Source organism: Filicampus tigris, chromosome 15 (genome assembly GCF_054856515.1).
Source record: "Filicampus tigris isolate MCC_2025a chromosome 15, RoL_Ftig_1.0, whole genome shotgun sequence".
NCBI lineage: Eukaryota > Metazoa > Chordata > Actinopteri > Syngnathiformes > Syngnathidae > Filicampus > Filicampus tigris.
In genome coordinates this window covers 4,894,907-5,036,637 of record NC_141231.1, presented here as the reverse complement: position 1 = coordinate 5,036,637, position 141,731 = coordinate 4,894,907, and the positions used below count along the sequence as shown (strand labels likewise).

Here is a 141,731-nt window from a genome sequence, read left to right as displayed (position 1 = left end):
GCTCTAGCGTGACACAGGTGCATGTACGTATATGGCCATGTACATGTTTTGGGAATGCGGGAGAATGCCGGGTAAGTGCGCAGGAAACGTAATTTTGATGAGATGACACATCACGTTTATTTGTACCAACCAGCCAATGCCCTTTACCCATTTGGTGTTTGCTCTTTTAATGGTGCATGCCTGCCAAATTTAGTTATACATGCAGGATATGCCCACAAAAAAAGCTGGTAATTCTCTTCACTTGACAGTTTAAGATGAATCAGTCTGCTCTTGCAGACAAATTGTCAATTATCCGCAGACATTTTTCTGTCTGTAAGGAAGTTGAATCATTGTCATCGTGCTTGTTGATGTTTTTTGTTTTTTTTACTACATCATGCCAGAACATTTTCTTCGATTAATTAAATTCTCTGTATGTGTGTACGTGCGTTAGCCCCCAAACCACAAACCAAAGGAAGAGTGGGGGAGACAGACAAGAGGTGGACCATGGAGCGGTTAACCTCATGACATCACAGTCTCGGCTCTGATTGGCTGCTGACAGAAGCATACGGATTTAAAGGCCAGCAGGGTGACTGCAGCAGCATCACAGGACAGCGCACAGCATCCAGGGAACATACTGCCATCAAACCTCATCAGTTGTCCTCTTGCACAACCTTCCTGCTTCTCCAAATAAGGTTAGTACAAATTCATAAAATGTGAATGACAACATGGAGTGTTTGGGAGGGACTCAGGTTTGACGAAGCTAATACTTGCTTACTATGAGCTGCTTTTAATAGCTGCAAGAACATTTATTGTATAACATCTGGAAAGTAGTAGTAGGATTACAGTGGAACTGAATACTGCCTAAGAGCATCTCAGCAAGTTGTTGTGAATAGTTTTCCTGCGGTTACTTAAATAGGACCAGTTAATTTGAGCAACGTACAATTACACCATCTTCTTGAGTAGACAGGCCAAATAATTCACAGTTTGCAGTTTATTTTCATGCTTGCAAGACGCTCAGAGAAACAGCACAGTGAGCTTGACAAACAGCAGTGTCTTGCCTTTGAGGCTGAGTGGTAGAAAATCCCTGCGACTTTTTTGGAAGCCAAAAAAAATTAGACGAGTTGAGGTTGGGCGGCAATAGATTACTAGGCATGGTTTTGGAATGAGATGTTAGTTTTTTGCCCTGTATGTCTGCTTGTGTGTGTGTGTGTGTGTGTGTGTGTGTGCGTGTGTGCGGGTGGGTGTATCACTTGGCATTTTAGTTGTTCCCATATTTTTGGGTCTTGTGGCGGATGCGTTTTAATTTTAACTTGCGATTTAACTCTTTTCATGCTGTGTTCTTAACACTGCTACACAAGTAATAAATTACACAACCGGAGTCTAAACTTACTTGTTCTTCCTCCTATGAGCTAACAATAATGAACATAATGAACTTCAATGTTCCATGGCCTCGAATTTAAAGTCTCTAATTGGATCTTTTTTTATTTATATATGTATATATATATATATATATATATATATATATATATATATATATATATATATATATATATATATATATATATATATATATATATACATGTTTTTTTTTATTGCCTTCAAAAATGTATTTCGTTGTTTCAACTCAAAATGAGTGCTTCTGTTTTTCTTTTGTTTTTCTAGACAACAAAAAGACACCATGAAAGTGGTATTTGTTTTCGTTCTGCTCTTTGCTGCAGTTCTCTGCCGACCAGTGAGTAATTTCCTCTTTGTTTTCTTCAAAATTCATGTGCATCGATAACCACAACTTATGTTTTCCATCCATTTCAACTAAGTTGAGTTTAACTGTATGAAATATGACAATTACAATATGACAGTAAGATTCAAAGCTCCAACCAGCCAATCAAATTGAAGTGATGTCCTTTCTGTACTGCTCATGTTTGCATGATATTGGTGCATATCTATGATGCGCTGTAATTTTTGTGTTTTGTTTTTTTTCTCAGGATCCCATACAATTTCTTTGGCAATTACTGTAGTTTTATTTTATTTTGTATTGATTGCGATTCTTTGCTTTTCAGGCAAGAAAATATTCGGAGAGTTCGGCAGAGAGCTCTGAAGAAGTGGTGGGTATAAAGTCAGACATCCAGACGGACAGACAGACAGAGAGTGAGACATCACCATTGACCATAGATCTTGTCCACAGGTCAGACGACCTGCAGCTTCACTCTTCAGGAAAAAGATGGCCGAATTGACTCGCTTCCATGTGTCACCATTCAGGGTACGACATTCCTGCCAGTCAAACTAAAACGGACATTTTACATTTCGATTGTGTTTGTTTAACTCAACAGTAACCGATGTTTTTAGTTATTCCAGAAATTTATAGCGCCGGTTGCTGTCGGTTCAGATGAGAGCACAGATGGTTCTAATGAGGTAAGACAAAGAATACATGTAAATTTGAGTATACAGTGCCAAGACTGTTAATCTTGTATGATTTATCAGTGAATCTTTGGATTTCTGCATTTTTGCAGCAGGCAGCAGTCGAAACGCCATCTTTAGTCAACTTTGAAACTACAGAAGAGGCTGCAACAGACACACCCTCCGTCGACAACCAAGATGAACCAAGTAAAGACAGTGATGATGACGATGACGATGATGACAAAGATGATGAAGATGAATCAGAGGAGAGCGTGAGTAGTTCCAACACATATTGTCTGCCACCATATTTGATGATCCACATTAGGGTTGTGGGTTAAATCCCCAACATCTGGCTCACGCTTCTTCCTCTCAGTTCAGAAGTTCTGGCTTTGAAACCCTGCACATGCCTTCCTGTGCGACGTTTGCATGTTTTCCTTGTGTTTGCAAGGGTTTCCCTTGGGCACTTAGGCTAACTCTTATATCCCAAAGACGTGCATGTTGGATTCATTGAAGATTCTACATTTCCAACAAGTGGTACTGTGAGTGTGTATGGTTAGTAGCCGCCTGACCCAAAGTCAGCAGGTTTGACCATGACTCTGAACAGGAAAAACACTGGAAAATGAGTGAATTAACATTCTTTAAAAAAAAATAAAAAAATCACTATAATAGATAATATAGTTGTTCAGATTTTTCATACGCATTAAGCACTGTAACAATGAGACATGTTTCCCATATGTATGATATCTATCCATGTTGTATGGTGTTCCCCAGGGTTTAATTTTGGAGCCCTTGCTGTTTCATTGTATTTGCTGCCTCTGGGTACTATCTTAAGAAAGCATGGTATCTATGTCCCCCTAAGCAAAAAGGATGCCTTCTCCTTAAGGCCACTTGTCCTGTCTGGAGGAACTCAAAGCCTGGATGGCACTAAACTTCGTGAACTTCATTGAAAAGACAACAGACGTTATGGTGTTTGGTATTTTTTTTAACTGTCTTTGTTTTTATGTCAGATTTGTATTTTGTGTGCAACACTTGCATTGCAGCTGTGGTTGTTTTAAAGTGTTCTATCAATAAAGTTGGGTTGAGTTGAAATGTGCAGTTCGAGAGACTCCTCCGTTCATGTTGGGATGTGATTTGTCCCTCCAGGAAAGTGAAGAGGAAGATGAGGAAGACAGCTCAGAGTCTGGCGAGTCTTCCACTGTTGCTCCCGAGACAGTGACCCCTGTAATTGTGACCGAGGAGCCCCTGTTGCCCACTATTGTCACAGACACGGATTCAGGCCGCGGTGACAGCATGGGAAGATACCCCAGTGACTACAAGAGCTACGTCTATGCGGAGGAGAAGACCTACCACAAGGCACCTTCATCTTACAAGTCCTATGAATATGTTGACACAGGGAAAAAATCCGGTTATGACATGCCCATTGACAATGAGGTGGAGAAGTCACCAGAGGTGTACAACAGTGAGGTCAGTTGGATTCTTTTTTAATATAGTATGTTGTTGCAAGCTATTTTTTATGGCTGTTCAGATCTGACTGCTGAAAATGTTTGATCATTTTAAATCTAAGGATGAAAATCAATCAAAGTACAAATTATACAGTATATCGACATGAAACCGAGAACAACAACAAAAAAAACCTTTGCTGCAAGAGGGGTAATTTATTCCTCATTTGGTTGGTTGTATCAGTAATGTGGTGGCTATATTTACAAGACCTCAATATCCTGCTTGTTCCAACTATGTGTTTGTGGTCTAAGACCTGAAGCTTTTCCTCACAGTTAAAATATAGTGTGTTGTGATTAATCAACCATAGTCAATCTCATTGCCATATTGGAAAGATACGGAGACAGGGTATCTCAATATCACTTCCTCAGCAACTCTGTGTCAAATCAATACGTTAGTACCCATGTTAAGATTTCTTCCTTCTCAGACATGGCAATTATACATATAACTGTGGGGAAAAAGATTACCACTGCAAAATGATCTCAGATTTTTCCACAAGTATGTGTGAGTGCAATTAACATTTTTGTTTTCTTCCATAAAAATACTGACAGCATAATTGTTACATTTTAAATTCAAATATAGCAATTCAGAGCATTTATTTGCAGAAAATGAAAAATGGTCAAAATACCAAAAGAAAGTCACTGATGATACACTCGCAGTGCTTGACGACAGTGCAGACAGTGTGTGATCATTTGCCACTCAGTGACGTTATGAATGGTCTATGTGCCCTGTGATTGACTTGCGACGAGTCCAGGATGGAGTTCGCCTTTCACCCGGAGTCAGCTGACATAGGCTGCAGCTCTCCGTGACCATGAACAGGTTATGCGGCAAACAATTGCAAGTGTTTTTGAAGGCAGCGAATGTTGCGTTCACGCCAGGGTTCTTTGAATGTTCGCAAAACTGTCGGCAGGAAATTTTGAGCATGTTCAAAATTTCCTTACGACAAGAAAAGTACAGGCGAAGGTGTGCTGAACGTCTGACAACTGTTTGGCAAACACTTGCAACCTTGAACGAACCCTGACGTGAACGCGCATTTTTCTACCTTTGCCAACGGTCGGAAATGTTCGCCCGTCAGTGGGATAGGGGCTAGAGAAAGTTGACTAGGTACTAAAAACCGGCCAGTAATTTTTGGTCCTTTGATTCTTTCAGACCTGTAGGTATATGTACATATAATTACGTTTTGGGAATGAGAACTCAGTGATTTAACACTCGTTTTTACAATGTAACACTTTGCCAATCCACTTTTTAAAACTTCAAGACCACCATAGTTGCTTGTGTTCTACAAAACCAAAGTAAACCAATATTGCAAAACCAGTAATGCCTCGGGTGCAAACGTTCAAAGGAAGAAAAAAAATACAGTAATCGAAATACTCAGGGGCATAATTTAAGAAAATCCTAATTACAGAGTTTCAACCGGTGCTTTGACATTGCTGGCTGGATGATTCTCCACTTTAAATGAGTCCCGTTCCATCTGGCTGTAGTCAGCTATGAGGTGTCCTAAGGTGATTTGCATATATATACATATATATATATATATATATATATATATATATATATATATATATATATATATATATATATATTAGTGCTGTCAAATTTTTAAAATAGTTAATCGGAAAATGTTTCAATACCGGTATTAAGCTTGGAAACAATATTTATTGAGACTATTCTAATAGCTTTCTTTTATCCTTGAATACGATTCTTTTCCTGTAAAATATAACAGCTGAACGATACACCAAAGACAGACAACTAATATGGTATTTGAATTTGGCTTTGCAAAGTGTGCAAATTATTTTGGATTTCTCCAATGAGCCGTCAAGCAATTTTTTTTTAAAGTAAAACTACTTAAAAGTCTGTCTTTGCAACAGTGACTCTCCCCTAAGTTTGGCTGGACAGTGAGCAGAGGTCAGCTGCTACAGGAAGTAAATAAAACTGAGTTAACTGAGTATTTTTTTTTTTTTAGTGCGTTATAAAATTTAAATTAATCTCATTAATCTTAATTAATGTGTGTGTGTTAGAGTGTATGCAAAAACATTTGTATACATTTTTATGCATATATCGTTGGGAAAAGTGAATTAGAGAGCTCCTGACTTTGGTACCTCATGGCTGGGTCTACTGATGACAAGACGAACAATGTTACACACAGCATGTACAATGGGAAAGCTACAAAAAATAGGAATTGCAGACCCGAAAATACAGCCACTGCCTTTCAGTGAAACATTGCCACCCCAAAGCAACATTAAACCTGTTGTATAGCCAATGCGATGATGTGTGGCAATTTCTGGCCTCTCTGTGTTCAGTGTACCATTCTATTCTATAAATGTCCTTAATTACACATCACATTGTTCTGTAAAACAACTACTCAAGTATATCTTACAGTAAAAAAAACATTGTATTTATTATGGAACTGTGTGTGTAAAGCTTGATTAATGCTCTTATTCCTTGCTCCAGACTTACCAGGAGCACTCCGACATACTGGAGGAGGATACCAGCACTCCTGAGAACCAGGACGTTCTCCCAGCGGAGGAGGAGAATGATGGAACAAGCGATAGCGGAAGCTCGGCAGATGTGGAGGAGGAAGAGGAGTCTGAACACGAGCAGAGCAGTGAGGAGGCCACAGCCACCCCTGGAGCTGCTGACAGCGATTCTGACGAGAGCGACAGCATGGAGAGTGACTCAGATGAGAATGAGACGGGCCATGAAACCACTGACATGCCCGTGGTCATCACCGCCAAATAAGTCGTCCAAAAAGCCAGGTGGCGTCCCACAGGTGCAATCTGTTCGCTTTGGAGATACCTTCTACGGCAGGGACAATCCAAGACAACCAATGCTTGTTTTCAATCAGTTATTGATCGAGCTCAGAGAATATTTTGGAGCTCATTGACACAACTTTATTTGTCTAATTCAAACAGGTCTTTTCTGCTCAATTCAAAATCTTGCCCCCATAGGCACGGGGTCCAAAATTGTTAATGTTGCTGACAAAAAAAAAAAAATAATAATAATCTGGAAGCAAATATATGCAGCAGAGCAACACCCAATCAAAACATGTCAGGTTCGCATTCCATCGGACATGCAGTTGGATCCAAATATGAGTCATCAATTCAAGCGTCATAACTTTGAAGCCATATATTTGCCTCGTGTGGGGTTTAGCTTGTTGCTTGCTATAGTATAAAATCCGCTGGTGTCCTCAGTTCTTATACTTAACACTACATTTGGACCCCTGCCCCCCATGTTTATTGTAATGTATTTTTTGTAACATTTCTAAAATATAAATAAAATTATTTTACTTAAATTCACCCTGCATACGTCTTATTTATTCAGCTATGAATGGCAAAATAAATTCGTTTTTCTTACAAACAACACATTGAACCATTACATCGATGTGTAAATGTCAGAAAGGCACGGTAGCAGTCAAAGTTTTGTACAAACCTTCCGATTCAACAAAATTAGTATGAATAAGTACGATTACTGTGTATTAGGCCAGCAGCCACAATTCTGTCTGTTATTATAATGTATTGTGACTGCAACTGCGGGGAACTAATTGTAGTTGGCGGGGAAATAATTAATTAAAGCTGACTGTGAATTGATGAGGAATAAATCACCACATGTAAATGATACGATCAAAAGAATTGTCGTTTTTGTCACTAATGTGCATATTTGTGAAAATATCCGTTGCATTTTACCCATCACAGTAGTGAACACGGCAAACACGCTGTTAATGTCATGCACAGGTGCAGGGGTGCCCAAGTCTCGAGAGCCCCTACCCAGCCTGTTTTAAGATGTTTCCCTCCTCCAACACATCTGATACAAATACTCAGCTCAGCTTTGCAGAAGCCTGATAATGATTCTGAGCATTTGAATTAAGTGTGTTGGAGGAGGGAAACATGTAAAACAGGCTGGATTGGGGCTCTCGAAGACCGGACTCGGGCATCCCTGGACCTGTGCATGCCAATTTATTTGTCAACATTCTTCTGCCAGTACACGACTTGAGCTAGAATCTCCTCATGCGGCAATGATGACCACATGACTTACTGTAAAGATTAAAAAATGTTCTCACAATTTGAAACGATACAAGAAGATTAACATACTACATAATCAAATAATAGTTTCCTCAAAATAATCAATCTTAACACTTTAGTGCAGTAGTTGCCAAGCTTTTTTGTTTTGTGTGCCAACAAACCTTTTTGTCATCGCATGAGTACTCCGTCACACACTGTGTTGGTGATTCTCCAAAAGTAAAATGTAACATAACTGATTAAGTGAAAGTCATTTTGTCTCCTTAATTTGAACATTTGATTCTCTAGTATTGCCTTCTTTCCTCAACTCAAATTAAACATAAAAATAATGTTTTGCAAATAAATAATACAATTAAAAAAATTGCACTAAATAATAAACCTGCCTTTGTTGTATGTAACATTTACCCCCAAAAAACTGACCTGCTTAAACATGTCCCCTTTAAACATTCATTTAAATGTCAAATTTCAAAATATTTGAAGAGAATAATATTCAGACCCATTATAGCATTTTTACTTTCTTTTCATCAGAAATCTGAGCTTTAATGACACACTTGTTCTCACACGCAGCTGTTGTGATTTTGTCATATTTTTGTCAAAACTATCACATTATAGTTCATTTTGGCTTAACCTTTGCAATTTTTGCAAAATATGTACTAACAACTGTATGGCAAAATTTTCATTCATTTCATTAAAGCAACAATGTGTCATATGTCAGTTTTTGTTGATTATGGTGGCGCCATGTGGACAAAAGCAGTAGTGTTTTGACAAAAGTCAACCACATTTCCCATGCGCGCCAGCACGTAGTGTCGTGACATCCTGAGCTCTCGCTGACTGCAAAAAAAAAAAGAAAAATGGTAAAAAAATGGTAAGTAAACCTTCAAAATTGTAAAAAAAAATAAGGCCATTGTATCTTTCAAACTTTCAAACCTTGTGGGCGTGTCTGCTGAATTTGCTGAAACCCTCCTCAACTGCCAATTGTCAATCACAAACCATTTGTCCGATTTGGAAAAAATGGATGCTACTTATGAGCATGAGCATCTTTCTGATGCCTACATACACCGTAACAACATGTTTGAGTCGTGAAAATATATTCACTGAAAGCCTATGGCTGAAATTCATCCCACTGGATTGTCGTGGGGCTTTTGCGCACCATAACAACGAGGCACTCTAAAGCCACGCAACTCTCAAGTCCCAGTCCACTCAGTCATAGAAAATGGACGTACGGTTCCCTGTCCAACAAAAAAATAAAAAATTACAAACTATAACACCAAAGGTTTTCGCTCAACTGCCTTGACTGTGACATCCCATTCTCAGTCCATAGTTTAATATGACGTCGGTCTACAATTTGCAGCTTTTGACCAATCTTCCAGTAGTGTATTTTTGAAGTCACACATTAATGCTGGACCAGAAGGTTTGGCTCCAAAGGTGTTGCATCAGGTTGAGGTCTCGGGACTCTGCGCCGGCCAGTCAAATTCATCCACTCCAAAATCTTTCACCCATGTCCTTATGGACTTTGCTTTGTGCACAGCTTCACAGTCATGTTGGAAAAAGAAGAAGCAATCACTAAATGGTTACCACAAAGTTGACAGCATGGAACTATCCGGAATATTCCTGTAGGCTGAAGTAGAAATCATTTCACTGGAACTAAGGTGACATGGCCCTTACTTTTTTTTTTAGAGCAGTTCTTCTGTTCCAGCATGACTGAGAGTTTGGTGTGGATGAACTTGCTTTCCATAGAGTCTTCATCTAGCCTAGCTAGTCATGTCACGTGGGAAAAAAGGTTATTCCAAATGCTCGGTCACAGACATGTTTTCAGAAATCCATATATTAAAAATATATTTTTTTTGTGTTACATTTGTACGCAAGCAATTCAAAAGTAAATGTCCCATACAACTCTTTAATTCATGCCTTTTCCCACTGGATGTCGTTATAATCTTATAATACACTGAACAGACAGAGCATTGGGGACATTCTCATAATCTAATGAGATGAAGTACAAGAGAAGAATTTTGCTTCTCCACTAAATATAAATACATGATTGTTGACAACCAAACACATCACATTTGGCGCCCTCCGTTTGCACCGTATGCTGTAATGCCACAGTTTTCTTATCACTGTCAAGAGAGAGAAGTTTATTGACACAGTTTTTGTTTGTTTGATTTGAGCTCTCACTAGATGGTGCAAATGTGCCTTAGACCAATGAATGTGTTCTTTTTATTCCACCACATGCAATGTGTAAGTGACATTTTGTGTGACAAAACAAACATTTTGACATCTTTTTTTTTTCCATTATTTTTGTGGAACTTGACATTTTTAGATGGGATTTTGGATGTACAGTATGTAAATATGATGGTACATGAAAACAGTTAACAGTATACATTAGAATAGTTATGAACAAATGTGTTCAAATAAATACAATTTTAAATTATATTAACATTATCCTGATCCGCTGGCGGCTACAATATGCTTGATTAGAAAAAAAAAAAAAATGTGTCTAGAACACAATGATTCCAATCCAGTTTTTGTCCACAATCATGCCCTTTTTAGATATTTTTTTTAGGTTTGTGGTCTCCATGTTAGTTGTCTCCTCTTCTTTCAGCCTCTGTGGAAACGCCACGGCTTACCGTCACATCTACAGCAGGTGTGGTTGTCCCTGGCTCATTTGAGCTTGTGGTGGCAGGTTTGGGCGTGGGGGTGTTTCTGTCCTCTGCGGTTGTCATGATGGGATCTGTGACGGGAACTTCCTCGGAGGATTCCTCAGAGGACTCCTGGGAAGACTCCTCAGATGATTCCTCGGAAGACTCCTCAGAGGACTCCTGGGAAGACTCCTCGGATGATTCCTCGAAAGAATCCTCAGAGGATTCCTCGGAAGACTCCTCAGAGGATTCCTCGAAAGATTCTTCGGATGATTCCTTGAAGGAAAGAATGTTGGACCGCCCAGAATACCTATCAGGTGTCTCCTCAGAGGATTCTTCAGATGACTCCTCGGAAGATTCTGGCAGTGGCTCCTCGGACGTCAGCTCAATGGACTCCTCAGTGGATTCGCTTTCAGAGACGTCCCTGGACTCGGACTCCCATGAGTCATGTGACTGAGCTGCCTCAGAGGAAAGAGTCAAGTTGACCCTCGCAAGTGATTCTCCTTTCGGGTTATTTTCAGCAATGTCAGCATCCTGCAGCCAGTACTCATCAACCTTTAGAATGGAATAAGAAAGGGAAAAATATAATACAGTAAGGCCTATCAATGAGAACAACAGAATAACAAATACACCTCTTAGTCAAAATGCTCATTTTTATACGACGATAAAAGTGATTTACAATTTTAGGAGTACTATTGTTATATTAAAAAGATGCTCACATTCATTGGTTTAATGATGCAATCACTGACTAAGAGCTTGTATTGTGAGGTGAAGTCAAATCTGAAATTGGTTTCTACTTCCACTTAGCTTCTTATCACCAATAGCCCTCAACTCTGATAGTGTGAATGTTACATTTCTATCATAAATTAATAAATATAAGGTAAACACACTTTGGTTTGCCACTACACATTCAGATGCTTGATTTACTAGTACAGTGCAGTTCACACACACATTTCCAATTTCAAAATCAATATAAAATCGCACTAATATACAGAATGTACTCCTTGACCTGAGCAAATAAGGATTTTAACAAGACCGGTACATGTAAAAAGCAGTAGATGAGTGGAAAGTTAGTATAGAGTCTTACTGGTTTAGTCGATGCTGTGGCAAAAAGTACAACAATCAGCGAAAATGTTCCAAAATTCATCTTTAATTGGTTCCTGCAAGTAAAAATAATGTTACAAAATCACAGTGCATATCACCCGGGACTATAATTGCTATACTTATATTACAAAACATGTCACTACAGGGATTTTAAGAAATATTTTACACAAATAATAATAATAGATTTACCTTTTTCTCTACGAGACCAAAACAGTTACTTGGATCTTTCAGTTCTTTTAAATTCTGTCTATCTGTGTTGAGTCCAAAAATATGTGAGGGTGTCATTTGGGATGATCTGATGCTTAAGTATGCTGTGCAGAGAAGCTGGGCAGGGCTATTGTGGGTTTGTGAAGAGGATTGAGTAAGAGTATAGGCTACCTGCAGCCGGGGGAGCAGGCGAGGAGCAAGATGAGCCAGATAACACAAAATGTGGATTCCGTTTTTCACTTACACTTGACATCTGTTTGGTATGCTTCTCTAAGCAAATATCTGAATATTAAACATTCATTTTATGATTGGAAATTAACTTCAGCTCACTGGCGTTTGTGTATAGAATGTTTTGTGACTTTGTGAATGGCATCTACATAAACAGTCACAGGTTGGACTAAACTCATTAGCTCTCGCTAAATTACTCCTAACCGCAAGCCCAGTCTCTGTTTTTGTGCACAAAAAAACGAGGTCCATATAGGCATACTATACTTGGGCGAGTAATGTGTGACACAATGTAGAAAACTAAACTTTCTTCTGACACAAGCAGTATATAAATGAAGTTTTATCGTGTTGTATTGTATAGTATTGTATTTAAGAGTACACAAAGTACATGGATAATATTGTATCAGCATCATTGTCCCTTGTTCACGACATTGCACGCACATTAGTATGATGTCATTATTTTGGTTTCTAGCATTATACAGTACACTGAAAAAAAACGTTTTTTGTTGAATTTCTTTTTTTTTTAATTTCATCATGTTGTAGCACAAAATAAACATTTTTAAAGTAGACTAGACATCCCTTTTAAAAAAATCTGGATCCAAATGATTTTATCTTTTGCAACCACTTGACGAGGTAAATTTAGAGTAAATTCAACACACCATTTTTTCAGTGCTTGTACTCCTTAATTAAGCATGTGACTTTGTTAGTCACACTCCTATTGAGTTAATGTGGGGAAAGCAACCAGCAACTAATGTTTGCCTTCTTTGTGTGCCTTCACGCAGATATCCCATAAGGAAAGAATTCAGAAAAAAAAAAAAAATTGGCAGTGGGTGTTTGGCACTGGATGACGGTCAGATTTTAGTGCTTTTGGCTCGGCTGATCTGATAACTGTGAAGTTTGTCATGGCGACGATTTGACTGAGGTACTGTATGAAAAAAAGTGTTTGATGTAATGAAAAATTTATTCATCATTTAGGCAGACTGAGTGGCAGCCTGTGGAATTTTACAGTGGAGTAAGAGTTTGATAAGTGTGTACGTGTATGTCTGTGTGACACAACCGTGTTACTCCAATAGTGAAGCCACGACTGAAATGTTCCTCTTCCTGTTACTTCAGCGTGAACCATAAAGAGGATGTGTCATTAAAGAGCTTTCAAGAGACACAGATTAACAAAGAAGTTGTGAGCAATCTGCATGGGTTCAGATGTCTGCGAGTTGGACGGCTTTGTTTTCGTAGCAAAGCCGAGTATGAGCTTTAAAACAGATGGATGTTTACCGTGTTTCAAAAGCTTTACAAACAATACCATGAATATTGTTGTTTTCCAGTGTAGGACTGCAACTAATGATTGCTTCAATAATCGATTAATCTGTTTATAAAAAACAAGCAACATTTCAATTTCTGTCCCTTTATTCAAAAACTGGATATTATTTCTAATTGACGGTGCGGAAAACAAACAAACAGATGATTTAGTAACTTAAAATGAACATTTTTGATCATTGTTTTGTTTTGCATATTAAGAGCAGATGTTTTATTTCAATTAAATAAATGATGCTCTCATGGTGAACTACAGAAATCAGATCAGTACCGTTGAGAGGCTAAAAGTCAGAAGATTTGGGCAATTTTAAATTAGACAACGTCTTTAAACGATTCATCGATGATCAAAATTGATTAGCAACTATTTTCATCAACAATAATTGCAAATTAATTACCTGATCTGACTCAGATTTCCTAGTTATGTAGCACTCACTCGTGATTATTGCTTTGTCCCGTAATATGCTTTCCAGGTCACCGCAAAACATGAAAACATTGCATTTAAAAGAGAAATAGACTTATTTAAGAAAGACATCCAGGATGTCTTTCTTAACTAACTCCACATGTGTATTACAAAGACTTGCCCGATCTAATGACCACACTTCATTTTATGGTAAGGTAAGAGAGGAAAAAGATAAGTATAATGCATATACGTATACCGTTCATGAATAAATGAGACGAACATTTCTCTGTGCTTGTCCCACTGAAATATTTACTGGGGCATGTAAATGCTAATTTTGTATTGATCACACACACACACACACACACACACACACACACACGCACTCACACACACACACACACATCAATGTTCTTCACTAAAGGAAGATTCTTTAAGAGTCCTTCAATTATACAGTTAATAGAAAGTATCAAGTGATCTAAGAATACTGCAACCCTCTGTATCACAGATATCAAAATGTTCCCCGAGATGTGTGGTGGCTACCCGTGGCCACCACGTAGCTCTGTCCCTGACATGGGCAGCCCCTTCTGTAGTCTCATTCTTCCCTCAAGGCTTTTCATCCGAATCATGTGCTCCAGGGTGAATGCAGACTGTAGACTGTGCTGTGTGTAACTTGGAACAGTTAACTTCTTATGACAAAAACCCGCAAGCCTCTCATTTCTGAGTTCAACATCACTGGGAAATTCCTAGTATCTTAATATGCTGTTGATTTTAGACGATGATGTGTGTATTGGACAACAATTTTCCTGGTATTGTGTGTGCTAGAAACAAATCCAATATTTCATTTTGAAGCCTCTCCCTCAGCTGTTTACGGCTATGAACACAGGGCTGTAATACTTTGCCAAACAGGATTTTTTCTTCTTTACCCAAAGCATATGACGTCTCAGTGTTACCTGCAAAGTGTGAATTTGGCTTTTTACATGAGCTATTGTAATCGTCATTATGACACAAACATGCTGTAAACATCACATTTTAAACAAAACCACTTCCTCTTGTCTAAAAATCACCTTGAGCCGCATGTCACACTTCCCGTCTAAATGTCACTTATGAGTCATTATTATCCCTGCTAAATCTTAAGCTTTATTATATCGATTATTGTGTGGTTTTGATTCCGCTTTCTATTTTTATGAATGAGATGCTTTACAGTATATATCATGATGGGTTTGCAGTCATTTTCTTTTTGTGGTTCACCAAAATTATTTTAAATTCATGAAACAGGCCTGGATTTCAAAGAATTTTCATTAAAAATAGTTTTAAAGTCTAAACATATCTGAGGTTTACAGCATTCAGATAGATTGAATTGAAATAATCCAACAAGTAGAGTGGCTCTTAGTTTCAAAAAGGTTGGTAACCCAGGCATGGCATAGAACTTGGAGATTGGTGACATCTAGTGGTTGGAAAAAATATTTGTACAGTACAGTACTGTACAGTATACTATATTTATAATACGGTATGTTATGTGTATCTTCATTTATGGCAAAACTTTATTTCTGAGCATCACTACTTAACTATAATGTGGTGTTTTCTATTTGTGTCAAACATTATATTATATTGTATTAATATTATTATTGTTTATTATTATTATCATTATTATTATTATTATTATCATTGCGCCTGCTGTTGGTAACATTATTGACAATGAAAGAGATTGAGAATCAAAAGGGTGAAGTGGATAAATGATGAGAAATGCCATATTGTTCCTCAGCCACCTTAATTATTAAGAAAGATGAATAATTATATTAATGATCATGATTAATGTATAAATCAGGAAGTGGCATAATCAACGATGAGTGGAGAGTGGGAATCATACACAAAGTCGCTTGGAAGATCCTCCACTGTTTTTTGAAGGCAGGATTTGGGGGGCTGACATGTTTTCGCAAGCTGAGCCGTGATTGGTCGTTACCTGAGCCCTGAGCAGTTGTGATGTCATTTTCAGTCAACAGAAGTGACAAAATAGCCGCCCCCCTGAGATGGCTAAAAAGGATTTTGGTGGATTTTACTCATATCCTACAAACACAGTGGGCCTGCAGGGAACATATTCTTGAAAAAAAATGTGTTTGGGTTGATTTGGTCTTTAATGGGTTAACTGCTTCCGTGCTTGGAGTTTGTCTGAAAGTACAGCGCACAAAAATTGCAGTCATTATAACGGTGTAAATAGTGAGTTCGATTTTGAATCATTTGTTTTTATTTGACATATGCCAGTCGTGAAATCCATAGACATGGCGCTTACTCGCTTCAACTAATGGAACAGCTCCAAATATACATTCATTCATGAGTACAGTCCTCTGATTAAATTACTTTTATTGTAATTATATAATACAGAATGCAAACACACATGCTCCTTCAGAGTAGCTCGTGAGATGAGCTCCACACGTCCGTGGGGTCAATCAGTAGGCTATGTGACTTCCAGATTCATATACAAGTCAATTTCACATTTAAAGTGTGAAATATATATTTAAATCTCTCTGGAATTCTTATGTCTTAGGAAAAGTCCACAATCCGGGACTTGTAGGAATCCTGAGAATTCAGTGGGTTACATCTCTTTGGTGGCTTTGTGAGTTTTCCTTGGTTACGCAAGTGGGTGTTTTGAAATCCTAGACAGGAGATTCACACCACCTAGAAAGTGCTCAAGAAATTGTTATATGGAATTGATTAATGTGTTGAGCAAGGTTGTGGGTATGTGTGGATTTAATTGTATGACTGAAGAATGAAATTGCCTTTTCAAAGGACAGCTTCACTTACAATCTTTTTTCAAATAAATGTCTAAATGTAAATTATAAATTGGAGGTATCATCATCACCATCTTCTGCCCGAAGACAGCTGTGATGGTCTCCAGTACGCCCACAATCCTCATGAGGATAAACGTTTTGTATAATGGCTGGATGAATAAATTATGGCAGAGTAAGGGATCAACGAATACTCCATCCTTGTGACTCAATAGTGCCCCCTGATAGCCCATTGGGGATTGTCCTGGTGCTCCAGATTGGCCACTCCGGGCTGCCAGCAGTCTAGGTTATGTGCTTGCTAAATAAAGTCTCTTTTTTATGCTTTGAACAGTGAGGCCAACAGTCTTTAATTACAATTATCACTTTTATTCAAATCCATTCTTACAATTTAGGAAAGTACAATTCATTGGGATGTAACCGAAAAGTGATAGCTAAAATAGAAAAATAATGGAATCAAAGTAAAAATTACAACATCAATCCATTGTCCAGACCGTGACTGGCAGTTTTATATCCTAGTTAATAGCATCAGCCAACAGAGGGCAGCACGACCTTTCAAAGCATTAAAATTGCATTTATTGACCCATCCATCCATCTTGCATGAACATTGCATGAACATTGCATGTTCTCCCGGTGCCTGTGTGGGTTTTCTTCGGGTACTCCGGTTTCTTCCCACATTCCAAAAACATGCATGGTAAGTTGATTGGACACTCTAAATTGCCCCTAGGTGTGATTGTGAGTGCGGTTGTTTGTTTGTCTCTGTGTGCCCTGCAATTGGCTGGCAACCAATTAAGGGTGTGCCCCGCCTATTGCCCGAAGACAGCTGGGATAGGTTCCGGCACGCCCATCGACCCTTGTGAGGAGAAGCAGTATCGATAATGGATGGATGGATAATTAAGAACAATGCAGAATTTATGATACAAGAGTTCGTCATGTTTTTGTTAACTTATCTCTTAAAGCCCCTTTACTTGCATTTTACCAGGTTTTATTTCAGTGTCAACCTGAACTATGTGATGTTTAGAGTGTCATCGAGACGTAAAGCATGCCATTAACTCCTCCTTTTAGTTTTTATGTACAGTGGAAGACGGAGCACTCAATGCGGCTTCTGGAAAGCTCATGTATGATATTAATTGCATTTTTTGCTATAAGTACAGTTAGTTGTAGTTTTATAAACATAAATCCATCCATTATCTATACCGCTTTCCTCACAAGGGTCACGGGGCGTGCTGGAGCCTATCCCAGCTGTCTTCGGGCAGTAGGCGGAGGACACCCTGAATTGGTTGCCAGCCAATCGCAGGGCACACAGAGACAAACATCCGCACTCACAATCACACCTAGGGGCAATTTGCACGTTTTTGGAATGTGGGAGGAAACCGGAGTACCCGGAGAAAACCCACGCACGGGGAGAACATGCAAACTCCACACAGGGAGGCCGGAGCCGGGATCAGACCCACGACCTCTGAACTGTGAGGTGGACGTGCTAACCAGTCGACCACCGTGCCGCCCTATAAACATAAAATGTAGTTTAATTTAGTTTTCCTTTAAAAAATAAATCGCTTAGGTTTTTGTTTAATTTCGTTAACGAAAAAGATTTTTCAATTTTTGTTTTATGTTATTTTGTTAAATTTTGTTAACAATAATAACCTTGGTCTATGTCAGGTCACAACAAAACAACGTAAGAAAAATGTTGACGCTTGGTTAAAGGAAATGACTTTCTGAGGAAACGACATTGAGGGAATCAAACCGAAACTGCTCAGTTGCAGACATTTCACCTTAGAAGTGGAATGGAAACCAAATGATTGACAGAGTGCAGATAAATGGCCACCTTAGTTTTGTCAACAAGGGAATACTTTGTAGTAAGGCAAAACTACTATACCACTGGTGAGGTTTATCTCACTGCTGAGGCCGCCTACCGATGCCACAGTCCTAGCTCTGCACATCATTAAAATATGGTCAATATCTTTGCTCTTTGCGGTCAACAGAAGTGTCATTTCATCTCGTCATGCTCATTGTTCCAGTGTTGCAATTGTCTCAACTTAATAAATGTGTGACCTTTCACAACATCCTACCACTCAGCCGAACATCTCTCAAACAAAAATAGACAGCTTCTTATTGATAGGAAGAATGGGAAGATTGATGTCCATCCTCTCATTAATTTTCTTTTGTGTTTGTCCTCATTCAGTTTACAGGAGGGTTGGAGCTTATTTCTGCAAATTTTAGATGAGATCATTCGTACTTTTCTTTTAAGGGATATTACGAGCATAGTTGGTATTTGTGTGCCACAGTTTTTAATGAATTTCGATTTCAAATTCAATTTGATTTTTTTTTTATTTTATTTTAGCAATATATATATATATATATATATATATATATATATATATATATATATATATATATATATATATATATGTATATATATATATATATATATATATATATATACATATATATATATATATATATATATGTGTGCTGTCAAGCGATTAACATTTTTTAACTAATTAATCACAAAATATTCCATAATTGATCGTGACTAATTGTATTTTTCAACTACATTTTTTTCCTAATCTTGGAACAGATATTTACTTGAGTAAAATCTTGGAATCAATGTGGATTAACAAATTTAAGTATATTTCGATTCAAAGACTGTTTTAATAGCTTTCTTTGATGTTGAATATGATTATTTTCCTGTTAAATACAACTGTTGAATGATACACGAAAGACGTGTAACTAATATGGTATTTGAATTTGGCTTTGCAAAGTGCGCAAATTATTTTGGATTTCTCCAAGTGTTCTATCACGTTACACATCTGACACTTTCCCTCAACCATTACAAGCTGCTTGGATCCATTTCATAACATCTTTACCACAATCACCATTGCTCTAGACTGTTGACCACAAGCATTTAAAGTCCTCCACCCTCGTTCCCTTTTCTCCGTGCAGTCTCACTATTCCTCCATCCGTCTCATTCACGCACATATTGTGTACCACTGGTGTCGGGCCTTGTACCCCCAAAATAGTAATTTTTCAGGAGACCTCAAAAATGGCAAGTTTGTTCAATCATTAGCATGGCATCGTGAAAGCGAGCAAGCCATTTTCAACACTTCAAATTGGTCAACAATGTGTAAAAATAACACCCACGCGTGTGGACTGACCAATAGGATACATTTAAAAAAAAATATGAAATACACCAAAATGTGACCTATTTGGCTTTGGCCTGACGGCAACGATATTCGGTCTTATTTCCGCTAATCTTCAATCCTCTCCTTTCCAGCACATTCCTCCACAGTAACCCAATTATTGCCTCTCTCCTTCCTCGAGCAAACTTGGTGCTCTACGCGCTGCATGCATGCGGCGCGCCTCACAGTAGCACATATGTGCCTCAATTACGCATCCACTGAGCATACTGTATGAGGAAATGTGTCCCCTCATGCAAAAATGTGGCCCCTATGGAGGATGAGGCTTTTTGCACAGTGCATGTTTGTGCCTTGAGGGAAGGGCAACCGACTCTAGCCGACACAATTGCAAAGAGGAAGGGGCTTAGAATTGATAATAATAATCATCATCATCATCATCATTATAATAATAAATTGGATTTATATAGCACTTTTTTGGACACTCAAAAACACTATACACAGTAAGGCAAGGGTGTCATGGTCTGTTTTGTGTTGATGTCATCTGCTCTGTGTTCCAGCTGATTAGCTGTGGGGGCGTGTCCTTCGGCGACGCACCTGTGCGGCATTAACAATCAAGGACTTTAAAAGGACTGCGGCGTCGAGGGCCCGTTGTGAGGTTATTCACCTTGCTTACGTCCATCGAACCCAGTCTCTGTTTTTTTTTTTGCAATCTACTAAATTATCTTGTAGTTTTGATGGCGTGTTTTTGCCCGAGTATTTCGGTATTTGTGTTTGTTATCTCGTTCGGAGTTTTTGTTTATTTCTATTTGGACTTTCCCTCATCCCTCTGGGGCAGGTGATTTTGCGTTTACTTGTTCTCCTTGCCTTTTGCAAGCGTTTTTGGTTTTCCTGTCCAGGCAATCCACCTGCGCTTTATTTTGTACTTTCTACGGTAGTAAATTGGTTGTGTTTTTGCAAACAAATATAGTTCTAATCTTCTCGCTTGTCTGCGTTTGTTGGATCCACTCCATTTCCGGGTTTTACGGAACCCGACACAGTGATGTCAAACTGCAGTCCTCAGGGGCCGCCCTCCAGCATGTCTTAGGGGTTTCCTTGTCCAACACACCTTATTCAAACGATCGGGATCAGGATCAGGCTCCTGCAAAAGTTGCTGATGAGTTGATCATTTGAAACAGGTGTGTTGCAGCAGGGAGAGATGGAAAACATGCAGGACAGCGGCCCTCAAGGACCGGAGTTCGACACCTGTGGTCTAAGTCATATTTTGACCCCAACCAAAAAAAGAATGCCCTTAAGCATCTCTTTAGGATACTGGCCACTTCGGTTAAAATCGGCTACATTTGGACATAAGTGTTTTTCACAGGACAGCGACGAAAAGAGGCAGGACAGCGGCCTCGAGGACCGGAGTTCGACACCCCTGCAGTAAGGGATAAAAAAAATGACAACAAAAGCAGAGACAACATTAAAACGGTAACAGAAAACTGAAATGAAAGAAAAGCCAGTTTGAACAGATGAGTTTTGTGAAGCGATTTGAAGTTTTCTAATGAATCAGAGTTCCTGATGGGTTGTGGGAGTGAGTTCCAGAGGGTGGGAGGCAGCGGCAGGGAAGTCTCAGTCCCCCAAGATGCAGCGCTTTGTGCCGCTGTTTGGAGGGTGGACTCAGCAGAGGACAGGGGGTGGTTGAGTCAGTGACATTGCAGGAGATCGGAGGGTATAGTGAGGGGCCAGGTTATGAAGGAACTTGAAGAACTTTCCATTGGATGAGTAAGGATGATGTGTTCCTTGGAGTGGGTGTGGGTGAGGAGGCAGGCAGCAAAGTTCTGTACGTATTGCATTTTTTCAATATGACTGGAAGGAAGTCCAAAGAGGAGGCTATTGCAGGAGTTGAGTCTGGAAGTAATGAAAGAATTAAGGAGTATCTTGGCTGTGGTCTGGAGAGAGAGGGACGGTGGCATGGAATGTTTCGAAAGTGGAAAAAAGGATGTTTCAGTGATGTGGTTGGTAATGGGTTTGGTAGGAAAGGGTGGAGTCCATTATGAGACTAAGGTTGTGAACGGAGGAGGAGGGGGTGACCTTGTGACTGTCAATGAGGAAGGAGAGATTTGGGTCCTGTGATGAGGAGTTTATTGCTGTTCAATTCTTTTTAATCTGTGTCCATACAGGTTTTGATGTCAGAAAGGCAGTGGAGAGGATGACAGTGGTGATAGATTTTGTGGATATGTACTGCTGAGCATCGTTGGTGTAGCAGTAAAAATAGAATCTATGGGGGCTAATGATTTGACCGAGGGGGAGCTTGTAAATTGTGAAACAGGAGGGGGCAGAGCACCGAATCTTGGGGGACTCCATGGCTGACGGGGGAAATGTGTGACTGGGAGTTGTTGACAGAAACAAAATGATGGTAGAACCAGAGGAGCTACACCATAGATACCAATGGACTGTAGACAGTGGAGGAGGATGGTGTGATTAATAGTGAAATGCGGCAGAAAGGTCGAGGAGGATATGATGGAAACGGAACCAGAGTCAGTGGTGAGGAGGAGGTCATTGGAGAGTTTGAGGAAGGCTGTTTTGGTGCTGTGGTGTGGAGGTACCACTGAGCAGAGTTTCCATAGGGATTAAGGCATTGCTCAAAGGCACAGCTGACAGTAGTCAGAGTCAGAATGCATTGATTGATTGGGTTGATTTAATGATGCCTGGTATATCCAATACATATATTGTCTTATATTGTATCTATTTTTTATCCACATGATCACTGACTAATTGACAGTCAATTCCATGCCTTTTTTCTTTTACACAGACATGATCTATATCCAAACTAGTCCACTGGCTTACTTGAAGTTTGTAAGGTCAGTCCAGTCTAAATGATGATTCATCAAGCAACGAGTAATCTAGTCATCAAAAGTGTCCATATCATCTTTTTTTATGAAATAAAAGAAGTTGTCGTGGAAATGGTTCCACATCAACTAAACTGATCCAGATCATTCAGTGTATATGATTAAACGGTTCCCCAAAGGATGTATTTTCGCATTATCATCAGCAACATGGTATTGTGTTAATTTCTCATTGAAGGAAGGTGGACGTTTTTGTGACGGGCTCAGACCCCCAGTTTTTCTTTTCATTTGCACTCTCTTTTGGAGAAACACATGAATACAAAATTGCAGCTGTCTTCAGACATCACCGCTCGTGTACGCATCTGAAATGGTAATCATTATAGCACGTCCTTTAAGGATTTGAACTCAATCAAAGGTGATACAGAAGGCCATATCAGTGCTGACGAGCTGCCTTCTCAAGTCCCCCTCTTCCTCCTTCTGCTGATTGCAGCTATCAGCGGCTGTGTGGGCAAGACATCGCCTGATAACGCTCCTCTTTCAAATGAGTACATTTTCCACATGGACTATGAAATGCGATGTCCCCCAGTGGGTGTCACTGCAAAATTCTGTGAGGTTTGAGTACATATTGAGGTGGCAATTCAAATGTAGTGTAGTGTAGTATGCACTTTGATGTTACCTATTTACCATTGTGCACCTCAATTTTTTCTCCCATATTATTTTCAAACGATATACTTGGGCGTTTGACGTAACTATACATTCTGTGCATCTGAGGAAATGTGTAATCCATCAGGCGAGGTACAAAGTAACCAACTCAACTTTTGTACGAAGATATGTTTTCTGTTGTTTGGTGCAAAGTGTGAGTATGTTTACGAAGACCAAACTTGTGTAAATGAAACCTTTTCTAACGGTGCTTGTCGATCTAATCTGACCGAATCTAATTATTACCGTAGAACTCTGCAATGCTCTTTAGTGTGCTAGCAATTGCTCAAAAGTCTCACTATAAGATCACTGACTCTTTAATGTATAAATCTCCAAAAATCTTCTTCTGGGATAAAATAGACAAATACACAAACACACCCATAGTGTGTATGTGAGTGTATGAGGTGTGTGCGTGTGTCCATTCTATTCAACACACTTGTATGATGGGTGACAACTTGTCAGGTCAACAACACTCTTGAGACTTTTGGCATCACCAAATTGTAGAACGTCTTTGAGATACTCATGCTCTTTCTTACAACATCTTTGCAAGCGATTGTATTCAAGGATTGTAGACATAAAAATGAAGATAAAGAACAGACTTTGTTGCACAAATGAAATAAGATTGGTACTTGCCAACATGAAGCCAAGCATGAGCTTATCTCTGCAAGGCAATAGCAAAACATATATTGATTTGCAGCTTTTTGAGAAAACTCACAAAGAAAAACTTTGCATTGCAGGCAAGGAGCAACCAAGACTTAACCAAACATAACATTAGGAATTCTTGATGTAACAAAATAATAAGGTTATCAGCAGGGATGGGCACTTTACCGTATTGTGCCTGTATGTTCTCTGTCCTCCGTCCGAGACCTGAGCACCCTTCTGTCATCGTCCCTCTGTCCTCATTCAGAAAAGTAATCGTCCATCCTCGTCCTTTTAAAGCACGTCCGTCCTTACATTTCAACAGTCAACACCCCATGAGCCCCCAAAAAAGCAAAACAAAGAGGCTAACGGCAGAGGTTTCATAATTCGTAAACATTATTTAAAGTTCATTAGCTGGCTAGTGAGTGCGGATGTTTGTCTCTGTGTGCCCTGCCATTGGCTGGCAACCAGTTCAGGGTGTCCCCCGCCTACTGCCCAAAGACAGCTGGGATAGGCTCCAGCACGCCCCGCGACCCTTGTGAGGAGAAACGGTACAGATAATGGATGGATGGCATTAGCTGGCTAATTTCCTATTCACATCCACATACCGGCTGGGAGTACTGTACGTGTGTTTTTTTTCTAGTCACATGTGGGGTCTTTCAGAGTTTAGAAGTTGGACGATAATTTAAAATCCTGCAGTGTGAACCAGGGTTAACTTGAAAAGAAAGTAAGTGCAAGCTTTGTACTTTTCTAAACATTTTCTTGGAGTAAATATTTCTATATTCATTCAATCAATCAATCACATTTTATTTATATAGCACTTTTCATATATAAAAATGCAACTCAAAGTGCTTTAAAACATTCAAAGCAAAACATAGAATTATCTTCAATCAAAAGAAAAGATAAGTGTTTTAATCCTTGGTCGAAAATTGCAATATTAAGCCTTTTTCACAAGTGCTTAGTCTTTCCCAAAGTTTGTTAAGCTAAATTATCCATTTTACATAAGCAAAACTTCACACAACACCACCAAACCAAAATGTCACAAAAGGTATGAATACTGAAATAATGATGATCTTTTCTCTATTCACGAGCAAATGTACCAACTCACTGTTAATTAAGGGCAATTTAATCACACACAATGCAAATGTACTTGCAGCCAACCATGGCATATTCTGTTGTTCGACAAGTAACAGGTCATGCGCCATATTTAAAGGTGTACAAAGTTTAAGAGCGGATTTGATTGGCAGCTAATCAAGATGGCTGTGTTCACACCCACAAAGTGCAAAACCCCCTTTTTTGAAGCCACCATGCTGCGCCCGTTTGCATGCTTCTGAGAAAATAGAGATACCAAGTCAAACCTGCAGATCTATACCGCACCTCATCTTAAGCTTGTGCTCGGCATAATAATAGAGCCCTCTATGAGTGTACTACCTTCATTCCACATTCTCTGATATATATAGATGAACCAAGACATATTTGTAATTACTCAATCATTTTGGGACAAAATAAGTGACATTGAATACATTTCCTGTGGCACCCCTGATAATCTCTCAAAGGAAATGGTTGTGAATCACTGCTTTAGGGTTTACTTGTGGCCCTTGTGTTCATCAAAACAGGCTGTCTCACAGTCAGTACATAACGCAAAGGTCAGTCTGAGAAAAAAAAAATACATGGCAGTGACTCCGTCAGAGAGGAACTCTTACATGGATAAGGCAGTCAATACAATTGAGACACCCACTGAAATCCTGAAATTCAGATTTATTCTTTTTTTTTTCCCAAATCAGAATGGTACAGCTATGAGGAAAGTCAGTAAAGTAGTTCAGTACATCTGTTTTTTTGTTTTGTTTTGTTTTTTACTGAGTAAGTGAAAATGACACGCAGTCATCTCCATGTCACAAAGCTTTATTAGCAAACGTCTTTCAATGCGATGTCACATAGAATTGAGCTCCAGGGGCCTCAAGGAGAAACTTGATTTCCCTGAGACTTTGGAAAGAGACGCTTCAGCACAAAAAAAAAGTAGAAAGTCTTGAATCTCCAGACAACAGACCAAAGGTAAATGTTGTTTGCTGTCAGCTGTCTAATTGGATTTATGTTCATTGTTGCCTTGCTCATATTCCATTGTGATGCTAGCTACAGAAAAAAGAAACAGAGCTGGAGTCTTGAATTTTAGATTAGTGCCTTTGGCAAGCAGAGCAATGTCATTTTTCTTTGTGCATATAAAAAAAGCATCACATATCATATACGTCATATGCTTCTGTATTGGAAAATTGTATAAGTTGGCTTTCTTCCCGGCTGCATAAGGGCATACAATAGGTTCACTGAAGGAAGCTGCCAAACGGCTACACAAAAGATGGATGTAGGTTAAGTTTTCTCCATCCATATGAATCTGATAATTCTAGCTATAATGAGTGGTAGCATGACTAATTGTATACATTTGCAGCTTTAACACACACTATTTTGACACTTTTTTTTTTTTTTTTTAATGCTGCGTACTTTTAATGATTATGTACACATGAATAGTGGTCAACACAGATTGTTTGCATGTGTATGCTATTGGCTGGTTAACTTGGTTTATTGCTTACCAAATGTCTTTTTGTGCTTGTATTGCAGTTTTACACCTTGTTATGATAAATCCTGCCAAATACAACAATTGCCTGATCCTTGGTAAACGCAAGCGGTAGTTTAGCTGGCTGTGTCTCCCAATATTGAAAACTTACATTGGGTGCATCAGAGAAAGTGAAATCATAGTACACTGCAAAGGACCTCAGTGTGGACAGTGGAACTTCTTGGGATTACATACAACAGCAATAAAGTAAAGCCAGTTTCGCATACGTTCATTTTCAGCAGCCCTACTCTGTAATTAAAATGGAGAAATTGGATGCTAGCGGTGAAAGCAATGGGGAGACCGGATCACTCTTCTCCCACCCCAGTAAATCCTCAAGATCTGCAACACAGCTCACTGTAAGCTCTTCAAAGGGGTCTTTGAGTAGGTCATCCGCCTCATCCAGAGCCAGGATGGAGGCAGCACGGGCTAAGGCTGAAGCTCAAGCTGCAAGAGCCAGATTAGCCTATGCTGAGGAAGAAATAAATATTAAAATGGAAAAAGCCCGTTTGGAAGCAAGCCTAGATCTTCTTCATCAGAGAAAAGAAGCTGATGCAGCTACGGCCAAAGCAGATGTGATGGAGTCCGCCGTTGCCCAGTTCAGTATGGAAGAACAAGGTGAAGAAGTATTGGGATTCCTTCCTATTCAGACCACACCAGAGCAGAAAGTGAGTGACTATATCAATAAACATGGCGAAGCAGAACCCACTCATAGAGAAAGTAATTCCTTTACTCAGCATTATGATGCCACACCATACCAAGAGAAACATGCAGTCCCTCCATTACCAGTGTTCACACCCCTTCATAACAAACAAGAGCTCCCCAGTCAGTATCACCATTTGCCACAGGACAGAGAGCAGACACTACAAAGAACTGTAACTCAGCAAGATGCTTTCCATGGTGTACCTGAAGTACAGCAGCGGTTAAATTCAAACAACTACACCACTGACAGTGCAACCCTTGACCTTGCCAGGATCCTCGCAAAGATTCAGCTGGCGATCGGAGGACTGACAAAATTTGATGACAAACCAGAGAGTTATCTTAACTGGAAGATCACATTTCAGACCATCACCGCTGACCTTGGTCTGACGGCGGATGAAGAAATAAACCTCCTGATTAAGTGGCTGGGCCCCGAATCATCTCAACATGCAACAAGGGTAAAAGCAGTCCACTTGAGGCGCCCTTCTGTTGTTCTGGGGATGATATGGACGAGACTTGAAGAAGTCTATGGCATGCCAGAGGCTATTGAAAACTCCTTGTTTTCCAGAATAGAGAAATTCCCAAAGCTCTCCCGCAAAGACCCCAGCAGTCTCCAAGAGCTCTCAGACCTCATCAGTGAATTAGAAGCTGCAAAGCAAGATGGACACTTACCTGGTTTAGCTTACCTTGACACAGCCAGGGGAGTGAGACAAATTGTGGAGAAGTTGCCCTTCTATCTCCAAGAAAAATGGATTATGGTAGGATCAAAATATAAAGAAGACCACGGTGTTACATTCCCACCCTTCTCCTTCTTCTGTGAGTTTATGAAAGGACAAGCCAGAGCGAGGAATGACCGAAGCTTCAACAGCTCATCTCTCTCCAATCAATTCCACGGCCACACACACAAAAGAAAGGCAGGCAAGCGTGCGCGGAAAAGAAAAGCTTGCAAGTAACTACAGTCAGATACCATCAGTCATGGTTTTCAAATTTAAATAGTGATCAACGTGTGTTTGCTTCTGGCTTAGTTAACCTGATTTGTTCTTTACTAAATGCCATTCTGTGCTTGTATTGTGGTTTCGCAACTTATTGTAATACAGTAAATCCTGCCAAATACAACAACTGTTGTTACTTGGATTTAGTGCCGCAAGGTGCAGCAGGACAGCTTCACTGCATTTTGTACTCAGCGTGTGTGTGTGTATATGTATCAAAGATGGGCATTGGATATATAGTTGTGTCACCATTTTATGGTAGTCTGAAGACAAGAGGGAGGTTTAGTTAGAGTGCGTGTGACAGCTACTTTTTTTTTGTTTGCATTCCCCATTTAAAAAAAAAGCATTCAAGCAACAACTTTTTCCACATGTGATTGTAGGGGGAAACTTGTAGCTGTCCACTTGTGTGGACTGAATGGATGGCAACAGCGGGGATATGCCAGTATTTTGTCATGCCAGTATTTTGTGAGTAATTACTCGCAGTAACAAAGAAGAAAAAAATAGTTCAGTTTTGTAACAAACTGAGTTAAAAAAAAATTGTATGAACTTTTGACTGAACAGGTTCATTAAAATTTGAGTGAACGCTTTGAACTAGTTTGGATAGAAAATTATCCTTCCCAAGTCCCAACACTGCATCCATCCATCCATTATCCGCGTATCCTCACAAGGGTCGCGGGCGTGCTGGAGCCTATCCCAGCTGTCGTTGGGCAGCAGGCGGGGGACACCCTGAACTGGTTGCCAGCCAATCGTATGGCACACACAAGCAAACCAACATTTGCACTCACAATCATACCTAGGGATTATTTAGAGTGACCGATCAACCTATCATGCATGTTTTTGGAATGTGGGAGGAAACCAGAGTACCCGGAGAAAACCCACGCAGGCGCGGGAGAACAAGCAAACTCCACACAGGAAGACCCGGGCCGGACTTGAACCAACGACCTCTGCACTGTGAGGCGGACGTGCTAACCAGTCGCCCACCATGCCGCCATTCCCAACACTGTATAGAGTAAAATTTGGTCTTTACATTTAATTATATATTTTTTATTCAGACAGAATGGAAAAACTGCTTGGCGGGCAAATGCTGCTGTTATCACTGTTAACATATCCTGGCAAGTGCATGTGTTGTGTGTGTTTGTGTGACAATTAGTGTCCTCTAACTGTTGTGTTAAAAAATTCCAGAGTCCATTTTTAAAAAACATAATTTGGGATGACTTCCAAAATACACAAAATGCTTGTAGTTGAAGAGTTCTGTGAAAACATTTATGATGTTCAATATAGTAGCACAATACAACATATTTTGTAGAAAAGGGGAACGTGGAGATGGATAGGCATAGGATTTATTTTTCCTCGCATTTTTGTTTTGTTTTCTGGGGTTTAGTATTTTCCTTTATTTTCCGGGGTTGATGGTTGTAAAGAACAAAAAAAGCATTAAACACTTGGGGGAGGAGTTTTTGGTGTCATGCGCTTTTGGCAAGGTGTGTGGTATGTTTTCCACAATAAATTCTATTAATAACTCAAAACATCAGTCCACCATTGTAGTGGGGGAACAATACACCCTTGGGGGGGACATCACAAAAAACAGTCATCCTTGAGAGGATTCTGTAGACTGTGTGGATGAAATTACTGACAACAAGCCGCGGTCTTGTGTGAGAATGTAAATGGGTGAGTGTATTTGTGCTCAGTGTGAGCTAATGGTGCTTGTCAGTGCTCGACTCTGTTCTCTCTGATACAAAGGCGCGTTAAAAAGCAGCACCAATTTCCGCTCTAGCAACCCGATGATTGCCATCAAGAGTCCGCTGACGTTCTGCCCTCAGCTCTTCTATTAAACATTCAAGCTCATTTCTGTGCTATCTGTTGACGGGGAGGGGTAGAGGGTCACAGCTTGGTGGTCGGAAGGGAACTTTGGAGAGACGTCTCAAATATAAACAAACCTTTTAGAGTGACTATTGACCGTATTCTTGACTTCCATGAATGACTGTCCTACTCCATTTTGTGCTTGGGCATGTCCGTTTCATCCATCTGTCTTTTTTCATAGAAAATGATGACAGAAATTAAATCAAAATCAAATCAATTCCTTCATTTTATGTGTCTGGTTACGGTTGGTAAGGCTCAGAGCACGCATGTGCTTGTGAAGGTAAGGCTCAATTGAGAGATGAATACCGTTCTAAGAGACAGAGCTTGGTGCGCATTGAAATTGATATCCATCAGGTTGACAACAGCAGTAGGCATCCCAAAATGGTCGGTGAGTGTGCTGCGCCGCCTCACTGAGGATGAATATGGACAGCCGAGCGACTGGGGGCAGACCCGGCTGCTGGTCATCATCTGATGACCTTGTGCTGTCTGCTGTGGAAAGTCGATCTGACAGCACGAGGCCTAAGGCTGGAGACATACATGGTGATGTGCACATCGCCAACCAGCAAACACTTGATGGAGGTGGCAGATTTTCTGTCAGTTGGCCCAGAACGACTGGAAGGCTTTGTGTATTTGTGCATCAATTAAACAATTAGCGATCTGCAGTTAGTCATTTGATGATCTGTTTAGTGCCCAATCTGGTGAGATAACTTTTTTCCATAATCGCCCAGCCATAGGTTTCACTTTGCACCCAGTGACGTGAATGTGAATATTTGACTGTTTCTATATGTGCCCTGTGATGGGTTGTGGAAACCAACTCGAGGTTTTGTCTGCCTTTCGCCGTCAGCTTGGATGAGCACCAGCTCATTGTGACCCTGAATAGAAAAATCATAATAGAAAAGGGATGGTTAAATCGAGTAATCGATTGTTCATGATCTTCATGGACAAAGAAATTTGCCTGGACCGAACACTTTTCATGGTGGGGCGAAGGAGCATAAGTAAATAACTTATTATCCAGTAATATTGATGAAATCCCTTTAATCGAGTTTGACTTCAGACGTCAACTGTCTCAGCCAACCTGCCGCAGTGGCAGCTATGCACTTCACGTGTGAAAATGACCACACTTGCTCTTCATTATAAAAGATCATGAATAGATTTACATACCTAGCATCATTGGGGATTTCTCTCCGGCGTCTTTTGTACGCTATCATCTTCCAGACATCACATCGCTGCAGGTCATTGGCATCAGCTGTCATGAATCATCATTTGTATTCATAAAATTATTTTTCATCTATTCTCATCTGCATCATAAGCAGCAGAATTATTGCAGTATTGCATCATAATTTCCACTTTTCAACATTTCTTTGTATTGCCCTGAATAAGAACAGCTGTAGAATATGTATGCATTGTCCATATTTCACCTTGTGGTCATTATTACCGCACAAATTCTCAATTTACCATATTCATCCTTCTCATTGTTACTCTATTTCTGACCTTTCTTTTTCTTTATTAGTATTACTTTAGTACCGGTAATCATGCGTAAACTATCACCATCATCACCATCCTAATTTTCACCACCATCATAGAGAATCTGTAGTGCATGCTTAGGAGCAGTAACTTGTGAGTATGATTGACCATCATAGCCACTGAATGTGCCATTGCACTGATTGGATATTGTGACGGACTGATTCAATCATAAGTGCAAAGCATCAGGAAACCGTACAAAAAGGGTCATCAACAATAGCTAATGAGTGTTCATGATGGCACCATGAAGCACTCAGAAGTAAATCAAACCGTCAAGTGTTTAAGCCAGAGTCTCTTGCTAAAACCAATTCGAGTGAAAATATCACTTTCATCAAGGAAAGCCTTCAGTACCACCTTGTGATGGAAATTCTGTCTCTTTAGAGAGTTTTCTCTCGTTAACAACCGACATCACCAGTACAGCCCTTCTTCAAATAACCAAATGTCCATTTTTGATAAATCTGCCTGGTGGTTTCAAGCGTGTTGTCAAATTCTCCTTGGAAACTCCATAGTCAACCGCAATCTTCTAATTGGTTATTTTCAAAAGAATTATGGCAGTTATGAAGTCTTTTTTGAATACTGTAGATGGGGATTCCCTCAGTACTGACGGAGGTTATGTCAATCCGTCACTGACGGATGCCTGTTTTGCTGGCGAATGATGGGAAACTTTAAAAAAAAACAACTGATGGATTATATGCACCAACAAACAGTGGTATCCATCTGTCACGGAAATCATCATTAACCTGGTCACTTTCGACAGGCCTTCTCAGTCCGTCACTGACGGACTCCCGTTTCGCTGACAACTGACGGAAACACTAGCCGTGTGTTTTGTGTGTGTTTGTTCATGCGGGTGAATATACACCGGGTTTGCTTCGAGCGGACTGCATTGACTATGGGCTCATCTCATTCCTCTCATTGCACGTTCCAAGGTCCTCGTTCCTAGCTTCTAAATTTACATGCTGGCAACTCCCACTAGAAATTCCATCGAGGATGGAGGAGGTAGAAATGTTTTGGGGTAATGAGACGATGACTCCTTGATGTCATTTGATGGAGACGTCTGCTAAAGCTGACGTCACGACATTGACACAAATGCTGCGCCTGCGTGTCAGAACTATTACAATCACCACAATTGTCCACTTTTATTTATTTATTATTATTAATCTTGATTTATTATTTTGGGGTGGGATTGAATTAAAGTCAAATATCAACACTGTTACACTTGGCGACTTTGCAGATTTGCACTTGCGATAGTATTACCTTCAATCTTGCCATGACAACTTTAATCTACAATCTTTGAGTCTAATATTTTATGCAAGTATATTTATTTGCATATAAACCTTTATGGTTATGTTTTCTAATTAATCTTGGTGAAATGATCTATTTCGAAAATAATTTATGAACAGTTATTAACGTTTGGATCACGTATGGAGAGATCGCATGAGAGAGAGAGAGAGAGATGAGAGCGTAATATCATGCGATGGATTTTTATTTTTTGATTTATCCACTACTGGGTTACAAGGCACACACAGTACGTTATATTTTCTGTATTCAAAGTTTGAGTCAAAGAGATTATTATAAATATTGACTGTAAATAGGCCTACGGTGGAATATCTTTTTTTGTTTGTTTTAACAGTTGTAATGAACGAGTAACAAAATGATTGTGGACATCAGTATGAGGCGTGCTTTTTTACCGGAGTAGATACACTGCTTGTGCTGCAAATGCATGTGGCGCTGAAAGTAGTATGTTCTCGACAGCGCCAAAGAAGAAGATGATCTGACAGTCCTGAAATTGTGGTGATTTAGCAATGACGTAAGCGTGGTTAAACACATTTGGTTGGCTTGAAATAATGACAGACTGACAATGACGGACGGGTGACTCGGCTGATGACGACATTTACTGACCTGCCCCTCTCTGCTTGTTTGCGACAATGATCCTCGTTTGAAAATATAATTACACTTGAAATACTCCACCTTCAGACACAACATCATTATTAAAGACAATAAAAACATAAATGGATGTTTCAAAACTTTTTTTTTTTCTAATCAGCAATGCAAAGAATCAAAATGATATCCCTTTCTTTTATTGTCTGTGGTTTTAGGATCGAGCATTGTTCCTTGTTCCATTTTCTGCCGGGTTGTCTGGGCGGGTCACCTCTCCCCTCAACCACAATTGGACTTGTGATAACGGATCTTTTAATATTACTCTCTCCGATATCAAAGGACTGTGAAAGTACTAAGCAGGGATATTGAGCGTGAGCTAAGAGTTGCTCCCTTTTGGCTTGGCCTGGAATCAAAACTTATTAGACCGATAAATGAAAGCTGGACTTGCATTGAAGCAAGCCTTTTTAGTGCCAATGTGTCATTTATTTGTTCCCTGAATACTGGCTAAATCAGATAGTAGCAAACCTTTCACAGCGCCTGCCATCTGTCTGCATCAGTTGACCTACACCAGCATTGGCACAGTTACTGTGAGCTTTGGTAGCATTGAAACAGATGTTTACTTCCTCTTTGAAACAACATATGTTTAGTTTTGGTCTTTGGTCCAGATAAAGCAGCGTCACAAAGGTCAGACTGTGAGTTTGATCTCTGTAACTGGCATGCTGTCCCCTGATTCAAATGACATTTGAAGTTTAATTTTCTCCATGTGCATGTATCTTACAACATTAATGCTGCTGCATTTTGATACTTAATTTTGGATGATAATATTTATACACATGTCAGGAAGATACATGTAATGGCATGCTAATTCTCTACATCATTTGGATACACATTCATCTCCAAAGAAGAAAAAAGAAATCCTCGACTAGTTTCCTGTAACCATGGCGATAGGAAGTCATCACATTGCTCCGTTAAGGAAGTGCAGTTTCCTGTTGTTTTTACAAGCTTCCCTTCAATTGTACATGCCTGGAATTCTGCATTTAGTACTGGAAAGCTGCACAATCACACAGCCAGGCTGCTCTTGTTGTGGTCAGGGTAAGCTGTTTTTGTACTTTTTTCCGACAATCATGACTTTGTTGCGTTTTATTTTAATCGCTTTTGACTGTCATAATGCATTCAAACATTTTATATGCATCACTGGTTCAAATGTATGCATAAGAATATCTAAAGGGCACAACCTTTATGGTAAAACTTAGTTCAGAGATGACCAAAAAAAGGCAGAAATCCTACAAGAGTTGTTTTTTTTTCTGACAGCACTGCATTGTTTAATCACTGTAGATGTTGCCTTTGTATATCCCTCTTATCTTATATTGTAGAAAAGAGCAGTAATTTTTACGTTTCATTTTACAGGCTATTTGAAGCTAACCATTGCGGACAGCATGGTTTATCAGCGAGTCCCTTGACCCTGTTGATCAAACCTGGTAATGATGCAGGTTAGAGCTGAGTTTGCCAACAGCACTTCTCCCAATATCTTCGCCTATCCTGAGACAGCTGTGCTGACCACCAGCCAGCCAGGCCAAGTCCAAGCAGTTGTCAGAGCCAAACAAGAGATGGAGACAGCACAGCCCCCCAGGACCTGTAGCTCATCTGAAGCAGCTGGGAAATCCTGCTGGAGTTTGGATGCCAGAGTGGTGATGATTCTGGTGACTCTAGCTGGAGCTGTCATCTTGTTGCTTCTGTACAGACTCTTAAAAACACGACACAGGTGCGTATAAAATAAAATACCAAATGTGAATTTCTGCTTTTGACTTGACTGAAACGAGCAATGTAACAACGATAGCAAGAATTATATCATCCATATCATCCATCCATTTTCTATATCACTTATCCTGTTCATGGTCATGGGGAGCTGACTGTGAGCGAAATGTAGAATACAGCCTGCATTGATTTCCAGTCAATCAAAGGGCACATACCAATTCAGACAGACACTGTCACAAAGTGGTTTTCGTGGTGATGGTTGACTCAGGTGCGGGGAAGCATAGAGGGAAGAGCAGGGAGCAGGAGGAATCTCAACAAGTATTTATTCACAAAAAAAGGAAAACAAGGAGAGTGGAGGAATCAAAGTACAACATTAACAAAATCCAACAAAACATGATTCATAGTCACAAAAATAAAACTGAGACTAAACTCATATCAATAACAAGCAAGAAATATACTGACTATGACAGAAACAGAAGGAATGAACCATCAAAGATACCAGGGAACTAAATACAGGTAAACTGATGAGACAACGAGGAACACCTGGACAAGACACGAGTGGCCGAGGGAGCCAATCGGGAGACACAAGGGACCGGGCTGGTGAAAGCAGGTGGAAACAAAAACCGAACAAAACATGACATTACAAAATGGACACAGGGAAAACATGACAAAACTAAATCTATTCAAAATCAAATCAACAAAATCACAGATCGTGACATTGTCATTCACCTGTCACTGTGTGGCAAATGAACTCCTGATTAAGTCGAAACTTGTTCATAAAAATGTATGTTCAATTTGAAAGGCATACCTTGTAGTCATTAGTGTGCCATTACGATCATTCAGGGGCATTACAAACTGAGTTCAATTTGTCAAACTAATATCTTTCTTTCAATATTGCACATAATTACCTCTTCTAATGAGGTTCTGTTTTCACCATCTGTTAACATAACTGTCCACTTATTTTTTTTAAATCTTGAACATTACTCTTTCTCACCTGAACTCAGTTTTATTTAGAGAGCAAATTTAAAAACAACCACAGCTGAAACAAAGTGTCGTTCCTGAATAAAAAGTCAAACATAAATTATACGTAAGACAATTTAACAACTTTTAAAGAGGAAGTCAACCCAAACATATTTTTTTCCAGAATAGGTTCTATGCAGTCTCACTAGTTGAAATATGGCATTCTGGTTAATATTGAGTTTGTAGAATACGAGAAATGCAGCAGTTTTTAGCCATCTCAGGGGCCGAGCAATCACGGCTCACCTGTTTTCTGAAGCTGCGCCATGATTGGTCGTTATCTGAGCCCTGAGTAACTTCGATGTCATCTTCAGTCGACAGAAGTGAGAAAATGGCCGCCACAACCACCCTCCCTACCCCTGAGCTAGCTAATAACGGGCTGAATTCTCATATCCCACACATGCAATAATAATCATAATGCCGTGTTTAGACTAGTGGGCCTGCATAGAACATATTTTGGAAAAAAAATATGTTTGGGTTGACTGGCTGGTTTTAAAAACGGACAATGAAGGGGCTTTAATTTGCACCTTGAGGTTAATCCATAGTTTGGAACCAGCAACAAAAAAGAATCTATCCATAGACTTCGGTCCCTCCAAGGTCACCTGGTTGGCTGACCTGAAGTCAAGTCAAGTCCAGCCTTAACAGATGTCTAACTTTGTTGATTTACAGTAGAATTTTACGCAACTCTTGCGTTGCTCCCCTAAAGATTGTGCTGGTTTATTGGTGAGTGTACGTACCCCTCCTATGACTAATAATCACATAGGGTCCCACTGACTTTTATGGTGTTCCACAGGCTGAGAATGGCGAGTGCAAGACATGCTCTGGAGTATTACAGCTTCTACCACACAGCCACCTACACATTCAAACATCCATCATCATATGAGAAGCTGTCGAATGGCAACGTTCAACACACTCTTCCACCTGTGCAAACTGTTGCCCTAGCAACGCCAGTTGCCACCACCCCTCTGCCACCTATTCCAGTACCCCTTCCCGGCTCGATGCCACTGCCCCCAGCACCTGTTCATCCTGCAGTATCCTCACTCCAGGTGACGCCTCCTCCCCTGACTCCTCCTGTCCCCGCGATCCACACCGCCGCGCCGAGCCCCCACCTGTCATGGGGTGCCTGCTCAGACGTCGATGTGTACTCTCGTATTGGAGCTTACAGGCCCTCCAGGCTCTCTAGCCTATCCAGCCATTCAAAGGTCATTCTTTTTGAACACTCATCTCTCTGACCTGAGCAAACTTGCTGATCATGAAGTGTGATTTCCTTCTTCCTCTTCATAGCACTAGTTACTTCAAATAATTATATTACATTATTACCATCTCTGAATTGTAATGTGTTACAATTCTTCTGCATTACTTTGTGTTACCTTCACCACAACAACTTCAGCAGTAGGACTTGACATTCAAAAGTATGACATTTAACAATAATACATGGATTGTTGTTAAAGAATAAGTCAACCCAAAATTTTCTTTACAATAATATATTCTATGCAGCTCCAGTAGTCTAAATGTGGTATTCTGATTAATATTGTGTTTGTTGAATATGAATTAAGCAGTAAAATCCACCAGTTTTTATTCATCTCAGGGGGTGTCCATTTTGTCACTTGCTGTCGACTGAAAATGACATCACAGTTGCTCAGGGCTCAGGAAACAACCAATCATTGCTCAGCTTTGGAAAACAGGTGAGCTGTTGGTAAGATGAACATGTGTGGACAGACGGAGTCTGTCTTGGTTTCCTTCAAAGGTATTGTGCGAGGGATGGGCAACTTAAATGCTAAAAAGGGCCACCATTTTTCAGCATTCTTTCGTAAACAGTAATAATACTTTGAGTAAAATTTACCCTGAATATTTTACTCTCTTCCAAAGTAAATTTTACTCCGTTTACACTGAGACCAAGTATAAGTCTTTTTAGAATAAAATGTTCTCTACGAAATATACTGTGTTGGACAAAATTAAATTATGTACGTAATTTTTTTTAATGTATCTTGCTTTTACCTAATTTTGGAAAAGAGCTCTTCATTTGTTGGATTGCATCTTTTAGGTGGCAAGCATGGCCATGCCATGCTTTTAGCTCCTCTGTGGTTGAATATACATAATGTAAAGAAGAAGACGAGCCTATAGTAAAAAGCCAGTTAAATTGATGTGTGAATGCACTTTTAATTTGTAGTAAACTGAGCGGAGAAGACATTTGCGCAACATGACATTGCAACACAATTCTTCAATGAGAAAATGTTATTCTAGTAATCGCTACTGTGTTAGTAACATATATCAATCAATCAATCAATGTATTTATATAGCACTTTTCATGCAAAAAAAACCTCAAAGTGCTGTCTGATGAAAATGTCCAAAACACAACCTGATAAACTGTGTTAAAAAGACATGACAAGGCACAGAGAAACCATATGAGGAAAGAGTACCCAAGGGGGGCTCATTCACGCTGAGGGGAATGACAGCCGAGATTAGCCAGAGAGAGCCCACACCTAGTGTGGAGGCCCCCGGTCACCTGGACCTAAGGAGCCCCTGTGATGGCGGCCCCCGCGGGAAGGGCAGCCACCGTGGGTTTTGGTCCTCACCCTTGGAATAATTAAAAGGCCGGTGCCAGAGGACCTCAGGATCCGCGATGGTTGGTATGGTAAAAGCAAATCAGACAAATAAGATGGCCCAAGACCATTAAGACATTTATAAACTAATAAAAATACCTTAAAATCGATCCTGAAACACATGGGTAGCCAATGCGGCGATTTTAAAACTGGTGTAATGTGCTCCCGCACTCTGGTTCTCGTCAGCACCCGAGCAGCTGAAATCTGCAGTAGTTGTAAAGAAGAGATACTCTTTTTGGGGAGGCCAGAGAGCAGGGCATTACAATAATCTAAACGACAGGAAATAAAAGCATGCATCAGCACTTCCGTATTAGCCTGAGAGAGAAACGGGCGGACTCTGCCGATATTCTTAAAGTGATAGAAACCTTAGTTACATTTTTAATATGAGGAATAAAACTGAGCTCAGAGTCAAAGATGACTGACGCCCAGGGTCTTCACACATTCTGAGGGTTTAGAATCTTGTAGTTTTGGTAAAAGGTTCTCTCTCTGACCTTCAGGGCCGATAACTAAAACATCAGTTTTGTCCTGATTGAGATGTAGGAAATTCTCTGCCATCCATGACTTAATATCTAAAATGCAGTTTAAAAGGGTATCAATGGGTCCTGTGTCATCAGGAAACATGGCAATATACAGCTGTGTGTCATCAGCATAGCTGTGAAAGCTGACACCGTGTCTCCTGATGACATCCCCAAGGGGAAGCATATAAAGATTAAAAAGTGTTGGGCCTAAAAGTGAACCTTTTGGAACCCCACATTTAATGTCATGGGTTCTGGAGGCACAAGTATCCATACTTACAAAGAAAGATCGGTCTGTGAAATAGGAATAAAACCAATTAAAAACAGTACCAGAGATGCCCACTAGGTTTTTAAGTCTATTTAATAAAATTTGGTGATCTACTACATCAAAATCAGCACTTAGATCCAGTAGCACCAAGACTGTGAGTTTTCTCACGTCTGCAGTGCACCTAATATAATTTAAAGTCCTTAAAAGAGCAGTCTCTGTACTGTGATTCATCCTAAAACCAGGTTGATATTTCTCTAAATATTAGTGTTTAAAAAGTGATTTAACTGGAGAAACACCAGTTTTTCTAAAATCTTACTTAAAAATGGTAAGTTGGACACAGGTCTGTAATTATTAAAAACGCTGGGGTCAGAGTTCCTCTTCTTCAAAAGGGGTGTCACCGGGGAAGACGCCCGTCTGGAGAGACCAATTGACTATACTTAAAATGTCTTCCTCAAAGAATCCATAAAATGTCTTAAAAAGAAATGTGGGAATTGGACCCAAAAGGCAGGTTGTTGGATTTACCTGGGAGAAAACTCGACCAAGTGTCTTCGCGTTAACCAGGGAAAGTGTTTCCTCTTGCAAATGTGATTGTCCAGGCTTACTGAAACTTGTGATGTGACGGGCTAAAAGACTGGATCTTATGTTATTGATTTTACTTCTGAAGTGGTCTGCAAAGTCCTCACAGAGAGCGTCTGTTGGTCTCTGTGGGGACTTGTTAAAATCAGAGCTAGTTAAAAATTCAAAGGTGGAGAAGAGGAATCTGGTGTTGTTTTTATTAACTGTAATGAGGTTTGAGAAGTAGGAAATTCTTGCCCGTTTGACTGTTTTATTGTAGGATTTTAGCTGTTCACATAATATTTCGTGGTGTACTGTAAGTTTACTCTTTCTCCACCCCTGCATTTTCTTTTTGAAATTGTGATTGAATTATTTCTCCACGGTGGTACAGTCCTTGTTTTTGTCATTTTTATAAAAAGTCCAGCTACTGAGTCCAAGGCTGATTTCAGGTTCTGGTTAAAATTGTCAACAATAAAATCACAGGGTGCAGGTAAAATGTCGGCAGGAGTGCACTTTAAAATGTCGGTAAAATTTGCAGCCACCTCAGAGGATAGGTAGCGTTTCCTTACTGTTCTCACCGGGGCTGTCAGATGGTTAAAACCGGTGATGTTAATACACACACAGTAATGGTCTGAAACAGCCAGGTCAACAGTAGAGGACACACCAGCGGACAGGCCCTAGGTTATGACCAAATCCAGGTTGTGTTTTCTGTTGTGAGTCGGCTGTGAGATTTGCTGTTTAAAATCCATGCTGTTTAAAAGGTTTAAAAATTCTCTGGACAGCGGGTCCAAGATATCATCAACATGTACATTAAAATCGCCGGTTATTAAAATTCTGTTATGAGTAGAATATAAAATGGATAAGAATTCTGAAAACACTTTAATAAAAAAAGGGGGAGTGATGGGGAGGTCTATAAACGGTAACGCAGAGAATAGGGGGACTACTAAAAACAAAAAGACATGATGTTCGAATGATAAATAGCTGTTAAAAATGATCTCCTTTGAGAAAAGAGTATTATTAAAGATTTATGCAGTCCCACCCCCCCTTATCCCATCCCTGATTGAAAATAAAAAGTTAAAATTCGATGGGCAAGCCTCGGTGAGAGCAATTGGGGCATCAGTACCAAGCCAGGTCTCAGATAAAAGAATACCTTGTAAAATCAGGTCGTTACTCACAAGGGTCGCGGGGAGTGCTGGAGCCTATCCCAGCTGTCTTCAGGCAGTAGGCGCGGGACACCCTGAATTGGTTGCCAGTCAATCGCAGATATATATACACACACATATATATATATATATATATATATATATATATATATATATATATATATATATATATATATATATATATATATATATATATATGTATATTGCTAAAATAAAATTGAATTTGAAATCGAAGGTCAGTAAAAACTGTGACACGCAAATACCAATTATGCTCGTAATGTCTGTTAAAAGTAAAGTACGAATGATCCCACCTAAAATTAGCAGAAATAAGCTCCAACCCTCCTGTAAACTGATTGAAGACAAACACAAAAGAAAATTAGTGAAAGGATGGACATCAATCTTCCCATTCTTCCTATCAATAAGAAGCTGTCTATTTTTTTTTTTGTCATACCTCCCTTATATTAACACGTTTTTGTGATTGTATGAGGCTGACATTTGGATATTATGCACAACACATGATTTATGATTTATTTTCTTTAAAAGCCTTGAACTTCTTTCTTTCTTGATCTTTACTTCTCTCATTTCCAAACAACATGTGGTGAAAGCAAATGGTAATCGTTGTTATTGCCCGCCAAGTTGTCTCCTCTGCAGGATACCACAACAACCATTTCAAACTCTGGGATGCAAATGTGCAATTAGCATTGATCACTTTGTTTGTCAGTCTGGCTAAAAGATCAGGACAGCACAGAGAAACCACATTTGAATGGATTAACAAGAATAGTTGGAAGGGACGATAAACACTTCCTGGTGAGTTACAGTAAACACACTGCCATTGACTATGGGATTAAAACAAAACCTGGTGAACATACAATAGTCTTCATTATAAGGGCGGCCCCCCTATACACACCACAGGAATGAGATTTGCTTCCATCATCTGGGGAGATGTGATACAATAGTGTATTTAGATTTGGCTAAATAATTATATTTTTGTTTAAATATACTTTAGCCAGCTCCTGGTATATATAGTGTGCTAGAGCTTTAATTAATTACCAAGACGCTATAACAATTTTAGGCTAACTTCCACCCAAGATGTGGGTACCTTCATCCTGGGGGTTCAGTCTCGATCCACCTGGATGATTTGAGCAGAGAATTAAACCAAACAAGTCAGTCTACTTAAATTTAGTATGATACACATTCATCTCCTTGACCAAATCTGAAATACAGTAGAGTGGATATAAAAGCCAGAAGAGATTAACGACCGCAATACATTATTTCCTTTATTCTTACTCTTTTGCCCTAAAAGAGTATACTGTTTTAAGTTTTTAATGTAATAGATCAGTGAATACTTCTTATACTAAAAATGCAGAATGAAATGAAATTATTTTTCTTGGTATCATACTTGTCAACTTGCTCGGGGCTCAGGTAACAACCAATCATGGCTCAGCTTCAGAAAACAGGTGAGCCATGATTTGTTGTTAGCTGAGCCCTGAGCAACTGTGATGTCCTTTTCAGTCGACAGCAAGTGACAAAATGGCCGCCCCCCGAGATGGCTAAAAAGAGGTGGGTTTTGCTGCTTAACTCATATTCCACAAATGCAATATTAAAGAGAATGCTGTGTTCAGACAAGTGGAGGCGCATAGAACATACTATTGTAAAGACAATTGTTGGGTTGATTTCATCTTAAGTAAATAGAATACAACTTTATTGATAGCCTGCAAAACAATGAAGAGTGGTTCAGCTGTGCTCGACTTTGTATTCCAATGAAGCACATGCACCTTACAGTGTCTGCATCTTGAACATGATCAGTAATTGCAATTTTAAGTCATGTTTATCATCCAATAACCTAATAAATTAAGACACTCTTCTCTTCACCATAAAAAAAATTCTGTATATATATATAAAAAAAAAAAAGATTAAATGAACAATCATTTGGCTCTTTTAATGAAATGAGCTGCATTACTGCTGTCATTTCACCTCTAAACTTGGTAGAAGCAACCCATGTACAAACTCAGCAAAATATATTTGACAATTCTTTGTTTGGGTGCAGTGTGTTTGTGAAAGGCTATGACATAATTCTTGTGACAGCAGAGTGCCGGAGGTGCCCCTGCAGGGTGAGTTTGATTGAACAATGCAAGAATCTAATCCGTGCTCTTCACCACCTTCAATTGGCAGGACGACTTGCAGACAACTTGGCAGCAATAGTAAATTGTTCCGCTTCGGTTCCATTCAGCCATCCATTTACTCTAACATGTATCCTAATCAGAGCCACAGGGAAGCTGTTTTATGATGAGAGGCAAACTAAAACCTGGGCTCATCACCAGTCAATCTACTCCCAAACGTATTTACTCAATGTGCCTGAGCCTGTTTGATTGAACACAAAGTTAATACAGTCTCAGGAGGAAACCATCGCTTATTGTGTTGTATGAATAGCACGGGTGGATGCACAGGCTTTTTGTACCTTCTGCCATTTAATACAGGGGTTCCCAACCAACAGTCCGTTTTTTTTTTTTTTAGTCTCCCAATCAGGGATGTATGTTATATGTATGTTATCACTCGGGAATTGGAATATACATCTGGTTGGTGGCAATATCTGCCCGAGTAGTCCTAAAATGAATCTGTCCTTGACATAAAAAATGTTGGGGTCCACTGATCTAATGGAAGAGCTTTTAGTTGCTCTGCCTGTCACTGTCTGTCGCTGGCATAGACATATGAACAAAAATATTTTTGTTAATAGTAAATGAATGTTTTTTTGAACAATGTAAGTGAAACGGGATAACCCCTAATAATGTCTCAGAGCACTCTGGTTGGGAATCACTGAGCTAGATACACTGCTGTCAATTGATTGGTCAAAAAAAACAATTGTCCATGGTGAAGAAAATGGATAGCGGCCCTAATTGGGCCAAGCGGAATTGAAAATTGATGAATAGATGTAATTTGAGAAAAGGTGACCAAAAAAAAAATCGTACCCCAGTAATTGTTCATGGTATGAAGAAAAGCATGACGGCACTTTAATGAGTGCACATTGAAGAGTTAAACAACAGGGAATACGATCTCATAATGCAGGGTCATAGAAAAAGGGCAAATTGTATTCCTTTGCATCACTTCAGCATGCTGAATGCACATCATATTGAAATTTGTGTCAAAAAAGTTTGAATTGATTTAGATGTTGTGTGTCATTGAAATGTATGATTTGGACACCAAGGGATTAATTAGAGTTAAATATAAATGATAATAATAATAATAATAATAATAATAATATTTTTTCTTAAATCTTTATCTACAGTCTAATTCCAGGTTTGTCACCTTTTCACAAAGTTTGTCTCTATAATGCTGCTTCCTTTTTTTTTTTTTTTTAAATCAAAGACACGTGAAGACGCACCTGTCACACAATCTCCTGGTTTGAGGTATTAATGATGATGGATTTTAATGCACAAAAAGCATAACATTTGGAGTTCAATCAAAATTTTGGTGGGAAAAAGATATGCCTCAAAAGTCAGAGAAAAGTTCGAGTTGTAACTCTTATCTTGTGTGACATACACAACTCAGTGAGAATTAATAAAAGTGCTTTTATTTTTCTAAAATTTTTTGCTTGATTTATCATCCTGCAGAATATTAATACACATAATGGCCAAAGCCAGCTACATCACCTTTTTACTGTGCTGAAATGGTATTCATCTTCATAGTCTGAGTAGTTTTCTTTATTTTAGTTTTATTAAATGGAGAGTCAAGTCAAACATTTTCTTTGCAATAATGTGTTCTATGCGCCCCCATTAATCCAAACACGGTATTCAGATTCATTCTGTGTTTGTGAAACATGGATTCACCCATTGGGGCTAGGGTTTTTATAATATAATATTCCGTTTTGATTTCACCATTTCCAAACGTTGTAGCTTGAAAATGGTTCGGGATAAAGGTGTACTTTAAATGTTGCTTGCTGCAATTTTGCTTCTTTGGCACTTAAACAGAAAAATCCACCTGTTTTTATCAATCTCAGAGTTTTGCCATTTTTCCCTTGTACTGCCACGTGCTGGCGACTGAAAATGAAATCACAGTGACTATAAGCTCAGATAATGACTACTTGACTACTTATATTTATATAATACAATGATTAAGCGGGTTTGATGCCCTCTGTTCACATGTTCACACGTCATGCACTTAGAGATCTGAGCATTCGTAAGGTTTCGACCGACTTTCTTCCACCAAAATGTCACTCCTCCAAGTGTCTCTCCAAGACTCTCCTTCTGCTGCGCCGGCCCACACAGCTTGGTGGTGACAGGCCCGCCGAATTGGCAAACGATTGCAGCAAGGCTTGCGCTTATACGACAATGAGGATCCGCCGGCATTTGTGCCATGGCACAGATGCGTCTATGTCTCTGAAAATAGAGCCCAATCGATTTATTGAGGTCATTTGTTGCCTTACTATAACCAAACTTAAAAGTAGGGTTGAGTGAGTAACAACAAGGGTTTTACTATTTCCTCTTATGTCATTTTAGTGCTGCTCTGTTTTCATTTTCATCTTTCATCAATGTATGGGCAAATATTGATACATATATACAATATAATGTATAAAGTGGATCCAAGTTACAAAATAAATAAGAACATGAATGAAAATGTTTTTTTTTTTCCTGACAATCTTGTTTTGGAAAGGCTGGATTCCGTCTTTCAGTATAGTTATGGAATACCTGTCTGGGTGAACACACAATAAAAGAATACTAAATAAAAGAAAAGAATACACCTGTTCATTGTGTTTGATTGCTGCCAGCTGTGAGCCACTCAAATGCACCTCTGTATTCCTGTGTTGTACCAGGCCTTTGATCAGGTAATTGCCCCTTCGGCTCCTGGAGTTTGCATCTCCTATATGTTGCTATGGCAACCACCTCTCTAACATCCATTTGGGTACCCCCTCAATGCCTTTCAAGAAATATTGTTTGTTATGAGACTGACAATCATAGAGGGAAAGGGCATTTGACGACACACCCTGACTCATTAAATAACAATGTCTTAGGTGGACTGGTGATGTGTGTGACAAAAAAAAAAAAAAAAGAAAGAAATGTGCCATTGTTCATAATCCTACGTTTGTGTCATAAGGCCTCATTTCACTGTCACTCATGTTACTTGATTCCCACCTGACTCCCATGAACATCATAAGAATTAACCCAAAAGATATTCCGCTATTTGTTCGGCATTTTCCCCTCATTATTGAGGAGGTTTTAAGCATGTTAGCATAAAATGCTCCTAAAACTAGGCTGAAAAAGAAAGTACATTTTGGACAATATAACCCATACATCCCTTATGTTTTCTAAAACTTCACGTGGATCAGGAGGGTTTAAAATGGGAACGTTTCAGATATGCATTGTAGAACACAGAATTTCTTTCTGGCTGTGGCGTTCAAATAAATTACTTTGGGAGATAATAAGAGAAAGAAACCTCATGGTCGCCTTTTAAATTGGAATTTGCATTACGATATGCAGTAATCTCAAAGTATATTTGATCTTGTCAGTCTTGATTCTGACTGAATTTTTTAACATAAGAATCTAACATGTTTAACCAATATTACACATAGCCCAAAGTGCTTTTGAAGGGGAAAAACAATAAATACCCACATTATTTTTAATGTCAACTGTTTAATTCAAGTCTCACAAATGAACCCAGTAGACATCAACAGGTTTTCATATAGCTTTAGTCTAAATTTCATAGATGCGGAATTTAAAAATGGTGACCTGATTATTATAAAGTGTATCTTTATAGAACATTACAGAACAAGATGAGGACCATAGAGCTTTATTAATGCACATACCTCAGGTAATATTCAATACTGGTTTGCATGGTGATGGTGGTGTCAAAGTCAATGTTTTTTTTTTTTCTTTTTGGATCAGTCGCTGTCCAGGATAGTTTGTTCAGGGCAGCTCCTGCCCGGCTGGCACCATTGAAAGGGATTTAGGGTCTGCAGAAATGACACTTAATGATTTTCTTAAAAGCCCCCTGAAAGTCTTTGTTGAAGTAAGCGTAAATGATGGGATTGAGCAGTGAGTTGGAGTAGCCCAGCCAGTTGATCACGTCCTCCAGCCAGCGTGGCATGTAACACGACTCCTGGCAGAAGGGCATAACCAGGGCGACGATGAAGAAGGGCAGCCAGCAGAGGATGAAGGTGCCCATGATGATGCCCAAAGTCTTCACCGTTTTGCGCTCTCGAGCCAGGGCGATCTTCCTCTTGGCCTCGGTTGCCTTCTCGTGCCTGCTCTCGAACAACGGCATGGTGCTCGGAGTGTTTGGAAGCGGGAGGTTATCTTTGAGGCTGCTGTGAACCTCGATGATCTCCAGAGATTCTCCGTCCTCGGCGTGTTTCACCGCGCCGTTGACGCACGGCACCGGCCGCGGTTCCACGCTTCTTTTCCAGCTTTTAGTCTGCGCCTCTCTGGGTGTCTTTTTGTGGAAGAGCGCGGGGGATACAGCCGAGCAGGAATCGGCCACTTTCTTTTTTTCGCTTTTACGCACAGTCCTTCGAATGCGGAACCTGGCCGCTTTAAATATCCGCCCGTAAAGAACCAGCATGAGCACGAGGGGGATGTAGAAAGCACCAAACGTGGAATAAATGGTGTACCAGCTGAGATCTTGCCTGATCTTGCACTGCTTTGGGTTCTTCCTGTCTTCTTCCACGTTGTTCGGCTGGGAGCGCATGATCAACATAGGCGGCACCGAGATGGAAAACCCAACCAGCCAAGTGACGCTGATCAAAATCGCTGCCCTGCGAGGTGTCCTCTTCTTCATGTAGTCTATGGGCTCGGTAATGGCCCAGTATCTGTCCAGTGCGATGGCGCACAGGTGCAGTATGGACGAGGTGCAGCATAAAACATCCAAGGAGATGAAGATGTCGCACGAAATCTGCCCCAGCGTCCACCTGTTCAAGACCTGGTATAGCGCCGCCATGGGCAGAACCAGCACCGACACCATTAAGTCGGTGACAGCGAGAGAACCGATCAAATAGTTGGCCACATTCTGCAAAGAGCGCTCCAGGGCGATGGCAGCCACCACACACGCGTTCCCAAAAATTGCACACAGGATGAGCGCGCAAAGGAGAAAAGAGGCGAGGACTTGGTAACTCAACCTCACCTCCTCGTCTTCGGCTGTTTTGGTGGTTTTGTTTAAAGGGAAGTCAAACGGAGACAAGGTTGTCGTGTTGTTTGCGTCCTCCATGCCGGTTTGACACTATTTAGAGATGCTCCGAGATGGCACAGAGCGCACTGTCCCGCTTTGAAGAGCACATAGCGGACTACTCCAATGTTTGAAGCTCACGGCTTGGAGAGATGGTGCTTATTTATACCAGTGCGTCACTGTGTGCCGTGAGGGTGCAGTGAGGAAGCTAATTGCAGTGTTGTTTCTTTTTTGACAGTCAAATAATAATTTTTGAACCCCCGCCCCCGCCCCTCTCACAAAAAAAAAATATCCAGTGCATATAAGGTTGCCCACTTTTAGTGTCAATGCAGATATACATTTATTTTCTATATTTTTTATTTCTTAATTGACACAAAAAGCTACGAAAGGAATGTGCATCTATTATATGTATTGAATATGTAATTTCATTCATCACATAATGTGTGAAAACTGTCCAATACTTATTTTTTGAAGATATATCCCTGTCTGTCTGTCTGCCTGTCTGTTTGTCTATCTATAATTATATAACAACTAGGCTATGTTAAATAAATGTGCATACTGGGGGAGAAAGACACCTACCACCCCATGCCGTGTGTTAGTTTATTACTGGTGTCTCCAAAACAAGACCACAAGAACATCTGATATATTTGGGCCTGTTCCTCAACCTGGGTGTATTTATTTATTTATTTATTTATTTATTTATTTATTTATTTAGTTAGTTAGTTTGTTAGTTAGTTCGTTAGTTAAATAAACTACTATGTAAGTAACAAAAACTCTTTTACTCAAAAACTCTTTACTGGTTCTTTTCAAATAAAAATGTTTTTATTTTATTTTTAATGTCTTTATTGTTAGAAAGACATTAGACAAAGTACGGACATCAATATTATTGATTTTCATCGTTGGTATAGTCACTATACCACTATACTATAGTGGCTACTAAACACAGAAAATAAAATCTGTTTTGCCCTATCCGACTTGCCGTAGTACCTCGGCTCTTGAGCAGGAAGTACTCCAGAAGAGAGTTTCTTTCTACGGCGAAAGGTATTCTTGACATTTCTTTATTTAATTTCGAATTAAACGTGGGGAAACCTTAATATATCAACATATTTTGTTTACGGAACCAAGTTCGAAAACATTGCTTTTGCCCCCACGCTATCTGGGTAATGCAGATGTGAATCTTGTATAACTAGATCAAAGTCTTCAAATGTAAACATTTGTTGTGTGGCAGGAAACATTTGACGTTCTCTTGTCCAGGATTTCGTCCTAAGTAAGCCAATTTTGGCTTGAGTTGAGAAGGTGGAGTTATCTCCTCCAACAAAGCGACACAAGAGAATTAGTGACAGAAAGCGTATTTAAATGCATCTTCATTTGTATTTTCACTGTGTTTTTCAGCCTTGGCGTAATAGGTGGGACAACTGAGAAAAGAGAGCAATGCTTCGCTGCAGGAAGTGCCGGAAGGTTGTCATCGAATGTCTGCAAGAGGTAACTCACGTTATCATCACTTTGTGTTTTCCGAAAATTGTAATTTACTCAACCCTAGATTGAAATCAAGTGTGTTCGTCCTTTACATGCGTTAACATCAGAGCCCGCTTAACATACCCACCCACATACATGTATCCACTTCAACTTATAGTGCCTCCGAGTAGTTGCTTTCTCAGTGTCTTTCTCAAGGTTTAGTGTACTGGTGTACAGAAAGTAGTTCCAATTTCTGTATTTTAATGTTATACTGTGAAGCAATATTTAATGGCTTTAAATAGGGCTGTCACTATTGAATTTTTAGAACCAATTATTCTGGAAATTTCTCCATCAATTAATGAAGTAATCAGATAAAATTCAATTTTGCATGATAGTGTTAGAAACCAATTTCCTTCTATTACTGTTTCTGAACCAATTATAATTTGGTATTGTTTAGTGTTAAAATACAAGTAAACAACAATTAAGCAATATTGCATAAGAGAGATTGATGTGTTTCTCACCAACCTTTTTGAAACTGATTCAGTTACTGGTTCGGTCAGTGTTTTGCAAATGTATTATTTTGATTAAACACAAAGGATAATCAGTCTGCTTGCATGAAGGACTACAGAAATGAATGAGTACTTCTGAAAGGCTGAAATCAGAGGATTTAGACAATTTCAAGATAAACAACGGTTCTATCATTGATTACTCGATTATCAAAATAGTTATTGGAATAGGCATAGATGTTACAGTAATTATACTGTAAATCTTCAACTATCTGTGACTTTATACCGATACGATATTATCACGATATGAACCTCACGGTATGCTAATTATCCTGATATTGATGATGAGGATATGTGATCATATTAATATTGGGATACTGCGATATCGCCGTTATCGTTACATCCCTACATAACACACATGAAGCAGCAACACACCCAAATAGAACATACTATACTCAAAGGTATATATTGTCTTTACTCTGTGGGATTTGTTTCATACCTTTTCTACCTCTTCTTTCTTCTCTCAAGTAATGTTCATGTTGCATTGCGACCAGTTGTTCTGCACTGAAGAGGCGCTATTATAAATTTGGATTTAAAATGGACATAATAGCAGGCTCACGAATTATGAATTTTGATCAAATAGATGTTCACTGCAATAAGAGTAGCACCTAAAGATTGCCAATATCCCGCTTGGAATAAAAATTGGTGTCATGACTGATAATGACGTCTATAACTGCAGGGTGTAGTGTTTGGCCAACTTAAAGATAACCAAGTAAAAACATAAATGCTGAGAATCCCAAAACTGGCGTCATGTTGAAAATGTCCTATGTATTGCATGTTTTGCAGGGTGAGGTCGCAGATGAAAGTTCAGAGGCGGCTTGCAACATTTGGCACATGGATATTGATACACTTCCGGAGTGGATACTGAACTCGTTGCACCTGGTACAGTGCAGACGTCATTTTGAGAATTAATGTTCATTAAGTACAGAAACCATCCATTTCTTCTTAGGCCCAGTGGACTGCTGGGAGGCTGAACTGTCAGAAGTGTGGGGCACGTCTGGGAGGCTTCAATTTCATCCATCGCGGTGAGTGTCCATGCGGCCGGGATGCCGCCGTCCACTTCAGCAAATGTCGCGTCGACCACGACCACAAGCAGAAACTTCTCATAGTCCAGCCAAGATGGTCGAGCCCACACAAGAGGCCACTGCTGACAGAGGGCTCTCAGGCTAAAGACGAGAGGCCAGAACTGAACAAAAGCAAACGTTTACAGCTCAACACTGTTGATCACATGCCCCTCCTTGACCCTGGCGAAGCCTCACAAGTAATGTCTGAAGGTGAGAACGCAGAATTCTTTATTTCATCCGCTCATAGTTGGAGCTACAGCTTGGAGGATGACTCCTATTTGTTTCTGGTTTGCAGAAGACCCTGCAGACATGTCTACACTGTCCCCTGTCTTGTATTTAATGGACAAAGATGATGAGGCCACCTTCGGTGCTGTCAGTGGCTGCTCATCTGTCTCTGTAGCAAGACAGGTACCTCTGGAACATCAGATGGTGCAAACTGAAGAAGATGAGGGGTCATCTGCCGAAAATGCCTCAGAGGAGGTTTCACTGTCCCTCAGAGGAACACTGATTTCTAACACTTCAACCGAGCAGGAAGAGGATATAATGGTATGTTACAATATATTGTCAATTATTCATTAGTATTTACCCTGCAAATATCCTTGCTTACATTTAGATTTTTCTCTTGACCAAATGTGGGGGGGATTGACAAGATAAAAAAATAAAATAAAATAATAATAATAATAATAAAAAATCTGCTATATTTTCTGGTGCAAATTATATAGATAAATATTGTATGACCTGTACGATGCATAGACTTACACATGTCTTATGGGTCAAAGCAAATGTCCTCATCATACATCAGTTTGTTGACACAAACCTGATTACAGGAGGTCTTTGTTGGACAATTAGCTGGACGATTTCTTTTCATGCTGAAAACGCAAAAAAAATGTGTTAGACAAGCATGTGTTTCCAGCAACAGCTTTCATTCATTTATTTAAAAACGTCCTCATTTAGCATGTGTTGTCATGAAATGCAGGGGAAGCTCCAAAGTCAAATGTCACTGCCAACAGTAAACACCTGTAAGTTCCACCCACGTCACGTGTCATCAGTCATTTTGCAGTTTTTTGGGGTTTTTGTTCTAGTTAGTTTAATTACACAAGGGTCAATAGGTTTTCACTTGACTTGACTTCGAAACGGCCATTTAAATTTACACCGTAGCCTATGTTAACGTTATCGGAAACATATCCCTATCCTACAGTAATGCTCGCCCAGGGTGAGATCGAGATATCATCAGATGTTTGAACTGTGGATTAATATTTATTAATTACCAATATAACTTAATATTGTTCATCTATCTACGCCAGTGGCGTGTTGGGAAAGGCAAAACAATGAAATGCTCTTCCATTTGATGGCAGAAAGCGGAATAAACCTGCTCATCCACCTGCTTCCATTCTGACTGTATAAGCTTCATGTTTAATTGAACAGGGCCAGATTTCACACCAAGTCAATTTGTGAGGAAATTGAAATGAGATCATCATTGTTGCAGCATTTTTGTTTCGTAGTGTGCGTAAAATCATTGCCTTGGCTCAATCGTTGGGTAACACGGATCATCGTGGTAGGGGGATTCCCCCATCTGTGGGCCCTTCTCAAGGCTTCTCATTTTTCCCCCAGATGTTTTTTGTTTTTGTTTTTCCTTGCCCTCCTCGGCATTCAGATCAGGGGATGTCATTAATATTTGTCAACTGTGGGCATGTGAAGCCCATTGAGACTGTCTTGTGATTAAGGGCTATATAAATAAATTTGACATGACTTGATGTCCTATCCTATATGGCTGAAATCCTGAACCATAAACACTGGCAGTAAGAACTGCTTTGTAACCTCTGGAAAGAATGGTACATGATTACTGCTGAGTTCTAAAACCGTCAATACATTTAGTATTAAATGTCAATACATTTAGTATTAAATAGTAATACTTAGTAGTCTAAGTATTCCTGATAGGACAAGCCAAAAGTCACAACTACAGCTCAAAAGTCTAATAAGTAGTTTGGTGGTCCTAACGTGTTTATGCACCCTTGCAGCCTGGTTCCTCGCTGGCATCCACAGCCTTACACAGACAAAGAAAGAGGGAGAAGAACCACCTTAAGAGTCAGCGGAGGAAACAGAGGCGGCGGGAAAATTGGCTGCACAAGCAGGTGAGGGATAAGTCCACAGTGATGTTACATGTCACACTATTTACTTGTTTAAGATGGCAAATCATAGTTATTCACTTACATCTTCCATGTGCAGATTTCCCCATTGTGGGACGAATAAAGTTAACTAACAAAGGCTGTCTTATCATTCCTGATCAAAAACATGTTTTTGTGTTTTAGTAGTTTGCTTGACAAATTTCCGTCTAAAAAGTCCAGGCATAAGCCGGCTCAAATTTGGGGAATTCATTGTTGTTGAGCATTCTCATTCCCATTCAAAATGGGGAAACAAAACAATAACAATAAAAATAAAAAATGTTTTAAAGACATTTTTAAAAGATATCTAAATTTTTTTTTCTCGTATTTAAATGGCAGATCTAATACATTTAAACACTGTATATACACCAATGGATTAGCATACAGTTTTTTTGACATAATTAATCAGAGTAGTGCACACGTATTTGCCGCTGCTTTAATGAGCCGTCAATTTATTTTTCAAATGACAGTTTATGATGGCAAAATGCTTGTTTTAATAAATCAGTATCAGAGAGTTAGTCGACCCTCACACAACCTACATGTGAATATACCCTGCAAGTTCAAAGCAGTTTTAAGGCCGCATTGAAATTTAAAAGTCCAATATGAGATTAGAGTCATAAAGTTACAAGAATAAAGATATTTGAGGGACAAATGTATAATTTTGAAGAATGGTTCATATTAATATATTTTTTTAAATGTCATAAAAATTCTAGATTATTGTCGAAATTTAAATAGGGTAAATTTGTCATTTTTATATAACCGTCAGTTAATGTAATTTAATTAACATTGCTACATGATGACCCAGCATGTTTGTCAATACGTGCCCACATGCTTCTTTCGCCAAAAGAAACAAAAGTGTTTAGTCATTTGAAAGTCCCTGTAGCTTATATCGACATGACTATTTCATAATTTTTCAAACCTATTCTGGACACTAACTTCTCAAGTAAACACATTTCATACACAAGGCGCATCAATGTGCTTCACACAACCCAAAGCACAACACCTGAAACCATTTAAACTCAGAACAGCAGAAGACATTTAAAGGCAAAGGAAAGAGAACAAAAGTGACTTATTAAATGCTCTAAAAGAACATGAACTGACCACATTTAAACACAAAAGATTTAAAAAGACATTTCAAATGGAAGGATGGAAAAAACCAAGTAGCTTTCTAAAATTACTAAAAGACCGTATCGTGAAATTGATGTTTGAGAGGTTTAAAAGGAATGTGAAAAAAAAATTAAAGCTATGTTTAAAGGTATTTATAAATGGGGCTGACTTGCCTTCTGTTGGCAACGTATTCCATTTGTGTGCAGCATAATATCTACATGCTGCTTCAGCATGTTTACTTTGAAACCTGGGCTCTACTAATTGACCTAAGGAGTCGAGTACTCGTATCGGTCTGAAAAAAACGAGGTATCGCCACAGCCCTAATTTTTATATTTATATTTCACAATGTAGCATCTCAACCGATAGATGGTCAAGTCTTCAACTGATGGTTTTCTGCCTTTTATTAAAAAAACGTTTTGCTTACAATAGCTTCCAACCACCGTAAGAGATTTTGCCGCTTCGCCGGGTGCTAAAACAAAACTAAGCAGACAAACGGTGGTTTTCACTTGGTTCGTGCGTCTTCTTCCGGTTACAGTTGCAAACTTTCACAATAAAAGTCATAATGAATATGAACATGTAATTATACAGAATAAATAAAATAATGCAGTAATTTAGTTTAGAACATTACTACTAATAATAATATATGCAAAATACCAGTAGCAAAAATAATTTTGAAATTAGGTCATTTACACACAATGTGTGTAAATTTTCTATTTTCTTTATGAAAAACACATAACAAACAAATTGTGATTTTGTTTGGGGCTGGAACGGATTAATTTAAATTTATTTGAGTGAAAAAAAATTGATTTGACATGTGACTTTCGAGCATAGTCACGCAATATATTAAACTTGTTAGTCAACGTACCAGTGTGTGTGTTTGGAGAGGGATGAAAATATCCTATTGTAAGAATTGTTGTTTGTGTCTAGGCCAGCAGTTTGAGTGATAAGATGCTCAACGGTGAAGAAGAGGAGGAGGGAGACAAGCAAGGCCTCACATGTGCAGTGTGTCTCGACGTCTACTTCCACCCTTACAGCTGCCAACCCTGCGGTCACGTTTTCTGCGAGCCGTGCCTCCGCAGGCTCGCCAAGAACCAAGAGGAAAACACGCCTTGCCCTTTGTGCCGCACCATCATCTCGCACACTAGATTTCACACAGGTAAACATTGTCCACAACCAGTAGAGCTTACTTGTGTTACATGTTACAGTACTTTTTTTTTAGCTCACGATTTCTCGGTTGAATCCGAAGTTCACTCGCTGTCAGGTGGAATTGCTATTTCTTTCTTTCAAGTTTAACATCCATTCTCTCCTCTGTAATTTTAAAGGAAAAGTTTGCTCACTGACTTTGTGTGGTGCACATTCAGACGAGTTACATTACAAAAACACACACTTTAGTTTACATTGAACCCTCGCATACTTAGCGAGCTAGCATCTGAGGATTCGCATATTCCCAGATGTTTTTTTTTTTTTTTTTTCAATTAAAAAAAAAAAAAAAAGGTTTTCCCCATTTCCACCTCGTTTTTCATTGAAAACTCATGTGGAATGTTAATCAGCGTTTTTTGACAAAGCATCAGGACCAACTGGGGGTTCAGCATCTTGCTCAAGGACACTTCAACTAGGTCACAACGGCCGGGGGTCGAACCCACTGAACCATGCCTCCCCGAAAATAAGTTGCAAGTTATTTTACCAAAATAGAGGTTAATACTTTGACCCAAAACAAATATCAGGAATGAATGGGAGATAAGGGAGAAATGGACCTTATGAGCGTGAGAAAGTGTTATGATGACTATAGTGACAATGGCGTTTTTGTGAAATGCACAATTTGCTAGCAATCAAAAACCAAGCAAACAATCCAGAAAAAGATGAAGATTGTCAGGAGGCTAAAGGTCTTTGAGCAGAGAGTGGGCATAGAAATATGGAAAATCTGGTGAGATTTTTTGTTTCAAAATTTCTGAGTTGAATCAATTTTCGTGCCTTGGCTCGAAACATCTCATGTTGAACCCATCCAAAGTTCAGGCAATAAGGGTATAAGTTCCGACAATACCTCGACACTGTTATGTCATAACATGGCCAGGAAAAGTTAGCAGGATAAGCACAGTAAACAATAGACAAGCAAACATTCAAATATATTTCATTTCAATGTAATTTTGAGTAGCTTGTAGCTGCAGTCCTCATGTCGATCCCTTGGGACCAGTCTCGGTCCAGCACTGCCAAGTTGGTTGGAGTTGACCCCCCTCGCCCTCAAATGGGTGGTCCTGGGCGGTTTGAATCCACAACAAATTGTCGTTAGAAGTTACCATGGTGACAAAGTGTGTCTCCTTATCACGAGTTGGTTTTAGCAGGGTCTCGTCGAAGCAAGATTGCTTGCTTTGAAGTGAGACTGGAGCAGACCATGTGCGGCAGTCTAGCTGTGGAATCTTGGATGAGGGGGCAATGGTCTACTTGCAGCATATTAGTTGTAACCTAACTTCCTTCTTGTTTAGAACTTAGCCGGAAAGCAGAAGCCTCATTCCCGAGAGTGTGCCGCGCTCGAGAGCAGTCCTTCCAAAATGACTCATGTTTTAAATGGCCGCTGCCCCGCTGTCGCAAACCCTTCTGTAACTTGTGGGGTGAGTAAGTCTGTCTTATCTTGTCTCTGCACTCTCAAATTCTCAGACACACACAACCATTGTGGATAGAGTGAAAAGATTCATCCAAGGGAATGTACTGTACATAAGCACTTCAAATGGAATCCGATGGGAATTGAACGACGTAAGCATCTAACCAGGTTACTGTATTTGAGATTTTCATGTTAATTTAAATTGGATTTAATATGGATGAAATTTAGTTGGATATTACAGCTGACCCGGAATGTAAATAGCGTATTTAAAGTTAAAGGTGGATAACATGGCAGGAAAAAAAGCTTTTGAATTGTGTTAAGTGAGTTAGTGCATGCTAAATAAGACCCTGCATACACTTCATAAATCACATCACAAATTGGTAATTGTAAAAACGTCGATAAAAAAATGATTTATTACAAATAATCGCATCTTTGGTCATCAACTATATTTATGCCACAAACGTATGACGGGCAGAACAATTAAATAGGTTTCCACTAGAGGACAGAAAATACAATTATCCTGCACGTTAACTCATTCACTGCCAGACATTTTCAGACCCTCTTTTACCCTACTGTGTGAAAAAAATTCAAAAAAATATAAATAAACTCCTGGTATTGAATGGCTGGACTGTGACAAATAAGACAATAAATATGTCAATGGCAGTGAATGAGTTAATAGCCATTAAAACAATGCAATTACTTTTTGGGTGGTCTTGTGGTTAGCACATCCGCTTCACAGTTCTGACGTTGTGGGTTCTGCGAGTGGATGCTAATTTACCCATGAAATGTAGCATGCAGTGGTTCTTACCTTAATGCACACACTGATGCTGAAGGGTGTAAGATAAGACAAGGACTAAAAAGGAATTGTCACAAGAAGGTCTTGGGTTCAATTCTGAGCTGGAGTGATGAATCACTTTGGGTGCCCCATTGTCATTTGATCTTTTTCCTTTCAGGATATAGGAGGAATGCAGTAAGGGCTCACAGAAGTTGGCACTTCGCCCATTTTGGTTTCACGCTGCAGACTTTCGACCTCTCCGACGTGTGTAGCTGGTTCTTTGATGTCGGACTGGCCATAGTGTACACCCCCTACTCAGCTAACTGGATGCTCCCTTTGCTGTTCCTTGTTATGGCCATGTACTACTTGTGTATTTAATATTTGAAAGTTGCTGCTCTGTTTTCATTTTTGAGTAAAGTTTTCCTTCTATTTAACTGCATGGCTGCATCTTGGCCAAAAGTCAACTCTTTCACTTTAGTGTTCGAATTTCTCAGAAAATGGCAAAGTATGACTCTCTTTAGACATCTTGTGAATTCAAAAGTATGGAATCGAAATGTTTCCGAATAAACATTTTGCAATTCAGTTGATCAGAAAATTCTGACTGTTATTGTAGACTTAATAGTAAAATGTATAGTGAGAGATGGGTGGAATTGGAAACCAGAAGCATAAACAAAGATGATTTGAACAATTTTGCAATAATTACAGCACTGTAAGCATTTAAAAACTTACTCATTGATGATTTAAAATAATTTGTACGACTTTTCAGCGCCACACAGCTGTGGTAATGTACACAAAATGTACAGCCATGTAAAGCTCAAAATTCACTTCAGTATCTTTCATCATCATATTTTAAATTAATATTTGAAATGAATCTAGAACAAATAACTAACCAATTACCCTTGAACATGTGTTTGATGTACATTACAGGTCGGTTAAAAAAAAACATGGAGTATATACTAAGGAGTCTATACCCATTCAAAATCGTAAGTACCGGGAACCAGAGATGGCAAATATCCTCACAAACACTGCTGCTTTTTTTTCTTTTTTTAATGTGATGTCTTCCCCTTTTAGGTTGGGGGGGGGGGGGAATAACAAGCCCCCTTTGACAAATTAAGAAGAAGGTACATATAACTATTTTGAAATGTAGGTAGTAAAGTAAAATGTTTTCAGAAAAATAAATTGTAGTGATGTCCTTGTCTACTAAATGGTTTGCTTTGATGACCCCCTGAGCTTAGGAAAGAGGGAACAATTGACCTATGTCAGGTGAGCAGGTAGATTGCTCCAGCATGTTGATGTTCTTCTTGGCCAGGAACTGTTAGGTGCTCAGAGTATTGTAAGCAGGCGCATTGTTATGATGTAGCAACCACAAGTTACTCACCACTTCTCGCACACTGAACAAAGCACTGATTGATCGTCTGGCCCACAATGAAGGGGAAAACTTGAGTTTTAGTTTGAAATGCAGTAAATGTTTTGACATTTTTGATACACCTCATATAAATGAATGTTGGCTTAGGTATAATTGTATTTCCCACCCACTTAATTTGAATGACACTTTTATTGGGGAAAGAGATATCTAGCTGAAGGTGAAGTAAATTGCAAGCTCAATTCTTGTCTTGTAAGGTAGCAGAGGAGGTTTCCTCAGTCTGTGTAGCGTTTAAGGGGTTAACACAAAGTCAGGCGGGTGGGTGACGACTTGTTTCCCTCCTCACACGTGAGCGTGCGGCGGAAGACGTCGGAGCCTCCCCCTCGGCCTTCACGAGCGGCTGAAGGTGACTCTCCTCTCGGCTGGGGGATGCAGAGGGAGCTGCTGGCGGTCCTTCCGCCCCGCTACACTGTCCTCATCCGGGGAACATCTGTTCGTCTCATTTGGGGCTCCACGCGTTAACTGCGCTTCTCTGCGGTGTCCTAACCGGTGGCGTCTTTTTGCACTGCTGAGAGGACACAGCAAGCCTCAAGAAGAAGAGGGCGCTCTCTGCATGCATGAGTTCTGCACCGTGCGGGCGGAAAAAGCGCCCCAGATCTGCAGGCAGCGTCTTGCCCATCACGAGAGGGGCGCAGACGGATTCGGAGCACCGGGAGAGCACCGTGGACGGCAGCAGGATGGTAAGTTTCGCCCCCCGAAAGATGTTTTCTATCTGCAGAGCTCGTTTCAGAATGTGCAGGTGCAACACGGAGACAAATCACTGTTGCCAATCGTTTTAAAAACACAAAGCACGTAAAGAGTATCTGTGCTTGTCTGCTCGGAAAACACCAAGCCGATGATTTTTTTGCTCAGACTGTGCAGGAATTCAACACCCTGGTGGCGCTGTACCGGGAACAGGTCATTTCTGTCGGTGAGATGTCAGCCGACTGTCCATCTCTGCGGGCTCAGATGCACTACACGCGAGCTAAAGGATGCTCCATGGCCCGGGCTGCGCACCAAGACCTCGCCCTCATCGCTGTGTCTGGGTAAGCATGAGAGTCGCCTATGGTCGTATAAAATAGCAAATACAGTATTTGTGCCTTTGTTATTATAGCACGGTTGTTTGTAGACAAAGGAATGGGAGAAATTTCAGAAATGACTATATAATTTGGATTGCACACTGGTACGTCAGTAAGCCTATTGGCATGTTAAGTATGTTAGAGAAGACGTATTTGTGTCAGATGAAAACAACATTAACACAAAAGTGACTCAACCCCATTCATCTATTGTTCATACCACTTGGCCTTCTTAAGGTCACAGGTCAGTAGGAGCCAATCCCAGCTGACTTTGGGCGATGGTACATCCTGAAGTGATCGCCAGCCAAACACACAGACAAACAACCTTTTACACTCACACAGAAAATCCACCTTCATGGAATGTGGGTGGAAGCCCGAGTACACGGAGAGGTAATTTGTACCTGCTGGCCGCTTCCCGGTGGGCCGGGGTGCCATATGCGCTGCTCAGACCTCTATTACAGCCAGGCCGGTGCTCCCAATAAGCAGAGCACGCACAATGCTGATTAAAGCTCATATCTGAATGCGTTTTAAAATCTGCAAATAAATTGCGTTTATGACACGGGGGCGGGGGGGAGGGGGTGTTCGTCTCGGCAGAACAAGTTCTCCAGTATTTTGAGTACCTTGATTAAAAAAATGCTTGAGGATATTTTTTCTGCCTGAAGTACCAGTTTATTAACTGTCGCTCTCAATATCAACACAACGTCATTCTGAAGTCATGTTTAGTCGCTAATTAAGGATGCTAAAAAAACTTTAATTAATCATGCTGATATTGACATTAGCGTCTAGTGGCTAGCAGCTAGCTAGCAAGAGCTTTGGACAACTTTTTCAAGGCAGTTTAATAAGCAAAATAATAATCCTAACGCAAACTCATTTTTGCTGACAGCCTGACACAGTTGTAGTTGCTACTGATCATCTTTTATTAAACCAGGCTTACTCAAATGTATTGTTTTAGCCAGCAAAATCACGACTGTGGTCATGGCGTCACTTCGTCCCGTACTCCCTAATGTTTCCAGGATAATATAACAATAACACAAACTGGCAGGTTATTGTATTGTATATAGCACTGACTGCACTACATTTGTTACAATGGGTGCTACTAAATTGCAATAATATAATACCAAAAGTAGTAATAATTGAATACATGACTAGAAATGCCACTGTAATTATATTACATCCCGTCTGTACAAAATAAAACATTAAAGACACATAACAGTCTCAAGTGTTAACGGCAACAAAGAATGCTGGGAAAGGCTCCGTGCAAAAGTAAAGTTAGCGTCATTACGCTAAATAGTGCACCAGAAATGTTGTGAATTGCTTTCTTCTTCATTAAAATGTACACAAAATTTTGTCAGTCTGAGCCATGAAACTCCAGGGCTGAAAATGAGTTCAATTCCAGTCCTGCCGGAAACCATGTAAACTCCATACAGGAAGGCTCAAGCCAAGATTCAAACCTTGAACCTCAGACTTGTGAGGGACACATGATAACCAATGACCACTATAATGCTGTCCACCTCTTAATTAATCAATTAGTTAAGCGAAGAGTCATTGTAGAGAATATGCTGTGGGATCTGGGTGAATTTGATATGGAAGAACAGTCCTGAATACTTCCAACACCTTTTGGGTGAATCAGAATTATTAGATATTTACTCATAATTTGAAATAAATATATCCACATAGCGTGAGCGTGTGAGCTCAGCCCTATGTCAGGACACGTGTAACCACAAACACACTTCATCATATTTAAAGCGGAAGTCAACCCAAACATATTTTTTTCAAGAATATGTTCCCAGCAGGCCCACTATTTGAAACATGGCAGTCTGATTAATTTTGCACTTGTGGAATATAAGTTAAGCAGCAAAATGCACTTGTTTTTAGCCATCTCTGGGGGCGGCCATTTTGTCTTCTGTCAACTGAAAATGACATCACAACTGCTCACAACGACCAATCACGGCTGACCTATTTTCTGAATCTGAGCCATGATTGGTCGTTGTGAGCAGTTGTGGTGCCATTTTTCAGTCGACAGAAGACAAAATGGCCGCCCCCAGAGATGGCTAAAAATGAGTGGATTAACACTTATTCCACAAATGCAATATTTATCATAATACCCTGTTTCAACTAGTGGGCTTGCATAGAACATATTCTTGAAAAAAAAAAGTTTGCGTTGACTTCCCTTTAAGTACTCGTAGACCCACAATAGTGTAAAGTGTTAGCTACAAAATAAGCCATGCATGCTGTATTGTATTGTATATGCTGTAGCTTCATATTAGGGGTGGGCGATCTGGCAAAAATATCATATCATGTTTTAAAAATAAAATCACGATCACGATTTTATCATGATTCTTTTTTTACATTGTTTTTTAAAGACATTTCTGACCATTTTCCTCATGTTAAACATCCATCCATTATCGATACCGCTTATCCTCACAAGGGTCGCGGGGAGTGCTGGAGCCTATCCCAGCAGTCTTCGGGCAGTAGGCGAGGGACACCCTGAATTGGTTGCCAGACAATCGCAGGGCACACAGAGACAAACAAACATCGGCACTCATAATCACAGGGGCAATTTAGAATGTCCAATTAACCTACCAAGCATGTTTTTGGAATGTGGGAGGAAACCGGAGTACCCGGAGAAAACCCATGCAGGCACGGGGAGAACATGCAAACTCCACACAGGGAGGCCGTGGCCGGGATCGAACCCAGGACCTCTGAACTGTGAGGCGGACGTGCTAACCAGTCGTCCGCCATGCCGCCCCATGTTAAACATATAAAACATATTTAAAACGTGTATAAAACTCTAAAAGAAAAAAAATTACATTTTAAGTCAGCTAAGCTTTCTAAGCGGGTATACGCGTCAGCGGCTTTGCGCCGCCATAGAGCTAAACTGTTTAGATTACAATGTGCCGTGTAGACGATCAAACGATCTTTCGGCTTTATGAGATCGTGAACACGTTAAACCACTTAACGATCTAATATTGTCATATCGCCCACCCCTACTTCATATCCATTACTTTAGTTCAAACAATGCACCGTCAAACTTTATATAACCACGTGTATCCTGTGGATGTCTCACAAGAACCATGCAGTACCAACATGACAGTTACTAATATAACAGCAATCAGGTGTCAAAGCCAGAGGTCGCAGCAATAAGAATGTCAGCCAATACAGTGGAATATATAGTTTTATTGATTTGAACCAAGCCATTCATTTTTGTATGTATGAGAGTTTCTCCTTGATCATTCATACAATCAATACTTTCCACTCTTCTTTATTCACTCCGGGGATGGATGTGAAATATACTCTATTATACTTAATTGTATCGCTGTATTATTATTATTATTATTGTAACAGATTTCTTTTTACATCATCTTTTTTATGGACTCTGTGCCTCTCTCTTAAATCCCCACTCTTCTCTTATCACCCGCCGATGCAGTCCAGAGGACGGAGAGATCCACCCTGAGATATGTCGGCTCTTCATCCAGCTGCAGTGTTGCCTGGAGATGTTCATCACGGAGATGCTAAAGTCCATGTGCCTGCTGGGGGTGCTGCAGCTTCACAGAAAAAGTAGAATCACTACAGTATACAGTGCACAGCAACATCACATTATAAGGCAGATAGGCCCATAATAGAAACTCACATAAGGGAAGCAATGCATACTTTATATACTGTAAACGAGTTTTCAAGAACTATGATAAACACAGCTAGCTGAGTCTTTGTATCAGCACTATCAGCAGCGTGTTGTTTACTACTAAGCTTGTACACTTGCTGACCAAGTTCACCCGGTGAAGCATAAATAGGGTATAGAGCAAGCATAATATTTCTATCTACCATGAATACTATTACTTCTGTTCTTGGAATATGTACTTAAAGTGGAAATCAACCAAGACATATTTTTTTCATGAATATGTTCCCTGCAGGCCCACTTGTTAAAATTCTGATTAATACTGCGTTTGTGGACTATGAGTTAAGCAGCGAAATCCACCCGTTTCTAGCCATCTCAAGGGCGGCCATTTTGTCATTTCTGTCGACTGAAAATTACATCACTTCTGGTCAGGGCTCAGGTAACGACCAATCACGGCTCAGCTTCAGAAAACAGGTCAGCCGTGATTGGTCGTTACCTGAGCCCTGAGCAACTGTGATGTCATTTTCAGTCGACAGAAGTGACAAAATGGCCGCCCCCGGAGATGGCTAAAAACAGGTGGATTAACTCTTATTCCACAACCATACTTGTATTTCAAGTGCTTACTTATCCTTTAGTGCTGAGTGTCAAGTACATGTGGGTACAGGATTATACAACAAAATTATTACTATTACTGAGTCAGGTACATGGATAAATGAACTTGATGTGAATTTAAAGGAAAACGCATTTTAGTTACAAACCATTCATATAGTTGGAATATTTTAATTGACAATCATGCTGATATTTATTTCAAATATTTGTTAAAGGGATTTCAATAGCAAAGAAAAGTCAACTGTTTTGAGGTTGGTGAAGATGATAAAACAATGTAACATTAGCGGACAGCAAAGTTCTGACATCAGTCTTGACTTAATGAAGAGGTGAATAATTTTCAATCACAAAAAATGTTTGTTTAGTAATATTGAGTACATTGACCATTTTTAACAATGCATTGAAAATTTGATTAAAAGGTGATTCTTAAATTGCAGTCTATTCCAAAATTGTATAATGATAACTACAGATTGATTAACAAAAATAGACCCCACTAGAAAGGACCTCATTCACATTGTTTTTGTTTTTTAATTATTATTATTGTGGGTTTTTGGGGAATTGCTTGATGTATACCATAATATTACCAACTTCTTATGTTTTTACTTCAAGAAATGTTATTTTGTGTTTTGCCCTCAAGGAACCGACTCAGAGCCGAAGATGGACTTCAGAGTGGACGAAAGTTCTGATGTTCCAATCCTCGAGGACCGCTCCTCCTCACCCATTGACTACCCTCATGATCCGTGGCTGGTGGGAGTCCATATTGAAAACATAGAGAGGTATGCAGACTTTTCAGAGGGACTTTTTCGCGAGCGCTAAAATCTAGTTGTTTATTAGGATAAAATCTTTAAAAATGCAAAAAGCTGACTTGTCGTTACTTTTTGTCATTGTATTGGCAGAGATATGCAGGAGATGAGAAATCTTCTTAGCAAACTCAGGGACACAATGCCTTTGCCACTGAAAAATCAAGGTGTGTAAATAGTGAAATTAGATTTTTACTATTACTATTTTAACTTTTTCTGCTGCAATGTCAATTTATCATGTATTTTGTCCTGATTCTTGTACGGTGTAAATGTCTTAGCTCAGCCTTGCAAGATACTGATTGTAGCTCCTGATACTTTGCAGAAAGACCTCTAACAATTCAATTCAATTCAATTTAGAGCATAGCATAATAGCAAATATGGGCATTATACACAAGATACAGTTCTTTGCAATGAGAAAGCATTTCTGCAGCAGTGGCAAAGTAACATTTCTTCAATTTAAAGAAAACAAACATCCATAGACGAACAACAGATGGCTTAACAGAACAATACTGATAGTAGTTCCATGAGAATTATATTAATTAGTAAACAAGTATACTAGCTGCGTTTGACCGGCGACCAGTCAAGAGTGTACCCTACCTTGCCCAGAGCCAGTTGCGATTAGCTGTAGCTCACCTGTAGCAATATATATAGCACGCAGAACAGAAAATGGATGGATGGATGGATGGATGTACAATGTATGCTACCATCAGCTTTACAGCTAGTATTACTACTGCTATAACTTCTGTACTCAAAAGAGAGGAACAAACGAGTCATTTGTAAAATAACACTTCCATCTTGCCACTCTGCTCCTTAATCCAGACATATGAAGAAAACAGCGGATTGTTGTCACATGTTCTAAACAGCTCTTACTTGCTAGGAATTTCGATCACTGTTTTCAATCTGTTCTACAGTAGATTTATTGCTTTGGAATTTTATATGTAGGCTTTTCTTATTAAAACCTTTGACCAGTGACATCGCTCGAATTATGGATTTTGGAACTGTCACTGGACTATGTTTTAATCCGAGTGCTGTGTGTCACAGATGATAGCAGCTTGTTGAATCTGACTCCACACCCGCTGGTCCGCCAAAGGAAGAGACGCTTCCCTGGACTCTGCTGCATGGTGTCTGGTTAACAGTCTGAACTCAATTCACCATGTACTGTACATCAAGACTTTTGGTTATCCTTTTATCCTTTTAAAATAAACACATTGTTGTTCCCTGGTCAACAGACATTCCTCCAGCATTTAATGATAAGAGGCTATTTCTTTCCACAAACTGTACTATTTAGATTCCATCAGCCTTTTAGCCATTTGTTCTGTTTCCAGGAGGTGAGAAGGTTCTCACCTTTGCATTTATCACTCAGTTTTCACCATATACAGTATATTGAATTCAATTGTATATATTTGGGCTATGCACAAGCATTATCACCGTTTTGTTTTCTCACTGTGCTTGTGTCCTGTCAAATTGTGTGTCACAATACACAGTGTTTTAATCCCAGATACTGTATGTTTCACAGCAGGTACACAATGTGGACAAAATAGTGTATTGGTGTTATGTTGCATACATTCACCTGGTTCCAATTATGTGTTTCATTTTAGAGCGGGTGAATGGGAATTGCAGTTTAAATTTGATAAGTCTCAACGTTTTTATTCTAGATGTTGTTCGTCTTTGATTTCACCCTTAAAGTGTTGATGCATGGTTGTATTGGTTGCTCAGTGCTTTACAATCGACTATGTCATGTTTCAAACTACAAGATTTATTAGCATGACATTTAGTTTGAATAAGACCCACTGTTATCAGGAGTTAAAGATCAGATTCTCCAGTAAAAAAAAATGAAATAAAATAGAAATAGATTCCCAGTGATTAATAGTTAAAACAAAACTGGCCTTATCTGTGTTTATAGTTATCCCCCTATAAATTCTAAATAAATCCAAGCCTTCATTCATTTATAAAGATTTGATTACGTCATGATAGTTTTCTATAACGCATGCGTGAATTGTTCATTGCCTCCTCTAGTGGACACTTGTAGCCCTTGCAGTTGTTTTCATAAACAGCATGCGGAACAATAATGTATTTTTCAGCTTAACATCTTTTGGGAGGAGGAAGGGCTCCCACCCTCACTCAACACAATTCCACTTGAAGACAAAATTCACTTATGACATATGTTATACTAGAGTCGTTTCGCCACTGAATGTAAATGCAACGTATTGTATGGTCATTTGTAAAGTTTGTGTTTATGTGGAACCTTTCTTTTCATGTGTTTTTTTGATCATGGCATGTATTGTGTAGTTAGTGTCCTTGTATGTAGACAAGCAACAGCTATGTATGTACAGCTTAATTTTATAATGTGAATAAAGTTTTCTATCCAGTAAGTAAGGTTATAACTCATTGTAAACATATGGCCATTAAAATAAGGACATGTAAATGTTTTAGCTTTGTCTTAATTGTTGCCCAGTCTGCCTTAGTAGCCAGAAGAGCAACTGGATATTTCCTGATGGCTCAACAAATGTAGAAATGCTGTGGCAACAATAGTAAAGACGCACGTCGAGCTGCTGTTTTCATCTGCTTTAGTAGGTCAGGATAGGTTCCCGTAAACATTCCCATTCATCAAGATCATTTCATTCTCAGGACATTGAATTGATCTTAATTCAGCTGTTTTGGTTGTCTTGAGGTTTTGCCTCACACCCGAGCAGGCTTCATCGGTTCTTAGGACAGCTGTAGCCTGAGTGTCGGCGTAGAAACGCAACTATGCATCCCTAAATTAGAGACATGCCCCAAAACAGGAATGCTATCCTATTTTGGGAATGTAAAATGACAGGTGGCTAGATCAGGCATGGGCAACTCAAATGATGGAAGGGTTCACAATTTTCCATCAGCGCTACTGGGGGGCCATAAATACCAGATACAGTATATGACAAAAATGCCATTTTAAAAATGGACAAAGTACATGCATATATCTTTTATTTTTAATTGAACCAATGTACATCACATTCTCTTAATAGATTTCATGCCCAGTGCACATTTAAAAGATATAGCCTTCAACAACAAAGGTATTGAACAATGAAAAAATAACCACATACTATGATTTGTTTTTCCAGTCTAAAGGGCTCTCATGCATCAGAATTACCATTCAAGGATGGCACAAAACCATGGAAAATCAAATTAACATTATGTGAAAAACTCATTTTTCCCCACAAAAATCAACTCACTCAAAGTTGTAATATTATTCAGGTACTGTTTCTCCTGTGTGTCCTTGTGGCCCACACATTGCCAGATTATTCACTATGAGCCCATACAAGACTCTCCAGTGCTTTTTGTGGATCACGAAAATTTATTGGACCTGACCCCAAGCCCCTTCACAATCTTCAAAGACTCTTTATCTGGACTTTGAAGTTAACTGCCTTGATAGCCATTTGTTGCTGGACTGCTCACATCTGCATTAAAAATAAATTCCAGCTATTGCAGTGGTTCCATATGTTTGGGTTCCACACACACCCGTGTCGCTACAGCAACACGTATACAGCTCATACATTTGTCACCATCTCCGAGAAAAGGATAATGTTTCTATTCTTTTCAAAACACATTTACACAAGCCGGATAGATAAATGGAAAATTGCATTTCTTATAAATGAACGTTAGTCACCCTTGGGGTTTCAAGTTAGTTCTCTAATGGAACTCATAAATGATGTCAATGCGATATTTTGGCAATATCAATGACATCTCAATATGGAAATTATTGAAATATTCCAAAACATAATGAAAAACAATATAGGTAACTGAAGAAGAGAGAATTTTTTTTAACAGTATTCTCACGCTCTAAGCATACAATTCACAAATACAGCATGTCATAAATAAATTGTCACTGAGCATTGTATGAGTGTAAGATTGTGAAATTGCAGGGGGAAAAGTTTGCTTTGCTCTCAAAGTGAAAGTGTCAAGATTCAACACAACACATCTGGAGTACATCTTGCATACGGGAAACTCCTCTATGTTTTACTTCCCGTAATTTGGAGGCACAAATAGTTTATGTTACTTCATGTTCAGAATTTTGTTATCAGCTCCAGTTTGAGATTTTTTGGAATGTTGAGAAAGTAGTTGGTCCAAAACAAGCTGGATTCATGGAGAAATTCCAGAGGGAGGTTTTATATATAAATATCTGTCAACACAAATTTCAGTTCAGATTCAGCTGTGCCTGCAGTGCAGACAGCATCCCAAACTCAACAGTTTATTGGCTGAGACGGCAATCCTGTGCGTGGTGAGTCAGACTATTTAATCCATCTCCGTATTGTGTACTGTAATGCTGTATGTCATGCCGAAACACGAAGTGGAGATTATAGTTAATAGCGCAATACAAATTCAATGTTTTTGTTTTGATTAAATTAACAGCAAATGCAATGAAATATTAGTGTTTGTTGTATAATTTATATATTATACTGCCAGCTTTATTGCTATTTCATTCAATCAGACATTCTTTATATTCGATGCCTTGATATACTTCACCATTTGCTATAAAGTAGCTATGTGTGTGTGTGTGTGTTAAAAATATCAAGAATGACATTTATGTGAAGATTTCACTTGATGCATCTATATGAATAAAGTAATTGTCATGCATATCCAATTTCCTTTAGCTCTTTCAGAGTCTTTGTTGAAACCCTCCTGATGGACTCTTCCACAAGTTTGTTCCTGCTGCTCCATCTCCTCAGTTTGATATCTGCCGGTCTATCTTGTTTTTGTGATCACTACCCCTGGAGCGCATGGTCTGCCTGCTCCCGGACATGCAACCATGGCACACAGAGCAGACAAAGGCAAGGCACACAACAGATCAAAATAGGTGGACCATGGATTGTGATGAAAAATATTTGTTTTGGTTGTATCCCTTTGGCAGGAAATTTAAATATGATGATTACTACTGGAAGAGCAGCTGTCATCAGCTGTGCGAGAGACATGACAGAAGGGCTTGTAATGTGCAGGCCTGTCCCATAAATTGCCTGCTGACAGAGTTTGGGCCCTGGTCTGACTGCTCACCCTGTGCCAAGAAACAGGCAAGACACAAAACAGTCTGTTGGACCTCCTCTAAAATTAGATGGCTCATCTCAAGTGGTAGATCCAAACAAAATAAAATAAACATTGCATAACCGGTACAAGAAGTTCCGTTGTCAGCATATTTCAGTTTTAAAAAGTACATCCGAGCAAGTACTGTGATGGCATATAGACAATGGATCTGGACTAGAGACATCATTAGAAATATTTTTAGAAGTCTGTTGCATACGAAAACAAAGCAATTAACACTCACCATAACATTAGGTACGTACTGTAAACTTGCACAAACAACCGTATACTTCATCGGAGGTATCGTGTGTGAGCATATAAAAAATATGAATAAATACAACAATGAATATTGATACATTTGGTTTTAAGTTGTTATGGTCTCCCTCCAACAAATATACACCCTTAGCAGTGATTGTTTTTTCTTTTTATGTCGATTTCATAGTTACGGACCAGGGCTATCCAAACACCATCGCAGTTTGGTGGTGCATCATGCAATGTGGAACTGATGGAGGAAAGGCCCTGTTATCCTGCCACAGAGTGCAAGTTGGCACCAATCGACTGCAGAGACAACTTCAAATGCAACAACGGTATTGGCAGTGTGCATTCTATTGGGATTACAGGTTTACTCAAGCAGTATCTTCCACTTTACTACACAATTCGTACTTATTGTGAGCTTTTAGATAGATAGATAGATAGATAGATAGATAGATAGATAGATAGATAGATAGATGGATAGATAGATAGATAGATAGATAGATAGATAGATAGATAGATAGATAGATAGATAGATAGATAGATAGATAGATAGATAGATAGATAGATAGATAGATAGATAGATAGATAGATAGATAGATAGATAGATAGATAGAAAATGTGGCTAAAACCAAACGTTTTGGGAAAAAATAGAAACTAATATAAATGAACAAATCTGCTCTAAAAACTGAAATGAGAAAAAAATACATAATGAATAATCCCAAACTATTTTAACCCTGGTATTAACATTTGGAATTTCACCCAGATTGCTTCTTAAATCTTCCCTCTTTGTTTCAGGCCGCTGCATCAATGCCACACTAACTTGCAACAAACAGAACGACTGTGACGATAATTCTGATGAGAGGGACTGTGGTGACTTCAAAGTTGTGTGTCCAGCTGAGAAGAGAGTAGCTCCTGGTGCTGACCTGGTGGGAAATGGGTAAGCCAAAGGTCAATACATCACTGCTCAGATTCATGTGACTTGATCTTGCATTCCTTCCTGCTGTGCCCATAAATCTATCACTTCTTCCAAAAGTATGAATACCAGTTGGACTGAACACCGTGACTTGGCTTGCTCCCACATTCCAAAACATGCATGTTAGTTTCATTGATGACAAAATGATTTTAAGTGTGAGCATGAGTGTGAATGGTTGTCTGTATGTGAATGTATCTACCCTGTTGGTTGGGATAGGCTCCAGCTCGCCCAACACCCAAATGAGAAAAAGCGGAATATAAAATGGATGGATGGATGAAAGAAAAACATACAAAACAAAGGATTTTACCTTATCATAATGCTTACAATATATCTATGTATTCAACATATTCCTCCTATTTCTTCATATACAAATTCTAGCAATACGTTTTTAACCTTTACTTTTTATATACCTGACCATCTCTATCGTATCTGAAACAATCTTTAGCTTATTTCCGAATAAAAGTGTTCCAGATTCAGCTGCTCCCTGATATATTTTGGAAGGTTCGATGTGCTGGCAAATGAGCCGCGGGGGGCTGTCCTGGACAACATGTTTATGGGAGGAAGTTGCATCATCAGGAGGCCTCAGAGCACATTGCTTTACCATCGGATACCTCACAACTTTGAGAGCTTTGACATTAAGGTAACGTGAAGTACAGTTCCCTCCAAAAGTATTGGAACGGCAAGGTCAATTATTTTTTGTTATATACTGAAGACATTTTGGTTTCATGGTATTTACTACAGTAACAAAAAAAAAATCATACTCTATGTACTGTATCAATACTTATTCTTCTAGTAAATACCATGAAATAAAAGCTGAACTTCTGAACCTTTGTCTCAAACGCATATTTTGAAGTGAAACCCAAATATCTTCAGTATACAACAAAAACAAAGGAATTGATTTGCTGTTCCAATACTTTTGGAAGGGACTACAGATTCTACACTTTGGGACAATACAGTTTGTGGGCGCTATTTGATAAAAGATAGCAAAATCTTTCTTTTTTGTCTTTGTATTGCACAACCATTTAAAACAAGGTTGGGCAACATGTTTCCTCTACTGCAGTGGTGACGCTGATGATTTCTTTCAATTTAGTTTCAATTTTATTTATTCTTTTTTTAGTTTTGTGGGGCTGCTTGAGTGGAGCCAACCCCTGTTTTTCTTGGAAAATGCACATTTTGCTAATTCGCGGGATGGAACATATTGTGACCATTCTTAAAATGGTATTTTTGTCATACTGGTTAGGAAGTATGTCATCTTATGTGGGCCCCCCAATGGCGGTGATGAAAAATTGTGGCCCCCTCCATCATTTAAGTTGCCCATTCCTGACTTCATATATTTAGTCAATCAAAAAAACAAAACTTGCCCAAAACATACAGCTCCAAAATGCCTGATTTCCTTAGATCCCATTTAGTGGGTGCGAAATTGAAAGATTTGCTAAGATTGTGACCTTTTAGTAAGATCCAGGATAGCAGGTGATAAATTGTGTTTTCATTCACAACAGATTGTGCACATGTTTGGCAACAGTTGCAAAGGTGGTGTTTAAGAGGGTTTTGCTCACTTGATAGCCGCGACTGTGAGTGCAGTCTCATAATGCGTAACCTGAGCGCATGTATGTCTCAACAGGATATGCAGTAGATCTTTTTGACATTGACATTTTTTTGGGCAATTCCCTGCAGTTACAAGGATAGTTTAACCGAAAATGAAGTTTGCTCAAATATTTCATGTGCCTGATTGGCCATTAAATCATAAGTACCTTTCCGACCATAAGGACCCTAAGCAGGGCTTTAGAGTGCGACCAATGTGGTGCTCTAATTTCTCAACGGTGCAACTAAGAAAAGTGCTGTGACCAGGTGTCTCTGCGACTTTGAAAGACTCCATTTGGTTCAACAACAACACATATTGTGGTCTACTCTAAACCAATGTATAAAGGTCCACTTGATGCTTATGTTTCCACTGGGATCAAATTAAACTGAAATATCAGCACCTTTCGCTTCACAACTTTGCAGAGGTAAAGATGATCATAATTGGTCCATCCCAAGCTGCCCCTCATATAGGACACACTTGGAGTGACACGTAAATATTTTGCTAATGTATCACGTTGAGTGCAAATACAGTGTAGAAGCATCAGAAGGTTTTTCATGTTCTGCATAGAAAGCATTTTTTTCAGAAATATTTTAGATAGGCCGTACGAATCTTAATGCAAAACAGGTTGATTTGATTTGCTTGTTGTGATGTTACTGTTTTTCATTGTTACCAAATTAACATTGTTACTTTGCACTTTTTATTAACAATTGGAAACTTGATTGGCAGTAGGTTGCCTGTTAAGACATTCTATACCTTCTGTGCCAAATGTTTACTCCAAAGTATTTAAGTGCAGTCTTTCTCAACAGAGCCTGAGACTGTTTCATTCTAAGTTATTGAAAAAGATAAGAGCTTAAATGAAAAGGGTCATACAGTAAAACAAAAGCAGCAGTTTCTTTAATTGACAAACAAAGTTGTTCCTTATTTTGTTGTTGTTGTGGTCATAAAGGTTGGTGTGATCGAAGACTTCAGCACGGATCCCAGCCCTCTGCACACTGACTCTTTTAATGTGAAGAAGTCCATTTCCAATGAAGAGGAGAGAAACAAAGAGATCTTTCTCTTTGGTTGGCATCGTTTCCCCCCTTTGACGTCACATATAAAATCAAAGGATGCATTTGAAGCTTCCAAGAAAACTGTGAGTAAGCAAAAAAGTGCAAATATTTATGCCATTGTCAGAACGATCGGGCCACCAATGACTTCTTGACCTCATCCGAAATCCGAGTTTAATCCTAAAACACAGTCCTAAACGCACACACAATTGCATCGCAAACCTGCAACTGCAAAATGTCCAAGGAAGAAATATTCTGGGAGCACTGACTCACCACACCGGTTCCACTTAAATTATATTGAGGTGAAACAACATTGTCTGGAACCTTTTTGAGCCAATGGGTTTTTATGCAACTTAACATGCTTATTTTTTTCTGAAGTGTTGGTCTGAGCTCTGAAATGTACAATTAAGAGAGAGTTTGACATATATTCGACTGTTATACCTTTCTACTGAAGTCAAGTGATGTTGAATGTAAACGCATACCAGAAATGATACATAAACTAGGCATTTCAGAATGAATCTCATGAACTTGATTTTAGCGTATGAAAATGAAATGTGATGAATGCTTTGCTATCACATGATGATTATTTCATCTACCAAACTATCTCAAGTCGACATATTTGTACTGTAAAAGTTATTTTTTCTTTTGTTAGGATTCCATGTTTTTCCGGGTGCACCAGGTTCTGCCTGTGTCCACATTCAAAGTGCGGGACTCAAGCGATTTGGTCTTGTCTGGACCTTTCCTCAAGTTTCTCCACGCTCTTCCCGTTGAATACAACTATGCCCTCTACAGAAACATCTTTCAACGCTTTGGAACACACTACTACAGCTCAGGGACATTAGGAGGCCTCTATGACCTGCTCTACCAGTACAACCGAGAGGAGCTTACCAGTTCAGGTACAACAAGCCTCGAGGACAACGTTTAACATGATACCCTAGGTTAAAGAAATTAAAGGTGGGACATTAACTTTTAGTTCTTGGTTACTTCCTGGAAATAAACGTTTCCATTGTGTTTAAAGGTTGATGTGAGCATTATTGTCTTTGAAAGGCAGAAATTGAGTGGTTAGCCATTTAGATTCAATGTTACATTAAACCCGTAACAAGGAATGTCTACTTAATTGGAAAAATACAATACATGTGATGTTTGTGCCATGACAGTCTTCATATTTTCTCTCCAACAGGTGAATCAGAGGAGCATGTTAAAGGCTGTCTGGGCCGAGAGACCAAATGGACAATCGTCCTCGCTCAACACAGGGCTCTACCGATGTGCTCTGACAACAAAATGACTCAAAAATATCAAGGTTCCTGCCACACAGCAACAACAAATACAAAGATTATTGTCAGCATCCATTTGTTCTCATTTTCCTGTCCGGGCCAGGCTCATACATCCAGGCAGCAGAGAAGTCTTACTCTGCGGTGAAAGGCGGGCGGACCAGAGAGGCAGCATCTCTGGCCTGGGAGAGACAAGGCCCTGCTCCGGATCGAAACTCCTACAAGAACTGGGCCAAGTCTGTCCTTGATAATCCTGCTGTGGTTGATTTCAAGGTGAAATTGAAAAGATTCAAACCCATGGAATGTATTGAATTTAATTCAAAGAAAATAAGTTGACCAAAAAAAGGGAACAACTTTACATTCTGTGATTATCCAGGTGCAGCCGATCGTAGATCTAGTGCGTGGGATCCCCTGTGCAGTCACAAAGAGGAGGCACCTGAGGAAGGCCTTGCTGCAGTACTTACAAGAGTTTGATAGCTGCAAGTGTGCTCCCTGCCCCAACAATGCCAGAGCTTTTCTCTCTGGTACTGAGTGCAAGTGTGCCTGCCAGACTGGTACATTTGGTCCCAACTGTGAGCAGCGAGCTCCTGACTACAATTCAGGTATTGTTTACCACTGCAGAATACTTGACCAGACACATTATCTTCATTTATTCAATATATAGAGATCCAACACATGAACTGTATTGAAAACAAAAGTTTTCCAAATATGTTTTCAATGACAGGCTTCTCCTTGAGTTTCACCTTATAATGGTGGAGGAGTTCTTGTGTCTCAATCATCCAAGGAGCTTATGAGGCTATGTCCTGACAAGGTCAGGGTCGCCAGGGTCCGGTTGTACTCCATGTTGTTCGTACCTATGCACCAAACATTGAGACCAAGCCTCCATTACTGAAGCAGCAGACCACAGCTGTGGCCAGTGTCTTTAGTGGCAGACACCCAGGAACATATTGGTGGACACCAACATCTAAGGATCCCATCAAGTTGACCAAGGAGTCCTATCAGACATTTCTGGCCTCTGGCATTCCGGAGACATCTAATGTGAGCCTGTAGGTCAAGTGGAATGTGGTTTCAGTGCTTACTAAGACAAATACTTGGTTGTGGGAAGAATTCAGTCAGGCCATGTAGAATGCCTTCCGGATGGCTTAAAGGAAATTCTAGTCGGCCATCTGGCGTCTCAGTGTGGGGAAGGGGGAAGTTCTGTACCAGCAACTGTTGGTATATTGATGAGGAGGCACTGCTGAATTGGAGTCTTGACTTTGTGAGTTGGTACCGAGAATATTTTAAAGACCTCCTCAATTCCAATGACATGCTTTCCAATGAGGAAGAATTAGAGGGCTCTCCTAACTCTGGTTGAAGTCTTTGGGCTCTGGATGTTGTGCGGCTAGCAAGTTTATCATTGGAATCCAATGTTGACCTAATTAGCTGACAGTATATGATACCTACACATACTGTACATACAAACAGTGTATGCCCTGTAGGCTGCATTATGTGCACAGATAGGTGTTTTTGTTTAATTCAAAACTCTATCTTATTTGATAATATTTTCAGCACGGTGAGAACTAATTGACAATAATAAAATATAATTGTTAAAGCAATACCTCTGTTTATCCACTGTTTTGAAACTTACAGAGGAAGTAGATGGTTCCTGGAGCTGTTGGGGGCCATGGAGTCGCTGTGGAGCCTCCATGAAGAGACACCGCAAAAGGAGGTGCGACAACCCTGCCCCTTTGAGAGGAGGCCAACCCTGCAAGGGTCCCGTCACTGATGAGGAACCATGTCACATCTCCCTTTTCAAACAGTAAAATGACAAAACACATGCAAACAGTCATCCCTACCTGCTACAAATAACATTTTTAATTCACAATGATTGTAATTTTACAACCCTTGTATTTAGTATGACTTTTTCATTCATGTTCTCATATCTAGACATGAAACATGTGACAATGATGATGACTTCACTACTGGATGGAGGGAGGAGCTTCCTCCTGGTGTGCAGGGTTGTCCCAGGCCAAAACCGCCTGACAACAGCTTCCTCAGGGTAAAGGAAATATTAGTCATGTGCACTCCATTTTTTTGGGTATCCTCAAAAATTCTAGTTTTGGAGATATAAGGATTCTGCACAACAACAGCAATATTATAGAAAATGTACTTTTTTATTGTTTGTACAATATATAAATAATTGGATCCCCAGTGACCCACCCAACAAGTCTGAAATTACACAAGTCTGGAATTACACAACAAGTTAAAAAAAAATCCTTGCAATTGAATCTCCAAAATGTCAAATTTAACAAATGTAAGTGTGAAATTCTGAATTTTACAGAACTGTGATGTTACAGTTTGGCTGATTTACATACCAACCAAAATCTGAGTTTCTCTGCCCATTGTCAACCGGGCTAATGATGTTTGTGTATTCTGGCCGCTGCATCACTATCACATGAAAGCTGATATCAAGTGTTAGCATTATGAGCGAACTGCATTAGCAGCTCTTGCTTCGGATAAACGGCACATACGTGAACTTTCGTTAAATTATTCGGTGGAGGATATTTGTTTTTAGTAATGTGTCCATTGCATTTGCCACACATGTATCCAAAAATTGGCAAGGGTAATTCAATGGATTGGTGTTGAAGTATATGAGAGAAGATAAATGTTGTTTTCCCTTCATCTTTACAAGGGCTTGCTTTTCTCTTCAGACTTTGGGCTGTTTGAGAAAATATAGCATGTTGGCGAAAACAGAAGTTATCTGCTGTCTCCTTTCCATGTTGTGTGTCCAGAAAGCAAAGCAGTACTATAATTTTGGTGAGGATGAAGAGTTCCGGTGCTTCACAGGATTTGACCTGGAGGGTTTCCAGTTCATCAATTGTCTTCCTGATGGGACATGGAGTCAATCAAAAGGAAGCTGCCTCAGTGGGTTTAGAATCCTTGGAATAACTTGTTATATAATAGTCTTTCTTTCTTCATTATTGCATGTTCTCCTCCACTTTCAGGAAAGATATGTCTTCCTCCTGATATTCCTGATGGCATGACGCTGTTCCCCAGCAAAGAAGAGTACAAAGTGGGTGATTCAGTGGGGTTTAACTGTGTTGAGGCAGGTTTGTCGCCACTGCCTCGAGGCTTTTACAGCTGCAGCAACAGTCTCATCTGGGAACCTGCTTTACCTGCAGGATTGCACTGCACTGACGGTACATGCCGGTCGTTTTATGGCTTACTGTGTCAAGATGTCATTTGTCCAATATTGTCTGTATAGAATAGTAGTGGTGGCGTTTTATCTGTGTTTACAACAGTGTTTAATCTGTTGTCAGTTTTATACGCATAGTTTCCCTAGACTTCTCTTGTTACTTGATAGAGGAACCTTTTGAACCTGACAGTCAGTGCGGTCCAGGGGAGAAACATCAAGGCTCTCAATGCGTCTGTATACAGCGGGAGAACTGCCTGTAAGTTTTTTTGCAAATATTCGTGCATTTTGTACGCTATACATACAGTGACGCGCGTGTGGGTGTGTATGCGTGTGTGCGTACACCCAGATCCGAATCAGAAAATCTCTGCATCCTGAACACTGACATCAACGTCACTGTGCCGATGTCACTCTGCTCCTTCCACGCCGGTCGTTGCCATGGCGATCCACTCTTCTTTGTCAGCGAAGGTGCTTGCGACACTGTGGATCCGGATAAATTGGAGTGGGCCAGGTTCCGAGCCCAGTTTGCTTCCAAGAGTTCTGTCAAAGAGTTGTGTGATCTTGACACGTGTTACGAATGGGAGAGATGTTCAAGTAAATCTGATTTATTTATCTATTTATTTTTTGTATCTTTTACAACTGAATGGAAACATTGAATAATAAAAATAAATTCATGTCCCTCCTCAATGCGTTTTCAGCATCTAAGAAGTGTGATTGCATTGCTGCTCGGGAGTGTCCCGAAGTTGAGAAGCACAAGTTCTGTCTGATGCTGACCAGGATTCAGAGGACTCGCAGTGTGGACCTTTGCTCCATGGCTGCTCTGAAGTGTGCCAACTATCAATTTGAGATCCTCAATGAAGGTGTGTGTGAATCCAGATGAGCCAAAATGACGTCATTATGTTTGACCAGACATATTTGTGAAACATTACCGTACTCCACCACTGCTGCAAAATGTGCAAAAAAAAAGTATGGTTATTATAAATACTCTGCAATCTGTTGTTGACACAACATTCTGTGGATCCTCGAAACTGGACCGCAATTCAGCAACACAAATCAACCACTTGTATTTTTGCTAAATGTTTTTAAATATTCCCTCTTTCTCACATTATTGGTGCAAATGTTTTATGGCACCACAAAAAAACACCCCAAAAGCCAAAGAAAACTATACAAACATACCGGTACTTCTGGGGCTTCTCACTAAATTGAAAGTCCCGTAAGATTTGTTGACCTCTTGTGTGATATCACCACATGATGATTGTTTGACCTTTACGTTTTTGCGTGGATTTAAAGGACCATGAATATTGATTAAACTCCTAACTGTATGTCATAATAAAAAAGACCAGAAAGTATGTGAATTGGGGTTTTAAACAAACTAAAGATAGACTGCCTAAATCGGCCCCACCTAAGTGTATTTACAGTATGTAGATTATGGAGAACGAAGTATACAGTACCTTGGAAGTCTTTTTGGAATTTGACATTCAAGTGGCCATTATGAGCTTGCCTTGTTATGTTATACCACTGTTTTTCATCTTTGTACATTGTCTAAACTATGCATTGTCATTAATCATTAATCATTTTAAGCTATTTAGTAAATCCAGAGTACCGTATGACAAAATGTAAAGTCACACATGTGCCATAATATGAGGGAAGTAAAGACTGAAAGACATCTTACACAAAGTGTTACAATGAGTGCTGAAAAATGTATAAACACCATTTTTACCCATGGTTGCAATTTGCTAGACATGATAAAAATATGACAATATTTTTGTATTATTGGACTATTATGTTGATGAACATTTTAAAATGTATGTTTAATACCACTCTGAGAAGACGTAGAAATTAAAAGTAAACTAAAGTAGAGACTGGTAAATGTTTCACAGTTGTTGTTTTTTCCCCCTAAAGCTTCTTTATTAAAGACAGTTTTGAATAACATATAACTGAAGGAGCAGGATGACCACCTACTGCACTCATCATCCAGAAGGTGGAAGTGGAAATGTTGGTTTCCTACAAGTACTGTAACTGGAGGTACACTCCAACAACAAACTGGTCTGGTCCCACAATAGACCAAGTAGGATAAATAGGCACCAGAATAATTCTGGGTGGCAGAATGCAAATGACCACCACCTCAAGTGCAACGATGACTAAAACCTCTTTTATTTGCAGTAGTGTTGATAAGCCAAAAGGTTGAGTTGTTGTTTTATGTTTATTTTTTCATTTTTACATTCATCCAAGCAACAGAAAACTCAAGATCAAGCGATCATAGCCTTATTAGTTAGATAACAGGGAAATGGACCATCGACAGCCTTACAGATTGTAAATTCTGCAAGCATATAGGATACGTCAACAATGACTTAAGGGAAGGCATTTTATGTATTTGTGGCTCCTGAATTAATTAGCCTTATCCCTCAATGATCATATTGACTTTGTCTGAATTTCCACCTCGTAATGTAAATTACAAAGCAGTTTACTCTTGCCATCTTTATGACTGACACTTCATACGTTGAAACTATGGCAGTAGAAAATACTTCCTGTACCATCCGCAAGAAGAAACGCATTCATTTTTATGCCATTTATCCTGTTTACGCAGACATTTTTTTTTTTTCCTGATTGACTGCTTGGTTATGCAAAATGGAGGTGCAACAAGTGTGTCAGACACACTGTATTCCCCCTGCGGTTATTTATATTGTAAATAAATTTCTTGGGAAATGGAGTCAGAATGAGTTTTGAGAGGAGGCCGAAAACGAGAAAAGAAAGAACAGAATAAAACGAGAGGGAATCTTCATTGGGGACATGCGTCAATGTTGATCACGGTGAGCTGCTCCCCAGCACACCTCCTGGACCTCACTTGGCACTCGGTCATCGTCATGGCAACACTGCCAACACCTGAGGTCACACACAGGGGGGCCGAGTCTTCTGGGCATTCTGATGCGTTCTGGCATTGACAACTTCCAGCTAAAAAGAAAAATGGGAAATAGTTATTACTTGAACCTTATACAAATATGAGTACCTAATTCTTGTGGATTTTCATGCTTCAGTTGCTTTCTACAGAATTGAGGAAAACAGCTATGTTTCTACATAACAAAGGCACAATATTAAGCAAATGAAAAATGTAGTCGGTAAAAAAATGGTGTTCTTAAATTCATTACATAACCCTTCACGATTGTGTAGGGGAGTTTTCTTACAGTTACAACAAAATGGATTTATGCATCTACGTTTTCGTACATAAATACTGTTAGCTTTTTTCTCACCTTTAACCAATATTTTAAGATGTGCGCTTTTTGTTTTTTCAACAACAACAAAAACTTTGTAATGACAATATTTTAAAGTATTCCTGACTCACGCTGACAATTTGTTCCAGAGCTAGTCCCTTTCGGCCAGTCACACTCGCTATCATTGACCAGCGTAAAACTCCGACCTAAACAATGCAGAGCTCCAAGCTGGCAAACACCAAGAATCCGAGGCTGACTTGAGCTTACTCTGGCACACAACTCCAGAGAAGTCCTTTGGAACATATGGAGAAACCAATAAATTATTTCAGTTTGATTTTGAATAATTCAACCCAAAGAATACTTTCGGACGAATAATACCCACGGGCATTGGAATGGCATTTTACACACGCACTCCGTTTTTCCGACATTCTCCCAGAGTTTACACTTCAGACCTTCAAGAGGAGTAGGAGCTGTGGGTCCTGAGAGGGAACGGAATAGTGAAAATAGCATTTAAAAAAAAACATTAAATAATTAATCACATCACATAAAAATACAAGGAGTAAGGCTAATGCAGGGCAAAGACAGGTTTCACCCAAGACTTGAGCTTTTTCAAGTTTGTGCTCACCTGATAAATCAAATAGAATAATTACCCAAACATTTGGATTCACTTTACCAAAAACTGTTTATGTTACCAAATGAGTGTTGTAAAAGGTCAGTACTGGATGCTCTCAAAGACCTTTATATTCCATCCCACTATTTTCAATAGCTTTTCCTGTTCACAGTCATGTAGAGAGTGGGCCTATCCGAGTTGGCTGTGGGTAAAAGGCCAACTAGGATAGGCCTGGTCAGTCAATCACAAGGCACATATAAACAGTCATTCTCACTCACATACATGTCTACCGAGTGTGAATCACTCCTAACCTTAGGTTAATTGAAGATTGGAAACTTGAAGGACTTGGATGCTGCAGCTCACTCATGAGCCTAATAATAATAAGTGCTATCGAAAGTGGCTGGATGAACTTGAATGAAATGTATGAGGCAATGTTATACTGTATATTAACACTGTCACCTTGACTACAGTGAGCTGTGGTGGGAGAAGGTGACCATTGCAGACTTGGAGTACATATGGTGTCTGGAACGTCACCAGTCAGCACTAATCCATCAGGACAGGACAAGGATATCCTTTCTCCAATCTGATAGTCCACTTTAATGGGCGTGGCTGTAACATCATTGTTGAGATGGGGAATGTTACATATTGAACCTGTGAACGGAATTGAAGAAAGTAAGAGTGGTTTAAAGTAGTTCATAGTTGCAAAACAAAGTCTTACCGTTTAGCGTAATTGTAACAAATACAGTAAATTTTATATGTACAGTTGAGGTCAAACGTTTACTACACCTGGGCCAAAAGCTTTCTACTTTAATTTTCACAAGGTTTCACAGTTCTTATAAATAATTTTTTGGGTGATGTTAAACTAGAGATGTCTACTTTTTTATTGCTACATTTCTTTATTTCTAACTTATTAGTATATGTCATGATATCCAAATGTCACAATATGATGATATCACGATATTAACCACACAATACGATAATTATCACAACATTGTGGAGAGGTTGGCAATATATTAAAACTTCACAATACTGTATAAATGCTCACGATATTGTACAAAAGAAAAGAGCCCATATGAAAAAAAAACATCACGATATTCCGTTTTTGTACATAATAACAGCCTTCACAAAGAAATAGGCTTGGCTAATTATGCGCTCCTATTGGCTCAGCAGCGCAGTCTCATGGTCTATGTAGTTCACAATGCTGTGTTACACTGAAGCGGGCCAATGGAGATGTTGAAAAATATTTGCTAGGATGAATGATTTATGTGACCTTTTATTGGTTAGAACATAGTTTTGTTCATGTTAGCAATAATCTGTTTAATTTGGTTGTGTGGGTCTGTCTATGGTTTCTGTAGAACACGAAATACAAATGAAATAAACATGAGCAGTTGCATGTAAATCTCTCAACACAAAACATGCATCAAATTAAACTGCACTAATAAACTAACCACCAGAGGGTGTTGGAACTGCACAAATGGAAAACAACCTGGGCTTTTAAACAGATTTGTCGCTATTAATATCGTGACATGACAATGACAATATCGTGGCAAATTGATATTGCGATATCACAATTTTGCCGATATTGTGACATATACCCTATGACTTACGTAACAAAGTTGGTTGTCTGTCAAAGATAGAGTATCTTAAAACTTTACAGATACTTTACATTAGTTCTTCGACTGTAGCAATGCCTTTTAAAGAAAGAACCTGAATCAGACGTTACACATAGTCATCTACAAGTTTCTTACAATATTCTTGAGGAATGCGGGCCCATTCCTCCTTACAAAAATTAAGTAATTCCGTAAATGTTTTAGGCGGCACAGTGGTCCACTGGTTAGCACGTCCGCCTCACAGTTCAGAGGTCGTGGGTTCGATCCCGGCCCCGGCCTCCCTGTGTGGAGTTTGAATGTTCTCCCCGTGCCTGCGTGGGTTTTCTCCGGGTACTCCGGTTTCCTCCCACATTCCAAAAACATGCATGGTAAGTTGATTGGACTCTCTAAATTGCCCCAAGGTGTGATTGTGAGTGCGGATGTTTGTCTCTGTGTGCCCTGCAATTGTCTGGCAACCAATTCAGGGTGTCCCCTGCCTACTGCCCGAAGATAGCTGGGATAGGCTCCAGCACGCCCCGCGACCCTTGTGAGGAGAAGCGGTATAGACAATGGATGGATGGATGTAAATGTTTTGGCTTTCTTGCCCTAACCAGCCTCTTAAGTTCTGTTTAGTCTCTGTCCACAGGTTTTCTCTTGTATCTAAAAGTCCATTTTGTCCGGCAATTTACAGAAAATGCATGCAAATTAATCAGGTTCATCATGGAACAAGATAATGACCCAAAACGCACTGCCAACACAACAAAGGACTTCATTGGGGGAAAAGTGGAAGGTATTAGACTTGCTAAGTCAATCACCGGACCTTAACCCAAAAGAGTATGAATTTTACCTCCTCAAGAGGAGCATGAAGGGAGAAACACTCGGAAACAAACAAGAACTGAAAGAGGCTGCAGTAAAGGCCTGGAAAAGCATTTCAAATGAAGAAGGCAACAGTCTGGTGAAGGTAATGGGTCGCAGGCTTGATGCAGTTATTGCAAATATAGGTTATGCAACCATAACCCATATTTGGGGGGAAGTTGGTCACTAACAGAAGCGCATTTAAAACGATAGACGGACCGGCCGATAGGCGACTACTATTTGATCCGGCTTGACAAAAAGGTGGATAGACGGAAGATGAAGGGTACCCAGGCTGCAGATGGATGGAGATAAATGGACTGGCAAATTTTAGTAAAATGCCCACCTCTGGTTGTTGTACATTTAGCCTTATATTATACTAGGAGTACCTAATGAAGTGGCTTCATAGCGTGTCTGTTTGTGTGTTACTAGAGAAGACACTTACTTTTACAAACTATTGCTCCAGTCTTCCAGGTCTGGCTTTCAGTACATTCAGCCAAAGAGTTTCCACTGAGATAATAGCCATCAATGCAAGAGTACTGCACCGTGTTACCAGCCAAATAAAAATCACTAGGGTTCTGAAAAACACACACAGAATCAAGGTAAACTTAAAACAATCAATGAACTCAGTGTTTCTCAGTTACTTTTTGTTCCGCTCAACCAAGGAAGAATAAAATACCCGCTCATCTCTCAGCCACAACTATAAATAGTATCATTTGTCATTTGTAAGTACACCACTGTAAAGAGATATTCCTTGTGCACTCTCTGACAATGAGAGTGCCACTACCACCTACTGTAGTGGCTCTGCAATTACACTTTATTCTAATGAAGCATACTATTAGAGAAGGACTGAGTTAACTGCATGTTTGAGTATTGACAAAAGACAATGTCAGTGGTACATTTACAAGCAAACATTGTAGCCTTTTTAATTTGGTGCAATCCAGACTACACAAGACAGTTTTATACCAGGATTTTTTCTCTCACGGTGCTAAAGGGGGGCTTGACTGATATGTAGGGGGGTTGAGAAAATAATGTATGAATGTATTTTAAAATATCAAATAAAATGCTGTATGGCCTTAACTGGGGCTACACAGATTTTTGATGGGGCAAAATCACCCTCGAGCCCCGGTGTAGCGCCTCCCCTGGTTTTGCATATTAGTCATACAAAGTTCACCTGGATGAAACCATTTCTGAGGTTTGGAGGAGGTCCACAAGTCTTTGGTGGAGTCACAGACAGGCTAAAACACTGCGGCTCCATCATCCTGCACACGAGTTATAGACAGAAAACACAAATGAACATCCTCCTGGACCAATTCTATTGTTATTTGTTGTTATTTTAAATTTGGAATTCCATCCGATCAGAATTGCTGAATGTGTGTGTCCTTACTGTAAATACTGTATGTCTGCATCTTGACAGGGCAATTGCTCTACAGGCACCCCTGAGCAGTGCTGGCCACCTCTGCTGGGGCTGGGGTTGTTGCAGGTGCGGGACCTTGACCTTTCACCCCCAGAACAAGAGCTCCAGGTTGACCAGCAGCTCCAGCCACCATGAATCACACCTACGCAAAGAGGAGATTATCACTCAACGGTGACATTGGGAGACAAATGGATAGTGTGTAAAAATTACTTGGCATGTCTTGTATTGTCGTAAGTAAAAATGAAATTGAACTGAATTAGAAGCTGAGGTACAGTTTTTTTTTTCAGGTTTAGGGCCTAAGTACAAAGCCACACCTGTACCTGGTTGGTATGGTAACGGTAATACAAAGCCAATGTCCAGAACATTTGCAGTTATTTATTTTACCAACTCCCTTTTAAAAAGTATTGTAAGTTTGAAAATCTGCTTGCCACTTTTTTCCTTGGCTTTCATTATAAAGGAGACGTTTATCTTTTTTAAATGTATTTATTTATTTATTTTTTTACAGAACATTTCCCAGGAGTTTTAAAGTGGAAGTCAACGCAATCATTTTTTTTTTCAAGAATATGTTCCATGCAAGCCCACTAGTTGAAACAGGGCATTCTCAGAAATATTGCGTTTGTGGAATAAGTTTATCCACTCATTTTAGCCATATGCTGCTCACAAGGACCAATCACGGCTCAGATTCAGAAAACAGGTCAGCCGTGATAGGTCGTTGTGAGCAGTTGTGATGTCATTTTCACTCGACAGAAGACAAAATCGCCACCACCAGAGATGGCTAAAAATGAGAAAATGGCCGCCACCCCCACCCTCCCCAACCCTGAGCGAGCTAATAACGGGCTGAATTCTCATATTCCACAAACGCAAAATTAATTAGAATGCCGTGTTTCAACTAGTGGGCCTGCTGGGAACATATTCTTGAAAAAAATATGTTTGGGTTGACTTCCGTCAAAAACCCCAAATGAAGAAAGAAGAATTAAAGCACGCTTTTGACCCTTTTTTTCTTTCCTCACTTAAATAAGCCTATTGTAAGGGAGGCAATTATTTGTCATACAAATGAGTCACTGTTCACCACTCACCCCAACCACCTCAATCACGGGGCTACCTAGCACAGGCAGCAGCACATTGCCAACGACAAACCAACTAAATCCATGAATTGTGATGCCACAATTTGCAGAATTTAGAATGGTTTGCGTACAGACGTCTTCAGAAATAGGCAGCTAACAACAATAGTATACTTTATTTACTTGGTTGTGCAGCATGCAACATTTTTTATCTTTACCATTGGAAATCAAATGTTTTATAATATTCCCCTTTAAAACAAGTTACCCATTAATCTGGTTATGTCATGAGGTGAATATACTGCCTAATCATATGGTTTGGAGAGTAACCGGCCATCTGTGAGCATCCAGAACTATGATGTGGTCCACAATGAAAAACCCTTGCGTGTGCACCATTACTGCCTGTCACCTTGCTCCTCTAGTTCATACCTGTAAACAATAAACTCTTCATCTCTTCCATCAATCTCCTGAGTCTGCATTTAGTTGAATATATATTTTTTGTTTTGTGTGTACATGGCATAGGTGTGTAAACAAGCAATAGGATATACTGTATATTGTGCATTTGAATTTACAGTATTTCTGAGAGATTTAATTGTTCAATTGTTTTTTTTTTTCCAAACTGTGAGTGTCATCATTTACCTGGTTGTTCTCCAATCACAGCTCCATGCTCACATGCTCGTCCTGAGGTCCCAGGGCGACAGATGCACCGACACTCCGAACCAGTAAGGAGCGCCTGGCCGTTTTTCTGGCAGGGTTGGCAGTGACATGGGTGCTCTTCTGCCAGGTATTCTTCAATGGCTCTTTTCAGGTGAAGCCTTTTTAGTCCTGCACACTGCACCTCCTTTATAAGCTCATATAGAGGGCGCAACTGGAATGCAAGTTTCAAGACCATCAATGAAACTGCAACCTATTGTATATAAGCCAATTTACTCTCTTTCGGTCTACCAAACCTCACGAGCTACGATAGTATATAGTACACGGTTACCAGTACCAACATAGCATGTAAAAATAAAATGGAGCCTCTACAAGAACAAGAACTTTCAGTTTTGACTGAACCTGTCAAAGTATTTATTTGTTCATGTTTTATAAAATTCTAAATATATTGTTAATGTGATTGTAGTCTGCAGCGGAGAGGAACTGCACTGCATCACAGTAGGATGAGTGACATACATTTACTGTATGTAGCTAAATCAGGCAATTGGGACCTCCATCAGCCTATGGTCATGAGCTATGAGCAGTGAGGGAAAGGACAAGATCATTTATACAAGTGACAGAAATTAGTTTCTTCTGCAGGGTGTCTCGGCTCTCCCGAGAGATAGAGTGAGAAGCTCAGTTATCCAACAGGGGCTCATCCGCATTGTGAGGAGCCAGATGAGGTAGCTCAAGCCTCTAGTTTGGATGGCAACTTGTCGCCTCCGTGGTGAGGGAATTGGTCACCTGCCATTAGGAGGAGATTTGGGGGAAAACCCAGGACAATATGGAGACAGTATGTCTTTCAGCTGGCCTAGGACTACCTTGGGATCACCCCGGAAGAGCTGGATGAAATGGCGAGTAGAGGGAGGTATGGATTTTTCTGCTTAAACTGCTGCCCCTGTGACCTGACACAGGACAAGCGGAAGAAGGTAGATTGATGGCTAGGAATTAGAAACCCCTTTTGAGTATGCGGGACATTACAACCCCAGAAATCGTGATATTGCTAAATTAATGACTAATTAATTGTCAAAAATACAACAACAATGGGTTACCCTTTAATACAGCTCTCATATATTGGATCTCATTATAGTACACAGGTGTATTGTTGTATATTTATGCATGGCAACCTTTTAGACTCATATGCATACACAAGGATTTACATGGTAGTACTAAATGTAAAAATGCATCGCTAATGATGATGTTCGCCCATTTACAGTTTTGTTTTGAAAACGTATGCATGTAATCTGTTTCTGTAATTTGTAAATTAGAAGTGACAACAGTTTGTGAGCTAATGGGATCCCTCAAAATTATCAAGTGTTATTTACCATGTATTTTATAAAGACAATGGTAAATGTCAACCATATGCAAAATGTATGTTTTTTATTTATATTTTACATTCATCTATCTCATCTATCTATATTTGCTGCCCATTGTTATTACATAGTAACCTACTTAAGCAATGGTTCTAGTAGTGTTTGGTTAACCAAAGTCAAAGTCAATAGTGTTATTGGCTTGAGTCTAAAGGACATTTTCTGTTAAGCCTTGCACTGGTTCATCCAAGCGTCTGAGTAAGCTTGTTTGTAATGCCTTCTTTGAATCCCAATCAAGTCAATAGTGCTTGCTGTCATACCTTCTTGTCAATGATGTCAGGAAAATCTTTGACAGAGGAGGCCCAGTTGTCATAGGCCTCTCCATTTACTTCTGGATTTTCAAGATCTAGAACTTTCAAGACATCTGAAAATGATGGATCGCCCCCAAATGTTTTCACCTTAATGGGCATCTTGGTCACACCTCCCTCTGATGAGAAGAACATACAACTTGAGAATGGCGAATTGAGTGACATCTTAATACGCTACATACAGTGTACTCACCTTCACCAAACGATATAGACTTGGAGAAATTTTCACAGACGATTTTTACTTTTTTCCGGAATAGCCGTCGTTTAACCTTTCTCCAGCAGTGCTTGTAGTCTATCTGTGTTGCGCCTTTAACACAATTTCAAGAGTAAGATCACAGTAACTGCTTGACGTTGTCCTATTTTATTACAATTTAAAGAAGTTACAACATCTTTGCTAGACACAAGAATATTTTCCATATACTCCACATACTTAGAACGTAATTCAGGTTACCCTTCACTTTACCTAAAATGTTAGCTTGTTTTTCTAATAGCTAACAAATACGTGTAAAGGTTTCTTACTGGATGATGCAAATGTCTGGCCGTCTAATTCCAACAAGCCTTGGTATTCGCCTCCAAGAGAGCCTTCAGCGAGATAATGTGTGCCGTACATCTGCAGCAGTCGACGGTAGGCTGCATAGTTGTATGTGAATGGAAGCGAGATTAAAGCCTTCCAGAATTCTTCAGCCAAGGTCAGATACTGAGGGGCTGAATTTTGGAACTGGGCCAATTCCACTTTATTCTTTAGAATTATGAGTCTGTGATTCTGTTTGATGTTGAGGGAGAATGAGAATTTAATGACGGCAGAGGAAAGCAGGATACATTATCTGTGTTGTACAGGCTACAAGCACCATCATCACGCATCATTTTTTGGTGCAGATTAACATCACTTTTACCGTTGTTTCAGTGAGCTCTTTGTGAAAGGTCCGGCGGTCATGTCCCACTAAAGAGTTCGTCTGGATATCTTGCACGTAGGACCAAGAGCTTTCATAGGATTCATCACTCTCCTCATTGTCCACTTTGACCTGCAAAAACAAAACGTACGTTTTTGCTTAAAATAAAAATATCTGACATACTGTTCAATCTCAGAGGCTGTTATCAGCATAACTTAAGAAAAAAATTGATATCTACGCAACTCTATGGTGGAGTGTTGCTTGGGCTAAAGAAACTTAAGTTTTGGAGCATACTGTGAATATGCATTGAGGATTTTTTTTAACCATGTTTATATTTCAAGAACGTCTTACCAGAAGTCTGGCTTTTATGGCGTATGGATTGTTTATTTTACAATTTTCGGTTTCTTCAAGGAGGAAGGGGGGGGCCCAAAGGTGCTTTGGTTTTATTCCATTGCAACATACCGAAAGCCGGTACTCTAAATGTATCAATTATAATGAATAATGCTAATAATATTATAGAGTAGAAAATTGAAAATCCAATTAGATTTTTTTTTTTTTAATTCACATTTTAAATAATATTTACCCCATTTTTTCCACATCACTTCCACGTGCTAGCAGAAACTACTTTATATCTGTTTCACTCACCTCAAAATTGTACCTGAGAATGTTCTGTGGTAGTCGATAATAAATTTTATGGTCACCGCTGAACACTTTTCGGCATTGCCCTCCAAAACTCAGCGTATTGATCACACCTGCCCTCAGATTCCCTGTAAGCACGTCATACCTGGTAATAGTAACAACAAACCCATCAGAATAATAATAATAATAATAATAGTAATGTTTAAAGTATGTATTACAAAAAGAAGGATTACTACTTTGTTTGATTAAACAAAAAAAAGTTATCCTTGTTTATGTCATAGACTAAACCAACAAAAATTCATCTAGTGAAGACAATATAACATGTTTGTAATAGAAGTGTATCACTTACTGGCTGCTCCATCTGATCAATTTACAATACATTTGTTTTTAGACTTGGTGTAATAAACCCCCAATTACGGTTATTTTTCCAAGTAACTGTAAACAATTGTCTGTTATGTTCATGATGTCCTTCTTGGTTAGTATAATTATGATAGCATCCATTGCGTTAGTCTGTAGATTTTGTTCGCTGCATTATGTGCATGTCTGCTCTATGCATTCACTCCTCTTCCTTGCAAAGATTAAAATAAAAAATAATATAATTGGTGTTATACAAATTGCCACAACATGAAAAAAAGAAAAGAAAAGGACAACAATACCTGTGATGTGGGGAACACAAACCACACAATTTGCTCTCCAGTACACTCTACACTGTAATCTGCTTAAAACTTACAAAGGAAATGTAGAGAACACACACTATGGTGTAAAACTATTTGGCTGTTTGACTGACGTTTGGCTGACTATTTGTTATTAACCAAATGCTCAGCGCATAATACATGCAGAGAAATGAACCTTAGAAAAAAAAAAAACTTGTATATGGTTATAATTAAGTATTTAATAAACACAAACATCCAGCCATTATCTATACCGCTTCTCCTCACAAGGGTCGCAGGCGTGCTGGAGCCTATCCCAGCTGTCTTCAGGCAGTAGGCGGGGGACACCCTGAATTGGTTGCCAGCCAATTGCAGGGCACACAGAGACAAACAAACAACCGCACTCACAATCACACCTAGGGGCAATTTAGAGTGTCCAATCAACCTACCATGCATGTCTTTGTAATGTGGGAGGAAACCGGGGTACCCGGAGAAAACCCACGCAGGCACGGGGAGAACATGCAAACTCCACACAAGGGAGGCCGGAGCCGGGATCGAACGCACGACCTCTGAACTGTGAGGCGGACGTGCTAACCAGTCGACCACCGTGCCGCCCCAACAACACAAACAATGAAGGCCAAATAAAACTAATAGTACAAAAACAGGGCAAAAATGTTAAGATTTGCAAGAAGTTTGAGATACTCACCCTCTGCCAGTCAAGTCAGAGTTGGGCGGTGTTTTGTCAAGATCACATACAAACTGATTGTTCTCTTCATTACAGCCTCTCTCATCCAGACCATCTTCACAGTCCTGGTCTCCATTGCACACCAGAGACTGGCTAATACACTGACCTTGATTGACAACATTTGAGAATTTATACTGGCAACAATTAAAGAATATCAAAATTGGAAAAAAATATGTTTTGATTAAAAAGTAAAAAATGCTTTTGATGGCTTATACTTTGAGCTCACCAGATGTGCATCGGAATCTTCTCCCACAACCCATTTCTAGAGGACACCCCTTTTGTGTCTCACAAGAATGAGATTCTGCACTTTCTCCTGAACATGGCACACCGCCAAATTGGGCATACACCTCCACATTTCGAGTGCGCACCTAATGGATATAAAGCAACAAACGTATCATTAAAAAAAAAAAAACAATGATGATTTGCATAATTTGTATATAATAAGCACCCCTTAGGCTTGAGGCAAGACAGCACAAGTCCTAAAAAGTCTAGGTTGTCATGCAAACACAAAATGAGTACAATATTGAATAAATACGGTCTCAATACAGTGATGGACACTGGCTAGAATCTGGTTGGATGCTGAGTAAGTGAATATAAAGAGTGATTATAAGAATCTGATGGATTTTAAATCGCCACTTGCTACAGTTCTATTGATTACCTTTGTTTTGGTGCATCCATCACATTCAGACCAATCTCCAAAAGACCCCCACCTACAGTTTATTGGCTGCTGACAGCTGAAACAAGTACAGTGATTAAAAACAACAAAACGGAATCGCGTATACTTTTTATGCGAATGATGTATCAAGCACTAGATTGTCACATTAATGGTTATATAAACAGCTGAAAAACCTAAAGAAGTCACCCCCCAAAAATCTTTACAATAATATGTTCCATTAGTCTAAACATGGCATTCTGATTAATATTGCGTTTGTGGAATATAAATTAAGCAGCAAAATCCACCGTTTTTTGCCATCAGAGGGGGAGGTCACTTTGCCACTTTCTGTCGGCTGAAAATGACATCACAGTTGCTCAGAGCTCAGGTAACGACCAGTCACGGCTCACCTGTTTTCTGAAGCTGAGCCATGATTGGTTGTTACCTGAGCCCTGAGCAATTGTCATTTTCAGCCGACAGCAAGTGGCCGCCCCCTGAGATGGACAAAAACGGGTAGATTTTACTGCTTAACTCATATTTCACAAACGCAGTGTTATTCAGTATTCATTTTCGACTAGTGGGGCTGCATAGAACATACAGTAATATTGTACATAATTTGGGGGGGGGTCGACTTTCTCTTTAATGAAATATTGTTGACAAATAAATAAAAACAGTAGTAAAGAGTCATAGAGTGTAAACGGGGGAAAAAATGCTTAAATATGGTGACAGTGTTGGCCAGCATGTGAGGTTATCACTTACCAAACAGGAAAAAGAAATGCAAGCAGCAAAGCCAAAGAAGGAAAGGCTGTAGCGAACTCCAACTGTTAACATAAAACAACAACACACATTACTTAACTAATTTGTATTCTATTAAAAGTACTGAAAGAAAATATTGGTGAATTTAATTCATTTAGGCATCTAGCATTCAAGTATTTTAACGTAAGCTCTGAACTAAAAAGGACATGATCAGGCTGAAGAAACAGAATCTGATACGTATTCTACAGTGAATAACCAAGGTTGAACAACAACATTTTTACATTTTGGGGGTTTTACCTTCATGGTGTCTTCCTTAGATGCTTGTTTTGTCCAGCGTTGCAACCCTCAGTGTCATATCACCAGCAATGAGGGTTTACTCAACAGAAGTGCATATTTTGGAATCTCCCCCCTGGCGAAAGTCTCATCTATCAAATTGGAACAAGCACATTACAAATGCCTGAGTACACACGGTGAGCTGTTTATAGGAAAAATTGCCAAGCTCTTTTTCATGACTTCATTTCAAATTCTGTTAAATGGCATTCTGAGTGTGTCCAACAACTAATTAATTTAATTTCCACTTCAATACTGTTAATATAGTTGAATCTTGACTCAAGGCATATGTTGCATTCTACTCTGTCAGAGTGCACCATTATATGGACTGTTGCGCAATCATTGTTTATTCGGGGCATCAGCAGTTGAGTTTGCTCGACCAGGACAAAGGTCAACACATCCTATTTGATAAACTGTTTGATTAGATTGTTGAATTAAAAACGCACACACACACACACACACAAAAACAAGTATGCATTTATCAGACATAAAGCAATTAAAGCAACAATACAATTGAGAAGAAAGACTTAATGCACCCCAAAAAATGTTGTACTACCTAAACTAACACTTTATGGAATAGAAATGGCAGATCATGTGATGCTTGGTCAAACTGCACTCGGCCAGAAAGTTATTAAAACTGAGCAGAATATGGATTTTCCCCCTCCCCTTTAAACATATAATCTCTCACTCTTGTGTGAGAACTTTGTACAAGCTTCTATGTGACTTTTGGATGTTTGTCAAAAGCAAAACATTTGTGAGGTCAGAGGTCACTAATGTTGGACAAGAGGGACAAGCATTCTCATAAGTCATCCAAAAGTGATCGATGGGCTCTGTAGAAGTGATTTTTTCTTTGTTTATTTTCATTTCATTTTGCTCATTCTAAATTTAATCCATGTACTGAACACATCTATGAATAGTACAATTAAACACTAGGAGGAAAAAAGGAATTTACATCGGTTGCACATGATTAAAATGTATTAAACTGACATAATTTATTCTATTATTTTTTAGGTTAAACTGCGAAAATCATGTTGATTTAACACATTTTAATCATGTGTAACTGATGCGCAAGTACCTTTTTTCAGTGAGATGGCCACAGATTTATTGTTCAGTGAAAAGTTCATTGTGGGGATAAGGTGGAGTGGTACTAACAGGTCATAAAAGACAGGGGGGTCAGAGCGTTTGTTTTTGGGCAGGATGAGCTTGTGCTTTTTTTTCGTTGTAACAAATGGCAACGAATGTGATCATTACTGGACAACATGGATGCATGCCATTCCTCCTGATTTAGGGAAATGCTTATCCCAATTTTTAGCTAACGGCATCCCACCCTTGTGAGGATAAGCGATCTCGATAATTGATGGATGGATCCCCGCCTTGTAGGACCTTGCTTTGTGTACTGAGGCATTGCCAAGTCATTGTAGTGCATGGGTGACCAAACTATGGCTCTGGGGCCATTTATGGCCCACCACCTGTTCTTTAGCAGCATGCGGAATTGAATAAAAACAGCATTTGACGCAGCCTGCGTCATTTAAAAAAGAAGAAGGTGGAGGGGCAGTGTGAAAATTGTACGGGCTTATTTTCACTCCCAGTGCAAGTCTAGCACAGTCTGATGGATATAGTTTTGTTTCTTGTGGTATTTTAGTACTAAGGTGCATGTAGGAGCCATAATCTTGCAGAGATGGGCATGTCAGTAATTTTGCCGGTCCGTCATTTGTCATTCGCCAGCAACCGGGCCACTCGTCCATCATCATTGGTCTGTCATTATTTCCAGTTGATCCAAAACTGTCATCGTCATCACTATACATTACAGTTCGTCACCGCTATTTAGGACCATTCAACCCATTGAAAAATCAAACACGGTAAACTACAATTGTGCCAGGCATGAAAAAGAAAAATGCGCCACTTACGCCGAGTGCACATGCGCCTGTTTCCGGAAATAGGGCCTTGGATGTCGAAAAAGTGTGGGGCTTGCAATGCCTGTGTCCTCCAATGAAGGCTTGTCAACTTCAACAAAGAAAAAAATGTGACTTTATATGGAGCTTTTGTCAATATGATAAGAATACAAATTCAAAAAAGCTAAAATAGGAAACAATTCTATTTAGAATCCCCGCATGAATAATGATAATCCAGTTTCAGAAGGAAATGATTGACAATTGTTTGCTCCAATTGCTACTCTGTATCTAAACTATGATCGTTAAAAGAAAGCTGTAATGTAGCAGTTTTTCCAAAAATAAATATAATACTGTATACGGTATACAAAAACAAAATAGAATTGCTTAGCCTATCTTCACCTACATGAATGAAAAACAACAGTAATGTCTAACTGAGAGTGCCTTTTGTGCCACATGGCCATGTATTCTGAGTGCCATTCGAAACCTCGAAATGGCGCATGTTGTGAAAGCGTTTGACGTCAAGACAGCGAACCATGCCCGGGATGTGTGTCACTTTTTCTCTACTGCTCTTAGGTGGACAGATGAGAGCGAATGTTAGAAGTAGACAATTTGCATATCCTATTTAAATCCAGCTAGAGTCACACATGAGAGGGAATCTATGCCAGCAGACTACATAAAACTGGTCACCAGCCAATTGCAGATTTGCATAAATATTAAAATATTATTTTGCCACTTTCTGTCGATTTAAAATGACATCACAGTTACGCAGGGCTCAGGTAATAACCACTCACGGCCCACCTGCTATGTTTTCTGAAGCTGAGCCATGATTGGTCGTTACCTGAGCAACTGTGATGACATTTTCAGTTGACAACAAGTGGCAAAATTGGCCCTTGATATGGATAAAAACAGGTGGATTTTGCTGCTTTAACTTGTATTCCACAAACGCAATATTAATCAGAATTCTGTGTTTAAAGACTAGAAGGGCTGCAAAGAATATTGTAAAGATCCTTTTCAAGGGTAGAAATGCTCAGGTTTGCCATATTGTTGAACAGATGTTACTTCGGCTTGTTTTATGACTGCAGGTCTTCTAGAAAGGAGGACTCCTAAGAATTTCCCAAATGGCGGCGACGGTCCTGTTGGCTTCATACGCGTCCTATTTCTCGCAATTCCTGGAAAGCTCCCATTTTTAGCGCTTCCCAAATTTCACCAACAGATGGCGCGCACAACTTCAACTCTTGTTTAAACTGCTCCAGCTCTGTCCTGTCCTCACTACACAGACTGACTGATTACTCGCCGCACTTCTACACAACGTATCGTAGGTGGACCTTCCCAGTTGTAAATCCCTGGTGTTATTCAGGAAGTTCAGTCTTCAAGTCTTGTGGAGTTGAATACGCGAAAGCGATGGAATCGCGCGGCTGTGAAACGCTTGTTTTTCATTTCTCAGTGGTGAGTGTCTTGAAGTCAGTTCTCATGTCCCAACTGCGTGTTTCTGTATGTTTACTTCTCAGTTTAACCATCTCGTGTCCCGTAATAGTCGCCAAACGTACGGCTTGGTAGTATGCTATAAAAAGGCAAGTTAAAGCTCCTCTGTTTTGATTGGTTTTACTTTTCTCAAGGAATGTTGCACAATCGTCGACAGCACATCAAGGGGAAAATGCATCTGGCATTGAAAAGTAACCGCAGTGGATGTAAACAGAATGTTCTTTATGACCTTAATCAACAGGATGAGTTTGTACACCGACTACCAAAAAAAAGAGAAAATCAATTTTGAGTTTCTCCTACGTGTTGTAGCATGTGTTTGCAAATCGTGTCTTTTAGCCTCTTCCACAGCCTTAAAGAAGTGTAATAATGAAATGCTGAGCTTTAACGCACACAATTTATTAAACCGATGACTTAAGTTAAAAAAAAAAGTGCATGCACATCACAGCTGACCAGCTTCCACACTAGCATGAGAAATGACAACCCAGAAATGTGTGTGTTTCTCCACATTCTAATTGAACGGTGAGGTACTTTACATTCTTTCCTGTATTTATGGATGTATGTTATGGATGTATGTATGCATTTTTCCTCCCATTGGAATGACCTGCTCCCGCTAAATGTTAAGCAAAACCCTGTCTGTTTTAAAAACTCTTCCTAAAACACATTTTATTCAATAGCTTTTGACTCAGAATGAGACTTGGCATTGTTTTATTGTTTTCTGGTCTTCATTGTTTTCATGTTATTGATTTATTGCTTCACATGTCTTTGCTTTTGAAAGTTTGATTTTCACTGTATGCAGTGAAGTTCCTTTAAAGTTGAGTTCAGTATGTGTTGTGTAATATAATTCACATATCAAAATTCAGTGGTTATTTATTTTACCATTTCAGTTTTACACTTGGTGAGGGCTTTGGAACTTGGGAGTAATGCAAGGTCCCACATGAAGTCTTTTTGTGTGGTTGCTAAGTGTCGGACCATCATGTACCGATATTGGCCCTGTAATTTCAAAGTATAATACAATAAGTTGTCATGATTATTTCATATTAAATGTCTTTATAATGTACAGTTGCATTTATGGTTTTGTGATCCAAATGCGTGTCTATCTACAAGCTGTGTCACCTGCAGCTGAGGCAGTTTAGTCTGCTCAATACTATGCAGTCAGCTTCATCAATGTCTCAATGTGGGAAATTGCTGTTTGCAATTAACAGTTTCATGAGTGACTGCGTAATTCTCTTACTCTTGAAATGAAATAAGCACAGAGAGCCCCTGACCCTGTTGATTCAGCTATGTATGCTGTACTGAGCACACTTGCCATATGTTTCCTCCACAGATCAACATAATGGCTGCTGGCGTCTTTCTTTGCCTCCACTGCGTCACCGCCACAGTGTTAGAATCTGCTTCTGACAAAGGTATGTTTTTTGGGATAAGAATTTATTTACTCACCATTGTTTTTGGCGGATTTAATTAAGATACCCCGAAAGAAGGGTTTTAGCATGTTAGGAAAACTCAGAGTATAGTGCATGCATAATGAATGAATACAGTGTATTACCATAGAGTCTTTTTCATTTTATGGACCTTACAGATGTTGCCTGTATTGTTATTTCAACATGATTTTCTTGGTTTAAATGGAAAACACAGCTGCAGTGGTGAATTTTTTTTGAATAGGTTAAAAGGCAATTTTAATGTGCCTGGTTCAAATAGTAGGAGAATATCATCTGGCCTGTAGAGCTGGAGAGTTCTGGGTTGGTGGTAAAATGTGTTGCACAACCACAAAGCCTTCCACATGGAGAGCAGCCTGCAGATTTCTAGGGAAGTGGCTTCCCAGGAATTTTGCAGAGCAAAGATAGCTCTAACAATGGCAAGTTGTTTCAAGTGTGTAGCCTCCACTTTATGACCGCTCAACCCCGTTGAGGAAGAACAAAAGCTTTGTTTTCATGGATCCTGTTTTATCCACAGACATACAATAAATTAGGTCCCCATTGACCGACCATTCACGTCCCGACATCCTGTGCTGCTTCTTATGTAACTCTGTTTACAGTGCAGTATATCTTCCAAGTCTAAGGAAGGTTGATGTCGTGTAATTTGTAATGCATAATGTTAAGCAGAAATTGACAGAAAGTGAGCAGTAAATAAAGTTTGATGCAGTACCATTTTAAAATACAAGAACAGATGTCAGTTGCAAAATGAAAATATTACAGAAAAATATATACTGTGCCTATATACTTTGCAAACACCTCAGACTATTGAAAAGTGAATAGGCAGAGGTTTATCAGTCAATATCGTTGTACTTTTTTGAGCAACAGTTTTCTGGTATACTGGACTGAGTGTCTCTCGGCTGCTTTCCACATGTTGACGTTTGCCTGGAAAAATAATTAGACTGATTTTACAGCGGTTTGCTCATGTTTTGGAATGTGAAGCGTTTTTTCTTGTCTGCATTTTGCTGCCATTTTTTCGGACCTTACTTTTTTTTCTTTGGTTCGAACAAGGCAGCTCATGTTCATTTTCTTTTTAATTGTTGGGTTGTAATTTATTTCTGGAATCAAGATTCAGAATCCAGTGGTCATTCATTTTCTCAATCAAGGAGTAGTCACCTGAAATAAATATTTTAGTGTTCTAAATAATTCCCCACATTATCTTGCAACACTTGTTACTTAAGATAAAAGCGCCCTGCATGACACTGTTTCTGTCACTCAGGATTAATTATTTGTGGAATTACATTTTTTTTTAACCGGGGGAGTCATGTCACTCAAAAATCATTAACATTAATCAACCATAAATGAAGTTTCATTCAGTTATTTGAAGAACCACAAGTGCAGTCACTAACAAGCTGGAGTTATCCGACCTGGCCCATGTGCATGAACTGACGAAGCCTACTCCGATTAGAGGCAAAACATTTTCGGAGACAACCAGAACTACACAGTTATGATTGATTCAATAACCTGAGAATGACATTAACCGCATGAATGAGAACATTCGTAAGCAGTACTGTTTTAAATTTTAGCTGGATGTGAGGGATCTCAGGCAATACAGATTAACGACTCTCGATAAACAGGTATGCATTGTAAGTTCTCCAAAATTTTGTTTGAAGAGGTTCTTCTTAGCAGATGTTAACAACTCAAAGGACCATCTGTTTAGCACATGGTATTTTTTTTATATATTTTTTTAATCACGTCAGTACAAAGAAAGAAACACACTAAGCCTTAAATTATTATAATTAGTTTTAGAAGGTATTGAACGTTATCGGCCAAAGGAAATCTGAAAAGAAAACAAGCCGTGTCCAGCTCTCCTGTTAGTCACTATGAGGAAATACATCTGAAGTAATCGAAATACAATGAAGTAGGATGTTTGTTTTCACCCTTAGAAGGACCTCCGACTGACGGTTGCTCTGGAAAATTTATTTGTTTTTTAGTAACATAACATTTTCTTAACTTTCCTTTGCTTAGGAAAGCATTGGAGGCTTACCACGCTTTGTTTATTCCCTTTTGATTGAACATTACATCCAAAAGCCACGCAGTGGTGTATTTTGACTCCTATTCGATGCTGCTAGTCGTAGCTCGCAATCGTTTTGCTTTGTTCGGCAGAGGGCAGCAACCATTCCGCATCATCATCCCAGAGTACATTGCGCACGTGAAAACACGGTGGCGGTTAAGTTTTTACAAAATCTATTGGAAATTATTTTCAAAAATGTAATCTTAAATGTTACTAACAACCAAATAAATTCTATAGAGCAAATACGTCATTACTGTCGGGTTTCCTTTCAAGACTTTGGCAGCCTGCGGCCCAAAAAAGGGGAAAAAAAGAAGAAAAATTGGCCTTGTAAACGTGTTTACATCTCAGTTCTAGCTTCAGAATGAGTAATTGGCAATGCATATTGCTATCTCACAAACGTGTCCTGAGGCTTTAAGTGTAAACACGCTGGCTGACAGTCTCGTACTCTCTTGTTCTCTGACAGAGATTGAGCAAGCACATACTTTGACATGGAAACAAAAAAATGCAGTCTGATCAGTTTGCAGGTTCACACGATTTTAAATACACGTATATGCTCCTACGAAAAAAGCATTTGTCAATGTGTAGTGTTGCACAGCCATTGTCAAGGTACTCTACTCAAAAAGTCATATACTTCTAAATAAATCCACATCATACAAAGCTTATCGTGTGCTACTGGTACTTCTATATCTTACAACAACCTTTGACCTTTGATCACAGATCCTTATCTCTCGATCACAGCAGTGGATGGCTCTTGGGTGTATTACTCTTAACTAGTTTAGGTCATACTTATCTGATAAAAGCTTCTGTGTGAGCCATGGGGGTTCCCAAAGGGCTGGTCTCGGGCCTTCGTTGTTTTTATTGTTTGCGCTTAAACTACTGTATACTGCTCACACTATGGCTTTTCATTCAATTATTATGCAGATGATATCCCCAATTTGTGTTCCTTTTAAAGAGAAGGCATTCGGAGCATTCCAAAGATAATGGCATTTTTTTGGCATTCATTTCAATGAAATCAAGAAAGTGGTGGTATTTTTACACCCTGGAGTGTCCAGTCATGCCTCTCATGTGGACTTGGGCTCCCTGTGAGAATCCATAGTCATTAATTTAGTTGTCATGTCATGTCATCTTCCAAAGCGCTTATCCTATACAGGGTCACGGGGAGTTGCTGGAGCCTATCCCAGCCGTCAATGGGCGAAGGCAGACTACACCCCGAACTGGTCGCCAGCCAGTCGCAGGGCACACATAGACACTGTCACTGAGCGGGAATCGATCCCACGCTGCCCGCACACAACTCAGGCGTGTGTACCACTACACTATCAGTGACCCACTAATTGTGTTGTTTGGTTGTCAAATCAATCTGTTTTAAGTAAGCCAACTAACAAAAGTGCTACTGTTTTTTATCATTTCTTGAAACAGTTACTCATGCTTTTATCACGACTTTGCTTGGTCACTGTTTTACGGTACTCTTTACTTAGGGATAATATTCTGCATTTACAGCAAATTCAGAAAGCTGCTGTTCGATTTTTAACTGATATCCTTAAACGAGTGCACATTTTGTAGGCTTGCTATTCATGTCTATGTTCATTCTTCAATCATTCTATTTGGGTTTTATAACCTTTCACTCTGTTCAGAGTTGTTGCTCCGATAACGTTTTAAAAACACGTTTTGGCTGTCCACCAAGCATGAGAATCTTATTTGTGCTTGTTGATTTTTATTTTGTTTATTTTTTTTTTTTATATTAATTTTTATACCTCATCTTTCCATTACTCTTGGAGAGCACTTTGCTCAGGGGCTGTTGTTATGGAAGTGGTTAAATATAATTCTTTGTTTGAATACACTCTTGATGTTTGATTCTTTGTACACCTTGTATTGTAAATATTTTTTATTTGTTCCACACTTACATAATTACACAACAGTGGCTACGTTTACATGGACACATTTATACGGATTAATAACCTGATCAGAATAAAAATGATCCGATCAAGATTTTATTTGGAACGAGAGGGTGGTTATGTCGATTGATAATCCAATCGGCGCTCATTAAAACACTTATTCCGAAATTTCAGAACAAACTGTCTTTACCGTGCATGTCTATGATGTCAGTATATGCGTTTTTGTTATTCCCGGAAGATAGTAGAAGCAGAGCGAGCGAAAGACATGGCGAGTGCAAGACTGAACTAGTACATTTGCAACTCCATTAGGAAGTGTTAACTCGACCCAACAGCACAAACGGGAAAAATATGCAAAATAACGCCAACGTTTAAAGTACCGTATAACAGAGCGAGGTTTTCTTGACACGGAAGTCACTACGGCTTCTTCTTCTTCCACTAGTATTTGGTCAATCTGCTCATGTCAAAATAATTTATTACAATCGAAAGTGTGATGCATGAGCAAGCAAGTCCTAATTGGATCAATATTTTTAGTGTCCATGAAAACAGTGCATCCAATCACAATTTTAATCCGGACACTGATTAAAGAAATATTGTCCATATAAACGTATGATGGCGCCGTGAGGTAGTTCCCTGCAGAAACTAGAAGGTTGATTGCCTTGCATAAGGGCAACTCTTGGTACTCAGGAAACCATACAACATATTTTCTTAATCCATAAGGGTTATTTTTTGGGGGGGGGGGGGGGGGGGGGTCCACGACAGGTCTCTTCGCTGCTTGCATGTTTTAATGAATGGATATTTTTTCATCCAGATTGTGTCAATATTAGCACACTTTGCAGTTCACTTGCAATTCATACGCACCAATATCACATTGGCTGCATATGCTAGATACAAAATACCACAGTCACTATTTATTTAAATGTCTTATTTTTTTTATTTTTATTTTCTTCAAATGACAGCATGATACGGATAGCTTTCTGAATAAATTCCAGCAAGAAATATTGAACCTACCTCATGCTTTCTTTGAGGCTCTTTCATTTTCATGGAATTCTCCATTTGGCATTATCAACAGGAAGGACAAATTTTAAACTGAATTGACCACAATTTAAGTCAGCACACTGGGTTTCTCCGTGTAGTCAGAATGAAATTAATCAAGTCTTGTATTTGAACCATTTTTTTACCTTCAGGAATGGAAAAAAATAATTGTAATTTAACACCTTAAAGGGGCAATTGGGTGAGCTTAACATTGGCACTTATATGATAGGTATGTAAAAATGACATCAGTACTAGTGCCCCCCCCCCTCCCAAAAGACTCTGTCGTGATTTAAGGTCTTTTTTTGTCATTAGATTTACGACAAATTGCCCCGCCCCCTTTCTGGGCGTGGTTTATGTTATGTTTTCGGTCTCAGCAGTCTACGTCACGGGAGGGAGGCAAGCGTGGTAATATTGCTCACTTTGTCAGTTCTGTTGTTTCAAACGGCAACCGATGGCCACCAAAATGCAAATGCACATTTCTACTCTTGTCCACGTCAACCTGTAAAAGTATAAAAGTGTTCTGCACAATAGTTTGGATTTATTGACATAAAATCTGATCTCATCATGATCACCTCCACGAAATAAAAAATACCACGATTGCTCCTCCACTTTCACAAGTTGAAGCAGATAAGAGCATGAATGCGCACACGAACCTTGACTGGTTATATTTCGGACATTTAGCGACGCTAAACTCGTTTCAACTCTCAGGAGGCAGACGGCGACTGGCAGCGGGCAAGCAATCAGGCAAGCATGGATCTTTATCCCGGTCCCCCCATCCCCTACACTTCCCAGCTAACAGTAGGATAACGGTACAGCTAATAGCAACAACTAGCTTCAGGCTGTTAAAACAAAAGGCGTTAGCACAACAACATTAGCTCCTTACTCTCCGCGCAGCGTGTGGAGGTGATCATGAGCCTGCGCCTTCATGTCGCGGGGTTCCTCCCAAGCAGAGTGACGTAAGACCTCATCGAACACCAGGAGTGTCTTGAATGTGCGCATCCGACTCCACAGACGAGTGTGTCCGTATTGGAACGTGCCATTTCGGCTGTTACTTTCCAAATTGGACGGCGTGTTGTAGGTCGAAAAACTGGGGGCACTCCTCATCCAAATAAATGTGCACGTCTACTCATTCCCACTTCAGTCTCAATAAATATCCTGACTGGTGTTTAATGCCTCGCCCGTCCTAACCGTGATCAGCAAAGAAGCAGTGTTTTTTTTTTTTTGTCAAGCAAAGCAGTAGTGTGCGCTCATCCCAGCATAAAGCTATGTAGCTCTGCTCACTTCCACATTTCATCATTCTCGTATAAATCAGCCATGGAGAGGTTAATCCTTTTGATATGTTGAAGTGGGCATTAGTAGGGATGTCCACATAAATTCTGGTGCCAATTGATCTCCGTTTTTGGACGTTATAAGCAATGAAAGTACAATGATGTCCAATGGAGAGTTTGGAATCGGTTCCTTCTGTGACTCTGGCCGAACAAGGATAGAACAGTAGGGGGTGCGGCCATTCTCCTCATTAACAAGAGGCGATATTCATGGAGTCACTTATTTCCTAATTTCTCCCAAATTTATTGATAAAATAGAAAATGACAACTCTTTTCATTTTCCCGATCAAAAAACATATAAAATGAACTTGTTAGTGAAAACATGGCCATCCCGGCCCCACCGTCCCTTTAATCAAGAAAAAAAATAATTCGCTTAATTATTTTTACATACTTTTGTTACATGAATTTTATTTTGTACGTTGCGCGCATGACCTATAATGGCTTATAACGTTTTCTAGGTTCAGGAGTTGTGTACCTACTTTAGGTATCTCTGGTGCTCAACATAGCAAGTCGCAAGTGTGCAACTTACAAACGTATCTCCTAAGGGTGAGTTAAAAGCCGTGCAAGCTTGTTGTTACTTGTGCGCAACCCAAAAAAATAGACATTCTTGGTGTCTGCTGGTTTAGTTATGAAACAAAACGTGAAAATTTATAAATTACATGGATAGGTGGATTTTGTTTATTACAAATGCAGTGCACTACACACAAATGTTACACGAGGTCTGCGGTTGTGAGACAAAAATCAGCCCAAATTACTTGCGAACATCACATGAACAAACCCAGAAAACAGGTGAGATCGTGATGGTCGTTACCTGAGCCCTTAAGCAATGTCATTTTCAGTTGACAGCAAGTGACAAAATGGGATAAAAATGGGTGGATTTTTCTGCTTCATATTCCACAAACACAATATTAATCACAATGCCGTGTTTAGACAAGTGAGGGCACACAGAACATATTGTAAAGAAAAGAAATTGACTTGACTTCCCTTTAGTGACCAATGAAATGACCTAACATACAGCACATTTTGGGACTGTTGGAGGAAGCTGTATGTAGTACACGGACAGAACACAGGCAAGCATCGTGATTGATTTTTTTCCCTGCATCCTCAGCACAGCTATTTCCAAATAGCCGTTTGTCTTGTAGTAAACAGATTATATTTACCCCCTGACACTCCTTCCCTTGAAGCTTGTGGAGCCAAGCAGAGTTATCAATCATGTGTGCTGAGTGTTACCTCAGATCTTGTTCTCACTTTGCTTCTCAGTACTCGGCCCATCCAGATTATTATAGTTCCTCTCTGCAATGTTGGGTTTGGCTAACTGCTGCAGCTTTCCCAGAAATGTGAATAGGAGAGGTTGCTGATCATTTGTCTCTGCAATGTTGAGTTTGGCTAACTGCTGTAGCTTTCCCAGAAATGTGAATAGGAGAGGTTGCTGATCATTTGTTACTACCGCTGTCAAACCTGAGACAACAATGACGAAAGGCATTGTTTTCAAGGATTCAAGGATTTTTATTTTATTTTTTTTTTGGAGGGGGGGGGTCAATGCTCGATATAATCAAGTACATACAGAAGAAGTGAAGTGTATTTTCTCTATATTTTGTAGCAAGTAATATAAGATAAAAATAAAGTAAAAATATATAGAAAGTGCGATGTCTTCTTTTTTTCCTAGCCCTTTTGTTAGATTTAGGTTGGATTTAGATTACTTAGCCAGATTCTACAAAATCTACAGCCCTGATTTCCATAAAACTGTGGCTCTGTGGCATTTGTGCCCAGCAAGAACCCATTAAATTGTCATGTGAATGGAAATAAATTAATGAAATTAGCTAAAAGTAGCTATACAAGTTATTTGCTCACGCCGCCATTTGTTGAAGGACCTTTTGACTCACTGCAACACTTAGTTTTTTTGGGCTGAAAATTGTCATTGTCAGTTTTATTTGGCTCATGTTCTCATTCTCTGTGTTTGTAACAGTTACTTGAGATCTCAACATGGGCCAAAAAGTGCATCTCTTTCTTCTAGGATGTTGACGTTATTTTTCTCATACAATCAATGACGTTGAAAAGGCAGCTTCATTTGAGTTTGTCAGGATTGGAGTTGGCAGTAATGTGTTTAGGGCCAGAGTAGGGGTGGGCGATATGACGATATTAGATCCTTAAGGGTGTGTTGACGATCTCATAAAGCCAAAAGGTCGTTTGATCGTCTACCGGGCACATTCTAAACAGTTTAGCTCTATGGCGGCTCAAAGCCGCTGACGCATACCCGACCAACCAGTCACAGTACGCACAGTGCACCATACGTGACACTCCCCGCCTCCCTGTTTGTTTGTATAGCGGAAAGCTAGAGCGGAAAGTCACCACAAAGCAGAGTTGGTCCCGAAAAGAAACTCCACATCCACAGTGTAGATTTGGTTTGGCTTTTCCTCGGAGGAGAAAGCGCAAACCAAGTTATTTACAAAGTTTGCAGGGACTCGGTTCGGACGTCAGGCAACACGACAAACCTGTTTAATCAATTGCGGAGCCAGCACGCAAGTACGCCGATAGCCAAAGCAAACAAAGATCAGGCACATGGTAGCCAGAGGCAGCCGCTAGCTCCAAGCTAACACAACCCTCGGTAACTCAGTCATTTAACAAGGGCACTCCATATGAAAAAACAAGCAAGCAGTGTAAAGAAATAACTGAGGCAGTGACTTATTGCCTTGCTGAAGACATGATTCCAATTAAAACAGTGGAAAACGAGGACTTTAAATGACTCTTCAAAGTACTAGGGCCTGCGTTACGAGCTGTGTTTTTATGTTTATGTTATGTTACCATTTATATTTACATTCACTGCACATTTTGAAAAAAAAAAATTGTCACTATTCAAATTAAAACCTGCTCAGAAAGCTTAGCTGACTTAAAATGTCTTTTTGTTTTATTTTAGAGTTTTATATACATTTTAAGTATGTTTTATGTTTAACATGAGGAAAATGGTAAAAAAATGTTAACATTTGTTGAAAAAAAAAAAAAAACTGTGTAAAAAAAGAATCATGATAAAATCATGATCATTTTATTTTTTTTTAAAAATCATATGATATTTTTGCCATATTGCCCACCACTAGGCCAGAGTGTCACTTGTTGTGCAGGAATTGGACCCAATAGCAGACAGGAGACATAAATGGCAAAGTAAAAATCTTCATATGCAATAATTCAGAGTAAAACAGAGCAGGGCATGGAAGGCAAAACGTTCTGACGTGTAAGTGAGTAACTCAAGCTTACGTACACAAAAAAAACAAATAAGGGACAAAGCAACTAGCAACATCAAGGAATCAAAGACCCAAACCCAGTCACAATATCATAACACAGAGCTAGAGATGGAGTTTTAAGTTTCATTTCTTTGGAAGCAAGTTTTCAGCATTTGGATCGAAAGTTTTTGTTCGACAAAGTAAACTCAACTCAACTGTATTTATAAAGCAGTGAGAGTTGAACTTTGCTTCTTGATGAAGCCACACGGTTAGTTAAAAGCAGAGTTGCAATACTGAGGCCACCAAACCGGACCCACTCAACCGTCGTACTGACACCAGTCGTACAGGGACTGAACCGCCCCGTATCTGAGGGTCCTGTTTCAGATAGATTCTCTGGAACTCACAGAACTCCCCGAGGGACACATACTTGTTTTTTTTTGTACAAATGATATATAAATAGTTATTTTTATGAAAAGTAGTATTATTTTTATGAATAGTAGTATTATTAGTATAGTAGTAGTTAATTTGTTTGTCAATTAGGGCTTGCAAAGCAGTGGAATGCAGTTTTAAAATCGCAAAACCTGCAATTTATGAAAAAAAAAACCCTGCTTCATTTTGATAGGTTGGTAGGCTTTATCTTTTACATTTGTGTATATTTAATTTATGTATTTATACAGTGTAATTACTGTAGATTCAGTGCTTAAGAATTGCATCCCACGTTTACATATTATTGTTTCATGAAACGTAGAAGTTGAAGTGATATCGTATAAAGCCACAGATTTTTTTTTTTGTTATCCCATTTATGACATACTGTCTTATGTTTACGTCACACTTGTTTGGTAGAATTTTGTGAAGTTGTCATAGTGAATGCTCAAGACTGCAAGCAAAACTGTTCAGTAAGTTAACAACTCTAAAGTAGGTCAGATATTATTTATTGTAATACAGACCTTTTTTTTTTGTTAAAAAATATTTTGGAAGAGGACATTGGGGGAAAAATTACATATTAAATCGTAATGGTTAGGGGAAAAAAAGTGTATTTACATTATTTTTCAAAATCCAAAATCATTCAGTCCTTTTGTAAATGTTTTAAATGTGATACATTTGTGAAAGTCTGGGTCTTTAGGTGAAAAACTTTGTGATGCAATGATTTAGAGCAATGACGCAGCAGGCAGCAGCATCTGTTATCCACAGTCTACAATTTTACCTAAGTTTACCCACTGATTAGTGTGTTGCAGTCTAGTGACTGATTAACTTGGTACCCAGCAAACTAATGGTGGCTAATATTCCCTGTTGAATGTTTGTTGCTTCAGTGTGCATGAATAGAGCGAAGTCTGTTGTCAGAAACTTCAACTAAAGAATTATTGTCTTTTTGTTTTACTCATATAAACTATAAAATTAGATCTAAAAAATGAGTCCTAGTGTAGACAGAAAATAGCTGCTTCAATAAGCTGTACGGTGTTAATGTGGCAGCTTGCACTAAAGAGTAGTAAAATGACTTCCTGGAAGATGGGAATGTTTGCTCTGTGGCTTAGCGAGCGCTCAGTTGCGCCATTTAAGTACAACTGAGCTACCCTCAAAGGCAAAAGCCATGAAATTTTGCAGGGGGAAAAAAAACCTTTAAATTGTCATATTTTAATATTTTTCTCACTTGTCCTTTCCTTCTATACTTTCCTAGAAACACCCGTTAAGTACCCACATCTTACTGGCTGTGTGTCCACCAACATGGAGACTTTCCACTGCAGATGGGATGTTGGTACCTTGCAGAACATCTCCAAACCAGAAGATGTGCGCTTATTCTACATTACTAAAATGTAAGCGGAAAAGTTCTGTCCGGATTAACAAAGTGCCAATACTCAAAACAACAGGGTGGAGCGTAATGGAAATGTTTTTTTGGTAATGTATTTAACTAAGTAGAAATTAGACACTTTTTTTTTTCTTTTTTTGTTTTAGAAATGAATCAGTGCAGTCTCAGAAATTAATGTGCATAATCACCCATAGGCCTCCTCCTAATTATTTTTGCATGGTCTGTTGAAAAAAAAAAAAATGCAAAAATAATCAGTTATACGCATACATTAGATGAAATGAAGAAAATGAACGGTTTATACTGTATTTTCTTGTGCCAAATGTTGCTCTTCAAAGTCAAATAACCTTATACTGACTTTTTGTAATTTTTTTACTGTACAAGATACGATTTTACATCAAAGCTATAGCTACCGGATGCAACACCTGTACACTCACATCCGCGGTGAATCACATTTCACATTTAAAGTCAAGCCAAATGTTTACTACTTTACTTTAACTGTGGATAGAGGTTTAACTTTATATTTTGTTTTTTGGTTGTTTTTTTTTGCACCACTGATCTAATAGGGTCATTCAGGGGTACTTCAATCTTGCGTATATGCCTGCAGCAATGTCTGTGGCTGATTTCTTTTTTGTGTGTTTTTGATGTTTTTACTGCTGGCCTTCCCCCAGTCACGACATAATAAGTGCCAAACAACTGTTTTGATGACATAAAAGAAGTGATTGGAATTTGGCCATCTGCGACCATGCATTTGATGAAGGTCTAGTACAGAAGTGATTTGCAGATGTGGCTCACAAACAATATCTCTTTTTGACTGTATTAATGATCAGTGAGTTTCCGAGTTATAAAAGAACATCAGGCAAATGCTCCACGATATGTAACCACATTAATTAATTAACATTGAATTGTTACTTGCAGCCACCTCTTATGATACTGTGTAGCTGATCACGTATATTCTTCAACGTCCTTGTAGACCCCTGCACACATCTTCTAAAGAGTGGAGCGAGTGTCCTCAATACTCCACAGACAGGTTAAACGAGTGTTTCTTCAGTGAAAACCACACATCTGTCTGGATAGATTACAGCGTTCAGCTCCGCTCAAGAGATCAAACCATCCTCTATGATGAGAAACACTTCAATGTTCAGGACATTGGTAAGTTAAATGCAAGACTGTTTGACTATCATTTTACAGTTCAGTAGAAGGTTATTAAAACATGATTTAAAACTAACATTTTCCATAGTGCTACTTATTCCTTACTTAAACCTGTTCTGAAGCACATGGGAAAATAGTTTGACAAAGATATCATACAGGAATTATGAAAAAAAAAAAAATCTCCTTCCAGTGCGACCTGATCCACCTCTCAGCCTAAACTGGACAATGCTGAATGTGAGTTTGACTGGTAACTTCTATGATATAATGCTCAGTTGGAAGCCGCCTCCATCTGCAGATGTAAATATGGGATGGATGACATTGCAGTATGAGGTCCAACACCGCAAAGTAGATTCTGAACACTGGGATGCGGTGAGTGTTAAATGTGCTTTATTGACTGTTTTTTTCTTGTATACAATGCTATATTTATGAGCCCCCTAATAATGCTTCTGCTATATGGTGACGCTAAAGAAAGTAATACTAATAATGTAAAGGAAGATTGTTCTCCATTTAGACAAGTTGTTTATTTCGCTTCTTGAATCATTTATTATGCCTAATATTTGAAATATTAACACCAAATTGTTTCTGAAATGTGACTATTTTGTTGATCACAGGCCGAGCTTGTAAAAACCACACATGGTTCCCTATATGGGCTTCAAAGTAATGTAAATTATGAAGTCCGGGTCCGCTGCAAAAAGCACGGCGAGAAGAAATTTGGAGAGTTCAGTGATTCTATATTCGTCCACATCCCATCTGAAGGTAAAAAGAAAAACATACTGTATCTGTTATAAGATCTACAGCAGATCCACTGAAAAGTACAAATGTATCCATAGACAGATGGTAGGTTGGTAGGAATTTTGCAGAAAAACTACAAGGTGGACAATTCACAAGAATACTATACAAACAAAATTATAGAGGAACACTATGGAATAGTGGTATTTTATAGTATAGCCAACTACAAAAGGAGGTGCAGAAATACTAGATCAGAATATACTTTGTAGTGATGGGAAAATGAAGCTTCAAAATTGCTTCATGAACCAGTTGTATTTTTTTTTTTTTTTTTTTTTACTCCTCTAGATTTTTTTTTACTCATGATTGTTTTAAATAAAAGGTTTAAGAAATGGCACAAAGTGTGCTTTCAGACCAATGTTGAACAGAGAGGGCCATCTTGAAGAGTCAAAAATACAACAACAGGTTCATGAAGCAAATTTGAAGATTCATTTTCCCACCACTTGTATTAGGTTTATTTTCTGCTTGGCTTTGTATAAAAATAAGATTACCAATTGATGTCTAATGCCGCTTCTGCCAATAAATGTAGTTTCTGCACACATAAGCATTATGTGTAAGTGCTGATTTAATTGTTAAAAGGTTTAAATGTATTATACTCGTTTTGATCCCTCAAAAGGGAAGTTGAATTTATTCTCTGTTCTATATTGTCACTGTCCTGTGAAAAAATATTAGTTTTTATTCATTTTCACATTAATGCGATGTCTGTAATGCGGGAAACCCATTCACGTAAAAAAAAAAAAAGACGTCTTTTTCACTGGACAGCAACGATAGTTTTGTTGTACACCGCATAGAGAACTACACCAACACATGCAGGTATCCACTTAGTTTTTTTTCGTTTTCTTTTTGCCAATTACAATGTATGATACAGTATGTCTTTTCCAGCATCAAGATTTCCTTTGTTGGCTTTACTCATCTTTGGCACCTTGTCCTTGGTAGCCATCCTGATGTTGGCTGTCTTATCACAGCAGGAAAAGTAAGATAAGTATACATTGTAGCTATTATAAGAAGTAGTATATGATGTACAGGTTTTGCCAATTCAATCAAAATAACACCTTCACCTTTTTGGATTTGTTATTCAAAAATCTACAATGCAAGTTCATAAAGAGCTTTAATAAAAACAAAAACATTCCGCACTAAACCAACAATGTGCCAGCTCAGATATGCTTATTATATTTATCTGCATTTGACATGTTTCCTTTTCCCTTCTGAAGATTGATGGTCATTCTTCTACCACCTGTTCCCAGCCCTAAAATAAGAGGAATTGACCCTGAACTACTCAAGGTATGCACAGTTTAATACTGGATTTTCACTATTTTTTGCATGCAAACACACGTGGCAATGAATAAACAAATGTTAACCTGTAATTCCGGGGGTGGGGGCGGCGGTTGTCTCTTAATAAGGTGACCGAGGCTAGGTTCACACCGCAGGCAAATGCGATCCAGATCAGATTTTTTTTGGCCCATATACGACTTGTATCAGATTTTTTTTTTTTTTATGGTAGCTCAATTCCGATTGTTTTTCAAATGCGACCTGGGCCACTTTCACACGTGGTCCTAGATCGAATACGTATCGGATTTTTTGCAATGCACACAGTCTGAACCGCCAAGTCGCATACATCCGACACTGACGTCATCCTCAGGCCATTAATGCACTCTGCGCGGGCGGAGGGAAAGTGCTGGCAGCCGGGGAGATCGAATCTGCAAAGTTGTTTTGAGTAACAGTCTTGAATTTGTATTTGACTTTAATTTAATCTCACTTCAAACATGAAGCATAAAGTAGACATTTATGGTGACAGTAGTAATTCAGCCACGGTTCAGATCGATTCGTTTTTCACGCACAGGTTATGACATGACATCATCTTTAGTCACATCCCCATGAAATGAGATAGAAAATCCTCGCCTATTAATTTCCTCCAAATACTGTATTTCTACCTCCTACCAAATCACTTCACTGTAGAAATGCTCCAACACTTTTACTTCCGTAAACACTACGTGAGTGACGTCTCTTCTTCTGTGCATTCGGGCCACTTTGGAGATGCATGTGTTCACAACACGATCGAGACCGAGGTCGCATTTATAATGTAACATGAGCATTTACACCAAAAAATCAGATTTTTTTCAAAAAATCCAAATTGAGCTTTAAAGGGATGGTGGGGCCGCAGAGATGGCCATGTTTTCACTAACAAGTTCAGTTTATATATTTTTTGATCGGGACAATGAAAATAGTTGTCATGTTCTATCAATTTATTATTATTATTACGGCTGACCTGTTTTCTAAATATGAGCCACGATTGGTCGTTGTGAGCAGTTGTGATGTCATTTTCAGTCGACAGAAGACAAAATGGCCACCCCCAGAGATGGCTAAAAAACGAGTGGATTAACACTTATTCCACAAACGCAATATTTATCAGAATGCCCCGTTTCAACTAGTGGGCTTGCATAGAACAATTTCTTGAAAAAAAATGTTTGCGTTGACTTCCATTTTAAAAAAGATACTTTTCTCTCCAATTGCCACCATCATGGCCAACATTAAAATGCAGTTGTGTAGTAGGCCAAAGCACAATTTGAACATTAAAAACGGCATTTAAATATCGGAACATTGAAATAAAATAAGAAAAACAGTACTTAAATAATTATTCAATTAAAATGTATTGCACATAGAAGTTAAATAAAATTGTACCTTAATAAATGTCTATCGCCACCTTGTGATATGGACAACCAACCGAACTTGTTATTGGACCCTCTTTATTTGCTTTCTAGACCTCTGTGACTGTTGTTTTGCCCTTTTGGTACTCCCCTCAGTTAAAGGTGTTTTCAATAGCGAGCACCTTATTTATGTCATGTGGGGAAGACAATAACAGCTGCTGTTGCACTGATGATCCCATGGCAAAAGAGCATGTTGACAAGGCGAGACTCATTTTGGAACAATGTCGGTGTATATTGTCATCTGTGTTGGCCAAGTTACTTCCAAAATGTAATATATTTCAGATTACTAGGTACTACAGTAATATACACTAAGTAAGTTGTTTCCTAGTATGCTTCCTATTTTGTCTTGTGGCCCAGATATTGTAACACGTTAATGGGCTCTGTATAACTCGTTATATTACTTTGTTACTGTCTAAACGTACGATGTTACTGTAGCGCGTTACTTTTGTAACGTATTACCCCCAACACTGATCGATATTGCCTGATATATTTGATGCAATTATCAAACAAAATCTGTCAACTTCTGGATCAAAGTTGTATTTTTATAATCCCATAGAAAGGGAAGATAAAGGAGTTGACATCCATTCTGCGCTCCCCTCCTGATCTGAGGCCAGAGCTGTACACCAGTGACCCCTGGGTGGAATTCATCGATCTGGACTTTGAGGAGCAGAGCGACAAACTAACGAACCTGGACACTGAGTTTCTCATGGATCGATCCTTATTCTCCAACTATTCACATCTTTCCATCGGTTTCAGGGATGATGACTCAGGCCATGCAAGCTGCTGTGATCCTGATCTTGCCAGTGATGCAGAAACATCGCATTTCCATTCTCTTGTCACAAGCCAAATCCGCAATAAGGAGCCGGCTACAGCTTCTGGACCTCACTCTGCAAGCCCAAACACCACAGCAGGAGCGCCTCCTCCAGAGGTCCCTGTCAGAGAGGCATTTTATACACAGGTAAGTGAGATCAAACCATCTGGCAAAGTGCTGTTGTCCCCTGAAGATGAGATGGAGAAAAACACAGTCGACGATGCCAAAGAAATCCAAACAGCAGAAAAAAAGGAGGACAAGAAGAATTTTCAGCTCCATGTGACATACACCTCAGAGCTCAGTGCAGGAAAAATGAGCCCATCCTTGCCTGCCTGCAATGTCAATGACTTATGTTCAACAGGGGAAGACTTGAGTGCTATCACTTGTTTATCATCGGAGGACTCCCAAAAACCTTCCCATGAATCAGTTAGTTACCCAGTTACCACATCTCACTTTCCCCCTACTCCTGCCTATACCATGGTTGAGGATGTCGATAGGCAAAACAGCCTTGTACTAGCACCAAATTCAATGCCTGCCCCGGAGCTGACAGGCTCAAAGGCCATGCCGACACCAGATGGCTACCTGACCCCCGACCTTTTGGGAAGTATTACACCTTAAACCTGCAACGACCTTTTTAAAATTATTCAGTCCACAGTAAAGACGAACTCCTAAAACAGTCTTTATGATTAATGACTGAGAGCCTTATGCTTCAGTGTTGAATGTCAGTTCACCTAAAATAGAAAGGGATACTCATCCTGCCACCATATCTACAACCGCTGGTCTACACTGCCCCTAGTGGCAAAGTTGTTTACTTTGTAAACAAAAGGGAACTGAAATATTATAAGACAGAGCTGGAATATGTTGCCTTAATGATATCTATTCTGTGAACCTCCGCATATGTGTGGTTCAATATTCATTTTTTTTTTCTTACTCACATAAATGTTTTTACAACCTATTCTCAGTTGTTCGCTGAAAATCTTGGCCATTGGATGTTTTTGCAGTCAGGCCAGAGCAATTAATGTATTATGGAATCTTGTCGTTATTGTTAAGTGTAATTCATTGATAGTGTTTTTTTTGGTCTTTTATGTTGTCCTGTATTATTATTGTCCTGTATTATTATTGTCCTGTTATGTTGTCTGTCCTTATTTGCACCACAGTTATGTTTTTGCCTCTCTCTTGTACTAATAGCCAGTCAAATCTACTTTGCGATACAATTTCCCAGCATTCATACCATGTATTATTGCGTGTAAATGCCAAAAGATGAATTTAATGACTCAATACCCTCTGTGTAATCTGTTAGTGCACATAGATTTGACCATGTGTGATATCACGTCATTTTGTGCTAGCGTGTTTTGGGTAACATGCTACCTATAATACAATTGATGAGCTTCATGTGAAGGTAGTTTGTGTTGAACACTAACTACTGAATAGTCATTCGTGTTATATTGATTCATGATTGTGTACAAGCTAGATGCATGGGTTGATGCGTTATGATGCCCTTTTGCAAATGCCATTTTAGGGGGCCTCAATTTTTCACAAGTTTGCGGCAGGGCTTGGTCATTATCTCTGCGAATAGCAAGAGTTCACTGTATTATACCACCCATTCAGAATATGTCTCTATCATTAAGGCACAAGGCAAATTAGTAGCCATCCGCTATCAGACAGCATGTCATTTCCCCTCTGTTCTTAATTCAAGACATCTGGATTGCTGCAGTCATGAAGACAACAATAATCTTACCACTGGCATTTTAAATGCATGTAATTCATTCATATAAACAGGTTCTGTATGGGCGGAAAACATTCTTCAGGCTGTATATGTTTGTATCCCATCATCAGGGGGTAAATAGACTATTCACTGTCACTTAAATTTCAAAACCTACTCATGATGTATTACTATGTTTTTATACAGCTATAATATAAGTGTTCTGGTACAGATCTACTGCCATCGCGATTCCTGAGCTTCCAGAGCATTGCCAGTATGTTTTTGTTGTCTGGTTCTTGTGCTGTGTAATTACTGGTGGTGGTGTTACGTGCGGCCGTCACCGAAAAATAAACGTCGACAGGTGGGGGTTCGGCGTTCGGCTGATACGCGCTGCTGAAAAGTTGTCGTTGGGGTTGGCCATGACCCGCCCAAAAATACACTGGCAGTTCGAGAAAATTCACATATTGTTCTGAAATTCCCGATGACCACCTTGCCCATATACGCAGATATTGTTGTCGGTTCATTGCTGATTATCTTGTCAGAATTGATCTTGCATTAAAGCTGTGTACTGTGATTTTTCTCTCTCCCTCTGTATGAGAACGTATGCACGTTATTTTGTAATTTATTTTCATTGTACCAAGTTATCATAATTGGTATATTTGTTTGACTGTAAAAATGTACAGTATTCGTATTTTACGATGCTGAATGAAGTTGAGCATAAGAGCTACTAAAGCCGTTTAAGTGTTTTAGTTTGAACAATATGTTAAATATCTAAATTCCTATGAATAAAATACACAACGATTTTTCAAAAACTGTGTAAATTCAATTCGAAAATAATGTTACAATACATCATTGAAACTCAAAACACAAATGACACTTCTGAGCATAACAATAAGCATGTGGTCACGTGTAGTGGTTAGAAGAACGTTAGCTTTAATTGTTGCGCAGCTAGCTACTTGTTACTTGGACACATTCAGCTTTCTTATTTGCTAAAACAGTTTGGCATTTTAACGTTCGATTCTAACATTAGCTTTCACATGGCACTGTTAAATGGAATTAATCTGGACAAATTAACAGAGGAATTCACCGTACTCGAAAATGTAAGTTAACGTTTCACTTCATTATCCCAGGTAGCATGGTGTTGCTTATGTACAGCACTGCATGTAATGTAAGGCTCTCCTGCATTTTCAGTATGTTTAATTTGTCATGATCTAATTTTTACTAAAATCGCAGAAAATTACAGAGTTAAACGGTAAAAACACCCTGCTGGAGGCGATGCTAGAAGATACCAATAGAGAAGTGAAATTTTATGAAAGCAAGGATAAAGGAGTCACTGAAGGTGAGTTCCTGTTTACGGTTATTTGTATATTACACTAGTATCTGTATACCTGGCTGTATACAGTAAATTTCTTGGTGCGTTGTTGTTTTTTTTGTTTGTTTGTTTTTCCCTTTTTCTCCCATCTGTGGCGTATATATGTCGCCCACTGCTGGCCAGATTCCAAAAACGGACCATCTCAGGCAAACATAACAATGACGTTTTTATTAACTGAGAGGTATACATTAAAGATAGGTTTGACCTCGAATTTGACAGCATTGTGTCTCGGATCAAACTCTTTCAGAAAGAGATGCCTTACTTGCTACAGTGAACAAGCTGCAGCAGGCTTTGCAGGAGCAGTGCAACCTCAGAGGTAACTCAAGTGCATGTGTTAAATTAGGAACGTGTTGTTGCATATGGCCATCCCATGTAATCAATCCAATATGTTTTCCTTTCTGGAGGGTGTCTCCCCAATGTATTATTTCCATTGTTTGCTGTATACTATACATGTACTCTATAGGACACAAGATCAAAACTGAGATTACAGTATGACCTATATAAGAATAATAACTCAAATGTGTATTTTCTCATGCTCTAGTGGAGAATGAGACACTGAAGAGCAGTATGGCAATCTTGAAGCAACAAAGTAAAAGAACAGCAGAGGTAACATTTGAAATGAGTGAAAACTGGGCTTCATTCAAAGAGCCCAATTTCCACTTTGTGGCTGTGCATTATAGTCACTGATATGGATGGCGTCGTGATTTACTCACCTGATTTAGGTTCAGGTTGTGTGGGATCACGTGCCACTAAGTGAGGGTGTGTATGGTCCTTTATCTCTAAATTGTCTCTATATGTCTGAACAGGATAACCACTATACAAATAGATGGATGACAATTGTTTAATAGTATGGTAATATGTCACAAACATATCAAATGTGGATACCACGTGCAGAGATTAACATGTTGGCATTTTCTTTCTTTCTTTTTTTTATTTTCAAAGAGGAATATACCTCTGGCTGGGTGATGTATCTTTTTTATTTTTCTATTATCAGGATGGGGAGGCTGAGATCCAACGACTGCTCGGTGAAATGAAAGCACACAAAGAAAGCCACAAGAGGGGGCTAGAGACTGCCATGCAAGAGTGCAAGAGGCAGGTGGAGGAGGTCCACAAAGAAGCTTTCGCTCAAAGTAAAAACAGTAAACATTACTCTCACAATACTGTACTGTGTTAAGATTTTTTTTCACTGAGCACTTTTACTAAAGTAAACCACAGTTGGTATGTGGGTTTGGGCATTGAAGTTACAACTGTAACGTGCTAAGGGACAATAATGCACTAAAGATTTGGAGGTCTGTGCAACTGAGTTTTGAGCACAATCGAGATGTTATTTTTTTCAAGCAGGACAATGTGTCCAAATTCCTGTCAAATAAGTATTGCGAAGTCAAGCAATATTTCACAGAGTGAGATAAATAACCTAATCGCCATTTTAAAGGAGGTTTGTCCCACTGTGGTGAGTATTCCACTGACATGTTTTCTCACTCAGTTAAAACATGCTTTAAGTACTACACAAAGGTCACTGAAAGCAGTTTCAAAAGCTTTGAACAGAATGAACACTTACATGGGCTGATGTTGATATCAATAGTTATACAGTATTCAGGACTTACTTAATTTCACTTTCACAGGAAATGTTTTAGGCAAAATAAAAAACAAAAAGGATAACATAATGTTAAATAAGACTTGAAATATTTTTTTTCTTTGTGGAGAAGTTTTTTTAATCAATTTCAATTGAGGAGCAATTTTTTTGTCGGTTAATCCCAGGGACCTGAAGCACGGGTGTTTGGATGACTACCGGTATAATTAATGAACAAATGGTTTCCTTTTATATATAATCAACATTTTACATTTTTTAACTTCCCGTAGTGAATAGCAGCAAACTGTTTTCTTGTCTATAAACAAGAATTTCAATTGAGGAGCAACTTTCTAATTTTGAGATGCATTTTTTTTGCAAGTTAATTTCAGGGACCTGAAGACTTCTATTAATAAAAATATGACAATATAACGAAAGAAACATAAATATAAATTTCTGTTCAAACTTAATATTTCTAAATGGGTCTTTTGGTCCTTTAGACAAAAATCAGGGTCAAATCAAGGTACCACCCTATTTTAACAGAGTATCAGTGTTACATTGTAGACTGCGCAGGCTATTTTATAACACAGTGGTGTTAATGCAACACTGACAATCTGTTTTTAACAGCGCCCCCAAACTTTTAACACTGGTCGATTTGCAGTGTAACAAGTTACTGTATAACCTACCACCACTATTTCAAATGCACTGTTACCCTAGAATTGCTGTAAGGTGCGTGTAGATAAGTTGGGAATAGAAACTAATTAGTGTTAACATTCAAGACAGTTAGCTTAGCCTAGCTTGCTACTTTTGAAAATTCCTAACATATTGTCATTAGCAATGGAAAAAAATATTTGGGTGGGATGTCTACAGTGCAAGCCAAAGAGGCTGAAGTTTTGACGTTACTGGAGCAAAAGGATCTGGACATGGAGGAGATGAACAGGAAGCTGAAGGACCAGGAGAGAAAACAGCAAAGCGAGGTTCTGAAGCTGCAAATTGAGGTAAATTAAATGTTGGCTTCCATCAGTGCTGCTTCATATATTTTTGTTGTTTTTGTTTTAAGTGTGTGTTTTAGGACCACCAGCCAAAGTGGTAAAAACAGATGTAAAGCAGCAGGTACAAGTGTGGTGTATTTAATGACAGTCATTATAAAATTGTCTGGTCATTTAGCTTAATGTATAGTGTGGTTAGGTTTGTACACGGACTGAAAACACCTCAGAACGATAACTTTAGTAGTGACACTTGTTCTAACACAAAAAAAAAAAAGCACAGGCATGTTTCCACTAATAGCCGACTGCACGGTTAGATTTGGTGCAATTCTATTCTCCTTATTACAAGGCAGTGTATCTTCAAAATGTTATGTTAGCACATACCATTGCTGTAAAGTTAAGTCATTTAGTACTTCAATTACGCTTTGGATTTGAATGATGTTACTTCATCTGTGCTAAGCGTATTTCAATTTTGTAGTTTGGCGAAAAGTTGGGGAGAATGCAGAATACTGCTCGGATGAGCCAGCACCAGCAACAACAACATGAATCTGTTATTTCTGCACAAACGTTCTTCAAGAAGGTGAGCGTGTTTTTTGTGATTCTGCATAGAGCAATATTCATGTTCCAAAGCATTGTTTGTTTGGACCGTTCGTCAACTCTAACTAAAATGTAATGAGTCAACAAACGCCTGTTTTTTGCTGTTGTTGTTGTTTATTAGATTCATCTCTCTTAAAACACTTCCACTGTGCTTGTAGACCGAAGAGAATACAACCACTGGATTAACAACACAAACACTGAATTACAAAAAAAAAAAAAGAATGATGGCAACATTGTTGTAGGTCATAACTGTTAGTTTATGACTATTCTGAGAAAATGTCATCTTTGTGTTGTGCCTGTTTGTTTTGACTGCTTGTTGATCTGTTAGAAGCTGCAGTTCATTCAGGAAGAAAAGAACAAAGAGATCGGGGCTCTACGTCAGAGAATCAAAGAGCTGGAAGACAGCCAGCGTACTGCCAGCCTCTGCAGCCGTTCGAGGAAAAGAAGGACCTAAATTGTTTTCAGGTTAATAGCACTAATAGGCTGCTGCCCTGTCATTTCTGAAGGTTCAAGCAACACGTCACAACGTTTTAAGTTTCCTGGGTGTTCACATTTCCAGATTGTTGACTTTTTTGCCAGGGTCATTTAACAGGATAATCATCTCCTTGTGCAGTGTGTACTGTCATACATTGATTTGCAGTTTCACTGCCATGTTGGCAGGTGATCAGTGTACTGAGATCACAGTTAAACACAGGCTGTATTCCTGTCTAAGGCTTTAATCCAATCAGACACCTGACTCAGAGGACGGCAGGGAGGAAGAGTACTAAGTAGAAAAACACGAGACCGATTGCCGTTCAAAAAAGTATTCTGTTGCTCTTTTTCCACAGTTGATTCACTTAAGATCAAATTGATTTCTTGAAGTTAGCTCAACTCAAAATCACCGATTGTAGGTGTGTGTGCATCTCTCCAACAAAAGACAATTTGACACATGGGGTCCGATAGGATTCAAGAATGGTACATTTTCAAGTGGAACAATTCGATTTGGTATGGTACGGATGTATCTTTTGTCATGTTGTGTGACGACATTTAAAATCCCTCTAAACACAAACTGTCCAAGCAAATTAAATTCAAAGAAACAACAAATCTCTATCAACATCAAAACCATTTAGACCTGGTATACATCTTTCATAAATGACGATTCGATACTTATCTCGATACATGGGATGTGATATGATTCCAGGACGGTGCAATTTAAAATATAGCGATTTGATTTGGTGCAATCAAAACTGACGGTGTCGTGGCACATTCATCTGATTTGATGGTGATGGTGTGAATTCAAGTGGTTGAGTCTGCAGGCTAAACGCTGTAGAAAAGGTATTATTGGATGCATACTTCAACTCATCTTAATATTTGTATTATGATCTATCCATCTTCTATAGTGCTTGTCCTGATTAATGTTGCAGGTGAGCTAGAGCCTCTCCCACCTGACTTGTGGAAAGAAGCAAGCAGCACTCTAGAGTGGTCGCCAGCCAGTAGCAATGATTTTTTTTGTAGTGTCATTTTCTATCCACCTTTCTATGAAATGTGATGCTTGGTGGGGTAAATAAAAGTTATGTGCAGTATAGGTAAAGGTTCTGTGTTTTTCTGTCGGCCTCAGTATGGCTGTGCAATTAATTGAAATTGAATTACAATTACGATTATTACACTCCACGATTACAAAATTGGCACAATCGTAAAAAACGATTATTGATATGCATTTACATCCAACACGCTGTGTTTGTTAACACAGAGAAATAATACTTGAATTTATACATTTGCAGCTTTAAAAAAAAGTATGATAACTAATTTCATCAATTTTGTTCGATAGAAAAATAACTTAAATAACTAGTGTTTCCAAGAAATGTATTTGTCTTTATAGTTTTTTACGTTTAAACGTTTTCTTGTTTTGTACCCAAAACTAAATGATCGTTTGAATAATCGTGATTTCAATTATTACCAAAATAATCGTGATTAATATTTTTGGGGGATAATCGAGCAGCCCTAGGCCTCAGTGTTCCCACTTTCCTGCTCACCGTGTCGAAACACCTGAACGGAGCAGCTCCTCCTGGTGAAGCTTTGACACGATGCTTTGTAATCTCATTATCTGTGCTACTCAGACAGCGTTTGAGAGGGAGCCCAGCACTAATCTCACCAAGAACATCGTGTAATGCAGTTGCGTAACATTTCATCTCACAAAAGCTAATAGATCAGTTGCATTCAACACAGCTGCTCGCTAACAGAAAGCAGCCATATTTCAACATTATCACATTTGTTATGTGTGAGGTTGCGTGTATTATTTTTTTTTTATATATATATATAAGATGATACCGGCCTTTTCATAGGGTTGGGACAAACTAAACAGGATTATAGTTGATGACACCAGCATAAGACATCTCTCCTCAATGCGGCAATTGCGACGGATGGGTGGAGGTGAGGGGTGTGGCCTGAGAACCCTTCCTCCTCAGCATACTATTGTAGTGCATCGGAGGGCATACCAAGGCTTGGAGTTAGTTTTACTCCCCAAAATGGACATTACAGCTGTGTTTTGATGCCAACCAGCAGTTTGGAAACTTGGTAAGAATATACATCTCTTAAATATGTCTGTTGAAGGCCATGCATCTATGTATGTATGTGTTATTGGTACTTGGTTGTTACTGTACTTTAGTGTATACAGCAGGGGTGAATTATAGTTTGTTCAACTATTGTTCCAGTTACTGTAATAACATAAGAAAATGCTAGCAATATCTGGTCATTATTTATTACATGTGACAATTTGACATTTAGAGTTTAGCGAGCACGCTTGATTTGCTTTTGCGGGTCGTATAAAATGGCGAGATAGATCTGGGCTGAGTTTTACACCTGTGCTAATCATACAGGTATTTGCTTGATGGATTTGTGATAAATAAATCAAAGAATGTCAAAGTGGCCCTTTTATGCTTGGATTTTTCTGTATGCAGTCCTTGAAGGAAAAAGTTTGGACATCCCAGGTGTACAGTAAAGATGCAATGTCATCTTACATTTAAATACATTAAGGCAAGTGGTAAACGGAGAAAAATGATAGAACTTCTCTTATGTATTATGTTATTAAGACTGATGTAGCTATCGTACTTAGCGGCGAACATTTCCGACTGTTGGCGAAGGTAGAAACGCGCGTTCGCGTCAGGGTTCGTTCAAGTTCGTTGAGCATTTCCTTGTGACAAGAAAAATCACTAAAACGCTTGATGAACTTCTGGCGAACCTTTTGCGAACCTTTTTGACATTGAACGAACCCTGGCGAACTCTGCCGTGAACGCAACATTCGCTGCCTTCTTACACATTAGTGGAGTTTTCTTTCTTTTGTTATTTTCGTAGATGGGCAGTTAGAAATGGGCGTTTGCAAAGTTGTGGAAGTGAACACAGCCGACTTGATTCTTGACCAATCGAAGCTTGTCTTATTCCCTTTAAATTCAGTACAAGTGAGGTGCAATGCGGAATCAGCAACAGACTCGGTGAAGTTCATTAAGGAGTTAGGCGCTCACAAAGTACGTTTATAAGGAATCGCAAGAGCTCCACATGCGGATGGTGTAAAAGTTCCACCCCCGATCGTACGGGTGTGCTTTTAAAAATATATTGAATATGATAATAATAATAATAATAATAATCATGCATTTGATGAATGCATTTATAAAATATTTCAGTAGATTTGATGCACACCATCCACCACACACGTCAGTGGAGCGGATAATATGTCTGCTTGCGCCTGGATCAAATAGACAAAATCGCATTACACCACCTGCACCACAACTTAGACCCGGTTTCACCGGGTCAAAAGTCTAGTCTACTCTCTGTCGCCAAATTGTCAGGTGCGCTGGGAGCGTATAATAGAAAATAACCTTGGTCCCCTGGAACGCCCAGCGAGGCATTGCTTTGTCTGCCAAATTCCCCGACACTATAAACAAGACTTGGTCCAGCACGAAAATGGAGCTGCGCCAGCTTTTACGCCGAGCACATATGTGCCTGTCTCCAAAAATAGGGCTCTTAGTAATCAAGATGGTCATATCTTATCATACACTACTCATGGTCGCGTTTGCAATGACGTACTCTGAATTTCGAAGTTGTTGAAAATGGATCTACAATTACCTGTGATGGCTTTGCAGATGAAAGCATCATCAAAATGCCTGCAGGACAGATCCAGGTAGCAAGCCCCAAACTCCACCACAGCCTTTACAGCCTTACAGACAGCTCAGACCCTGAACAAGAGGGTGACGAAGCAGATGGCCCACTATGCCTTACCCCGCTGCAGAAGCTCACAATGGACATGCACAAGGATGACAGAATCATCAAGGAACTGGTCATCGGCCGCAGGGTCGGCTTCTACAAGGTTAGAGGAGAGATTGGCCACGGGACCTTCTCCAGAGTCAAACTGGCTTTTCATGCTCTGACAAAAGGTAAGGGTAACTTTGTGATCTCAATATTCTGACTTTGTGGTGTACTGTATTCATGCAGACGGTTGATTTTACTGCGAAAATATTAATCATGGCTTGACACGATTGTTATTCTTCTATGGCTTTGGATACGGCGTGGACTCTTTACATTTTCTGTACTCGTACTTACTACGGGGAAACTGGTGTGACTAATTTACTAGGTTGAGAGGAATGGTCACCTGTGTCCATGGATAATTGTCAAGTGTTTTGAGAGCAAAACCCACAATTAGAGCTGCACTGGTGCAAGAAACATGCTAACGCCATGCAGCACATGTGCACATGTTGGCACGCTAATGCTTGTTACCTTATCCTTAAATGAGAAGTTCCCCACGCGGGGCACAGTCATGGTTCCATAGTTCAACTCAAATGGTTTGAAGAAACTCAGCTCAACTCAACTGTATTTATAGAGCGCTTTAAAACAACCATTGCTGCATACAAAATGCTGTACATAGAGAAAAAAATGATTCATACAACAACAAAGCCCTTAAAACAATCAGTTAATAACATAAAAATAGGAAAAAGCACAAAACACTGGGGATGTAACGATTAATCAAAAATCAATTAAAAATCGATTATCAATTAGATTATTCAATTAATCTGTTCGATTAAATTAGTTGAAAATGATGTATTTAAAAAAAAAAAAATCCATTCCAGATGCATAGAAAATTTGGAATGTGTAGTTCAATTTATGCACTTGCACCAAACATTACGTATTGAGTTTGTGGATGGTTGGAGCACCACACTAGCGCACAGCGACAAGCATAGTAGCATTTTTTTTTTTAAATCGAATTGAATCGAAAATCGATAATTGAGAATCAAATCGGGGCTTGAATGAATCGTTACATCCCTACAAAACGCTCAAACAAAACAGCTCAAATAGCTTTCCTGTAAGTACTGGAAAACAATTTGGATTTGACTACAAATAATTCAGATATGTATTGATTAAGTAACAGGTTTGACTTAATACTTTTTAGTCCAAACAAATTGAAATTAGTTTCTGATTTAGCACATATAAAACTGCCATCAATTTTCAATTTGTTTGAAGTCTCATCATTTTGTCCTCACAGATAAAGTAGCCCTTAAAATCCTGGACAAGACACGATTTGACAATCAGGCCCAGCGTCTTCTCTCCAGGGAAGTCAGCAGCATGAACTCCATGCAGCACCCGAACGTGATCCGTCTCTATGAAGTTGTGGAGATTCCAAGCCGCCTCTACCTGGTGCTGGAGTACGCTGGTGGGGGAGACCTCCACAACAGGATTTGCAATGAGGGAAAACTTGCAGACAACACCAGCAAGATCACATTCTCACAGATCCTCTCTGCCATTAAGTATATGGTGAGTAAGTGCAGTCAACATCCACGATATTTGGCTTTCAGGGGAAATTTCAGGATGGACATAACTTACACGATAAACTTTAGAGGCAAACGTAATTCGACCAAATGTTCAATGCTTTGATACTTTTTCACTATTGCTTTGTTCTGAACAAAGAACTGAATGGCAAAAAAAATGTTTTCTTCTCCAAGGACATCTATATGCCTTTCTGTGACTCTTCCAGTCTCAGCTGTTGCAACCTGCTGATGAAGCTCAATGACCCCTTCCCTTTGAAAACAAAGATGAGAACTTTGTCTTGGTCTCATGATATCAATATGTGAGCAGCACGAGGAGGACTTTTTAAATACTAATTCTTATTCAACCGGAAATCTATTGGTCCATTCATGGATCAAACACCTGTTTGTCGTTCAGCTCTTTGTTAGAGAACAGCAAGTACAAATACGACACGTACATTGAACATTTTGTGTGTGTTCAAATGTTTAGAGAAGGTAAGATTAAAGTGGATGTCAACCCAAACATTTTCTTAACAATAATATGTTCTGTGCGCCTCCACTAGTCCAAACACGACATTCTGATTAATATTGTGTTTCTGAAAAATGAGGTAAGCAGCAAAATCCAATCCCCATTTTGTCAACTAAAAATGACATCACAGTTGGTCAATCACACCTCACCAGTTTTCTGAAGCTGAGCCACGATTGGTCGTTATCTGAGCTCTCGGCAACTGTTATGTCATTTTCAGTCAACAGCAAGTGGCAAAATGGCCGCCCCCTGAGACGGACAACAGCTGGGGTCGGCCATTTTGTCTTCTGTCGACTGAAAATGACATCACAACTGCTCATAACGACCAATCACGGCTCAGATTCAGAAAACAGGTCAGCCGTGATTGGCCGTTGTGAGCAGTTGTGATGTCATTTTCAGTCGACAGAGGACAAAATGGCCGCCCCCCAGAGATGGCTAAAAACGAGTGCATTTTGCTGCTTGATTTATATTCCACAAACGCAAAATGAATCAGAATGCCGTGTTTCAACTAGTGGGCCTGCATAGAACATATTCTTGCCTTTCCGGTTCATCCAGAAATGTCATGTCAAAGACTAATCTCCCTAACTTTTTGTTAGTCGTGTTTCTTTGGTTGTCCCATCACAGAGACTTTTCTCATGGCTGTTATAATGGGTGATGATCTCAAATTATTGGTGGTCAAACATTATAATTAAGATAATTAAGTACTATAACATATGGAATAATTATATTTTCACTAGTCAGAAATGAAAGCAGCTGTATTTTAATTTATTTTCCTTTTTTTTTTTTTTTTTTTTTTTTTTTTTTTACCGTGCAGCACAACAATAACATCATCCACCGAGACCTGAAGGCAGAAAATGTTCTGTTCGCCGCCAGCGGCTGTGTCAAGGTGGCAGACTTTGGATTCAGTACGCACATTTCCAACCGCAATGATACACTCGACACCTTCTGCGGCTCACCTCCATATGCCGCCCCGGAGCTCTTCAGGGACGAGTGCTACCTGGGCCCTCCTGTGGACGTGTGGGCAATGGGGGTCCTCCTTTTCTTCATGGTGACCGGCACCATGCCCTTCCGTGCCGAAACAATGGGCAAGCTGAGGCGCTGCGTCATCCAAGGTGCTTACAGTATCCCCCCATGGGTTCCTGGACCCTGTCAGAGGCTCATCAGGGGAATCTTAAAGGTGGATCCCCTTGAGCGTTATGCTGTTGACCAGATGCTGGGTTGCGATTGGCTTTTACCTGTGGAATTCCCTTGGTCGTTGGCATCTCCAGAACCAGCAAGCCCTCTGCAAGGCCTGTTGGATTCTGAAAGTCGAGACCTTGTGGAGGAGGAGGAAATGGAAGAGGTCAGGTGCTCCCTGCAGAAGCTCGGATTCACCTCGGCTCACCTACGGAACAATCCAGTGAATGACAGCCGCAGCCCTGTTACAGGGGTCTATCGAATCCTGCTGCACCGAGCGCAGAGGAGGAGGGGCTGCGACAGTCTGCCGGTGGTTCGAGGGATGGTGAGAGACCCCAAGCGGGAGGGACTTCGAGCATACAGGGGCCTCAGGCACACGTCCAAACTCTGTGTGCTTTCATAACATAAAGCTCTGCTTAAACAGCTGTTTTTACTTCGTCTAGTTTTGTATTTATATTTTTTTCAACAGACATTAAATTAAATTAGAAATGAACCCACCCGTTTTTAGCCATCTCCTGGGGCGGCCATTTTGTCACTTCTGACGACTGAAAATGACATCACAACTGCTCATGGCTCAACGACCAATCACGGTGGGCCTGCTGGGAACGTATTCTTAAAAAAAACAAATGTTTGGGTTGATTTCCTCTTTAAAGTGAATAACATAATACTTGGTGTCATAACCCTTACTTGCCCCCGCGACCCTTGTGAGGATAAGCGGTATCGATAATGGATGGATGGAACCCTCACTTGCAATAACTTCATCAAGCCTATGACCAATTGACTTCACCAGACTGTTGCATTCTTCATTTCAAAGTCCGGTGATTGTCTTGTTCAGTCTAATACGTTCCACACCACTTTGGCCTTTTCATCAATTTGGTAGAGGTTAATCTCGATCTCATCCGTTCATAAAACTTCCAAGTTCTGAAGCATTTGTGGCTCATCTTTGCAAATCCACTCTGGCCTTTCGATTGGTTTTGTTGATGAGTGGTTTGCATCTTGTGATATGGCCTGTATGTTTCATCTCGCAGTCTTCTTCGAACAGCTGAGTGTTTTTGTCTCCTATTCATCTTCTGATTTGAAACCCAAATGTCTTCAGCATACAACAAAAACAAAGGAATTGGCCTTGCCGTTCCAAATCCCTTTAATTACCCACACAACACAACCAAGCAGCAGAGCACATTATTAAAGCAAAACATCATAGATGCCTTCGCAATAGATCAACCGTTTGGTAGGTCATTCATTTAAAAGCACATTTATAACACATTTTGTTATTGTATAACTCAAATAAATGTGTGCTATTGCATCATACACAGATGAGAGAAGTTATAAAGTGTCAATATGGTAATCGTTCACGTTCATATAATACACAACTTGATTGCATAATTTTTGATTATAATAACAAAGACAGTGCCTGGTTGAAGACGATCGAGTTGTGCATCTTTGGAGAAGAGGTTAACGATTGCAAGTTGCGATGTCCATAACCTTTCTCGTTTAAAATATATTGACATAACGTAAGAGTACAATTTTTATATTTAAAAAATAATAATGTTGGCAGTACTGTGTGTCCACTGAAAGTTCAAATGTAAAAGTACTCAATGGGCATTTTTTGTTTGACTATTTATTGATCTATTCTTGTTTTTGTTGAATTAATAACATGTTCATTTACATGCTCAATCCATGCACGATTCATATTAAAATATTTTATTAAATATATTGGAGTATTCTCTGTCACTGAAGATGATGCACAGCCATCTACCTCCACATATTTTACATCTTATGGCAAAAATGTTCCCTTGATGTTTTTTTTTTAACTCTCATTTGTGCAATACAAGGGATGTGTATTTTGTTATTCTCTGTTTCCTTAATTCGAAATATTATCTGATGTTGCTGTATTCCTACTTGTTTTAATTAAATATATTTTACAAGGTCCACTTCATTGTGTTTTTCATTGCCGTGTGTGCGTTCTGGGGCAAGCGTACGGAAGAGACACATTTTTTAAGCCTTGTGAAACATCATACTATATGAATTGGAACGTAAATATTGAACCGCATAATCTTTTAATCCCATTTGATTTGATTTACGCTAGCCTATAATCATTTAGGTCCAGGCATGACAGAAACTACAGAGGTACACAAGGTCACTCATTTTTGTTGAGTACCAGTATATATGTCCTTAATGCGAGTGGAGTATAAATTAAGTCGGTCAGACAACGGACCAAAGCAGTATTCTGTTCATCATGCGTGGTATGAGGACATACTGTGTAGACTATTAAATATTCCAGCATTGTCCGTGAGTGTGGCTCACGAATGAGCACCATGTCTGCAGCACTTCCTGATTGACACACATGGGCCGCTTATTGAGTGACCAGCTATATTATTTAAATTATATTTTAAAGTTGTTGAATATGATAAAAATTGAGTTGTTAAAATTCAAACAAAAAAAGTTATCAAATTAATTAGACAAAATATTAACGTTTTATTGTTGCAACTGGCTTACATCTGTTAAGTATTCCTTTCACTTCATAGAATAAATGACAGTCGGTAAGCGAATCCCTGGTTAGTCACGCAAATTTGTTTTATTCTCCTAGCATGGAACAGGTGGCTGCTGCACCCAAACACAGCTGAAACTGCGTCATTGTGTGGACTGTTGTTTACCAAACTTTCGACAAGTTCCTGCGAGTAAACAATAGTCCCGACAGCAGCTGGCAGGACACCAGATGCTGCACGGTCAGGACCCTTCTCTTTTCACAACCGGCCCAAACCAGCTAGACCCAAACCCAACGTGTCTATTTTTTTCTTTTCTTTTTTTTTTTTAAGCACAGCAGAGCATACTAAAGGCTCAGCTCCTCCCCTCTTAGTCATGCCCTGGTCGACCCCTCGTGCAGGAACAGCAGATGGCGTAGCGTGGCTGTAGAGACATCTGCAGGGCAGACAATAGGGCCTCTGTCAGGGTTGCTGCAACTTGCTGGAGCTGCGCTATTGTGTCTTTACACATGCAGATTAGGGTGAGGGCGGGGTGCGTTTTTTTCTGTCTTGCGCTGAAGGGGGACAGCAGTGAACAGATGACAGACCAGAGCCCTTCTTTCAGGCAGATTTGCTGAGTTTTAAACTTTGGTTAGGACGAGCTCCTCACTCTTCCTCTGTGTTGCAATCGGGTTTCTTTTTATTTTATATTCTCTCCTTTTCACTCACACTTACATTTCTTTTCCGGGTTTTTTTCCGCTGTCCTACGTCACATAGCTGTCTCAAGCAATGCCTGTAACAATGTACCCTCATCTCTCAATGTATTATCTCAGCAAGGAAAGTCAAACACACACGCCAAAATTTTAATTTAAGTTGATTTTTTTATTTAGGTTTTCCATTTGTAATTTTCCAACAATATATTTTTTCTTTTTTCAGAAGTGACATACACTTAAGTAATTCTTTAATATTTAGCATTAATTCAATTCAGCCATATTCTAAAGTGAAACCTTTAGGGAACAGGCATCGGTTCTTTTCAATATTTAGCTTTTTTTTTTTTGTCATTGTTAAACTTCTAAAGTGAAACCTTTAGAGAATTAAGACAATTCTGGAAAGTGGGAAACATTTTCGCTGACTGCAACTGCTGTCATGTTGCTCAGCCAAGAGGCCATGGTTAAAAAGTCTTTTTTAACAAGTCCTCTCCCTCAGCACCGCTTCTTCTCCTGCTGCGCGTGCTTCAACGAGCGACGTGTGCTCCGTGAGACCACAGCGCGCACACGCCGCTTCTCCTTCCTCTCCAAACCTCATCCGCACAAAGAATGAGGGTCGATGTGTCGCTCTTGAGGCATACCTGACCTCATTCACACAAAGAATGAGAGTCATCTTGGCATGGACGGGACAAGAGGCGACGGTTCCACGGGGGCCCCTTGGGCCGGCGCCGTGCGGCCTGGATTGGGAATCCTCCTCAGGAGTATCCAGGGATGAGCAGAGACAGCCTCATCCTGTTCATCAGGATGCGTGTTTCCTACATGGGAAGCTTCACAGAGAGGGGCGTAGTCCCGCATCAGCGTCCGGGGAGGCTGATCTCGGGAACCCAGTCGTTCAGGCGCCGACTCTCCTCACAGAACAGGTGCAGCTTCTCCAGAGAGGGGTCCTCCCAAGCCCCGTCGGATGGGTTCTGTTTACACAAGAAGAGGAGACGGAATTTAGACACGCGCTCGGTGCTCCCATTTCACACAAACACAAAGTCTTGCAGTGGACTATAGCTGCACGTACCGTGATGAGGACACAGTGAGCATCTTCGAGCTTCTCCGACTTGTCAGCGACAATCTCAGCCAGACGCTGCATGTCGCTCACTCTGACGATGCTGATGTCGTTGTCGAAGCAGAAGGACTGGATGAGCGTGAAGTGGATCTGCAAAGCGATGTCACACTCGAAATCCTCATCCACGGCCAGCACGCAAAAGGACACGCTGTCTGGATCACTGGGAAAGCATAGAGGGAGAAACAGTTAACCAACATGTCCAAAGTTACTCAATGATACAAGTTTGAACAAATTTGATTATCAATAAAATACTTACAGATTCATCACTTTTGCGCACTCGTACACTCCCACGGTGAGGTAGTCGTTGTCCATGGCGGCAACAAGCACTTCTTCCAGGGCTTTGCCGGTGCACTGGGCACGCTCAGTGGATTTCTGGGTCAGAACTTCCTCAAGAGTCATGATGATGATGATGATGAGTTTCCTCACAAGCACAGGCGGGTAGCTAAGAAAGGTTGTGGGGAGTAGATCCGCAGAAAGAGCAGAGTGTCCTCGGAGGAGAGACTTGCCTCTTTTATACAGAGCAGCTCGTGCTGGGCTGTGAAAGAGCTGCTTTCTGATTGGCTGCAGCCTCGTGTATTGGTATGATAATGCCATTGTCACACTTCTGGCTCGTGGCAGATTGATGGTGGTCATCGAACCACGCACGCTCCCCCTCTGGGATGCAGCAGCCTGGCCTGAATCTAAAAATAGCCCAATTTACGCACACAAAAAAAGTGTGGTGCTTCTTCTTTTGTGCAACTTACAAAAGAAATAACACGTGACTCGGGGTTAGTGAGTTCCATGTGGAAGATTTCTTGCAGCGACAGTTCAACCATAAAAAATAAAAAAATATGCAAAAACGAAGCTTTAGCATATATATATATATATATATATATATATATATATATATATATATATATATATATATATATATATATATATATATATATATATATATATACATATACACATACATATTTGTATATATGGAGACATTTTTTTTTCGAAGTTAGAAACAGCATAGAAAGTGTGCAAACCCCGCCCCCCTCCCCCTAGCAGCCCATGCAGAGAAAAGGCAGGTGGACGGTGCCATCTGTGGACTCCGGGCTTGCCTGGCCATAAAGCAGCCCTATTGTATGTGCAGAAAAGCCTTCTATTATCACAGTTCCCATACAAATGCAAATGAGCAGCGCGTGCCAGAACGTTGTGCGTGCTGCTGCAGGGGTCACACAGACCACGTGATCATCAGCTGTGCATGAAAACCCTTGCCTGTTTTTTATTTAATTACTCTGGGCAACCCCCAGGGATTGCTTTCAACTTGCAAACTTCTAATGCAAATTGCTCACTTCTCTGCCATTTGGTCATAAGTTTATTCTATTTATTTTTTTACTATTATTAATTTGAGTACATGTTGTGTTTAGTTCACGTTATTCGGACAATAATGCATACAACTCTGGTGAATTCATTGCGTTACTTTATTGCTGCATGTTGCGCTTCTACCCCCAGTACTCATAAGATTTATATATATATATATATATATATATATATATATATATATATATATATATATATATATATATATACACATATATACAATGCGTAATAATCCTAAATGTCATTCTGCCTTCTGCCACTGCTCTACGGGAGGGTGATGCTGGTGAAGAGGCGGTGCAGGATGATTCCCTCCATTGTTCAAACTGAAGGCAAAACGGCAGATGGAGAAGTGTCGCGATGCCCCCGCACCCACTCCTTCCTAAACCCAGGTCAATCCCTACCCGGGGCGCCGCACGCATCTTTTGTCCACAACGTTGCTGCCCTGTCTGAGTTTTGATTAAATTTGAATGCCAAAGAGGCCACAGTCAGTTTGGTGTCCAAACTTTCACAATGACAAGTGCTACCTGCCATAGGCGAGCAAATGGTGATAAAATCACCCGCACGTGTGTACTGTAAACATACGTAAAGAATGGTGAGCATGTGTTTTCTACGACAACAAACTCTTACGTGCCATTATTGCAGCAACAATAAGTGTTTACTTGCAAACATGCAACTTTCAGTTTCTGTCCCGCATGTGCGCTCTTCGTGCGAGCTGGATCAAGCTCCAGCCTCCAGCTGACATAAGGCTCAGTCAAACATGGAGCTATTTGAGGATTTGATGGCATAGCCACGGGCCAGGCGCGTGCAAATCGATATGATCCTTTGTGGCTGCAGCACATCTGCTTAACGGAGACCTCGGCCGGCAGTCGCGCGACAGGTGTTGGTTTGTGGATCTCTGGTGAGCCACCCCCCAACACCCACGCCCATTGGAGAGCTGTCGAACAAGTCAACAAGGACGGTTTATTTTATTTTATTTTTCCACATTATAATTACACACATTTGAGATAAAAAGAATAAATACATAAATAAATAAATAAATAAATGAATGAATGAATGATGCCCAGGAGAGCAAATCACGCTTACCTGCATGATCTGCACAAAAGCACGCTTTGATTATCCAATACATTTGTTTCACTTGTCATTTTTGGATTGTTCTCTGATCAATGAAGGAAGAGTCCAAAGTGGTCATGTAGCCAGAAGGCAAACACAAATCTGGTGTTTGCATTTTTACCTATACTCTGAAAAATGTCGATTTATAACGAATCCCAACCGCATGAATCAACAAATATAATACTTTACAGAGACTAACGTACCTATTTATTGTGGTATTCGCTATCTAAACTTTGTAGTGAATGAATGTAAAAGTGCCTCGTGTGCGGCCCACGCGCGCAGCAGGTGTTGGCCGACTTCCATTGTCCACCCTCCCTTCACCTTCCCCAGGGGGACAGATGGCGCCCCTCGGTCGTCATGGAGATGGATGCAGACAGAGAGATAAGACTCGGAGGTATATCTCCAGATGCCACGCGCCTCGAGTGAAGTCGGTCTTTACGTATGCAAACTAGTGGCGCGTGCCGCTGCATTTAACTTATACAAGCGAGCATGTCCTCCGAAATAAAAGTAAATAGAAGTTCGACTCAGACTCGACATGATTTGCTTAATGTCTTGAAAACCTTTCCAATAAGTAGACCATTATATACAGTATGTTATTAGATGTTTTTCTTTTCTTTTATTCTTGGTCTGAATACTGCACTGCATGGACAATATTATAAAGAACTAACCGTTATACTCTGAGAAATAAAAAAATGTTGCAATATAGCAATATACTATATTCTCCATAACTTCACTTTGTGGACAATTCAGCATGACATTATAGCCTTGATGTATAAATGTTCTACAAGTCTGCTCAGAAAACTTGTTCCAATACAGAACTGCAAACAACCCATTTTAGGGTCGTAATACCGTTATTGACTGTACAGGGAAATTTTTTAGGTATATTTCTACATTCTTAGTTGTCATAAAAGAAAAAAAAAACAAGTCTAAATTAAAATGTCATCCCAACTTAATGATGAAAGCATGATGCAGGAGTGAGTCATGTTGCAGGTACAATTGGGTGCATGCATCTCAGCAAATTGTAAATAACAAATTCACTTCTTTTTCTTTGATAAGAAATGACAACTCACATGGTGACAATTAGGTCCCTAAAGTCTATGCATGATCTCTAGTCCAATTTGGAGGTTTTCAAGTAATAGTAACTTGGATGCTTATTTTTCCCGAAAAATATTGAATTGTTCATCAGGGACGTGCAACTATTGATATACATGTGTAAAAGCGTTTGACAGATACTGTATAATGGTATTGTTCTGTAGGGCAAAGTGTCATGTGAAGACAATACTGAAGTTGATGGAATTTTGCAGTGTAATAAAAGATTCTGAAAAGATGTTTAGAATTGATAACTGATTTACTAAAAACCCAAAGATGATGAATGAACTGTATGTCTAAACATCCTCAACCTCAACATGTTGATTTTCTTTGTCAGAACTTTGACATAAGGTTCTCCTCCTGCAAGTTTCATTAGTCTAAATTCATCTAAAGGTCAAAATGTCTCTGCATCTGATCCTTTCATTCAAAGGATGCTGTTCTAAAGGCACGCGTCCCAGAGGCAGGCAGAGGGCAGCGGGCCTGTTGTAGCCATTGTGCCTGAAAGAGCCAATCAGACAGCGAGCGTGTGCCGGGACTGTAGTATAAAAGGTGGACGAGTCATAGCGGCGCAAACAGCCCACCATCAACTGAACTGTAAGAAACAACCTCACCATGCAATCTCCTGGAAAGTCCCTGAAGGAAGCTCTGCTCTGTGCTCGGAGCGAGGATCGACTCACCGTTGGAGTCTATGAGAGTGCCAAAATAATGACTGAGTAAGTTGGAATAAGTTTCAGCGAAATGTTCATATTGTGTTTCTTTGAATTCTTTATCGTCACAATGACAGATCATCTAAAACAGTTGGGTTAAAAATAACACAATTTGGGGTCATAAATGGACCGATCCACAAATTGGGTCAATTTGACCCACCTTCTTGTGTTGTTTTGTACAAAACAGCCCGCATTTTGTGGTTGTTTTGTACAAAACAGCCCATTTTTGCAGAAAACAACCCAGAAAGTTGGGTCAACTTGACCCAAGTCGTGGATCGGTCCTTTTTTGACCCAAAATTGTGTTATTTTTAACCCAACAGTTTTTAGAGTGTCAAATCAGTTGCAGGAGCCAACCATGTTTTTTTTCTCTATGCTTTCCCAGTGATCCAGACAGCGTGTCCTTTTGCGTGCTGGCCGTGGATGAGGATTTCGAGTGTGACATCGCTTTGCAGATCCACTTCACGCTCATCCAGTCCTTCTGCTTCGACAACGACATCAGCATCGTCAGAGTGAGCGACAAGCTGCGTCTGGCTGAGATTGTCGCTGACAAGTCGGAGAAGCTCGAAGATGCTCACTGTGTCCTCATCACGGTACGTGCAGCTATAGTCCACTGCAAGACTTTGTGTTTGTGTGAAATGGGAGCACCGAGCGCGTGTCTAAATTCCGTCTCCTCTTCTTGTGTAAACAGAACCCATCCGACGGGGCTTGGGAGGACCCCTCTCTGGAGAAGCTGCACCTGTTCTGTGAGGAGAGTCGGCGCCTGAACGACTGGGTTCCCGAGATCAGCCTCCCCGGACGCTGATGCGGGACTACGCCCCTCTCTGTGAAGCTTCCCATGTAGGAAACACGCATCCTGATGAACAGGATGAGGCTGTCTCTGCTCATCCCTGGATACTCCTGAGGAGGATTCCCAATCCAGGCCGCACGGCGCCGGCCCAAGGGGCCCCCGTGGAACCGTCGCCTCTTGTCCCGTCCATGCCAAGATGACTCTCATTCTTTGTGTGAATGAGGTCAGGTATGCCTCAAGAGCGACACATCGACCCTCATTCTTTGTGCGGATGAGGTTTGGAGAGGAAGGAGAAGCGGCGTGTGCGCGCTGTGGTCTCACGGAGCACACGTCGCTCGTTGAAGCACGCGCAGCAGGAGAAGAAGCGGTGCTGAGGGAGAGGACTTGTTAAAAAAGACTTTTTAACCATGGCCTCTTGGCTGAGCAACATGACAACAGTTGCAGTCAGCGAAAATGTTTCCCACTTTCCAGAATTGTCTTAATTCTCTAAAGGTTTCACTTTAGAAGTTTAACAATGACAAAAAAAAAAAAGCTAAATATTGAAAAGAACCGATGCCTGTTCCCTAAAGGTTTCACTTCATTAGCGGTTAACTTAGTGAACTGATATTGACTTCAACTAACCTGCAAAAATGTCTTAAAAAAAAAAGAAATACAAAAAACAACTACAAAATGCTTACTTTGCCAAATGATTTGCCATATTAGATGCATATGAAAAAGTATTTTTAAGGAAGAAATAAAATGTTTGAATTCTTCATATTCTCTTTTCTTTCTCTGACTCTCCGCAGAATCCAACATTGTTGAATTGAAATTGTCCCTTTTAAACCTGTTTGACACTTTTGACTTTCCCTCTTGGGAAGTTTTTTGCAGGCTTATGTTCATGTTTTTCTCAGTATTGGTCAAGGTTAAAAGCAGATTACTCTTAAATTAATTTGACTCCCAAAAATCTTACCAAACATTCTCACAATAAAATGTCCCCTGAGATAGATTATTTATGATATTAAGATGAAAGGTTTAATAATGGATTAATGTAGATGCACACAAGATTAATCAATCAATTAATCTAGGAGGGTTTCATCTCAAACAGATTGGTCAGACTATTTTAGGATTTCATCTTTGCACTACTATTTTGCAGAGGTGGGCACTTTACTAAAGTTTGCCGGTCCGTCAATCGCCATCCGTCTGCAGCCTGGGTACCTGTCCGCCATCCGTCTACCCGTCTATTTTTCGAGCCGAACCAAACTGTAATCGTCTATCAGTCAGTCTGAAAAGCTAAGTGGCAATGGACAGTACATTCTGGGATGCACAGGGGTGCGCCTCACAATTTTGATGTGGTTCTAAAAGGAGCACCAGGGGTTGTTGCTTGGTGGCCATTTTTTTCCTTTAGCCTATAGCAATAGCAATAGCTTGAGAAGTGTGCTTTAGATTTATTCAAATGGTATTGCATAATAGAGCCATTGCCTAATTAAATAGATCTAATGTACAAATTAATAGGTCATGATTTGGAAAGGTTTTCTGGTCAGAAGGTACTTGCACAAAATGCATGCATACAATAATAGCTATTTTCAAAAGCAACCAATGACAGTCAAAGTGATTCACATTTAAGGATTTATTTGGCTACATTGAACAGTAGATAGCTGTTGCACTGTAAAAAAAATATATAAAAAAAACAAACAGACATATTGTATTTTGGGGGGCTACTAAATAAACGCATCTGACAGTTTCAGGAAAAAAAACACATTATTAAAGTTGAAGTCAACCCCAAAATGTTCTTTCCAGTAATATGTTCTATAAGCCTCCAATAGTCTAAACACGGCATTCTGATTGATATTGCGTTTATGGAATATGAGTTAAGCAGCAAATTCCACTCGTATTTTTTTGCCCTCTGAGATGGGCAAAAAAAACGGGTGGATTTTACTGCTTAACATATAACACAATAACAATAACACAATATTCATCAGAATGTTGGTTTAGACTAGTGGGGCTGCATAGAACATATTATTGTAAAGTAGATTTTGGGGTTGACATCCACATTAAAGGCACATTTTGGGGGTTTGGGATAAGTCTCCTTTGTTGGATCCCATTAGAATACGTGATGCCGTAAAATCAAATACTTAAGTGATTTTCCTCTGAAAACTGCAACCATGCCATATACAATCAGAAACAGCATCACAGTTTGAAGTTTTGAGTCTCATTATAAAATCTTTTCAATTACACCCAACCTTGGGGTGCAGCGTAATGAATGTGACATTTTGGACTTGGCACGCGTACTTTATTCTCTTGCACTGTTGCGATTCAGACATTTTTAGTAGTCCTTTGTGACTTTGAATTCAGACTCTAAAGTCAAACTGACCTTCAAGTATTGTGTCCC

General features: G+C 39.5%; 14 protein-coding genes across 18 annotated transcripts; 10 read left to right on the top strand and 4 right to left on the bottom strand.

Annotated features, from left to right (window-relative positions):
• The first annotated feature begins 595 nt into the window (after positions 1-595).
• spp1 (secreted phosphoprotein 1) lies at positions 596-6,841 on the top strand. Its single transcript, XM_086053837.1, has 8 exons — positions 596-671; positions 1,642-1,711; positions 2,037-2,081; positions 2,162-2,236; positions 2,323-2,388; positions 2,487-2,645; positions 3,517-3,837; positions 6,322-6,841. Exons 2-8 carry the CDS (start codon positions 1,658-1,660, stop codon positions 6,607-6,609), a joined length of 1,008 nt encoding a protein of 335 aa, XP_085909963.1. The 5' UTR covers positions 596-671; positions 1,642-1,657; the 3' UTR covers positions 6,610-6,841.
• Positions 6,842-9,769: 2,928 nt separating this feature from the next.
• scpp8 (secretory calcium-binding phosphoprotein 8) lies at positions 9,770-11,898 on the bottom strand. Its single transcript, XM_086053730.1, has 3 exons — positions 11,816-11,898; positions 11,610-11,682; positions 9,770-11,077 (listed from the first exon to the last, which is right to left on the bottom strand). The coding sequence occupies exons 2-3, from the start codon at positions 11,667-11,669 to the stop codon at positions 10,463-10,465; spliced, it is 675 nt and encodes a 224-aa protein (XP_085909856.1). The 5' UTR covers positions 11,670-11,682; positions 11,816-11,898; the 3' UTR covers positions 9,770-10,462.
• A 13,895-nt stretch (positions 11,899-25,793) lies between these two features.
• LOC147135219 (uncharacterized) lies at positions 25,794-29,831 on the top strand. The gene is made up of 2 exons (XM_086053614.1): positions 25,794-25,901; positions 26,460-29,831. Exon 2 carries the CDS (start codon positions 26,715-26,717, stop codon positions 28,101-28,103), a length of 1,389 nt encoding a protein of 462 aa, XP_085909740.1. The 5' UTR covers positions 25,794-25,901; positions 26,460-26,714; the 3' UTR covers positions 28,104-29,831.
• A 4,614-nt stretch (positions 29,832-34,445) lies between these two features.
• LOC147135218 (uncharacterized) lies at positions 34,446-37,690 on the top strand. The gene is made up of 3 exons (XM_086053918.1): positions 34,446-34,487; positions 34,803-35,157; positions 36,961-37,690. The coding sequence occupies exons 2-3, from the start codon at positions 34,877-34,879 to the stop codon at positions 37,397-37,399; spliced, it is 720 nt and encodes a 239-aa protein (XP_085910044.1). The 5' UTR covers positions 34,446-34,487; positions 34,803-34,876; the 3' UTR covers positions 37,400-37,690.
• Positions 37,691-47,050: 9,360 nt separating this feature from the next.
• On the bottom strand, positions 47,051-48,541 carry htr1ab (5-hydroxytryptamine (serotonin) receptor 1A b). Its single transcript, XM_086054286.1, has one exon. It carries the CDS (start codon positions 48,463-48,465, stop codon positions 47,209-47,211), a length of 1,257 nt encoding a protein of 418 aa, XP_085910412.1. The 5' UTR covers positions 48,466-48,541; the 3' UTR covers positions 47,051-47,208.
• An 859-nt stretch (positions 48,542-49,400) lies between these two features.
• rnf180b (ring finger protein 180b) lies at positions 49,401-58,730 on the top strand. Of its 2 annotated transcripts, XM_086054285.1 has the most exons (10): positions 49,401-49,464; positions 49,816-49,905; positions 51,231-51,326; positions 51,394-51,469; positions 51,554-51,718; positions 51,804-52,054; positions 53,527-53,640; positions 55,705-55,933; positions 57,258-57,383; positions 58,327-58,730. In XM_086054285.1, exons 2-10 carry the CDS (start codon positions 49,855-49,857, stop codon positions 58,524-58,526), a joined length of 1,308 nt encoding a protein of 435 aa, XP_085910411.1. In that variant the 5' UTR covers positions 49,401-49,464; positions 49,816-49,854; the 3' UTR covers positions 58,527-58,730. The 2 variants fall into 2 exon arrangements, with proteins under 2 accessions (XP_085910411.1, XP_085910410.1); XM_086054284.1 differs by having other exon boundaries at positions 51,394-51,718.
• A 505-nt stretch (positions 58,731-59,235) lies between these two features.
• Positions 59,236-68,020, top strand: LOC147135215 (regulator of G protein signaling 7-binding protein B-like). The gene is made up of 6 exons (XM_086054287.1): positions 59,236-60,251; positions 60,424-60,596; positions 64,054-64,184; positions 65,486-65,624; positions 65,745-65,815; positions 66,690-68,020. Exons 1-6 carry the CDS (start codon positions 60,129-60,131, stop codon positions 66,779-66,781), a joined length of 729 nt encoding a protein of 242 aa, XP_085910413.1. The 5' UTR covers positions 59,236-60,128; the 3' UTR covers positions 66,782-68,020.
• A 1,778-nt stretch (positions 68,021-69,798) lies between these two features.
• On the top strand, positions 69,799-80,866 carry c6.2 (complement component 6, duplicate 2). The gene is made up of 18 exons (XM_086054282.1): positions 69,799-69,903; positions 70,277-70,453; positions 70,534-70,690; positions 71,140-71,284; positions 71,748-71,889; positions 72,427-72,565; positions 74,454-74,639; positions 75,206-75,449; positions 75,734-75,853; positions 75,931-76,097; positions 76,201-76,426; positions 77,454-77,622; positions 77,751-77,862; positions 78,596-78,728; positions 78,809-79,003; positions 79,168-79,255; positions 79,346-79,590; positions 79,695-80,866. Exons 2-18 carry the CDS (start codon positions 70,308-70,310, stop codon positions 79,874-79,876), a joined length of 2,796 nt encoding a protein of 931 aa, XP_085910408.1. The 5' UTR covers positions 69,799-69,903; positions 70,277-70,307; the 3' UTR covers positions 79,877-80,866.
• A 260-nt stretch (positions 80,867-81,126) lies between these two features.
• Positions 81,127-95,048, bottom strand: LOC147135213 (complement component C7-like). Its single transcript, XM_086054283.1, has 18 exons — positions 94,732-95,048; positions 94,438-94,499; positions 93,685-93,760; positions 93,253-93,394; positions 92,988-93,132; positions 91,638-91,776; positions 90,996-91,124; positions 90,622-90,865; positions 90,296-90,409; positions 90,055-90,221; positions 88,371-88,599; positions 86,644-86,815; positions 86,431-86,518; positions 85,702-85,834; positions 83,275-83,466; positions 82,588-82,684; positions 82,337-82,497; positions 81,127-81,948 (listed from the first exon to the last, which is right to left on the bottom strand). Exons 1-18 carry the CDS (start codon positions 94,735-94,737, stop codon positions 81,776-81,778), a joined length of 2,469 nt encoding a protein of 822 aa, XP_085910409.1. The 5' UTR covers positions 94,738-95,048; the 3' UTR covers positions 81,127-81,775.
• A 2,441-nt stretch (positions 95,049-97,489) lies between these two features.
• ghrb (growth hormone receptor b) lies at positions 97,490-118,616 on the top strand. Of its 2 annotated transcripts, XM_086053120.1 has the most exons (10): positions 97,490-97,565; positions 97,739-98,102; positions 99,463-99,541; positions 110,761-110,896; positions 111,860-112,038; positions 112,229-112,407; positions 112,650-112,794; positions 113,707-113,797; positions 114,036-114,105; positions 116,086-118,616. In XM_086053120.1, exons 2-10 carry the CDS (start codon positions 98,058-98,060, stop codon positions 116,956-116,958), a joined length of 1,797 nt encoding a protein of 598 aa, XP_085909246.1. In that variant the 5' UTR covers positions 97,490-97,565; positions 97,739-98,057; the 3' UTR covers positions 116,959-118,616. The 2 variants fall into 2 exon arrangements, with proteins under 2 accessions (XP_085909246.1, XP_085909247.1); XM_086053121.1 differs by lacking the exons at positions 97,490-97,565; positions 97,739-98,102; positions 99,463-99,541 and adding an exon at positions 108,226-108,393.
• A 156-nt stretch (positions 118,617-118,772) lies between these two features.
• ccdc152 (coiled-coil domain containing 152) lies at positions 118,773-124,128 on the top strand. 3 transcript variants are annotated; one of them, XR_015089790.1, is made up of 9 exons: positions 118,773-119,142; positions 119,276-119,381; positions 119,662-119,730; positions 119,956-120,020; positions 120,409-120,544; positions 121,852-121,979; positions 122,446-122,547; positions 122,893-123,878; positions 123,968-124,128. XR_015089790.1 is itself a non-coding variant. In XM_086053124.1 (9 exons), exons 1-8 carry the CDS (start codon positions 119,080-119,082, stop codon positions 123,016-123,018), a joined length of 795 nt encoding a protein of 264 aa, XP_085909250.1. In that variant the 5' UTR covers positions 118,773-119,079; the 3' UTR covers positions 123,019-123,029; positions 123,968-124,128. The 3 variants fall into 3 exon arrangements, 2 of the variants coding, with proteins under 2 accessions (XP_085909250.1, XP_085909249.1); XM_086053124.1 differs by having other exon boundaries at positions 122,893-123,029; XM_086053123.1 differs by having other exon boundaries at positions 122,893-124,128.
• A 695-nt stretch (positions 124,129-124,823) lies between these two features.
• On the top strand, positions 124,824-131,965 carry nim1kb (NIM1 serine/threonine protein kinase). Its single transcript, XM_086053122.1, has 4 exons — positions 124,824-125,117; positions 126,680-126,970; positions 128,074-128,342; positions 129,673-131,965. Exons 2-4 carry the CDS (start codon positions 126,697-126,699, stop codon positions 130,435-130,437), a joined length of 1,308 nt encoding a protein of 435 aa, XP_085909248.1. The 5' UTR covers positions 124,824-125,117; positions 126,680-126,696; the 3' UTR covers positions 130,438-131,965.
• Positions 131,966-133,381: 1,416 nt separating this feature from the next.
• Positions 133,382-134,950, bottom strand: LOC147135209 (growth arrest and DNA damage-inducible protein GADD45 gamma-like). Its single transcript, XM_086052997.1, has 3 exons — positions 134,574-134,950; positions 134,270-134,477; positions 133,382-134,171 (listed from the first exon to the last, which is right to left on the bottom strand). The coding sequence occupies exons 1-3, from the start codon at positions 134,948-134,950 to the stop codon at positions 134,058-134,060; spliced, it is 699 nt and encodes a 232-aa protein (XP_085909123.1). The 3' UTR covers positions 133,382-134,057.
• Positions 134,951-138,481: 3,531 nt separating this feature from the next.
• Positions 138,482-139,990, top strand: LOC147135208 (growth arrest and DNA damage-inducible protein GADD45 gamma-like). Its single transcript, XM_086052998.1, has 3 exons — positions 138,482-138,582; positions 138,959-139,166; positions 139,265-139,990. Exons 1-3 carry the CDS (start codon positions 138,482-138,484, stop codon positions 139,376-139,378), a joined length of 423 nt encoding a protein of 140 aa, XP_085909124.1. The 3' UTR covers positions 139,379-139,990.
• Positions 139,991-141,731: the final 1,741 nt, after the last annotated feature.

Coding starts and splice junctions, on each gene's coding strand:
- spp1 (XM_086053837.1), top strand. CDS start 1,658: ATGAAAGTGGTATTTGTTTTCGTTCTGCTCTTTGCTGCAGTTCTCTGC. Junction 2,082..2,161: donor CAGAGAGCTCTGAAGAAGTG/GTGGGTATAAAG, acceptor TCTTGTCCACAG/GTCAGACGACCTGCAGCTTC. Junction 3,838..6,321: donor CAGAGGTGTACAACAGTGAG/GTCAGTTGGATT, acceptor TCCTTGCTCCAG/ACTTACCAGGAGCACTCCGA.
- scpp8 (XM_086053730.1), bottom strand. CDS start 11,669: ATGAATTTTGGAACATTTTCGCTGATTGTTGTACTTTTTGCCACAGCA. Junction 11,078..11,609: donor CCACAGCATCGACTAAACCA/GTAAGACTCTAT, acceptor TCCATTCTAAAG/GTTGATGAGTACTGGCTGCA.
- LOC147135219 (XM_086053614.1), top strand. CDS start 26,715: ATGGAGAAATTGGATGCTAGCGGTGAAAGCAATGGGGAGACCGGATCA.
- LOC147135218 (XM_086053918.1), top strand. CDS start 34,877: ATGATGCAGGTTAGAGCTGAGTTTGCCAACAGCACTTCTCCCAATATC. Junction 35,158..36,960: donor CTCTTAAAAACACGACACAG/GTGCGTATAAAA, acceptor GGTGTTCCACAG/GCTGAGAATGGCGAGTGCAA.
- htr1ab (XM_086054286.1), bottom strand. CDS start 48,465: ATGGAGGACGCAAACAACACGACAACCTTGTCTCCGTTTGACTTCCCT.
- rnf180b (XM_086054284.1), top strand. CDS start 49,855: ATGCTTCGCTGCAGGAAGTGCCGGAAGGTTGTCATCGAATGTCTGCAA. Junction 52,055..53,526: donor AGCAGGAAGAGGATATAATG/GTATGTTACAAT, acceptor GCACCCTTGCAG/CCTGGTTCCTCGCTGGCATC. Junction 53,641..55,704: donor AAAATTGGCTGCACAAGCAG/GTGAGGGATAAG, acceptor GTTTGTGTCTAG/GCCAGCAGTTTGAGTGATAA.
- LOC147135215 (XM_086054287.1), top strand. CDS start 60,129: ATGAGTTCTGCACCGTGCGGGCGGAAAAAGCGCCCCAGATCTGCAGGC. Junction 60,597..64,053: donor GCCCTCATCGCTGTGTCTGG/GTAAGCATGAGA, acceptor CCGCCGATGCAG/TCCAGAGGACGGAGAGATCC. Junction 65,816..66,689: donor TTTGCCACTGAAAAATCAAG/GTGTGTAAATAG, acceptor TGTGTGTCACAG/ATGATAGCAGCTTGTTGAAT.
- c6.2 (XM_086054282.1), top strand. CDS start 70,308: ATGGACTCTTCCACAAGTTTGTTCCTGCTGCTCCATCTCCTCAGTTTG. Junction 71,285..71,747: donor CAACTTCAAATGCAACAACG/GTATTGGCAGTG, acceptor TCTTTGTTTCAG/GCCGCTGCATCAATGCCACA. Junction 76,098..76,200: donor CTGCTGTGGTTGATTTCAAG/GTGAAATTGAAA, acceptor GTGATTATCCAG/GTGCAGCCGATCGTAGATCT.
- LOC147135213 (XM_086054283.1), bottom strand. Junction 86,816..88,370: donor TGTGATTGGAGAACAACCAG/GTAAATGATGAC, acceptor CTCTTTGCGTAG/GTGTGATTCATGGTGGCTGG. Junction 85,835..86,430: donor TCAGAAATGGTTTCATCCAG/GTGAACTTTGTA, acceptor TGTGTTTTTCAG/AACCCTAGTGATTTTTATTT.
- ghrb (XM_086053120.1), top strand. CDS start 98,058: ATGGAATCGCGCGGCTGTGAAACGCTTGTTTTTCATTTCTCAGTG. Junction 112,039..112,228: donor CTTCAATGTTCAGGACATTG/GTAAGTTAAATG, acceptor ATCTCCTTCCAG/TGCGACCTGATCCACCTCTC. Junction 113,798..114,035: donor GTCTTATCACAGCAGGAAAA/GTAAGATAAGTA, acceptor TCCCTTCTGAAG/ATTGATGGTCATTCTTCTAC.
- ccdc152 (XM_086053124.1), top strand. CDS start 119,080: ATGGCACTGTTAAATGGAATTAATCTGGACAAATTAACAGAGGAATTC. Junction 119,731..119,955: donor GGAGCAGTGCAACCTCAGAG/GTAACTCAAGTG, acceptor CTCATGCTCTAG/TGGAGAATGAGACACTGAAG. Junction 120,545..121,851: donor CAAAGAAGCTTTCGCTCAAA/GTAAAAACAGTA, acceptor GGATGTCTACAG/TGCAAGCCAAAGAGGCTGAA.
- nim1kb (XM_086053122.1), top strand. CDS start 126,697: ATGCCTGCAGGACAGATCCAGGTAGCAAGCCCCAAACTCCACCACAGC. Junction 126,971..128,073: donor TTTTCATGCTCTGACAAAAG/GTAAGGGTAACT, acceptor TTGTCCTCACAG/ATAAAGTAGCCCTTAAAATC. Junction 128,343..129,672: donor TCTCTGCCATTAAGTATATG/GTGAGTAAGTGC, acceptor TTTACCGTGCAG/CACAACAATAACATCATCCA.
- LOC147135209 (XM_086052997.1), bottom strand. CDS start 134,950: ATGACCACCATCAATCTGCCACGAGCCAGAAGTGTGACAATGGCATTA. Junction 134,478..134,573: donor TGCGCAAAAGTGATGAATCT/GTAAGTATTTTA, acceptor ATGCTTTCCCAG/TGATCCAGACAGCGTGTCCT. Junction 134,172..134,269: donor CTCACTGTGTCCTCATCACG/GTACGTGCAGCT, acceptor TTGTGTAAACAG/AACCCATCCGACGGGGCTTG.
- LOC147135208 (XM_086052998.1), top strand. CDS start 138,482: ATGCAATCTCCTGGAAAGTCCCTGAAGGAAGCTCTGCTCTGTGCTCGG. Junction 138,583..138,958: donor AGTGCCAAAATAATGACTGA/GTAAGTTGGAAT, acceptor ATGCTTTCCCAG/TGATCCAGACAGCGTGTCCT. Junction 139,167..139,264: donor CTCACTGTGTCCTCATCACG/GTACGTGCAGCT, acceptor TTGTGTAAACAG/AACCCATCCGACGGGGCTTG.